Source organism: Pimephales promelas, chromosome 9 (assembly GCF_988280905.1).
Source record: "Pimephales promelas chromosome 9, fPimPro1.hap1.1, whole genome shotgun sequence".
NCBI classification, from domain to species: Eukaryota; Metazoa; Chordata; class Actinopteri; order Cypriniformes; family Leuciscidae; genus Pimephales; species Pimephales promelas.
The window spans coordinates 6,623,577-6,767,755 of record NC_142777.1 but is presented as its reverse complement, the minus strand read 5'-3'; the positions used below and the strand labels follow the sequence as shown (position 1 = coordinate 6,767,755).

Below are 144,179 nucleotides of genomic sequence, written 5' to 3'. Positions count from 1 at the left end.
CACTGTCATAAACATGTCATAACACCTGTCATGAACATGAAGGAGTCTTTACAAATGTTTATGACTGTTGTCATTAAGTGTCATTCGGTAAATTATGACACTTTTAATGCAAAGTTGACATTGTTAAAAATGTCTTTGTCATGACAACTTGACATAACCAAGAAATCATAACCTGTTAACCTGTAATGTGTTAACATTAGAACACCCTGTCATATGTTATGGTTGGTTTTAACTTTGGTTGTCATGACACCATTATAACTGTGACATGAATATTTTACTTGTCCTCAAGTAAAGAGTAGAACACATTGTACTAGTTATAAAGATGTCATTAAGGGTCATTAGGGTCATGGCGGCAGTGGCTCAGTGGTTCATGTGGGTTGTCTACGAACTGAAAGGTTGGTGGTTCAATCCTCGGTACCACCTGACCAAATGTCGAGGTGTCCATGAGCAAGACACCTAACCCCAGCTGCTCCCGACGAGCTGGATGGCGCCTTGCATGGCTGACACCGCCGTCGGTGTGTGAATGTGTGTGTGAATGGGTGAATGTGAGGCAATATGTAAAGCGCTTTGGTGGCCATTAGGTCTATGAAGGCGCTATATAAATGCAGTCCATTTACCATTTACCATTACAGTGTCAAATGCTTTAATAACAACAGTGTCATTAATATTTCCCTTTACCTCAAGTAAAGTGGAACACGTTGGACTAGTTATGATTTCTTGGTTAATGTCAAGTTGTCATAACAAAGACATTTCTGTCTTTGTTACTGTCAAGTTGTCATAATCAAGACATTTTTGTCTTTGTTATGAATGTCAAGTTGTCATAACAAAGACATTTTAAACAATGTCAACTTTGCATTAAAAGTGTCATAATTTACCGAATGACACTTAATGACAACAGTCATAAACATTCATAAAGACTCCTTCATGTTCATGACAGGTGTTATGTCATGTTTATGACAGTGTCATGACAGCCTTATGCACACCCCTTCAAATAAAGTGTTACCATGTGAAGTAATCATAGCCAATGATAACCAATCATATCCAATGGTGGCATTGCCTACTCTCACGTGACTTTCCCTCATTTATTCTCAATTACCCCCCACCAAAACTCAAAACGTCTCCAGTTACCTGTAACCCTGGTTCCCTGAGTGGGAACGAGACGCTGTATCGAGATGCTGTGGGAACACCACTGTGTGATTGCGTCGTAATCCACGTGTATAATCAGTCCAATGAAGAGACGAGACGTTATAGGCTGGTGACGTCATCAACCAGGGAACTATAAAGCACACCTGAAAACAGACCGGGCTAGCTTCTGGTAGGCCGAAGCAAGTCGATCACAACGATGCTTTCGGGAAACGCACACCAGACTAGTAAACATGGTCTGGATGAAAAAGCTGAATAGTATATTAATATAAACATATATCTCCAAGGATACTATGAGTAGCTATACATTTTCTCAAAAATTAAATGCAGCCAAATATCAACCAGACAAGTAGAAATGGTCTAGTATAAAGGCTAAATATAGTGTATTAATGGTAAATGGACTGCATTTATATAGCGCCTTCATAGACCTAATAGCCACCAAAGCGCTTTACATTTTGCCTCACATTCACCCATTCATACACTCATTCATACACCGACGGCGGTGTCAGCCATGCAAGGCGCCAGCCAGCTCATCGGGAGCAGCTGGGGTTAGGTGTCTTGCTCATGGACACCTCGACACTTGGTCAATATAAACCTAATATTATAATTTCAAACAATAAAGAATAGCCTACAAAATTAGTTTTCAAACAATCATAAGAAAACAAGAGAAAGGGAAATTTCCCGTCTACTCGGTTCCCTGTGCATATTAGCCTATACATTGCGGAGCATTATCTACACGTTGCCTCGGCAAACGTGAGAAGAGCCACTTAATTATGCAGATATGCAGACCCATAATCTACTCGCTGACTCGGCAAGTGTGCGATCTAAGCCATAGATTCTTATTGTAGAGATGCAGACCCATAATGTACGCGCTGCCTCGGCAAATGCGCGATCTGAGCTAATAGATTCTTAATGCAAACCCGTAATATACGCGCTATATATATGCTTGCGGACAAACAACAATAAATAGACAGAGACAAGATCATACAGAGCACTTGCTGAAGATGTGTTTTCAGGTGTGCTTTATCCACAAGTTTCCGAGGGGCGCTCCTGTAAAAAATAAAGTGGGTGAAACTTCCGGTGACGCGGCGGAAGTAGCATTCCAATGGTATTTTGTGTGTTAGTTAGCGAAGAGGCTAGCTGTTTTTCGGAGAATTATTTTACTATTTAAAGACGCAAATCTTTATGAGAGATGTCGTTACGGAGCTCAGGGACAACATGTGCTGTTCGCGGTTGTATATAACCGGACTAAACTAGTGCAGTGGCTTAAACGTGATTGTTTTGAACATAAGCTGAAAACGAAATCAGAGTGATCCTGCCAACAACTGTAGTTTCCATCACCTCCCAAAAGACGACGAATCTTCCTGTGTACATTTTTTTAAATTCTTAATATTCTATAAACTATCAGCATGTGTTTGGCTGTTCACTACTGATGTTACACCTAAACTCAGGATCAAAGCCTGTGTTGACAGAATACCAAATGTGCCAGTTAATGTATTCAAGTAGCACATTCATTTATAATTTTGAATAAACTCCAAAGCACAATGACTAAGTGTGTATTTTTATTTTAATTGTTTGTCAGCTCACACAACTGTCTGTCACCATGCTTTGATGAGTATTGATTATTAATAATGTTATTATAATACTCCCAATCAACTACTGCGGAGGGTAAAGGTACTGTTATTTCACCCTTTTGAATTTCGTTGAGGTTGTGTTCCCACATCGTTAGCTAGTTTGGATCGCTATAACTTGAATGACTGTCAACTGTTGAATGAACGAGCGTCAAGCATGTCAAATCGCGCTTTGATTACTTCCAGCCGGAAGTCGCGCCCACTTTTGACGCAAGGCCTCATGGGGCGTAGGAAACTTGTGGATAGTTTCCTGGTTGATGACGTCACTCGCCTATGACGTCTCGTCTCTACATTGGACTGATTATACACGTGCTTCACGATGCAATCACGCAGGGGCGTTCCCACAGCTTCTCGACACAGCTAGCCTGGATGCCAGCCCGAACTCCGCCCACAACATTTTTTGGTCGGGAAGTTCGGTCTGGACTCGATCCATTGAGGAGTAATTATGATCAGGCAAGAAATGAACGGGCCAATCAATTTGCCAGGGCGGGCTTTATACGATGATGGACAGGTGATCTGCAAGGACGTAATCATCATGTTATCAAAGAGCGCTTAACTGTTTTCCCTCAGAGATGACTGCAGCTGGAGAATTGAGATGTATAGATTCCGCTGTCGCGTCTGTTGTAAAATAAATCGACAGCGCATTCATTTTAATAGACAAATGGAGAACTGCAATCAAAGCATTTGTCGATCGGAAAGATATTTTTGGCGTCCTTCCAACATGATTCGGGAAAAGTGTAACTTATCAGCTGGCTCTGACGGTCGCTAAGAAGATGAAACATAATGAAAAGCCTGTGGTCGTTGTGGTTTCTCCTTTGGTCGCACTCATGGAGAAGTAAGTAGAAGAAGCAACAATCGTTATTTAACTTCTAATCTAAAATTAGTAAGTTCTGTAGTTGAAAACTGCGCCATGCAAAGGAGTTGACTTACTGCGTTGCTCTGATTGGTTGTAGGTTTACTGACTATCCAATTGAGTGCAGAGGTTTTTTTTTTCCTGGTTCGGTTAAGACACGCCTCATAATCAAAGCCCAACGGAGTGGTATCAGACTCATTTTCTTATTAGAAAATGAGTATGACGAAGTCAGGCTACGACACAGCTTGAGTTATGTTAAAAATCAATGGGCTCAGGGGAGGCACAAAACAGTGTTGTAGTCGAGACCACCTCACTTGAGTCCGAGTCGACACCGAGACCAGAGAGAGTCGAGTCCGAGTCAAGACCGAGTCCATAGAGAGTCGAGTCCGAGTCGAGTCAGAGACCAGAGACGGTCGAGTCCGAGTCGAGACCGAGACCAGTGAGGGTTGATTACCTAATTTACTTTTATTTACTTTTTTTTTATACTGAATTTACTTAGAGTTTAAAAATATGATCAGTTAAGGGTAAAAAGGCCACATAGTAGGTGGTGTTAAAAGTAATTTTATTACAATTTGTCATGAGCAGTTGCGCACTAGAAAATCACCAATCACTGGGCGTGTCAATCAATTTAAAGAAATATTTTATTAACATACATTAATAATCATGAAAAATATTTTGAATTGAACTCGAGTGGACTCTGGAATAATTCCGAGTTTAAAAAAAAAAATGTTCGAGTACGAGTCAATTCCGAGTCCAAATGCACACAAGTCCATGACAAGACCAAACCATTAAAATATGGTCTCGAGACCGAGTCCGAGACGAGTCCGAGTCTCGAGTACTACAACACTGGCACAAAATATGCGGCGTCCTGCTGTAACCTGCGGGTGTTTCTGTTGAACAGTGTTACTTTAGAAATACAAGTGATCCATGCACTTTTTAATATCACATTGTGTAATGCTCTTTTTTTATCAAATATTGCATCTGATAAACTTTCTTCAAGCTGAGAAATGACTTCATCCCAAACTGAAAATCTGAAAATTCTGAAAAATCATTTAGTCTCCCTAGTGTTGTACCAAACTCTTATTACTTTCTTCAGTTTGACACAAAATATATTTATATGTTTGTGAAATACTTTTATGGGGTCTAATGTTATTTGGACCCAGAAGTTCTTCAAAATATCTTCTTTCACATTTTGCAGAAACACACAGGTTTAGAGCGACATGAGGAGAGTGAATAATGGCAGATTTCATGGGTGCAGGGTCAGTACCGAGCACACAATGTGTCTGGTCATTTACTGGGTGTTGGAATCCCCCCTGCGTCCCGCTCGTAGCACAGACGTGGCACAACCATCCATTTATTCATTATTGACACCGCATACAATGCGTTGAAAGAATGTTAGGCACCTGGCAGACATTGAGAATTCCAACATTCACTTCATAAAAAAAAAACAAAAAAACAGTTGAGATTAGGTAAGAGTTTCTTGGAAAAAGAAGTTACACTTTATTTTAAGGTATTTGTGTTACAATGTAATTATACAATTAAGTACTGAGTAATAATAATGAACTAATGTTAGGTTAAGGTTTGGTTTAGGGTTAGTTGCACTGTAAAAATGAAAATGCTATATCTGATAAAAAACAGATTATAAGCAATATTATTAAGTAAATTTAACAAATTAGAATTGAGTGATAATTAATCAAATAAATCCCTTAAAATTTAACCAGTTATGAGTGAATGTTAACCAGTAAAAGTTAACCTGTCAAATGATTGTGAAAAAATGATTATGTTAAAACATGACCAACACCATCTGATAACCTTTTCTATTTGTTCATCGGGCTGTTATAACTTATATCAGCCAAACAAAACTTAAAGTGATTGACTTAAGGGTCAAGAGCCTAACTAAAACAAACATTTATCACCATAATGGTGACTTAAATTATGGTTTTCTCCTTCAGTGATTCAGCTTGTTAACATCAGGTGTCTTCAATATTGCCAATATAAAATAAAGAGTTCTAATTCATCTTTGACATCTATCTGTTATTCAGATTTATTTATTTTGGTCAATTTTACTCATTTTAAATGGTCAACTTTTAAGGAATTAATTTGATTAATTATTACTCAGTTCTAATTTGTTACATTTAATTAATAATGCATGTAATCTGTTGTCACAATTGTATTGATTAGATATAGCATATTCATTTTGACAGTGTAATTATGCATCATTTAAAGTTATTAAAGTACTACAATAACTACATGTTGCATGTGTAGCAAGGACAATAACGTGTACCCGAATGTCTTAACAAAAGACTTTCCCGTTTGTTGTAATAATTCATCAAATATGTCAAGCTTAATCAACAAACAAATGATAGCGATCACATTCTACAGAAAAATATTGTTTTGGCACAAAGAAAAAAAATACTGACTGAAAAATCTGGTGTGCTGTGATTATATTTGTCTAGTTAAGTCTGTTTTATTTAACATTTTCTGTTTTATCAAACATTTGAAATAGAATTATTGATTATTATGAAATTATTAATTATTATTATTAAATAGAAATAGTCCAAGTCAATTCAAGTCAAGTATTATTAACTCATAAATTGTGATTTATTAAGGCACTACACACACAAAAAATGCATTAACAGTATTTATTCAGTTATCTACTGAAAATAAAATGATATTTTAGGAATTCCAAACTTACTGAGATGAAGTTGAAATAATGTAGCATGTATACGTGTGATAATAATCTAAAAAAAAATTTTTTTTCCAAAAAACACGCATATTTGGAAAAGGAATAACGGATTAAGTATAGGATTAAAAAAACCCCAGATATCTGTTGACCATCGATCACAATATGAAATACATTTGAGATGAAGCTTTCGCAATTTTCCACAGTAAAACATTCTTTACAAATTAAGATTTTTCTTTTTCTTTTATACAAATCCTTTTATATGTACAAATCCATGTTATTATGAAACAGCATAAAGATGCTTGTAGATTGTGTAGTTGGAAGGTGAAGAGGAATATTCAGAACTTCTGGACAGTTACGGGATAAAGGAGGGGAACAGCAATGCCCTGGTCGGGTTTCTCAAAGGCACTTATCAAATTCTTGACTTTTCGGAACAAGCGTTTAGTCTGACCCGGTGCAGTCTGTCAAAAAAAATAAAATAAAAAATAAACGAATAAATAACAACAACAATAACAACAACATCAGTATAATCTATTTGCAAGGACCCCACAACTTAAATCTGTGTCCAAATATACATTCGCCCCCATATTTCTTTAATGTTATCTATTTAAGATCTAGGTATAATGTCACGCAGTCTCAAGATGAGATGTTGGCTTTATAGATGTTAGAGCTGAGAGATTTCGCTCAGTAAAATCACGTAAATCTCAGCCCAGCTAAACAATTCATTTCCACAGCTGTTTCATACCTCTATAGGCCTACATTTGAGTCATTCTCAGGAAAAACACAATGTTTTCCAATCAAATACTGCTGACGAATTTACACAATATCTAGTTACATATGGGACATATGTGAAATGCAGAAGAAGCTATTTTTAAATGGTTGGTTTTCATTGGAAAATCAGCCAATTTGTGTCTCCAACACTCATCACAATTTAGTTGTTTAAAAAGAAAAACCCCTCTACTTAAATTCAGCTGTGGTTAAAATACAAAAAAGGAAGGAGTTATAATTATCCGCCTGTCACAAATTTTAAAAAGTAGACAATTGTAAGACAATACAAAGCTAGAGTATTTTTAAAGCTAATCATATTTCAATAATAATTGCAATATTGTTCTTGCGTTCAAGATCCTCACCTCAGCCGCCCAGGAGCCCGCTGTGTCTCTCTGGAGCCGGTACGTGTAGACGAAACCTTTACACCTGGCAGTGTGAGAAATCACAGATTAATAAAAGCAAAGGCCAATAAATAGGACTTGCCCGTTTGAAATTGTACGTGTGCAGTTCAAATGAAAATTTTGACTTAACAATTTGTAATTGTGACATTTTTCGTTAACACGCTTGACATGAGCTTAAAGCTCCACAAAATGCAGAGATTTCTTGAGGACTTACAGGACACAGAGGCAGTAGGCTCCAGGAACGCTCTCACTGTCTCGAATTAAATAGCTCCCATCTTTGCCTGCTTCACACAGACGCATCTCACACATTTCTCGATTGATGGCCCCATGATAAACAGAAAGTGATTCCATTGTGCTGCATGCATTGTTTCTCAGGCAATCACTACCAGCAAGTGATATTTGTCCCTTGGGCAGGAAATGATGAAACAAGGCAGGAAATAAGCTCTTTGAAAAAATAAGACAATTTCTGCAACAATAGCAAATGCATGCAAAATACCAGTGGAATAAATGGTAATTTCAGTTCATCTGGAGTTCAACTGCGATGCAGATTTCTGAATGTGCTGCTGAAATGATACTTTACAAATTAGTGCTGCACAACGGCGTCATTCTTTTTTGTTTTTGAAATTGTCAATATATAACGCACACTGTCATCGGACAATGGCATTATTACAGAATGGTGCAAAGTGCAAATGTTTCACACAGTAGGTCTACACAATAAATCATTACAATTATATTGATTTTCAAGCTGCTTTCAAACTGTAATCACCTCAGACTTTGTAAAAAGGTCTATTAGAGTGGTTTTCAGTCACAATTTAGACTCTGTAAACAACAACTATGTATTTTCAGTCACAATTTAGACTCTGTAAACAACAATGTTGAATGTTGAAGTTTCTTGCAGCATGTTTGAGACTTGTACTCGTACGAGGTGGAAAAATGCTTCTGTATCCAGTACATATTGCTGTCACAGAACATCCCTGTCACCACTACATCCTGTCTCTGCGTGTTTGTACGTTTTTTTTGTTAGTGCGTGTATTTTTAGGTGAATGTTTTTGAACTACATATACAAAGAAATAGATCTGCATAATGAGAATTTCAGACTAATTATTTAATTTGATGACGTTTTACTTTTGAAGTCAACAAATCAGAAAATGTAGAATACACACTGAGAGTAAAAACACTGTGGAGATGATATTGAAATGTATTATTTTGGGCTGAAAGGGGAAGTTTACTAAGAAAGAGACGTTCGTCAGAGGCTGGTCGATGCCACCCCCATTGGTGCCTGTTGTCAAGTGTTAATACACAGGGCTGATGCTGCATGTTGCATCGATTCGGCCCCTGCTGTTATTATGATAAAAAAGAGGGCACATTGAACAAGATCCTTATGTGACTATGACAAGCAACTAAATGACTGGGCAAGAAGTAATATTCCAACGCATTCTCATCCTTTAACGTCATATAGAACGCTATATGACAAAACGGCGCTATACTACGCACATGGCACCCGTTATCGTTAATATAACACGCGCTGTGAGGGCTAAGTTTAGGTGTGGGGTAGGGTGTGCGTAGGGATGGGTATCGTTAAGGTTTTATCGGTATTACTACTCTTACCGATACTGCTTATCGATCCGGTACTTTAACGGTATTCTTATCGTTTTTTTTTTTTTTAAAGAATTAAGAACATAATTAACTTTATATTTTGAAATGTAAAAAAGTAATGCTTTAACAAAACGAAGAAAAAAATCTATTTGTTATGCAGCAATGTGCAGGCTTTTATTGTTTTATATACAAGAAATAGGACACAAGTACTAACACAAAAATACAATTAATCAAAGATACAAATTACATACACACAGGGCCTGAAGTTATTTTTTTCGGCCACCGGCCTCTATGGCAGGTGGATTTAAAAATTCACCTGCCAAAGAGACTTTTTACCAGCCATTTTTTTTTGCCTCATAAACGTAAAAAAACAAACAAACAACAAAAAAAAAAAACAGGAATTTCACAATATTGTTCTTTAACTTGTAAGAATACACATTTAAGTGCTGTCAAGTAATAATAACTCTAATAACATACATTTAAAAAAAATCTTTTTATTCCTTGATTTTGACAGACACACACACACACACACACAACATATATAGTATAGGCTATAATATATACTCAACAGATAGACCTACCGCAGCTCGTAAACAAATCACACGCGGCTGTGTTGATGGCGGATTTAGTCACATAGGTCTTACTCTTAACAGCTTTTAGTTACAGCGTTCAGGAACGGTTAAATATGAACTAAATTGATACTGTTATTACTGATAAAATTACCGGGTACCGGACATTTTCTCACCGGTTCCCAACTCCCAACATGCACATTGCACACGCACACACATCTGTGCAACTGTCATTGTACTGTAACCTACAACAGCGACGCGTTACATTATCTCATCCCATCTCACCAACAGTTTAATACTCGCACACGTAGTCAGAAAAAGAGCCTCATCTTCTTTCTGATCGCATGAACGTTACGAAACAACAGTCGCTGTCATAAATCAGCCGCTCACGAACCTTGCCATTGCCGCCGATTGTTCACTTTGTATTAAAATGTCTTCTTTACTTTTCTTTTTCTCATCCTCATCTTTTTGTTGGCTGTTTTGTTTCAGCTGGCCTCTTTACCCCAGTAATGTGCCGCCACATTTTAGCTAAAGTCAAACGCAATAGCGGACTTCACTCACAATTCTCATTGGCTACCTGCCAATGTGGCAGGTAGATTGACAGTGTTACCCGCCAATAGCAAAATTTACCCGCATTTGGCAGGTGGTCGGGTGTTAATTTCAGGCCCTGCATACACAGTGCTTTAATTTCAGGAAGGTCTACTAACATTAGCTACTTTTTAGGTAATATTTTCTGTCTGAAAATAAATCCAATTTAGTAATCAAATGTAAAATAGCACTGTATAGTTTATCATAGATATATTAATGCTTATTAAATCTAAAGTTACTCATTCAAGAGCGGTGAATGATTTTCTCTGCCTTTTGTTGTTTGATTTGCATTAATGGCTGAATCGTCAGCAGGTTTATTAGACTGCTGCCCCTTTAAGACCGAGAGCAAATCTAATCGGTAACTGAAGCACCATCATTTTCTCCCTATTATTTACGTCCATTTAAGACATAATTGTGTTTAAGTGAATCTCAGAGCTGGTCATTTTGACATTTTTATGTATATTTGATAGTTTAGGACACACGAAGCCCAAAGTAGGCTATACTCTTCTTGTCTCGTTGTAGTCCGTTTCGGAGCGCGCACCGCCTTGTGAGCAGCGTCTCTTGCGCAGGTTTTTGTGTTTTTAATAGGCATTTTATGATCTAGCAACAGTAGAGACAGCATTTTGCAACAAACGCTGATCGTGCTGATTCTGACGGCACGTTTGGGTTTAGGAAGAACTGACAGCGCAGCGCTGTGAAGTGAAGGAAGTTGCGCTGGACACATCATGCGTCTCGTTTTTAACGGGTGTATCTCAAATATCTTCTTATAATCTTTGGAAGCCGAAATCTAGAATAAAATTAGAAAATATCCCAGATCTAAAGTGTAACCTCGTTTGAATGTTTAGTTCTGTCCTCATTGTCACTCATTAAGCAAGGGCTGTCGTGGTGCGCGTGCTGTGGCTCCGCGTGAGAGATCGCTCTCTCTCTCTTCTCTCTCTTCTGAACTGCGAATAGCAAATTTGCATCACAGACAAATGGGTTAATTAAAATATAGTTTATTTATAGAAATGGCTGGCGAGATAAACATGTTCAAGATAACGTCTTTATAGGAATAAATTGTAACCTACGTGTATTTACTTAATTTCTCCAGTACCGACAGCAGAACCGATAACGTCTGAGCTTATCGATACAGCGGTCTTTCAAAATTCAGCACCGGGGCCCGTTTAATACCGGGTTTCGGTACCCATCCCTAGGTGTGCGTGTCATATTCACGTTAAAGAATTTATAACGTCTTGTTATATTAACGATAAAGGGTGCCATGTGCGTAGTATAGCGCCGTTTTTGCATATAGTGTTCTATATGACGTTAAAGGACTGAATATTCTGCAGATCAAAGTTTGGAATGACATGAGAGTTGCTTCAACAAAACTTTGAACTAGTATTCGGAAGACACCTTGCCAATTTAATCAACTTCTGATGCAAGGGGGCGCTACCACTGTTGGGGAAGCTACTCTGAAACTGTAGTTTGTGAAGCTACAAGCTACTCGTAAGTTAAACTACAGTCAAGCTACCCTTTTGGAAAAGTAGTTAGCTACACGACAAGTTACTATCAAAAAGTAGCTAGCTACATGGAAACTACTTTTGCTTTTTGAACAACGTATATTATAAATAACTGATTAAGTGTCTGAGGAATGATTAAATAAAAGTAAAATATTTAGTGTTTAAAACAATGCAATACAATTATGATGTCAAAGAGTATTGTTTTATTACACACAACACTCAAATATCTCAGACTGTTTGTCAAAAGTGCAAAATTGCAACAAATAGCCAACAACATTGCAAGAACAAAATATACATCCAACGCAAATTGCATGAATTTCTCAAATTTCTGAAAAATACCGATTGAACTTGGACAAATAAGGCCATGGGTAATTAATAGGGCTGGGTATTGAGACAAATTTCACAATTCGATTCGATTTCGATTCACAAGTTTTCAATTCGATTCGATTTCGATTACGATTCAAATCGATTCAATATCGATTATTTTGGATATCAGTTACAATAAATGCCAATTTTTCTTATCGTTTAAATTACACTTTTATTTATTTTTATAATAAGAAGATTATATGAAATATAAACATTTAAATGGTGGCTGTCATAAAAATTTGCCAGATTTATTCAAATATGAAGGTAATAATGAATGAATCACTTAAATTACACTTTTATTTATTTTTATAATAAGAAGATTATATGAAATATAAACATTTAAATGTCATAAAAACTTGCCAGATTTATTAAATATTGAAGAACTTTAAGATTATACTGCATATGTAATATACTGTATATATTTAGCAAAATGCTCCTCTCTGGAGATTTTTTTCTATCAGACTAACGAGTTGATGTGGGTCTTCTGAGGTAAATATGACGATACATGACAAGACATTGATTACAAGCTGTTTAACTGACGTCTTTCCACGGTTGAAACGCTGATTGAGCGAATGAATGTGACATGATACGGATTTCGATAAGTTGTACTCTATCTTTTAACACACTTTCAGATGCTCATTCATCTTTATTTCGCGCTGTGACTGGTATTATTAACCCGGAAGAGAGATCAGCGCTGCTGCTTCTCTAGAGCTGCGCCAGAGCGATCTCACGCCACAGCGCCAAAACTCTATTTATGTTTTTGAATTTCTAAAGGAAATGGACGTAATTTGGAAATTGAGACTTTGTTTCATATCAATAGTAACAAAGGACAAAGATTATTGCGATTTTTTGAATGCGCGCAGCCGCGATAGAATGTCCCATTCATTCAAATGAAACAGGATGACTAATCGATTCTTGAGACTTAAGAATCGATATCGGTTCGTAAAAATGAGAATCGATTATTATCGAGAAATCGATATTTAGTACCCAGCCCTAGTAATTAACGTTAGTTGTTTCTCCATCCTCCAAATCTGCCGTCACTTCTTGCTCCATCATGGATAATCATAATATGGGTGTGTCAACCCACTTCTGTACGTGAGGGAACCGTTAGCCGCAATATGCGTGATTAAACAACAGGTGGCGGTAATGGCAAAAAATGAGTTTGTAATCTAACAAGAAGAATATCCTTGCATCGCGCTGATTCGCACAGACTCGACAAACGCAATGTAGCTTTTGCTCACGCTACTCCGCTACTTGCTGTAAAAAGTAGTTAGCTGGAAAATCTACACTGTTTAAAAAGCAACTGAGCTACTGCCAAGCTACTGAAAAATGTAGCGTCGCTACTTGTCGTTAACTACTCCCGAACACTGGGCGCTTTTTAGTTATCACAAAAATGAATATTATCCCATAATTTACTCATCCTCAAGCCAATACAGTGTTGACAGAACGGGGCTAATATGGTCATTTAGTAGAGAGGTTGACTTCAAGTCATGATGCAAAGGTCCCCTTTGGTATGGAAGTACCTTGTGGCCATAGAAATAAATTTATCCTAAGACACAAGTGAGATCAAATTTTGTTTCTTATATACGTACTTTTTTTTTAAACGGCCACCAATCATACTTGAGAGGCCCATATCTTTGCTTCTGTTATAGCTGTAATGACAAAAATTGGTATCAACGTGTACATTTTTGTGGTCAAGGAGTCCAATAAAGTAGGTTCCAAGACTAGAAAACAATAATGTTGTCCTTACCATGACAATTGGAGGTGAAGTATGCAATTTTTTTTTATCAAAAAAGCATGCCAAACACACAGTCCATTCACAAGTTAAAGGGATAGTTCACTTTGAAATTAATTTTTGATATGTTTTGGCTTAACTCAAGGGCATCCAAGATGTAGGTGTCTTTGTTTCCACAGTAGTTTCAATTTTGATATTTTTAAGTCAAACCGTTTGAGTCTACAGTATCAGTCATATCATGGTGATCTATGGGGTCCTCCTCAAAGGGCATGCACAGAGAAGTCCAAATTAAACATGATTTAATGAATCTTCATGACTAATTCTTCCTGGTTCTGGTAAGAACTCTAGCGGCTGCATTATGGTCCAACACCCAGTAGAGCTTGATGTCATGAACGCATGGACTAATTGTTCCGCATTTGTCAATGGGAGTATATGGCGTAATTTAGATATATTTTTAAGATGAAAAAAATGCGGTTTTACTGACACTAGACGTGACTTTCAAATGAAAGATTAGTTTCAAGGGAGTACACTTGAATGAATGCAATGAATGAATCAAATTTTTCCTCAGGGAGACTACAATGCACTCCCTGATGCAATACTGTAGTATAGTTATAATTTGTTGCATAGTTATAATTTTCTCCCTGATATCATCAATCTTATAACCAAAGAAGTTCATAAAGTCATTACTGCTGTGCTGCTTGAAAACGTCTGGGGTTAAAGCTTTTTAGATGAGTGATTAATGACAGAGTTTTCAGTTTGGGTGAACTATCCCTTTAACTTTTTGCCTTGTTTGTTCCGTGTATGATTTCATACTAGACTAGTTGCATGTTTGTGATTTTACGCATACTGAAAGTGTTTTGCAGAATATTTTCCAGAAATCATTGTTTGTTATCAAGAGATCTTCTCTCTATTCATTTTACTGGCAGTGAGTTTGTGTGTGACCCTGTGGACAACATGCACAGTCTCATGAAAGTGCGTATCTATACCACAAATGTCATTTCTCGTGCCATTTTTGGGCCAAAAATGGTTTTTGCGTGCATATGCTACGCACTGAAAACCCCTTGGGTAGGTTTAGGGGGGAGGGGAGTGGGGAGTTCGTGCGTATTATACGCCATAAAGTGCGTATCATATGCACGCGAAAAACGCGTACCATATACACGCAAAAACTATTTTTGGCATATAAATGGCATGAGAAATGACATTCGTGCTATAGATACGAACTTTCATGAGATCGGGCTCTGTGGATGAGACTACAGTACTTACTGTGAATAAGGTATTTTTATTGAGATTTTAATCTTGTTGATTCTGAGGGTTTTTTGTGGTTGTTCTATAGTGTTGTCTCAAATTTGGATTTCTTGATAATATTAGTTTGGGTATTTGTCTAAATGTCTGCCCTAGTATAAATAGTATTTAAAATATATTCCCTTTTTCAATATGCAAATATAGTAACAAAATCTTTAAATATATTAAAAGTATATTAGCATCATGCAATTTACCTATTTTCACAATACAACTTCAATACACACTTTAAAATAATTGTACTTTAGGATATTTTCTAAAAATATATTTTCTAAATATTTTAAAAAAAGTGAAAATTCAGTTTATTTTTAAAAGTGTATTTATTTGCACTTAATTAAAAATAGATTTTAGGTATATTTTAAATGTGTGGTGGATCATTGTAACAATGCATTGAAAGTATACTTGCAAAATACATTATAGTATAATAGTATTTTGTACAAAGTATAGCTACATTTTATTTGTCTAATAATTTACATTTGTTATTGAAGACAAAGTATGCATTATATATATTTTACAAAATATTTTTTTACTCTAAAATTAAAAATAAAAATAAAATCAAAGGCATATATATAATCAAGATTTGTTCCAAATTTGGAGTTGATATCACAAAAATTGAAGTTGGTGAATATTTCAATATTAACATGAGTGGAGTGGAATAAAGAAAGTGTTCAGCAGGATTGATATTCAAAAAGGTAAGCATGCGCTGCTTTGTTTACGTTATGTGTATCTGCAGCCGGCAACGTTGGTTTTCCTTTTTGAATGACGAATATAGACTAATATATCTGCAGAAATAGAAAGTTTGCTCATTACACGCAGGCGCAGAACGCGCATTCTAGCTGACCGTCGGCTGCAGTTCTCTTGGTGTGTTAAAGGGTAACTAAACCCCTGGTCAGAGCCTGACTCCACCCACTAGCAATATTTGAAAAATGCTGAAAAAATGGGCAGACCCCAGCGGGCCAGGGGGCGTGCACCTGAGACCCGCCGTGAGTGACAGCTGCTGTCAGACTCTAAAATAGAGAGAGACTGGAGTGACGCAAGTATCTGCCTTTGCAACAGAGCGGCCATTTGAAGTCGAGGACTTTTCTCCCTCACGTTCACCTGAAGTGGATGAGGGTGAATTGTATGTAGACACAGGGCCAAATCCATTCGAGCCGCTGGCTCAAACTGCGGTCTTAACTCCCGCATCGCGACCGGCATCTGATGAGTTTTGTCGTCGAGTTGATCTCATAGCGCGCGCTCTGTGGGCATATATTCATATTGATATTCTGCCGCTATGTGAAAAAATCCAGCAAAATGTGCCGGCTCGTTTGTCGACCCCAGAGGATTAACTTTATCCTAACCATAAATTGTGATTAAAATATCCATGATCACTCACATCAAGACGCCGCTGCGGTGGAGGAGTCCATGCAGGACGAGCAGTGTTTGGCACTGCGTGTGCAGCTGTGTGGAGAAGCCCATGTCCACCTCTATTCCGTTACTATCCTGATCACTGTACTAAACACTGATAAATCTATGCTAACTTGAAGCTATCCTAACTGTACTATGCCACTAGCTACACAAAATAATCTAAATTATCTATATAATGCTATGCTAAATAGATGCAACAATACTCTATCCTGATCGTTTTCAAAAATAATCTAAATAACTATATCCACAAGTTTGCTACGCCCCATGAGGCCTTGCGTCAAAAGTGGGCGCGACTTCCGGTTGGAAGTAAACAAAGCGCGATTTGACATACTTCACACTCGTTCATTCAACAGCTGACAGTCATTCAAGTTATAGCGATCCAAACTAGCTAACGATGTGGGAACACAACCTCAACGAAATTAAAAAGGGTGAAATAACAGTCCCTTTACCCTCCGCAGTAGTTGATTGGGAGTATTATAATAACATTATTAATAATCAATACTCATCAAAGCATGGTGACAGACAGTTGTGTGAGCTGACAAACAATTAAAATAAAAAATACACACTTAGTCATTGTGCTTTGGAGTTTATTCAAAATTATAAATGAATGTCGTGCTGCTTGAATACATTAACTGGCACATTTGATATTCTGTCAACACAGGCTTTGATCCTGGGTTTAGGTGTAACATCAGTAGCGAACAGCCAAACACATGCTGATAGAGTTTATAGAACATTAAGAATTTAAACAAATGTACACAGGAAGATTCGTCGTCTTTTGGGAGGTGATGGAAACTACAGTCGTTGGCAGGATCAGAGACGAGCTCTGGCAGAATCACTCTGATTTCGTTTTCAGCTTATGTTCAAAACAATCCCGTTTAAGCCACTAAATTAGTTTAGTCCGGCTATACATACAACCGCGAACAGCACATGTTGTCCCTGAGCTCCGTAACGACATCTCTCATAAAGATTTGCGTCTTTAAATAGTAAAATAATTCTCCGAAAAACAGCTAACGTTAGCCTCTTCGCTAACTAACACACAAAATACCATTGGAATGCTACTTCCGCCGCGTCACCGGAAGTTTCACCCACAAGCGCCCCTCGGAAACTTGTGGATAAATGCTATGCTAACTACAGTAGATGCTATTATATGCTATCCTGATCGTTTTCAATACTCATAAATCCAACTCCTGACTCACTACAGTAGTTTTGACGGAACCAGATGCTTTTATACCAGGGGCTGCCAAGGGCGTGGTGAGCTCGCACCAAGGGTGTGACAGAGTGCGTCTGAGAGTTCGCTACGTCAGCAAGTACCCCTACTGCAGGAGCTTTCCGTTTAACCTGAAGAGGGCAGCACTCAGACGTTTTTACACCATATATTTGAAAATCAAAACACTTTATACTCAATTGTCAAAAAATTTACTCGAATCAATGAACAGCATTTATGAAGCTCCATTCTTACAGATCATTAACTAAAAAAAGTTGTTTTGGTGTTTAGTTATCCTTTAAAGTGCAGCTTTTTACCTCAACGAGAGGGGACGAGAGGCGACAACACAGTTGGCTTTCATCAGCGCTAGTTCGTTGGCGTCTGCTTGGTGTGTTCCGGGCTTTAGGCTTTGGGTTAGGAGAATAAGTTTACTCGTAGTCGCCAATTTACTTAGCCTATAGTCAATTGAATATCTGTTGGGGACCAACAAAATAAAGTGTTAGCAGATATTAAGCAGATAGTCTACTAATAGTCTAATGACAGTTAGTTGACAAGTAGTTGAAAAGTTACTTATAGCTAGTAGAATGTCGGTAACACTTTATCGCAAACAACTGGGTAAGTACACAATAATTACGGTGTACGTTTCTGTAATTATAGTGTACTTCCGTGTAAGTATAAGGGAACAATATGTAAGTTTGGGGTAAAAAGGGGGTAACAAGCACCACTTTAATTTACAGCCCGCAGGAGTTACACTTACCCTGTAACTACGCAAAACAAGGGGGTAACAAACGCTACTTACTATGTAGCAATACGAAACAACACTATTTGCACTGTAAATACAGAGAAGGGTACTGTTATCAAGAAAATAAAAAAAAGAACAACAAAAAAAGTTTTAATTACACAGTATATTTGCCCTGACATTTAAGTGTCATTGCAATTCAATGAGATAAGGTAAGTACTAATTACCACACGGTACAGTCTAAATTAAAATCATAACAGAAAATAATTATTTTGATTTAACATTAAGTAATCTAGTAAGAAAAGCCAATAAATTTGATTTTTATCATATATATATATATATATATATATATAAAACATATAATTTTCAACGTTTAATTTTCAACCCACAGATGTCAAAATTACCATGTAAAATTGCATTTATCCAGAAATTTGATACATTTTATTAACAACAGACGTACATTTTTTGCCTGGAATATATTAAAAGAATATGTACCTGTTATTTTTAACTAATTAAATAATTTGCTTGTATATCTGCTTGTTACCCATTTATTACCCCAAACTTAACATATTGTTCCCTTATACTTACACGGAAATACACTATAATTACAGAAACGACCACCATAATTTCTGTGTACTTACCCAGTTGTTTGCGGGTCGTAAAATAAATGTTATGTTATGTTATGTTTTATTATGAATTTTTAACATGAAAACCAAAGTTTCAATTATTAAAAGTGTGTGCATCAACTTTTTGTGACAAAGGTCAGAACTCCTGTAATGATTTTTTTGATTTTCACTCTTGTCATAAGTTCATCTATTACTGTTCCTACAGATTTTGTAACAAAAACAGTGGTAACAGTCTTAGACCTTTCCAATGATATTTATTTTGTCATGATTAGATTAGGATTTAATGAGCCCGATCTCATGAAACTTCGTACAGTATCTATAGCACGAATGTCATTTCTCGTGGCATTTATACACCAAAAACAGTTTTTGCGTGTATATGGTACACGTTTTTCGTGTGCATATGATACGCACTTTTTGGTGTATAATACGCACAAACTCCACACCTCCCTCCCCCCTTAACCTACCCCAGGGTTTTTTAGTGCATAGCATAAGCACGCAAAAAACATTTTTGGCGTATAAATGCCACGAGAAATGACATTTGGATTTAATTGTAATAGTAAAGTAAATTTAGGTGTCCTGCTATCACACCACAATAAAAGCCTTGTGGGCAAGTGTGCAAACATGTGCTTCGGGATACCCGAGTTTGAGTTATGGACCTTTCCTGATCCCATCCCTCCTCTCTCTTTCTCTCTCTCCACCTCACTTCCTGGCTAGCTACTGTCCTATCCTAATAAAAAAAAAATGAAGTGAAGTTCCATATTTGAGCGCTGAATTTGTATATTTGACTGAATTGTTTGCTTTATGTTATTAAAGCTTTACTGTATAGCTTTTTGTACCGTTTACTTATACTTTTATAATGGTTATTATTGATAAAACTGAAATTCAACAAAAGAAATAGTTTTGTCTTTTTTTCATTACAAGATCATCTGTAATGTTTATTGTTATTGCAACATTTGTACCAATGCAATATGCAATACATTACATATTGCCTGGAATATGTTTAAAATGTTTAAATTTAAACGAAAAGAGGCAGGGTTGTGGTTTATATTTAGTTTTTTTGTATATACCATACGTGCAGTGATTTTAATCAATATATAGGCTATAGGCTATGCGTTGCCTGAACCACATTTGTGTGCTTATAATGTTTAAAATGTATTTAAATGAAATCGAAAAGAAGCAGAGTGGTGTTTTATATCACATTTAATATCAAATTATTTGTAGAACAAATTGTGATTTCATTTCCAGTAGTGGGATTGAATGTGAGATTGAACGAGTGCACTCAATAACGTCCACAATGGTTTCGAACACCCAAATGGCTGTTCCCTCACATAGTGATCTATTTAAAGTTTGTTGGCTTTTTGTATGAATATCATACAAGTCTTACTGTTACAGTATCTATAAACTAGAGTGCTCCAAAATAATGACAAAATTCTCATTTAGAAGACCAAACCCAACGTTGAAAATAAAAATCAAGTTGATGTCATCTAACTCCAGATTGACATTAATCTCCAACGTTGGACAGACGTTGTATTGTGGTTGAAAATGAAAATTGGGTTGACATCAGTCGGGTTCTGAACTTCTGACATCAACCCGACTTTCATTCCAGAATTCCAGAATTGACAGAATTCACCTTTGTCTAAGCCCCGCCCCCCTTAGTTACTGTTGCTACATCTGTCAAACTTCATCTGCACTCTGCATGGCTTATGCTGTAACAGCTCATCCTGTCAAACTTTTATAAAGCACTAAAAGCAGCAAATAAAGTGTCCGATAGAAGTAGGCAAAAGGGGCTGCAATATGCGTTCGAAGGCTATATTCAAGACATACAGGTGAAATCCAAGAAACAACAAGGCATCCAAAATAGAGGCAAAAGCATAACGTTACCGGTCACAGTCAAAAAAATAATCACCGCATATCCTACTAATCGAGACGGAGGCTGGGACTAACAATATCAGGGAGCAACTGTTCATGCAAAGCTGGGTAGGTCTCTATTCACTTCTATAATCGTTATTACAAAGCAAACGGACTACGCGAGTATAACGTTGTATTTATTAGCAGCGTCGTGTGCTAGCATATCAACAACCGTTATGAGAACCGAAATCATAACCTAAAACATTATAAAACGGTCTAACTAGTATAACTTCACAGTAAGGTTAGAAGTAATAAAGATGTGCTTGTTGATCTTTGGGGGGTTTAGCTGACTGAGGACGTCCACACAGTTTATTACAAAGACGACACTTGTCAGGATTTGACTTCGGTTTTGGGAAGGGAAAACCCCCTTCCAACTTCTCCGGGAAATGCGTCTCTGTGTTACAAATGCCAGGGGCACAACGTTTAACCATATTTTTGATAAAACTACGACGGTAATAGCCTGCCAAGACCAAAAATATGAGACGCCTGTGTTGAAAGTCAATGGAGCGCTGTGAAATAGTGTCGGAGTCAATGTGGGAGCTCGTTCTTGGCTACGCTGTGATTGGTCAATCTACATTCTAGGGCGTGGCTTAGCCAAAGGTGAATTGCAGTGGAGTAAAAAGTAATATTTGTCTTTCAAATGTAGTGAAGTTCAAGTAAAAAGTTTCCAGAAAAATAATACTCAAGTAAGGTATAGATACTCAAAAAGTGTACTTATGTACACTTTGTTACTGTCCACCTCTTTTAAAAAAGTGTGCAATGTTTTGGTAATGGCAGCTGTTTTTATAATGACATTCTTTTCTAAACTCTGTGTAGATACTGCAATATTATGCCATGTTTTTATCAGGAACAGCTAAGGTTGCACATCCTTTGGGAAGTCAATTTCAGTAACACATCAATATTGCCCTCTTGTGGGGTACACAATTATGGTAATTTAAATGAATAATTCATCCCAAAATCAAAATAAGTTGTATTCTTCCATTTAAGAATGGTGTATAAGACACATTTATAAGCACATATTTTCAGAGAACATTCTGGTAAAAGGCCAATGAAAAATGTGATATTTGCAGAGGAGAGGTGGGCAAAAAGGGAAGAACCAGCATCTAAAAAAGCAGATACATCAAAGTATTATAGAACAAATAAACCAAATGAAAACAAACAAACAAACAAACAAACATTATATATATATATATATATATATACTTGATTAATATATAATATATATTAGCCTAATTTTGGACTGGCTTCTGAGGCAGGGTAATAGTTTAATGATATACAACAAAATAGAGTTAAATAATAGATATAAGAGAATAATTAATTACTATAATAGTAATTTCTCGATTGTAACCGTCTCATAAAATATCACGTTTCATGATATATGGTATAAAACAATCATTATTATTATACTATTATGAGCTCCAATGACCGTTTGTCAAAAGATTTGTTTGGTTAAACAAATGCTTAATTACAAACTTAAAACCAGTTTGTTCCAGATTACTGAAAGAAGTGTTACCAGTAGTGGAAGTAGTTCAACCTCTTCTCAATATTATTAACTCGTCTTTATTCTTAGGTCATGTTCCAAGAATATTCAAGCTGGCAGCTATAAAACCTCTCATTAAGAAACCGCAATTAGATCCAAATAACCTTGCAAATTACAGACCCATTTCAAATCTTCCATTTATGTCTAAAATACTAGAAAAAGTTGTGTCCGCTCAATTGTGCTCTTTCTTGCAAGAAAATGATATCTATGAAAAATTCCAGTCAGGATTCAGACCGCATCATAGTACAGAAACTGCGCTAGTTAAAATTACAAATGATTTACTTTTAGCTTCTGACCAAGGCTGTATCTCAATACTAGTCCTACTTGGTCTTAGCGCTGCGTTCGACACTATAGATCATAAAATATTCTTGGATCAACTACAAAACTACACTGATGTTCAGGGACAGGCATTAAGCTGGTTTCGATCGTACTTATCAGACCGTTACCATTTTGTCCGTTTAAATGGGGAAAAATCAAAGATAACGTCTGTAGACTATGGAGTATCGCAAGGATCAGTGTTAGGCCCTTTATTATTCTCAATATAAATGCTGCCACTTGGTAATATTATAAGAAAACATGGATTTAATTTCCATTCTTATGCCGATAACACTCAATTATTTCATCACGACCAGATGAAAACACTAACTCATCTAAATTGACAGAGTGTCTCAAAGATATAAAATGCTGGATGACGCGTCATTTCCTGCTATTAAATTCAGATAAAACGGAGGTATTACTTATTGGTCTAAAAAACAACCAAGAAAACCTTTTACAATACAACTTTAATATAGATGGATGTCCTGTTTCTTTATCCACTACAGTAAAAGACCTGGATGTTATACTAGACTGCAACTTTTCTTTCGAAAATCATATTTCATTTGTTACAAGAACAGCCTTTTTTTCCACCTTAGAAACATTGCTAAGCTACCGTAACATGCTATCTGTTTCTGATGCAGAAAAGTTAGTTCATGCATTCATGACCTCGAGACTAGATTACTGTAATGCTTTATTAGCTGGTTGTCCTGCATCCTCAATAAACAAGCTACAGTTAGTACAAAATGCTAGAGTTCTTACCAGGTGAAGAAAATATGATCATATAACACCAATTGTATCATCTATACACTGATTAAAGTTCTGTATCAATTACAAAGTATTAATACTGACCTATAAAGCCCTAAATGGTTTAGCTCCTATGTATTTAATGGACTTTCTTTCGCCCTACAATCCATCGTGTTCTCTAAGATCACTAAATTCGAGGCTTCTGGTCATTCCTAGGATATCGAAGTCCAGTAAAGGAGGGAGGGCGTTCTCGCATTTAGCTCCTAAACTCTGGAATAGCCTTCCTGATATTGTTCGAGGCTCAGACTCTCTGTCCCAGTTTAAAACTAGATTAAAGACGCATCACTTTATCCAAGCATTCACATAATGCTTACCTTTTATTCACATCATTTTAATGGTAAAAGACTACAGTGCAAAACTGGTTAACAGAAAGTTTACTTACTATATATGGTAAATAACTGTGATAGATCTAATGGTACATTTAATGTAATTTACTGTAAAATACCGATAAATTTACAGTTCCCTTTCTAGGGAACTTCGAGCTGCGTTTGAGATGTGGTGGGAATGCCCTGCGTGATAACGTCGTGAAGCACAAAATCAGTCCAATGGAAGCCCCAAACGTCATTGGCGGGTGACTTTATAGACCAGGAAACTATAAAGCACCCCTTCTGCACCTTCAGAAATGCACTCTCTGTGAAATCTTTTCTTGTCTATTTATTGTTGTTTGTCAAAGCCCAATATATCAGTATCTATTATTATGGCGAGCAAGCAAGATTATAGAGGTTGTGTTGTTCCCTGCCCTCGTTACATCACGGGTAGGGACACACATGAGCTATTTGTTGTCGAGGTTTTGTGGCAGACTATTTGCTATTTGGACTGTGGTTTTTTCACTGAGGTGTCGAGATCGTGGAATAAACCAGTTCCTATTTTATATGTTTAATCCCCAGATGTCTAACTATGGTAATGTTTGGGTATTAAGTATCATAGTATGACAGTGCCTCGGGTTAAAAAGACGCTTGCGAGCTTTCTCTCTCCAGAGTCGGCGTCATCATTATTAACCCCGACGTTACCCACCAGTCATCATAAATAATGAATACATTTCTATTAGGCATTTCTATTAGGCATGAATGTGAGGGCCGACTCTCTGAGGAGGGAGTCATTTTATGTCAGAAGTTTTTCTGATATAAAGATAAAGCAAAATAAGATATAAATATGTCTGTTCTTCTGGCCGCTCCGCTTTCAAGAAAACTAAGAAATAAACCATTCAGCGGCGATCCAGAGGTTTCTTCCTCACCAATCTAATGTTCCCGAGACTGCTGGAGCAGTCTCGGCCAATTAAGCTCCTTGCAGCACAGCTCTTCTCGGACTGGATGCTTCTTCGATGAGCTTTGATTGATCATGTGACAATGGACAATGTACAATGGTACAAAAGAGATATTAGTACTTCAATAGGTCAGTAAATTAACATTATGTTAGATAATGAAATACGGTTTATTACTGTAAATTTTAAATGAAGTCTGTAAAACCAATAACATAGCTACTGTATTTTTGACGGTTCTGGCAACTACAGCTGCCGGTATTTTACCTTAAAAAAAAAAATCAAAAATACCGTTTTATTTTTTTACAGTGTACTACTGTTGAATCAGATCGAATGCATTAATATTATGAACAGCAGCTATGCTAATTATTTCCCATCTGCATCTTTTATTCTGTTAGGTAAATAGCGTTCGTCAGCTCCAGTTTATATCCAGCCTCTCACGGAGACTTCAGATGCTCCAACACCTGCGATGAGATGACTAAACACGTGTGAAGAGACGATTTAACACCTGTGAAGAAGACGACTTCTACCTTTTCTATGTAGTTACTGACCCTCTGATGTTCAGAGCTGGAGGAACCAATGAACTGGTGAGCAAATGAGAAGCTAAGAGCTGTTGCTGATCCCCTGTTGTTCAGTCTCTGTCACCTGGAATGAAGAATCACTGAGCCAGTGAGCGAATGAGAGGCTATGAGCTGTTACTGACCCTCTGATAGAGGAACCATTGAGCCGGTGAGTGTATGAGAAGCTAAGAGGTGTTGCTGTTCCCATGTTGTTCAGTCTCTGTCGCCAGGAATCTGTCCTGCTTTTTGAAGGCCATCCACTACACAATTTGTTTAAAGGACTCAGAAGCTCTTTCAGTGAGCGATTGGTTATGCCTCGGTGTTCTAGTGAGCGCATGAGAAGGTCTTTTGTCCCCGCAGTGGTCAGATACTTTAATGAAGACTGTTAAAGGGATAGATCACTTTGAAATTCATTTTTGATATGTTTTAGCTTACCTCAAGGGCATCCAAGATGTAGGTGCCTTTGTTTCCACAGTATTTTCAATTTTGACATTTTTCCGTCAAACCGTTGTTGTCTGTCAGTCATATAATGCTGGTATGGGGGTCCGCCTCAAAGAGCATGCACAGAGAAGTCAAAATTAAACATGATTTAATGACTCGTAAATGTAAGTACACATTGATGGCCTAAGACAAGAAACGAGCGGTTTGTGTGAGAAAACGAACTGTATTTATATAGTTTTTACCTCTTTTGGTAACAGCCGTCGAACTGATCTGAATCAGAAGTCCAACTGAACCGAACTGAACCTTCCCCAATGTTGCGCCGGAAGTGATCTCTCGCTACGTCACGCAATGTTTATGTAACGGAGGCCAGCTAGTAGTTGCTGTGCGAGTAAACCTCACTCCCCGATCTCAATAGGCGCTCTAGCGACAGACGTTAGAGGCTGCAGTCTTTAGCCTCCTTGTTAGAGCGCCCGACTCTCACGCTGGAGGCCCGCTCGGAGCGGGTCAAGTGGACCCGGGTGGAGGGGTTACATTGGTGCCATGACCTGGATGAGAGTGAGGTTTAGGGGGGTGAGTGTAACGGAGACCAGCTAGTAGTTGCTGTGCGAGTAAACCTCACTCCCAAAGACATAAAATTCACAAAGACATTACTGCTGGGCTGTTTGGAAGTTATATTTCTTGTTTACATAGTCTCTGTATCAAATATACACCTAGGGTTGCATTTGTTCTCTTTTACAAGAGTAAAAAAGTAAGCAGATCTAACAATTTTTAAAGGCCTTTCTTTATACAGTAACACTGTCCTCCTACGAATTGTGAAATACCTTGTTTTGTTTTCTTTCTGCTGTGCTCCAACTCTTTACTGGTTGTTAGAATAGAATAGAATAGTTCTCTTGAGGGCGTGAGTGTGCTCGTTATACCCTGGCGTCAGGTTATTTTCCTTAATCTTTTTTAAGCGCAAAGGACCGATCGTGTCTAAAGTGCTGCAAAACATCGTGACTATGCCGTCTCACTTTCACCTAGTTGCCCTGCTACAGGGGCTCTGGAACCGGAACCAAACAATGTGAGAGCCTTACTAAGGTAGTCACATCCAAAGCCATATCTAGAGCCCCTAGATTATAGTTGGGATGTGTGTCTCTAATTCTGAAATCTTCTCTGTCAGCCTAACTGCTGGGTTGTGCTAAACATGTGGCAGGCAGTGCAATTGACATTGACAGGAGAAGATTTAATGACTCACTGTTTGTTGACTGATTACAACTTAACTTATGCTCTGCCCTCTACTAAGATTCTGTTTGTGCTTCATTATTGAAACTGCATACATAGGAAATTTTTATTTTATTTATTTTTTTATTCTGTTGAGATTATCATTCATTCAGTTTCGTCCTATTTCACTATAAAATTTTGAAGGTAAGATTTTCTTCAGCATTATTGCCCAGAGATTGTCCACCTACCTATTAAAGAATGGCTTCATTGACACTTCAATTCAAAAAGCGGGCATTCCAGGGTTCTCGGGATGCTTAGAATATATCAATATTATCTGGCAACAAAATCAGTCAGCAAAAAAGTAGAGGAAGGAGCTCCATGTGACATTCTTGGATTTGGCTAATGCGTATGGTTCAGTGTCACATGAGCTTCTGGGCAGCATTCGATTTTTTCAGAGTACAAATGTCAATAACAGATTTAGTGAAAGCCTACTTTGGAGATCTTAAATTTAGTTTCTCAACTCCAAAATTCAGCACTGCATGGCAACGCTTAGAGGTTGGAATAATGGCAAGATGCACCATTTCTCCACTGGCTTTTACTATGGCAATGGAAGTAATCATTAGGGCATCAAGATGGGTAGTAGGAGGAGAGCGCTTGACTTCTGGGATGCAACTACCACCAATCAGAGCATACATGGATGACATGACAACCATGACTACAGTAGCCTGCACTAATTGGTTATTGAGGAAGTTAACAGATAATATTGAATCTGCACAAATGCAATTTAAGCCCTCTAAATCAAAGAGTATCTTGATAGTTAAAGGAAAGGTAGTTGATAAAACATTCGTCATTAAAGGTGAGGCAATACCAACAGTTTCTGAGAAGCCAGTGAAGAGTCTTGGGAGATGGTTCGACGGGGATCTAAGGGACACAGTTCGAGTGGGAGGAGTTAGACGGCAAGCAGTGGAAGGGTTGAAGAGCATAAACAGCTGTGCTCTACCAGGCAATCTAAAACTCTGGTGCTGTCAGTTTGGTCTGCTGCCGAGGTTGCTGTGGCCACTGACTGTGTACGAGGTTTCAACAGTGGATAAGCTGGAAGCGTTAATAAGTTCATACTGTACATCAGGAAATGGTTGGGAGTTCCATGCTTCCTCAGCAGAGTGGGACTTTATAGTAAAGGAATATTGCAGCTGCCAGTCTCTGCTTTAACCGAGGAGTTTAAGTGTGCCAAGGTCAGGCTGGAAATGACCTTAGTAGAGTCACGTGACAAATGTGTAAAGGAGGCAGCCCCTGTGTTAAAAACGGGTAGGAAGTGGTCAGCAGAGAAATCTGTAGTAGAGGCAAAGGATGCCTTTCAAATTGGGGATATTGTGGGACAGGTACAGCATGGAAGAGGGGGTCTTGGGCTTAGTGTAGCTCCTCCGAAATGGCACAAGGCAGGTCCAGCTCAAAGGAGGAAGCTGGAAGTCAACAAGGTGTGAAAGCAGGAGGAGAGAGTGAGGTATATAAAGGCCATTTCCCAGGCCAAGCAGGGATAGTGGATAAGATGGGAGAGTGTGGAACAATGCAAGTTGGGCTGGCAAGTCCTTTGGTCAATGGAAGAGAGTAGGATCAGTTTCCTTATAAGGTCAACATATGATGTCCTCCCATCACCGCAGAACCTAAACCTCTGGGTAGGAGAGGATCCCTCTTGTCCTTTGTGTTCATCACCTGCCACATTAAGGCACATTGTGACAGGATGTAAGGTGGCTCTTAGCCAGGGTCGGTTTACTTGGCGCCATGACCATGTACTGCGATGTTTGGCTTTAGCATTGGAGGGCAAGCGTAGTATGACCAATAAGTTGCCGCCTGCAAAACATTACACGCAGAAGACAATATTCCTCCGCCCAGACGAGCAACCACCAAGAAAAGGTGTTAACACCATTTCTCGCCCAGGACAACTGGAAACTGCTAGGGACTGGAAGATGCTGGCTGATCTTGATCAACAGCTTATTTTTCCACCTGAGATTGCTACCACTAACTTACGACCAGATATTGTTTTGTGGTCTGGATCAGCACGCATTGTTCAGCTGATAGAGCTAACAGTGCCATGGGAGGATGCGGTAGATGAAGCATATGAGAGGAAGAAATTGCGGTATGCTCATCTGGCCACTGAGGCAGAGCAGCGAGGATGGAGAGTCCAAGTTTATCCAGTGGAAGTGGGTTGTCGAGGTTTTGTGGCACACTCTACAACCCGGTTCCTCTGAGACATCTGATTCAGTGGCCAAGAGTTGCGTCGCACAGTAAAGAACTTTTCTGAAGCAGCAGAAAGGAGCAGCAACTGGCTGTGGTTGAGACGGAAAGATTCTAGCTGGCTATGTACAGGCCGCCACGCTACGGTTTCGTAGAATTCTTGAAGAGTCTGTTTGTATAGGTTGCACTGAAATTACAGACATTACGTTCCTGTGTATATTGTTTAAATGACGGTGGTTGGCAAGATATTGTGGTTTGCGGTAGGTGGTATGCCAAACGGAACCGTTTGCCACTGAAACTGCTTTATAACGCACCAGTGGGGCTCGACAGCCTTTATCAAATGGGTTGGCGCGTATGGTTGGGTTGCGCGAGATTATGGTTAGGTCTGAGCAGAGGTCAGTAAGCTGGGCTGAGTCGAGTGGGGGACGGATTGGGCTGACTCTGGGACGCCAGGGTCACTGTCAAGCCCTCTTGAGGTGTCGTGGGCTAGTCAACGAAACACTGAGGACGGAAGGTGCCCACTTGAAGACCCTAGAGATGTCCCCTACTCGGCTCAATCCAGACGGTTGTTGTTGTGGTCCACTAGGGAGACCACAGTGTAGTTGCAGCCTTCGTGTGTGCTGACGCGGCAAGTACACTGCAGCCGTTAACGCCGGACAGAAGGGGAGTCACACCACCATATGGAAAGAAGCGTAAATGGATGGAGAAGCATAGTTTACTGTAAAGCTACGTTTTAGCTTACCTTGGCGAAAGCCAAATATAAATCAGCATGAAGTTTTAACATCTTCTCTCGTGTAATGGAAATCATTGAGTTGTATATATTTTCAAAATGTATTTCGTTTTCTTTTGCTTATTTTTAATGTAAAATTCTAATAAAAATACTTAAAAAAGTATCACACCACACACACAGAGTTATAGTGTAGTCTCCCTAATGCCGAGTTCAGACCATAGCTGTCAACCCTCCCGTTTTTTCCGGGTTTCTCACGTATTTTATCTCTGTTCCCGCTGCTTTCCCGTTTTAGTATTTTCCCGTAAAATATCCCGTATTTTTACGCTCTGATTGTGTGAGACCTACAAGCTCGGAGTCGGACCTATTCGGCTTGAAGTCATTCATTCGGATGCAGCCCCGCGCGCGCTGGCCGGAGACACATTGGCTGAGTGCGTCTCAGCTGCGTGGCGTGACCGTTTTTATTTTACTGTCTATGGTTTTTATTTCGGCTCCCATGTTAACAGATTACACACTGCCTGAGTGACACGCGCAAACGCGTGCATGTTAGAAATGGAACCAGAGATGCCTATTTTTCACACGACACGCAAGCGTGTTGGAAGCGTTTCCAGGCAAAAAAAAAAAAAGATGTTTATATGTAAAAAATTTCCATTATTTTTGCCTATATATATTTTCATGTCTTTTTTTTAAACAATTGAGTCCTGGTGTCCACTACAGAGGTCATAGCATAACATAGGAAATATCTTCTTTTTTTCCATTTGTTTCTTATGCTCTTAATAATGTAAAAAAAAAAAATCCCTTATTTTTGCGATGGATTCCGGGAAATCTCCCTTATTTTCAATGTTCAATGTTGACAGCTATGGTTCAGACTGCACGATTTTCATTGCCGGGTCGCTGTTCTTTTCACACTGCATGACTATCTTGGCCAGCATTCAGTTGCTGCTGTGTTCACACTGCACGATGGATCGGCGACAGAAGGTTTTAAGGTTTCACACTGCATGACTTTACAAAAGGAACAATCGCTGACAACTCTGTATATACATTTCACAACAAACACGAGCGAGATGTGACAAGGAAACAACGTGGGCAAGACCGGAGTTCTCACGTGAGACTGTTTCTTTTTCAACCCGGTTGTGGTGCAGCTCAGATGAAACGTCAAACAGACACGGGTTCTCCCGCCAAATTTCCACTAATTTTTTTTTCCATTTCTTGGATCCAAGTAGACAGAGACTTCTTACTTTCTTAGACTTCTTGCCTTTTTCTGAAACCATGCCATGCTTGTTGATATGTGATCTTTAACTCCTCCCCGAACTCCCCGCTGCTCTGTATTTTGCTCTCTCATTGGCTGTCGGTAATCGCTGATGTAGTTTTCAGTCAGAACACTTTTCACACAGCAGGATTTTGAATCGCCGACAGGTCCAGATATATAGCATGCTAAATATCTCACGGCCATCTGTGACTCGTCGGCGATTCTCTCAGATCGTGTCTTTGCTCATTCACACTGCGTGATTGTCACTTGCTTGAACGAGCAACGATTTTCCTGTGATTTTGGGCATTTGTCGGCGATTTCTCAAAACCTGTCGGTGAGCCAAAATGATAGCTAAAATCGTGCAGTCTCAACTCGGCATTAGGAAAAGACAGACCTCACTACTTTCCATTTGTAGTGATCATCATTCCATCATTCTTCGAGACCATCCTCGTCCCCCCCCACCCCCTTAATGCTTATCCTCAATGTATCTTCACAGTGTAAGCTATGTTTTAACCTGCTGTTCACTTACCTGTTTACCCGACTGAATTCAAAATAATTCTCACAAATGGGTTCCTCATCTGTCTTTGTGTGTTGCATTCCTGACAGAAGACCAGACCAAAGCCCAGCTGGAGGTACTCTCCAACATGAAGACCAGTTGCTGCCCATCGACCTGAATGATTGCCCCATAGAAATATATGTGGAGGAGTTTCTGAATCTCAGCAATTAGGTTTGGATCAAAATTAAAGTAATGCTCCCAGTGTCGACTGGCATCCCTTTTTTTTACTGCCTGTGAGAGACACACCTGATTCCCTCCTGCTGAGTGGTTCCTCTTTTTAATGGTGGGGGACTCATTCTCTGGAGCGATGGTGGGCTCAGTTCCTTGCTCTGACTCCTTCATCCTGGCAGGCTTGGGCTCTCTGTCTGCGGTGGGCTCTGGCATCCTTTCCTACACGGCATCGGAGGTGGCTGGCTGGGATGATGGAGATGGTACCCTTCAAAGTTTCGCCTACTGTAACTGAGGACCAATCCACCCACGGAACGAAGTTGATGTGCTCTTCTAAGGTCCAGCAGGTATCACCCTTTGGCACCAGTAAGCGAATCTCATCGTCCTGCCCGCACCTGAAACCTTCCATAATGGGAGGTCAATCAGATGTTAACTCCTCCACATAGTCCTCCAGATATTGGCCAATGAAATGTTCCTTCTGGATCTATATTAATTGCTGCAATCTCCAAATTATTTCTCATGGTTCTGGTGTTTTGTCATAGGTTAGCAAAGGATGACGACGAAGAAGTTAGTTCAAACAATTTCTTTTTCTTTAATAAAACAAAACAAAAAAAGTAATCCAACGAGATTATACAATACAGTGCACAACCGTCATCAGACAAAGAACTAAATTAACTGAAGGGCTTATATACACAAGATAATGAACTCAAATCTGAACTCAAGTGTGATCTAATTAATAATAAATAAACAAGGTAACCAATGACAAACGGGAACATGGAACAAAGGAAGCAGGAAATAAAAGAGAAGCAAACTTAAATTCCTTGAAAATGAATCTAAACCTATAACTGAAAGTGACAGTAGTCATTTACATTGGTTGAGTCATTAAAATTAAAACGGAACAGAAAGTACTTATTTTTCATTCTTTACTTTAAAACATATCACGTCATTACAGCTGACAATATGTAAAGTCATACTAAACATTCATAAGTAAATAAGAAAGTGCATTATTACTGAACACCCATATATTATATAGTTATGATTTAATCACATAACTGTTTAGGTGTCTCTAAGTATAGATATGAGCACATATACGAACCAATTTTCATATCCCACATTTTCTGCTTACATTGTCTACTTTGCATTTTGTCAAATGTAGCCTATTAATTCACCCATCACCAATAAATGAATGTGGATGCAGGCTATTTTAAAGCTAGGGTTTCTTCTTGAACGTTAGACTTTAAACCTGATGAAAAATCCAGAAAAGATGCTGAACAAATATTTCATCAGTTGTCTTCATGTTCAGTAACAGACATAAATGTGAAGTAAATACATTGCAATCAATCACATAAAAGGTTGTAAGACACATTCTCAACAAACAAAATTAAATGGACTGTTGTCTGATCAGATCACGTTTGAAAAGCTTTAATTCAAAGCAAGAAAACTGCTTTCTAAAGGTTGTGGAATTTAATGCGCTGCATTTCATCAGAAAGGGATAAGCCGATTTTCACCATTTTCTTGATTGCTAAATCACATACCAACATTCAGACATATTGAGTAAGCTAGTCTACTGGGTCTCCTCAGTATTGAAGGTTTCAGTGCACTAGTTGTCCAGTGCTATATGCTATATGTTCCTGTGCTGTGTCATGAAGTTTCTTCTCATAAGCATACATTAATACATGTGTTTGTACTCTATGCACAGTACACTGTACACAACCCTTAGGCCATATGGCTATGCTTATGACATGGCATTAGACAAAGAAAACATAACATATCCAGTTAATAAATGACCTTTATTTTTGAATGGTAAATAGTATATATATATATATATATATATATATATTTTCATGACCCAAGACTTCTGCACATTACTGTATGCATAAAAACAATGTATCAATATCTGCCATTAACTATAATAAATAGTATTCAGAGTAGCTATTACAAATTAACAACAACAACAATAACAACAACAACAAATAAAAAAACTAAAATACAATGCATATGAATTGTTTCAGTGTGCTTACTACAGAGTACTTATTTCATACAATCAAAAATAACCCCCGTTGGAGGCAAATTCAAAAATCTACTTTACCTTTTATAGACATACAAAAACATCTATTTATCATATGAAATGAGTTCAGTCAATATCACACAACAAGTGAGATTCGAGGAGAGCATGATACAAGATTGTGACACTTTCACAAATCTGGAATAATGCTTGTTAACTAATACTAAGAATAATTGTGTTGTCAAACTCGGTGTTCCTCAGATTGACAAAATCACATTTGTAAATTAGAACGCAATACCCTGTTTAGGCGATTTGGTTGTTAACTGTGTGTAATACTTACAAACTGCAGACAGAGAGGTCTGATTCACAAAGCTTTGAAAAAAATAGCAATTTCATGGCCGTCATTGACAGTAGGACACAGAGCACCGTATGCTGGCCAATTCTACTGAATTTCATCTCCAAAATACCACAAGGCGAAGTTTAAGAGGTCAATATACAATAATGGTGAATGAAACAGCATACAGTACATCTTTGTTTGGGCGCTTGACAGGTTTGATCATATCAGGGTCATGATTGTCAGTCAGTGAGTTAGTTATCTCCAGATGGAGATTCGTGGTCAGAAAATACACTTGAACTTCATTGCTGGGAGCACATAGACAAGGGTGAACTACTTTTTCCCATTTTTTAACGATGTGAACTTATTAAAGTTTTGCCAGAATGGAGATTGTCCTGATTTGGAAACATGGAATTCGACTACATCTGATTGTTGTGTGTCATCAGCGAGCAGAAAGGGTCCATGAGGCGATATGTCCGATGGGGAGACACACCTGCTCTGGCTCAAACCTGCTCAGCACAAAGTCAAAAGACAGAGACAGGAGATGTTTGAGAAATGACAAAAATGTAGCCAATTGAAAGTGTCAATGTTCAAAGCATAATCAAAATAATCAATGCACAGCGATGATGAATCATGCATACAGCCCTTAACATGTACCATGGTGACTAGCCACAGTTTCCAACTAAATACCATAGTTAATACAGTTACTATTTTAAGAAAATGTCACTTCTAATTTATATATATACAAGTGAATTGTATAAAAAATATCAAACCAAGTGGAATCTGCAAACAAAGTTTTATTCTGTTATTCTGTTTCAATTTTCTGAGCCACCTTTTTGTAACCATCTGGCGTCTACAGTAGGTCATCATGTGTCCAAATAGTACTATGCAGTAACTATGGTATTTTAGCAGAATTTACCAAATCAATAAGTATGAACTACAGTCATAAATGATTCTAAGCAATTCAAAATATATTTCATTTTTCTAACTATATGATATAAGCAGAACTAATATGTATATATAAACATAAATAGGCAGTTATTTTTTTAGCAAAAAAAAAAAAAAAGTTTCCATGGCATTTTGAAACACAATCTTTTTCCTTTAGTTCATTTGTGTTGAGTCCTTAGCGCATCTTTAAGAGATAGCAAACCCCCACCAAAGAATTCATTCAATCATTATTGAATCACGTAAAGCGCTATAACCTTTTTTTCTGCAACACAATACTTCTGCTCACGCTTGTCCATATAACAGCAGTGAAAGGCCTCCCTGCCCCCCTAACTTCCCCCTGTCTCATGCACTTAGATGTACAAGTCATTGTTTACACGAGTATTCACATGTAGTGGTTTCGTGTGTTTAGAGAGATCTGATTGCTGTCATTTACTGTTAAATCAGTCTATGCAAAATGGATCTTCAATTGCCGTGCTATACACAACATTTTTTAAAGTAGGTCACTTCACAAAGGCTGAAAGCAACAGAGGTTATGTTCTGCATTTTACTTATCATCAGCATAACATTTTCAGAATTAAAGATCACAATGGGAGAGAGTGCCAACATTGGTAGAATATATAATGCTCACCAGTTTTAATTGGATTTGTGCATCTGCTTGTTGGCAGTGTTTCCCCTAGGATTTTTTTCAAGGGGGATCGGTAGACCCCCCAAAACCCCTAGTGTCGCAGTGTAAAATTTTAGTAATCAGAAAGCATGTCTAATACATTGAAATCATGAAACGTATACAATTATAAAACTTATTCAACAATTTAAAAAAAACAAATTCTATGGTTTTTTTTTTCGGTGTTGTGTTTAAATGAAGAACATTGATTTAATTTCTTTTACAATTTTTTGTCAAACAACTTCTTGTCAAACAACATGCTGCACAATGAGCTTTAATGTTAAAATTAATATTAATAAATTAATAGATTTTAATATTCACACACTCTAGTCTATATCGCGATTTGATTTCAAATAAACTGAACAACCTACAGTAAATTCCATTTTATGACTGGATTCCATCTGCGTTTTCTGCTGAAATCACAGCCGCTGATGTTACTACGTACATGGAGCTTGCACGTCCGATTTTTTATTATTTTTTTGCAATATATTTTTGTCATTCTTTCAGGGGGGCGGTTTCCCCTACCAAAACAATGGTAGCGGGAACACTAAAGAGAGATATGTGGCCATCAAAAATGTGAGATTTTTTACAATTCACTCTTTCAGAATATAAATACATTTGTTGTGCTTCACACAATATCCACCAGTTAGCGCATGGAACAACATACTGTAGCTCAACACACAGCAGCTGCAGGCCAGATCAGACTGCTCTTGGCAACTTCTGGCAATGAAGAGTCTTAGATCGATCTTTAAATATGCCTAGATTTATAGATTATTTGATTTTTTCATTGAAAAACAGAATGAATGTAATTTGAAAACAGTATCATGAGCACTTGCGATCTTTTTCAAAAGACCAAGAGTCACCTCAGCTGCTTCCTGTCCTAGTCCTTCTATCTCTGGGTAAGGGGATGAAATGGGAGTGCTGCCACCGAGTGAATTCCTGTGAACCTACCATTCCTCTACATATGTTTCATATATGTTTCACATATGTTTCTTCCAATTTGAGTTTCTGGATAAGTTTGGCTTTGCAAGAAAACATGGAACACTGGATCCTGCATCCTCACCACCCTAGATGGTGGGGTGATGCAAGGGTACTCTGAGTTTTCCTCATGTGGAATGGGCGATTGCGGTTTATTTATACCACATTATATATTTTATTTAAGTTTACCCCATCTCTCACTGCCTCTGCCCTTCGCGCTATGACAATCTTGCAAGTTTACCAAGCCAAAGTATTGAGAGATGGGTCATCTCTCTCAATCCAGAGATGAAGCAGGAACTGCATTCTGTGACTGACTTTGCTCTACGTGCTACGAAGGTCACAGACTGCAGGTTATGGTTTGGGCAATGTCCACACTTGTGGTCCAGGAGCACTACTTATTGCTTAACCTGATGGATATACGGGATGTCGAAAAAGTGCGCTCTCACAAGGTGGCCTATTCAGGGGCACTTTCAAAGACTTTGCACAACCGTTATTGGCAGTCAAGAAACAGATGGAGCCGACAAAACCCATTTTGCCCCCTTCTCCGGCTGCCCAGCGATCGCCTGGACTGCTTCGAGTTGTTGGCTGAATTGTTAGCCTTGAGGAGATTTTGACCTAAGATCCAGGGTAAACCTGTGTTGGTCCGGACCTGAGATATGCACGGAGGTTAAATCCTCAGAGAGCGTGCCCTCATCCCCTCTTGGGATATCTCTGTGGTCTTACAGGCCCAACAGAGAGATCCATTTGAGCTTTTACTGTCACGAGGGTGGGGGACTTACAAGACCTTTCAGTTAATGAAATGAGCCAAGAGTTTGGGGCGGCAGACTCTCAAATTGTCCTGAGACCCAAACCCTTTCATGTGGTGAACCTGCAAGCAATCCCTTCCTGATAAGGGAGACCCAGCCTTGTCTCTGTTGCGCCAAGAGAGCATTTTGCGTATTTCTGGATCGCACACAGAGTTTCAGATGATTTGAACAGTTCTTAGTCTGCTTTGGAGGTCAGCAGAACAGAAGGCTGTCTCCCAACAAAGGATGGGACACAGGATTGTGGATGCCATTCTCTTGGCTTTAACAGGGTTATGTCTTACTGTGTCACTTGGGAGTGAAGGCTTACTCCACTAGGGGCGTCGCAGCCTGTTCGGCTCTGGTGAATGATGCCTTGTTAGCAGACATCTGCAGGGCTGCGGATTGAGCAACACCCAATACCTTTGTGAGATTCTACAATCTCCTCATGGAACTGGTTTCAACTTGACTTTTGGGTACCAACAGGAGAACTCAGACGACTACCAGGTTGTAGTCCTTGGCGTTCAGTGCCGTTACCCTCTATGACATGATAATAAGGTTGTGAGTGGGTTGGAGTGAACTTGTTACTTGGTACACAAAGCTTGCCAGCATCTGCACCACCAAGGCTCATAACGCAGTTCAGTGAATTGGGAACCCTAGTGTCAGTATTTCCACACAACGTCAAAGAGACGGGCAGATAGGGAAAGTCTTGATGGAGAGAACTCCCATTCCATGATGGAGAGAACGAAGTAGTGTCCCTCTTGCCACAACTCCGAACTCCCGCTACTTTTCCCAAAGCATTATTTCGCTTAGCTTCAGCTATTATAAAGAGACATCAACTCTTTATTATACTCTTTTTTATGTTTGGTTTGATTTCAAAATATCAACAGTGTTTCTCAAAAATTGTTTAGTGCACCTTTAAATAAAGGCTCAAATAGTAAATTGACTTTCAGAAACCTTAGTTATCACATTGCAAAATTGAATTAAAAACTTTCCTCCCATAAATATTGTCTGAAAGGTAAACTCCTACAAATACATGAGGCAAGCCACAAAAATAAATGTATCCACACCTTTTCATCTCTAATGCTTCACTGTGTGTCTTTAGTAAATTCTAGTTAGTAGAAGTAGTTAGTAAAAGTAGTTTTTGAATGCCAAAAGAGGAATTGTGCTGGTGCAATCTGTTAGTAAACATAGCCATTGGAGAATACGGCTCAAATCACATGAGATTACTTTCTGATACTTTTGCATTCTTGAAGAAGGTCACCATTCACTGTCATTATATGGACGAATTCAAGCAGGACATATTTTTTCATTGATCATTTTATCTTCAGAAAAAAAAGAACGGCTAAACCAGGGTGAGTAAATAATGAATTCTAATTTTGGGGTGAACTATCTCTTTTAATATATATCTATTTTACTTATAATATCTATGGTCCTATTTTACAGTTTTAACAATATTCTTAGGTTTGGATGGTTTTTTGTGTAATAATTGCTTTGCTTTGTTATAGTTGCATTTCAAAGTCGTTGCCATGGCATTTTGTATAAAAACTAATTCTACTTTAAACGCTCATAAAAATACCTTTATCATTTTCATACCATGTCCATAAAAAATGGCCCTCTTTCTCAAGATGATAGCTATCAATGAATCTGCAAATTCAAGAACATACTTCACCGTTTGTCAGTGAAGCATTGAGGATTCACAACAGTGTAAATATGACAAGAAAATATTACGCTAGAAAATATAAAATGGAGAGTATTGACTATAAACCACATTTGCATTCACTAAAATACGACAAATACAAATAGCTGAAAGCAAGTATTAAGGGGCCAAGCACAAATGCAGAAGGTCCATTATAAAAAAAATTAATTAGTATGTAGTATTCCCTCTGTGATAGTATTAGGCGGAAATGGTTTAACAGCCACGAGTAGAAGAACTTAACCCTTAAAGACCTAGACCATTTTTGGAGCACCTGCACCGCTTGTTCTTTGCTTTGTTTTTCTAACCCATTATAGCAGTCAGCATCAAGTGCCATATATCATTTTTATCAGGAGAACTTGAAGTTTCAATCTATCTCATTTAAATAATCCAATTTTACATTTAATTTGTCTTAGAATGGATGAATTTACCAGATTTAAGAAAAACGGCAGCATATTTGTAGTGATTTTTTTACTCAACTCAAACAAATCCTCCTGAAGTTTGAATTTTTTCCTTTAGAAAGCTGTCCTTGGATATTTTACATTTCCAGATGTAATTTTGACTACATGCAACAATCCCTAAGCAAGTTATAGGCATTTATTACAACATTATTATAGGCGATTTTCAGTGAAAAGCATTGTTTCAGTGAAAACAGTGTTTTTCATACTGACAATTTAGATGTGTCCAAAAAAGTTAAGGAAGTAACATAAAGAGAAACATTGTAGTAGAACAATGAAGCAAAAAAAAAACAAAAAACTTATATATATAAATAAAACTTATATATATATAAACACACACACACACACACACACATACATACATAGCCTATATGAACTACTTTGACTTTACCTCTGTTCAAATTTCTAAAGAAAGATGCTAATTGGTCGTGCAAAAGACCAAGAACTATATTTATTGGTTGAGTAGATGATAGTTTTAACCAACCTGGGGATGGGGTGGGACTAAGCATTAACAGTCATTTATGATTGGCTCAGAGGAAAAAAACGCACGGGTTTCTTTGACGAATCAATGCTGATCAAAACTTGATGACGCAATCACATTCACTACGGAGCTTCTGAATGTCCAAACGCGATTAACCCGATATCACAGAAAAGCCGCGAATCTCCTCTTTATGGGACTTTTTAAAGCATACGGATTGGAGCAGCGGTTCAAAAGTTATTTAACATTTAAGAACAACAGTTATTTTTAGCCGCCGGCGGCTGTATAGGTCTTTAAGGGTTGACATGTTTCATGAAAATGTCAATTAGCTGAAATCCACTTTTTTTTTTTTTGAAGGCCAACTTATACATCTTCATGTGGGCTTTTTATGGTTAATTTAGGCTTCATTTAGGTTATTTTAAATGATTTGGTATTTTTCAAAACACAGCTCCAATGAACATTTGCAAAAAGCATTACAAACTGCTGTGGTTGGAATTACAGCTCTCGATCAGTGTTTAGAGGCATATTTTCTTGTTATGCACAGCACTAAAAACATTTTTACATTACATTTTAATCTGGACTACAACATGCCCTAGATATTAATTAAAAATCTTCAGATTTTTTTATTATTGTTTGGAAACACTTTACAATAATTTAACATGCCTTGTGTACATGTGCTCTATCTACCACAGGGGAGCCGTGAAGTATGACATTAGATAGAGCCCGCAATTGAATCAAACATCTGGAAATAAAGCAAAACAACAGAGAACAATTTTTTTTTTATAATTTTGTGTCTGTTAAAGTGACAAAAAAACTAGCAAAAAAACAACAACTAATAAACAAAAAAATGTGCCTCTGTGATGTGTCTTGATGTATGACATCTCATATTGTACATACAGTATTATGCTGTTCATCACAGTACTGTGAAAAATTTCTTATGTAACCCTCATAAACTGCAAAAACTGGTGATGGACCCCAGCATGACCCTTTGCTTATCTGTCTGCCTAGCTGCTGATCCCGTTAGCCACAATGTTTTTACATTTACATGTTTTTACAAAAACACAGTTTTTAAGCGAAATGAAATGGTACAAACTACCCAGTCATGTTTTCAGACTTTGGAACTTCGAGAACCATATTGTCAGCCCAATAATTAAATTACAGAGGTAACCTTTACACTTGTGTCTTAAAAACTCTTGAATGAGTAATGAAAAGAGTTCAGAGCTGCTGTTTGTTGATATTCAGATTGTAATTATATAAATTCACTTACACTGTTGCATACATTTTGTTGCTTAGCCTTAGTGTAAAATGAACATGCATGGTTATTCTAAAAGTAATCAAAACAATTACAGTGTGTCATTAATCAGTGTACTGCCAAACAAAAAAAGTGTTGAACCTGGGTCATTTCCATTGTGGTCTAACTAAGACCCCATTTACACCTGCTATTAAAATGCGATCTGTATCCAGATAAGTTATCCGGATAATAAAAAACGCATGTTAATGCAAGGTGTAAATGCGTTGTGATCGGATCGTGATCGGATCTGCCTGACCACATCTGGAGGTAGTCTGGCTCGCATTGTGTCCGGATCTTTACTAGGTGTAAACGCAATCTGGTTGTTGAAACCACATATGTATATTTTACTCCTCCCAAAAATGCTAAAAAATAAACGAGTGAGAGCGTGTTATATAGGCTATATGTCATGTTATAGCCTAGTCAGATGCGACACGCGACACGCATCACCGCAGATGAGCAGCTGAGCGTCTATTCAACGTGCAAACATCGCAAATAAAAGTGAAAGTAAGTCACAGACGCAGTTAACACATCTTCAAGTAAAGAAACAAAATTATCTTACCAGCGCTGTTGCCACTCTTTTATTGATGTCTCTGATTTGGAAATTAGCTGATGATCAATAAAATGCCGCTCAGATCTGTTGCTTTTGGTGGCGTGCAATCCATTAAATCTGCATATAACGCAGGAGGTGAAGATCGGATTTATATCCGTTTTGCAAAAACACACATTTATGTGGCCAGGTGTAAATGGAATCGGTACTTATTATCCGGATAACTTATCTGGATACAGATCGCATTTTAATACCAGGTGTAAATGGGGTCTAAGTGTCAGGATAAACCAGACTCAAAGACAGTAAGTAATCCAAACTGTTGTTTACTGAACAGATGGATGTGATAGAGAGTCGACTTTGACATTTTTGTCCCTGAATGATAGGAGTAAACTTAATTTAATCTGGTGAAGAAAAGCACCCATCTTGCTTGTCATGGATTCAGCTGGATTCACTAATTTTATAGCTTGCAACTCAAGTTTCCAGATATCATAATTCTGCACCGCCAGGGTGTGTTTATTTGAATAAAAAGGCACATTGATAGAGACGGGAAAGCTTCCCCTGTTTCTGGGATTATATGGCTCCCACTCCTGTGATCAAGGCATCAACTTCCACAAATAATGGTTTCTCGGAATGTGAATATGTTAGGAGGCGAACCTTGGTAAAGCCTTTTTGAGGAGTTGGAAAGGGTGACTTCGGGACTCCAAGACAGATGCTCAAGAGTGATGTGAGTGGGGTGGTGATGGTCCTGTAAACTTTATGAAATATCTGTAGAAATTAAGAAAGTGCTGGAGTTCTGGTTCTGACCAGATGCGTACAGTTTGTCCACCTTAATCCCTTAAAGGGATGTTAAGCTCTATGGTAGCCCAAGAACTGGAATGATGACTGATAAAAGGTCATTTTTGTTGCTTTCAAGAAGAGCTAGTACACACTGAGCTTTTTGAGGACCTTTGAAAAGTGATGATTCCAGGAGTACATCAAGATATCATCAATGTAAGTAATACCAGAACACCTCATTCATGAATCCCTGGAATATGGAAGGGGGGTTGACCAGCCCATATGACATGACACAGTACTTGTAGTGGCCGGTAGGTGCCACAAATGCGGTAATGGATAACGGTAATTACTGTGATCTAGTAGTCGATACAAGGCCAATACAAAGTCTCTTTCCTTATTTACGCAGAAAAAAAAACTTGAAGCAGCAGGAGAGGTTGAGGTTGAAGCGTAGGTGTAGCCTTGTTGTAGAGCAAACATGTATTCTTCCATGTCCCTTTGTTCAGGGGGTTTTCCTCACCCGGAAAAAGGTTAATGGCACAGTCCCATGCTCTGTGGGGTGGTAGTCGAGAGGCTCTTTGTGGGCAGAATACATCTTTGATGTGGGAGTAGCAGGGTCGAAAGCCATGGGCGCCCTAGCAGAATAGCAGTGGTGGAGTTACCTGAATAGCCTAGGATGGATGAGGCCTGGAGCATGGTAACTCAGGGATCCTTCGATTGGTAATCCACGTACTTAGTGGCGTATCGAAACATCCTTTAAAAAAAAAGAGAAAAAAAAGAATACCAGTGGTGGATTTCTCCACAACCGAGAGTTCGATGTGGAGGCAACCAACTTGCACCTTGACAAAACCCACACAATGACGGAAGGCTTTTTCGCCATTGTCTTCCACCAAGCCATAGTAGGGTGCCGGGTTGACTATCGGACTTGCAACACACACAGGTGGTGGGGCAGAGTTGGGGGAAGTGACGGATGTGCTCATTTCAGATGCGGGTGCATGTGGAGTGAGAACTCTGCGAAGATAATCCACCAGCTCTTGTTGTGTTCATGTTAAGTTGTTGGTCTGGCCTTCTGTCAGGATATACTCAAAGGAAAGACTCAAAGACAGATATTGGTAATCCTAACAATTGATTTTGTTGTAGGTTGTAAATGGTGATGATGACAGAGGAACTGGATGAAGTGCACTCCTCTTGAAAAACACAGTTTACAGGTAATCTTCATCCACAGTTTTCAGGCATGAAGGCAAAAGAGATTTTTGGAGAGAGAAAGGAGACTCAGAGTAATCAACGCAGGAGATAAACAGGGCTTACACGCTGAATCACCAAGGAAAGTAGATCAAGCAAGGAGTCTGTTTCCATATTTGAGGCCAGACAATGAGTGACTGAGAGGTGTTCACTTTTGTAGTGGTCCTGCAGTGATGAGGAACAGGTGACGGTGATTTGAAATTGGGAAAGAGTGGGCACTGTGTGGGTGTGACGGGAGAGCCTGGCGTTCTACCACGTGACTATGAAGTCATTAAAAAAGTGGAAAAAAGCTCTCTAAGCAACTGAATTCCATACCAGAGTACATCTCTGAAACTGAAAAAAGACTGAGGTAATTGTATTTGGTCCATCATCCCTCTTAAATAAGTCTAATTTCAGCTTTGTTATTGACAGGCGCACTTCACTTCAAACTATCAAAAATTTGGTGGGGAGCATGATCCAGCATGTCTGTGAGATCTGTGGGTTCAGTGTAGATCTCTCTCAAGAAGAGAGTACTGTAAGTTTATAAAAGAGCTGCTGGTACATAATATTAATTCTGTGAACAGCATAACCCAGAAACGAACAGCATAACCCTGCTGTTACATGTGTCCTATGTTTCCTCCGTTCCTTGTGTACTTGGTTCAGTCCTGTTTCCATTTTCCCGCTCCTCGTTACTGTTTAGTTCCTTCACCTGTGTCTAACGGAGAGCCTTGGCACTTCCTATTAGCCCCATTGTGCATCACCTTGGTTGCAGTTCCATTAGAATTCCACTGGAGTTGATCGCGGGCGAGTGCAGAACGAATGGGAGTCTATGGGGCTAAACGGCTAAAAGTGTCTCTTTCACCTACTTGTCGTTAAATCAAAATTAATAATAGATTTTATTGTTGATTCCACAAGTTCAATATAGATTATAGGCCAAAAGTCGAATGAACGAGTACTTATGTCCTTTCGATTTCTTACAGGTTAGGCCGTTGTTGGCCGGAAAACGCTAGCATTCTGCTATTGTGTGACGTCATCACAGTTTTGAACGGATTTTTAGAACAGATAAGTGAACTTAAAAATGCAAATTTCAGCTGAGTGTATTTTCTTAGCCCTCCCTTTTGAATACAACTTTGAAATTACTTGACAAAATTCTGAGAAAAGTGGATTTCTGGGGGTGAAACCCCATTGACTCCCATTCATTCTGCACTCGACCGCGAGCACCCCCGCATGGACAGAGACGCGTTATTGCAGCCAGTCCAGAACCCGGAAGTAACCAGCCAGTGCCAATTCTCTTCAATTAGACATTCTCTGCCTGTGTCTAGTTCATTTGCCCCAGCTGTGTCTTGTTCCCCTATCTGTTCTCTGTGTATGTAAACCCTGTGTTCTCCCTCACTCTTTGTCGGTTCTTGTTTGTATATGGTGTGTTAATGTTTCCTGGATTCCTTGTCTGAGTTATATTTAGTAAAGATTATTGAATTTGATCTGTTGACCGCTGCCTCTTCATCTGCCTGCATCACACCCGTAACACCTGCTCACTTTAAGCACTACTGTCACTGCAACATTCACTGTATCAGTGGTCAAATAATAAAGGTGGAATCGTGCTCGTCATCCACTCAAAACGTAACGTGAACCAACTATTTGACTGGCTCGCAAGACCAAACAAGTGTGTGGTGTGCCTGTTGTTTTGTTTCCGGTCTAGCTAGATCCGCTTGAAATGAATGGGTTTCGTAGCGCAGAGCCGCGCATGCCGCGTCCTGTTGCAAAAGCATGTGAAAAAAAAACTACAAAGTTTGCTAGGCCAAAAAGACTGTTAATCGCGTGAAAAAAATTTACTCCATTAAAAGGGGTTTGCGTTAACGCCGTTAATAATGCGTTTAACTGACAGCCCTAATAATTATACAAGATTTTAGTTATTATACACGTGTGACAAGAACCCCATTATTCTATTGGCTGCCATAGACTTCCACTACCCAAGAAATAAGAAAAAAACAACAGTAAGTGCAAATGTACCTTCAGTGCTTGGCCCCTGTAAAATACAGCAGTCATGTGAATATAAAACCTGTTTACATATAAAACACTGTTTACATACAGTATTTTTAACCTGAAATTAATATGAATCCAATTTTATGTCTTTTCATTGTTGCTTGAATATGGGCATCTGGCAAACAACATCTGAATTCAACATCAGTTAAATAGTGAGAAATTGGTTAGAATAAAAGTGAAGAATTTTTTTTAATTCTAATAATTTCTATACTGTTTAACTTAATGGGAAAACTATTCTGTGATTTCTCACTTGAAGAAGATGCTAAAAAAGCCCTGTATTTGCTATTGAAACCATAGCTAGCAGACAAGTTATATAGGTAACATATTTTTTTAAATAACCCTAATCTACACAATTGAATGAAACATGATGAACCAAACATGATGAATCAAATGTCCTTGATATTTTGACATTATTAAAAATATTGTATATTGTATAACCATAACGTATTAAAAAAAAAATTGTATAACGTATAAAAAAACGTCTCGGTTACGTATGTAACCCTCGTTCCCTGAGTACAGGGAATGGAGACGTGCCGTTGTGGAGTTCCCTAACGAATTGGGATCCCAATTCGTCAAGGAACTCCCTGACGACACGTTGGAGTTCCCAGGACGAAAGGGAACGTCTCGGTTACGTATGTAACACTCGTTCCCTGAGTACAGGGAACGGAGACGTATCGTCGGGGAGTTCCCTGACGAATTGGAGTTCCCGACGACACGTTGGAGTTCCCAGGACGAAAGGGAACTACATTTGTTCCTTTTAGTAGTATAAAAAAAACAACTGTTATTTGAACTGAATAAATTGAACTGAGCCATTAACAAGACATTTTCAATTGTTGTGATTAAGACGAAGAATATTAAATTAAATTGTGATTAAGACAAATTACACTCCCTTTATCATCACCAGAGCCTTCAATCAATTCAGTTCAGCACAAGTTTATCAGTGATTGAGTTCTGCAATCACACCAAAGCTCCGTTATAATTAGGACTTCATTTGAGCCGGAACACACCGGAACATGTTCCGGCACCTCCGACGTTGGATCCGGAACCCTTTTTATTGGATCCGGCACCTCATGTGTCACTATGGCAAATTAATAATTACTGTTTGTGTAGTGTTCAATGTTAACACTACAGTAGAAACATAATTAAAAGAGCAACAGCTTCACACAACACGCAAAGCCAATAACCAACAAACCAAGACTGAAACACAGGGGGAAATATACACTGGAAAACAAGAGGTTTACAAGGGACACCTGAAACGGATGAATCACTATAACAACTAATGAGGGTAACTATAACAACAAACAGGGTGGCATAGGGCACCAAACAAGGAATTAAACTCTGAAACAATGGGGTACAGAACACACTTTACAACAAGAGTCCATAAACACAAAACCAAGACGGAGGAACATAGATGGGGAGAAGTGGCTTCCAGATGCTCCAAAACAGTCCACGAGGGAGGTGGAGAAGATGTGGACCTGGCGACGAAATAGAGGGCTAGGTCCATGGAGGGGAGGAAGGACTTGAGATGAAATCAGTGCAAAGCAGGCTGGTCAGATGGCCAGAGCGCAGAACGCTGAGCAGGTGGTGGAGACCACCACAGTGAAGCTGATGGGACTGGGGACCACCACGGCGGAGCAGGTGACCACCAAGGTGTAGCTGAGGACCACCACAGTGGTGCAGATGGGACTGGTGACCACCATGGTGGAGTAGCCCGGACTGAAGATCCCCACGGCGGAGCAGATAGAACTGGTGAATACCCCAGCGGAGCAGGTGACCACCAAGGTGTAGCTGAGGACCACCACAGTGGTGCAGAGGGGTCGGGTGACCACCAATTAAGGGTGAACTCTTTGGTCGTTTAAGGGCGGACAAGAAGTTTATAGGTGACATTTGTGGTTGTGTCAGGGCAGACAGTCAATTTTGAGGATGGCCTCCATGGTCGTGTCAAGGCCGACAAGAAGTTCAGGGATGACCGCCATGCAGTGTTGTGCCAGTTCATACTTAAAAAGGACTAGCTCAAAGTTCAGTTCACACAGATGATAATGAACTAGTTCACGTTCATTGTTCATCTTTTTTTAAAAATGAACATTCATTTGTTAAATTCTTTTTAAGATAGGTCACTATCTTACTCAATAGAATCTCTTTACCATCCATTACCAGCTGCAAATCACTGCCACTCCAAAACTAATCAAAATTATTGTACCAATAAACAAGAGACAATTATTATAGCCAGGAGAAAAATAATGTTGAGATAGAGAATATATTTACCCCTTAAATAATGTGTAATCATGATATGTAGAAATTGGAAAATATAAGGTGCAATCAAGGTAGGCTATACTGTATGTTCAGTGAAACTTTTATTTAGCCAGCATGAACCAAATTACCCAGGACTTTAAAAAGGTATATTCAGGTTCATGGGGAAAAGATCAGTCTACTGACAAAAATCCAGCATATTCTGAACGGCAGTAACTATGTAAACCAGACCAAAGTAGTCATGTAGTGTAATGTCAAATTAGACCCATCTTACCCTGCTCAATGTGCAATACTCAACCAACACATTTTCACACCTTCAAAAGGAAGTAAACAGTGAGTAAACGATGACAATGCCATTTACATTCATTTATAATAAAACAATCTTCCTGATTATATTTGTCTAAAGAAAATGAACAGCTAGCAGCTGAACAACTTAACTTACTACATACAGTAGGCACTCTGATTCCATGTATGGGGCATTTATTATTCATATGACACACAAACACAAGTAGATAAGACCTGTTTAGTTCAAAAGATCACTCTTTATGGAAAAGCGCAGATCATAAGTGATGATACGAGCAGCGCGAGCGCGGCCAGATCTGCCTCGCGCGCGCCAAGTATGCACACTATTGCGACTCCCCACCCTGCCTTCACGTTACCCCCTATCCGTACTATGAATACTTCGACCTCGTCTAACATACCCAGTGATAATAGACAAAGTCTCCACCACAATACTGTGGGGGGGTGGATTCGGCGACTCAAAATGGGGGTTGGAGGTAAAACCTGACTTTTCAAATGAGCGTGAACGTGAACTGCGCGTGCTGCTGGACTAAAATTTTAGTAAACACCTTAAGACACATCTTTTTAGACAAGCTTTATGGTAGCTATATGGTGTTGATGTAATGTGTGTTGTGGTTTTTATTTCTTTTATTATTTGTTTTTTTTTTACTGTGAAGCACTTTGTGACCCTACGTGTCTGTGAAAAGCGCTATATAAATAAAGTTTACTTACTTACTTACTTACTGCTCGTTCATTCCTGACAGAGTGAGCGCCGCTCTTTTTCGCATTCATTGTATGAAAAGTGATTCGTTCAGTTCAGCGTTCGGCGAAAATATGAACGAGTTCAGTGAACGTCGTTCATTGAACGCGTTCATGCACAACACTGCCGCCATGGTCATGTCAGGGCCAACCGGAAGTTCAGGGATGACCTCTGTGTTTGTTTCGGGGCTGGCAGGATGTTCAGGGATGACCTCTGCGGTTGTGTCGGGGCTGACAGGAAGTTCAGAGTCACCCTCTGGGGTTAAAGCAGAACCATCAGGTGACACTGAAAGTTCAGAAATGGTCTCTGTGGCCATTACAGAGCAGTCAGGAGACAGAAAATTCAGAGGAAACTGCAACCATCTCTGGAGAAACAGACGAGGTGTCTGCAGCCCAAATACACAAAATGGCTGCCGCCATCACATGGATCACAGAATACATGCGGACAACCTCAGAGGCAGACAGTGCTGAGGCCAGTGGGCTTGAGAGCGCAAGTCTTGGGATCAGCGGGGGATCCGCCACACTGGACATCAGTTTCGAATGCCTCGAGACGGGTCTGGTGGCAGGCATGATGGCTGAGGACTTAGGTGTGGCGGCCATGTTGTGAAAAGGGTCTGTTGTGAGGGCTGCTACCTCCTGCAGTAAACACAGAGCCACTCAGTTGTAAAGCCAGATTAATTCTTCCGTTTTAGTCAAATGGCTCAGTTCAATAAAGTCTGTCACATACTCCTCAATAGGACAATTTCTTTGACGGTAATGATGGGACAGTTGAAACCGGGGCTACGATGCTACAACGCAGTTGTCAAAGAACTACTGTATCACACAGGGTTAGGTTTGGTTACGATTGAAGCTTCGAACGTCATGCAGTATCAGAAGGTAGGAACAGCTTGTTTGAAAAATATTTGCACTTCGCAACCCCCCAATGCATAAAAAGAGAAATGATTTTTGAGGGGGCATTATTTATTTAAATGATTTAACACTATATTTTCCTGTAACATAAATTGTAAAAAAAAAAAAAACAGAACACCCCAAATATTTTTTCAACTACTCAATTACTAATTATTAAACTTTTATATTATATAATATCTATATATGAATCCGTTGACCATGCTACACAATTTATATGAGATTAGATGAGATTAGATAGAAAAGTGGAATCAATCTGGGATCAATACAGTTCTGTGTCATGGACTTCCGAAGTTTTGTTTGGTCACTAGGGCTGTTGAGGTAACCACAATATTGTAGTACCGCGCCTCTGACAAGTCAACCGCAGAGGATAGCACGTAACCGCAGCAACCACGATATTCACGTTTTTTTTTTTCATAAGGCTATACCCTTCTAGTTTTGAACTTAATGCATGTGTATTGAATGTTAAACAAGTTCACAATGATAACAAGACTGTTTATCATGGTGATGTGTAGCCTACAGGCTTCACACAGTGAATGAGAGAGATCGGCAGAGCGCGTGCGATTACCTGCGTCTGTCTTTGAAGTCGTGAAAAGCTTGTCGTGTCAATATTTGTCGCATCATCATTTTAACGTTCTCTTCATGGGTATTTTCCCATAAATGTGCGTCAGCAGCAGCGCTGGTCAGCATCCCACAGCACAAGGAAGCCACGGGGAAATAAAATCAGTGACTCAATGAATCAATGCTATGGGTCTCTAATAAGTGAAGCATCAGCTTCAGCGTTGCCCATGCGACGCATTGCTGCTCAGCTGAGCCTTGAAAAGTTGAACCTCAAAGTTAAAAATAATTAACATCTTGTTTCTTTACATCTCTGAATCAGCTTTTTTAAATGTGTTCGTTAAATGAACGGTTCAATGACTCGCTCAAAGTCTGTTGTCATAACAATATGCGCGCTGAGTGAAAGTCTTTCAATGCGCATATACTGTAGACACTGTTTAGTTTCGGTTACATTGGTTACTGAAAATGTCCTCACTTTATTTATATAGCAACAAAAACATGTCAATTAAATAAATAAATAAATGGCGGTAATATCGCATATCGTGCTATTGAGCCACTCAACATTACCGCAAGGGAAATTCCATAACCACGACAGCCCTATTGGTCACATGCTTTTTTTGCTCTGCAGTAATTTGTTAGAAATGGTGGAGAAAACAAGTCTGACCACCAGAAGTCGTTAATGCGTATTGTGTTAAAAGGTTCAAGTAATGAACCGTTTTTCGGCACAATTTGACGAAAGCCTCAAACGCTTCAGAAAGCCTTGGTTTCCCATCACTACTTGACGGAGACGCATGATCCTCTGTACTGGATTAAATGTGGTCTATGTAGCAGGCATTCAACAGCTTCACACAATATGCAAAGACAAACCAAGACTGAAACACAGGGGAAAACACAATCCGGATAACAAGAGGTTAACAAGGCACACATGAAACGGATAAACCACAATGACAACTAATGAGGGTAACTATGGCAACAAACAGGGTGGCAAAGTGCCCTGAACAAGGAAGTAAACACAGAAACAATGGGGAACAGAACACTTCAAAACAAAGTCCATAAACACAAAACCAAGAGACGGGAACACAGTTCCCCTCTCAGATCATGACAGTTGTACTGTATCTTTCAACTAGGGGTGTCCATGGTTAACCGATTAATTGTTAAAAATTGCGTAACCGAGTGAAACATTTTGCTCAGTTAACTGTGGCGTCAATGGCGTGCATTCAATTTAATTGCAATACATTTCTGCACCACTAGAGACTGCCAGACCGCTCCCAGACATTTGTAATGTCCATAAGAAGAAGTCATGACCTGTTTTCAAATATGAAGCGGGCAAAGAAAAGCACAGCGTGGGAGCACTTTAAAATCGAGAATGATAGGGCAAAATGCAAGTATTGCAATGCAGTGCTTAGATATACTTCAAGTACAACCTCGTTGTTGTACCATCTCAACAGCCAACACCCGGGCATCATTAGAGAGGCGGCTGCGGTGCGGCGCCTGCGAGTTCCTTCGCCCAGCCTACCATCCCCACGATGCTAACGCAAAACATGTGCTAAAGCCGAATCCATAACACAGGGAATTTGCAGAATGATTGAAAAGGACTTGATGCCAATTAGAATGGTGGAGGGCGAAGGCTTTAAAGAACTGATAAATATTGTTCAACCTCGCTACAGCATTCCCTTGCATTCGGCAATCACGCGCCGCATTGAAAAACGTTATGAGGCAAAAAGAGATTCGCTCAAAGAAGATCTACAGTCACCTGATCTAGTTGCCATCACTATGGATTGCTGGACTGCTCTAAACACGGAAAGTTACATAACTATTACGAGCCATTACATTGACGGAGATTGGGTTTTAAAATCATTCGTCCTTTTAACTGAAGCCCTGACCATTCGCCATCCAACTGAAAACCTAGCGAACAAGGTTCTGGTAGAGTTTAAGACTAAAGTCCGAAACTCCCTGTCTGAAAGAATGAAGGTAGGTACCAGACGATTATTGATAATTTCACTAAGTTAAAGTTTGCATGTTGTAAAATCTAAATAGGCCTACGTGTGTGCAGGTTACTGAGCCAGAGATGTTGTCATCCCCAGCGATGACTGCTTGCATGTTGGACCCGCACCATAAGCATCCCGGGTTCTTATCTCCAGAAAAAAGAGTGCTGGCCAATGCAAAACTCTGTAGCCGCGCAGAAAACGTCCCGTACAATGTACCAAATGTAATAGAAGCCGTTACACAAAGTGTGGAACACGGGCAAGAGGAGGCGGCCGTGGCCCCAGCACAAAGTGCTAAAGACAGCGCAGCTACGGCGATGACACTCATACTTGGCGAAACCTATTTTTTATCAGCCCTCAGCAGTTGTGAAACAGAAGTCAAAAACTTTCTTAGCAACAGTCCCATTGGCGTAGAAATGAGCCCCATAGACTGATGGAAACTGGAAACTAAACGCCAGTCGATTTCCCAGATTGGCCAACCTTGCTAAACAGTATTTGTGTATACCTGGCACATCTGTACCTTCAGAGAGGGTGTTTTCGGCAGCTGGACTTACAGTAAATAGACTGCGCACAAGTCTCACTCCCGATCACGTCGACATGTTAATATTTCTAAATAAAAACTAAGCAATTCGAATAGAGCAGCCTGATTTAATTTGGTGCCTAATTTGGAAAATACAGACAAGCATATTTGGTCTTTTTTTTAAGAAACGAAAAATGTGGGTCTATGCTCTTAATTATTTCAATCAATTTTGTATTTAATTTGCCCTTTGTTGCGTAAGCTATAGGCACAATACTCACCTTGTTACTGTTAAAAATGGGTGTAGATAAATTGTTGTACGCATTTATTTGACTGTTTCTTTGCACAAAGTTTCTAAAAAAAGTGTGCTAGCCTATAATATGACTGCATTAAATAAATTCTAGGGCTTTGTTCACAGGCCACGAATGCAAAAGTCAGTGACCTAACTGCTTTGTCCATTTTATTTCTATAAATGAATTTCGGTTCAAATGTGGTCCTACCAGTTATTAAAGGTGTTAAAAATGAACTACCCCTTTCTCGTGTGTCTGTATCTCATGCAGCATTTCCATTGTCCGGTAATTACCGGACATTGGCCGGGAAATAAATGAAATGACCGACAAAATTAAATCTCTCTGGTCAAATTGTCTAATTATAGGCTAATGGTCTAATACAGTGTTTCCCAAACTTTTTTTCTGGGGACCCACATTTTAAAGTCGATAAATCCTTGTGACCCAAAAAACATTAGGCCCATATAGTTCATATATCACGAAGAGAATTTATGCATTAACAAAATATGTATGACCATTTTTTAAGGTCATTTTTTAAGCTTCCAGTAAACTATTTAAAAGAGATACAGATATTTGACAAAGCACTTTTTTTTATTAACCTGTTGTTGACAATATGCAGAGGTGAAATGAGAAAGGAAGAGTTGACAGGGCATCTCATTGTTTTCATATTCTCATAGTTACAGTGTATTTACTATAATAATTATTATAGGCTTAAATTAAAATATTCTGACCGTGAGACTTTGTAACCATGCATGGCTCACTACCACTGCATAAAAAATGCCTAAACAGGCAAAAAAAAAAAAACTATACACACGATTAAATACATATTCCTCTACCCCCCTAATAAATCTAAGGCAATATAAATTACTATAACATAGCATTCAATGTAAATATTCCACATTTATGCCCAAACCATGGTAAATTATTACATTCAGGCTATTACATGGTAAATGTTTGTAAGGGTGGTGATTAGGGCATTTAGTCTTCTTACTTTATTCATGTTTCTTCTATTTTTCTCATCAGTAGTGTTGGGAATGTTAAGACTGTTTCATCCGATTTAAAACTAGTTAAAATCATTGAGTGATTTGTGGTTTGTAAGAGAGAGGAGTACGTGTCCGATGGAAACGCTTCTTAAAGGATGTCGCGCAACGCTGTTTAATAATAGTGTCCGGGACCGGGAGTAAACGCAACTCCTTTAAGCTTTGCGTTCCGTTATCCACTGGGCCGTGCTGCCTAGTTCAAAGTTAACTAGTGAAACGACTGAAACCAGTGCTATTTTGTTCTCTATATGTTGTTACTTACCGAGAAACCGCTTCAGGTGAACAAATCCGAATCGTTTCAGACCGTTATGCACGCGCGTTTGGCCAATTCATGGAAAGGAAATAATCAAACCAACGAATGATTAATATCGCTGGTTCAGTCGACAGAAATACGGGACACACATAAAAACTGCTGAAATAGTCGGACTGTAAACTTTTCGCATATCTAACCAAATTTAGCCGCACTACCAGAAAATAGGAGGAGAGGGAGGTTGGGGTGCCCTCGGCCGTATGGAGATGATTGGCGGGCCACACTTGGCCCGCGGGCCTCCAATTGAATAGCCCTGATCTAGAGAGTAGCCTACAACACACTGAAAAATAGTGCTCGACTTGGCGACCCAGACAAAATCTCCCGCGACCCACGTGTGGGTCGGGACCCCGCCTTTGGGAATGACTGGTCTAATAATCCCGCCTCCTAACGCAATCTGAATCTGAGAATAAGCCTAAAATCTATATAGCAAAAATTCACCAACAGATCAGAAGGATTATTTGCCATTTTACAAGCATCTGCGGACACAGTGGCATTGTGGCACGGAATTGGCATTAATTAAAAATAAAATTGACGCTTATCTGTGACCCGTTTAAAATACAAAAAATTTTTTGTATTTATCATGGTTTATTTGCAAAGTGCAAACAGCAGCATACAGAACAACTCAACAACAGAACCTGGATTCAGATCAAATTTTCACGTACCATTCTGACAGTGACAACAGAGAAAAACAGAATAGAATAATACAAATAAAAAACATAAAACTGGCCAACACTAAATCCTATATTTTTTAACTTAACAAATTAAGATGACAAAAAGAAAACACTGAATCCGTTTGAACGAAGCTTTAAAAAACTGCCATTTTTTTTCGTTTGACTAAGATTTTTTGTTAAATAAAAATAGCAGCCCTACCTCAATCCACACCGAGATATTTTTATCTCGCTTGACACGCTTGGAAAAAAGATGAGCCCATCGCTTCCGTTATGAGCGAGCATACATAACGAACTATGCGCATTGCAAGTAGTGGAGAGAGACACTGGGAAGTTTTGATTTTAAGTAGGCAGCTGCACAATTCAGCACTGCAAAACAGCATAAAAACTAGCCTAAAATGACGCGAGACAATGTTATAGCCCTAGTCATTTATTTGTTCCAGTTCGTTCAACAAGGAGTAATTCCACGGTGGCCAATTTAAATGTTACCAGCTAAATGACACATAATGAGACGCCAATAACGTTCATGTTTTTTCCGTCTATTTGAAAGTTAGGCTAATAAACATGTTGCATTCTATACGGCCTGATTACGTAAGTTCCATAGCTGCCTCCAATTTTCCTCAACTTGAGTAATTAAGAGGCAATATTTGACCGGCATATCATCAAAATGTCTGTTAAATGAAACCTCTGCCGGTCACTTTGACGCCATCATGTTTTTCTAGTGGAAACTCATGATCTCGTGGTTGGGGCGCGCACTTTCAACACACCTTCAATGTTCATTCAAGTTTATTCTGTAACTAGCATTAAAGAGAAAGGGATTGCTCTGCACTCCCACTTGAACTCGTCTATTCTAGAGGTCCTGGGATCCGAACCCTTCCGGTTTGGGTCTATATTTTAAAATGGTCAGTCGGATCCGGGTCGAGTCCCAATCTATTACTTCCCGGGTCTGTTTAACAATGAATGTAATATCCTACTCGAGTCGATCGGACTCAGAGAACACCCTGCCATTATCAGAGTCAGTCAGTACTGCTTTTGTGTTTTTTGTAACTTGCAACTTGGAAAATTAGGATAAGAATCCCTTATAATAAATAAGGTAAAAAAAAAACCAACAACACCAATTGTGCTAAAAAGCTAACGCGAATGTGCAGTCTCAAGCGCGTAATGTTTCTATGGCAACCAGAGCTTCTACAGTGACACAATAACTTTTGACGATTGGCTCTTTTACTTAAAAGACGGGAGTTATTCCGCCAAGCTGTTCTTTACACTTTCTCCCATTTTTATAAAAATATTAATGAACCGTCTTTTCCGTAACTGGTTTATTGATTTGTTAATAGAAATTTAGTGTGGAATATCCTCCACACAATCGGATCCAGTCTGTGTCTTCCCACCAGGTTTGGGTCCAGCTTTTGAAATAAACAGACGGGTGCGGGTCGGTTCTCTTTGGGTTCGGGTATGAATTTTTTGCATCAAAGAGCATCAAAACGGCATTTATTGTTTGAATTTTGTAATAAAATGGACCGAATTTGAGATTTGTATCGTAAGTAAATGAAACACGGAGCTTATTGCAATTATTGGTGGTTATTTACTGGTGGTTAATGGACTACAACTCTTTATTCGTCGGTACAAATGTGTACCGAACTGAAAGACATGTACTGAAAAATACTGGGTACGAATATGTGTATCGTTACCCCACTAGTAGGGAGGGACGATGAGAAAAGACCAATCAGGGACTGTTTTACAGCAGAAGTGCTGTTGGATTGAAGAATAAAAGCACATGACTGGAAGATCAGCGCTCATCCACAAGGATCTAAATTCATGTATTTGAGGTATTATTGTCATGTGAATTGCTTGTAGAATTTTTGGTCCCACTTTATATTAAGTGGCTTTAAGTACTATGTACTTACTGTACATTGAAACGAATAATTTGATACAATGCACTTATTGTGTACATACATCATTGTGTTTTTACATTGTGTTTATATTTTAAAAATACCAGCATGTAATTACAGCTGTAACTAATTTATGTAATTACATCTGTAATTACACAGCTGACCCATCCCTTACACTTTAACCTACCCATACCACCACACCTGTCCCTAACCTTACCCTCAATGGCAGCAAAAGTGTTTTACAATACAACATGAGCACAATAAGTACATTATACTTATTTTTCAATGTAAGTACATAGCACTTTAAGCCACTTAATATAAAGTGGGACCGAATTTTCTTCTTTCCCACAAAAACCAAAAACCAAAAAACATTTTGTGTCTCATTTAATTGGGTGGACCAGCTGTCAATATGAGTGGGTCAGTGCCACCACGACTCACTGCTTTGATGCAATGGGAGTAGATTAGTTAGGGGTTAATAATAATGGGTCCATCCAGTCTCTTTTAAACTACGTTATATAATAGTAAATAAACAAAGCTATAGATCATGAAATTGAATATTTCTGATTCTTTAATGCTCAGCATAGTACATCAGTTTACTGTAAGTTTGAGTCCCGACTGGATACCATTTTCCAGTCTTGTTTCTACATTGCTTCTTAAAGGGATACTCGACCCAAAAACGAAAATTCTGTCATCATTTACTTACCCTCAAGTTGTTGCAAACCTGTGTTTCTTTCTTCTACTGAACACAAAGGAAGACATTTTGAAGAACAATTGGAAACAAATGGTTGTTTGGCCCCACTGACTTCCATAGTAGAAAAAAAAATACTATGGAAGTCAGTGGTGCCAAAGTTACAATCGTTCTTCAAAATATCTTCCTTTTGTGTTCGGTAGAAGAAATAAACACAGGTTTGCAACAACTTGAGGGTAAGTAAATGATGACATTTTCGTTTTTGGGTGGAGTATCCCTTTAATTTTTCAATTCTGCCATATCTTTATAAAGGCAAATAAGCCCATAAATAATAATAATAATAATAAAAATGTGCTTAAATAGATAGGACTTCCAGTAATACATAAGAGATATAATACGTTCTCAGAGAGTGCATTCCATAGCTCATTAGTAGACAGTAGAGCTACTGTCACAGTACGGAATACTGTAGTTCTGATAGTTGCGCCACTACTTTCCCAGACAGCAAACTGACATTGAATCAACGTGGAAACGACGTCTCTCATGACATTGAAACAACGTTGATTTTGCTCATCGAATTAACGTTGAACCAACGTCAGACGCTGCATTCTTCAAAGCTAAATGAAAATCGAAAATTGGTTTGCTTTCATAACGTTGAAACAACGCGTTGATTTCAAGTTGATTTTCCGTTAGTTTTGAAAGAATGACGCGTCTGACGTTGGTTCAACTTTAATTCGATGAGCAAAACAATGTCAGATCAATGTTGTTTCTATGTCATATTTCCACGTTGATTCAATGTCAGTTTGCTATCTGGGTTTATTAGTTTTCTCCGAAGAGAAAAAGAAGCAAACAAATCTACATATGTGTTCTTGTCTACACTAGGTTACCAGAGTAAAGCAACAATGATAAGACAGATGTTAAAAATAGAAAAATATTGAATTCACCTGGTATCGTTTTGTTGTCTCACCTTTCTGTTTGGCCACTTTACGCACTGTCATGGCAGCTTGTCGTTTCTGATATTCAGAAATTTCAAAACCTAAAAAAAAAAAAAAAAACAACGACATCAGCAGCAGAAGATATGAGGGAAGATCACAAGGAAAGCAACTATTTTTGTGGCATTAAGGACATATACGGAAATGCCTTTAAAGCAGCAATTAAACTTTATGCCAATTTACCAATTTTTTCATCCTCTTGGACCATCTTGCGCTCCTCATGAAAAGCCCTCAGCCAGCGAATCTTCTCTTCTGGCTTCTTGGCCAGAAAGACGTGAATCTCTTCGCTTTCTCTGTTGTGCAGCTTGAACGCATTTTTCACGCTAACGTTAAAGTCGTCGTCCCGTCCATCAATAGCGTCTCTCACTGCATACATATCCATGTCAATACGTCCTTTGTAGTAAAGTATGTCCCGCCGTATCAGGTCCTGAGAAGAAATGCAGTGCTCACTAAAGGTACTTTTCAATGACCATACAAGAATCAAACTCATCTTTGCAACATGACAATGTTTAAATGGAAGAAAATACAGGCTGTATATGATTTACATCTACAGTAGTGGCAAAAGTGATGTTCATATGGGATATTTTTTTTTTTATAATGTCCCTAAAAGTGGCAACTTCGGTCCTGGAGGGCCACTGTCCAACAGAGTTTACAGTAGCTTACCATCAATTGCCAATTGCCCATCCCTGGATTAAACCATCAAAATATGAGGAAAATATTTTATATTTTTAAATTATGTTAAATATGAGAGAAGAACAAAACACTAAACTTGGTTAAGCTATTTATCTGACTAAATAATTAGGCAAAAAAAAAAGCAAAATACAGCAACAGATTATATTTTACTATACAACAACAACAAAAAAGATGCATAGAAATACAAAAAGCTCACAGGGAAAAACATCCATTGACTAGAATCAGTTATTCATATTTTCTTAGTTCTCTTTCAGTTTTCCATGCGTTCATAATTTTTTTTGTATGAGAGCCTGGACAAAAATGATGTCTGCACAATTTGGCATGTTTCATTGCGTTATCAAAGAAAACAATCTCCAAGCACAACCACGCAATATGCTTACAAAATCATTAACCGTGTGACTCTGTTGGGGCCACAGTTCACAAACAAAAACACAACATGACATAATATACGTTGTGTTCATTGTAACAAGAAGTTATTGTGTTCACATCTGTCATTCTGACTATCATCAGACGGTAACACTTTACTTGAATGGGGTGTGCATAAGACTAACATGACACCTTCATAATCATGACATGACACGTTATGAATATGAAGAAAGTTTTATGCATGTTTGTGACAACTGTCATTAAGTGTCATTCACTCAGTTATGAAATGTGTAATGCAAATGTAAATTTTTTTTAGATGACTTTGACACCTTGACATTAACCAATACATCATAACCTGTCAGTGTCTTTGTCATGACAACTTGACATTACTAAGAGAACACAACCTGTCATAAACATGACATTGCAGATTAATTATCAAACTTAAGAAACCACCTAGCTTTATTGGTTAACATTACATTGAACTGTCAGGTGGTTGGTTTTGACATTGGCTGTCATGAAGCCATTATAACTTTTTAATGACAAATTCAATTAGTACTGTAGTTGAGGTCACAAAAAATATTCATGACAGTTATAATGCCTCATGACAGCCAATGTCAAAACCAACCACATGACAAACTTAGCTTAATTTTATATCAAGTTGTCATGACAAAGACACTGACAGGTTATGATGTATTGTTTATGCCAAGGTGTCATAACAAAGACATCTTAAACAATGTCATATTTGCATTCAAAATGTCATTATTGAGCGAATGACACTTAATGACAGTTCTCATAAACATGCATAAACCTTACTTCATATTCATGATATGTCATGTCATGATTATGAGGGTGTCATGTCAGTCTTATCCACACCCCTTCAAGTAAAGTGTTACCCATCAGACAAACGATTCCAGTCAGGTGAAATTTGACTCAGTGAAGAAAGTACACAGATATTTCTGGGGGATTTCAAGGTGTTGCACTTCATGTTGTGTTTTCGTTAATCTTGATTTCATACAACTTAAGTGCTTTTTTGGGGGGGCTATAATAGCATCTCACATATGAATTTTGTTAAATAATACATTACATTTCAAGTTTGTTTTTCACTAAACCCTATAGTTTTGGCCCAGAACACTAAACATAAGGCACGTGTTGCATGTGATCATTCTGTGACACTTTTTAAAAAAGCTTTATGCTGGTCAGTGGTCACTATTCACTGGCATTATATGGATGAGACCGAGTGGGATTGGAATTGGAATGTTGTTGTGATCCATAAAAGAAAGAAGGGATACAGCATTAGAACTAGAGATGCACCGATGTGAACATTTTGGCAGATAGCGATAATTCTTTATATTTGAAAGCCGATAACCGATATACCGGCCGATAAATCTAAATCCAATTTTTATATAATTTTTGAGAGCCTGATTACAAAAACAAAAGTCTAACAATTAAAAGCCATTTCCCAATCACACAATTATAATGTTCTCATTAAATTTCATGTAGCCGATATGACAGCACATTTTGCACTTAACTATATTGCCCTTTGATTCCAATCATATTTCAAGCAATTAAGATCTCATGTTGAACAGTGCGCATCTTAAGTGTCTTTCATTATTTATCAGTTTTAAAATATCAGCCAAATTTTATTATCGGGCCGATAACGATAACATAAAAATGAACAAATATCGGCCGATACCGATATGGTGGCCGATATATCTTCCATCCCTAATTAGAACAACACCAGGATTGAGTAAATGATGACTTAATTTTCATTTTTAGGGTGAACTAGCCCTTTGAAGCCTGTGAACTTGATTTGCTGAAGGAGAGTTTCAAGATGTCCATAGAGCATAAGTGTCACGGTTCATAAATTCATTGATTCCTTCTTGTCTCGTGTTTCTGTTGTTATGTGTGTGGGTGTGTGTGAGTGGGCGTTACCACTCCGTTCTGCTGATCAGCAATCCAGCTGATTAGCACTCCAGCTGATAATCATCCACTCACCAGCTGCAGCTCATTCAATCCCCTATTTATACTCACAGTTTTCTCATCTCATTGTCAGATCGTTGTATGAAGTTGTTGAAGTCCTTCGTGTGTGTTTGGTCCTTCCTGTCGGCGTGTCAGCTCGTGTCTTGTTCGTGTTCCCTGGGATTATCACTGCCGTGGATTTCATCACCTCACCTGGATCTTCACTTCACTTCATCACTCACCACCGGGACCCTGACCATCTGGTTCCTGCGTCACCAGTTGTTTTGTTGTATGTCATCTGACCGTGGACTGAGATTAAACATTCTTCACTTGCAGTATTGCTTCTGTGATTTTTGCCGTTACAGAACGATCTGACGCATAATGGAAGCAGCAAGTGAGGCGAACCTTTTGGAAGAGTTTGTAAACTCCAGCATTCAGCGCATGGAGACTCAGGAGAGGAACTCTAACGAGACGGGACGCGCTGTTCAATTACTGGTGGCGCAGGTGTCCGAGCTCGCCCAGCAGATACAACAGCTACGAGTTCCCACTGTGCCCCTCGCACCGGCCGTTCCCCTCATCACACCTGAGGAGGCTCCCCAGTCAGAACTCCGCCTACCCATTCCACAAACCTACGATGGTGAGCCAAGTTTCTGTCGTGCCTTTTTAACACGATGTTCCATGCACTTTGCCCTGCAGCCTCGCACTTTTCTTCATGAAAGAACTAAAGTGGCATTCATACTCATGTTACTGACTGGGAGAGCGGCACTCTGGGGAACGGCAGTGTGGGAGAACCAGGATCCATGCTGCGCCTCGTTCCAGGCACTCGCCGCCGAGATTAAGAGGGTATTCGACAGAGCGGTTGCTGGGAGAGAGGCGGCTCGGATGCTCGCGGAGTTAAGACAGGAGGAGAAATCAGTGTCGGACTACTCCATCGAGTTTAGAACCCTGGCGGCTGAGTGTCACTGGAACGAGGAGGCGCAGTGGGACATGTTCCTGCATGGGCTGGCTGACCGCGTTCAAAGGGAGATCTACGCCCTGGATCTTCCTATATCCCTGAATGGACTCGTAGATCTGGCTCTTCGTGTAGATGCACGACTATCTAGAGTGGAACGCAGAGCACTACCGAATCAGCTCAGGGGAGGAGTCGAGAGTCAACGATCCAGTGGCGGGGACGCGGTCAGCCCTGTCTACGATCACGAGCCCATGCAGGTCGGGCGAGCTCGGCTTTCCCGGGAGGAGAAGGAAAGGCGGAGATCCCAAGGACTATGCCTTTACTGCGGGGCCGCTGGACACTTTGCTAACAACTGTCCAGTAAAAGGGCTAAGCCCGACAGTAAGGTTGAGGCTACTGTCGGGTGGGATCTCTGCTGAGAAGACCTCATCTACATCGACTCTCCTCCCGGTAAGACTAAGATGGTCAGGCCACATTCACGACTGTCAGGCACTGGTGGATTCGGGGGCGGAGGGAAACTTCATGGACCATGCATTTGCTCAAAGATTTCAAATTTCCCTTCTACCACTCACCAGCAAGATAGCAGTTCAGGCACTCAATGGTCAAGATCTTCCCACCATCTCTCTCATCACCGAACCGATCACCCTCATTACATCTGGCAATCACACCGAGACACGCTCTTTTTACATCATGGACTCACCACTCGCACCCGTTGTCCTTGGACACCCCTGGCTCATTGAACATAATCCTAAAATTGACTGGCAGCAGAAATCAGTGTTGGAATGGAGTGGTAAATGCCATGAGTCCTGTCTTGTGTCTGCCTCTTCGTCTGTTGCTGTCTCTATGTTTCAGGAGGAGGCAGTGGATTTATCTAACGTGCCAGCGGAGTACTTGGACCTGAAGGAAGTGTTCAGTAAGTCTCGTGCTGCTTCTCTACCTCCTCATCGTCCCTATGACTGTGCTATAGATTTACTGTCAGGTAAGTCTCCGCCTAAAGGCAAGTTATATTCACTTTCTGTCCCAGAGAGGGAGGCTATGGAGAAATATATTTCTGATTCTCTAGCATCTGGGTTCATCCGTCATTCTTCTTCTCCAGCGGGGGCGGGGTTCTTTTTCGTGGGGAAGAAGGATGGATCTCTGCGACCTTGCATTGATTACCGAGGGTTGAACAACATCACGGTGAAGAATACCTATCCTTTACCGTTGATGTCTTCAGCCTTCGAGAGGTTGCAGGGAGCGTCTATCTTCACGAAATTGGATCTACGTAATGCTTATCATTTGGTCCGCATTAGAAAGGGGGATGAATGGAAGACTGCTTTTAACACCCCCAGGGGGCACTTTGAATACTTGGTCATGCCTTTTGGGCTGTCCAACTCCCCAGCAGTCTTCCAGGCTCTCGTCAATGACGTGCTGCGAGATATGGTTGATCAGTTCATTTATGTCTACCTGGATGACATATTGATATTTTCATCTTCTCTCCAGGAACACGTGCAGCACGTCCGACGAGTGCTTCAGAGGTTGCTAGAGAATGGGCTTTTTGTCAAGGCGGAGAAATGCGTTTTTCATGCACAGTCTGTTCCATTTCTAGGTTACATTGTGTCGTCTGAGGGAATTCGCATGGATCCCGAGAAGGTTAAGGCTGTGGTAGATTGGCCAATTCCGGATTCCCGTAAGGCCCTACAGAGGTTTCTGGGATTCGCCAATTTTTACCGGCGTTTTATTCGCAATTTCAGCCAACTGGCCTCGCCTCTGATCGCCTTGACCTCCCCCAGAACTGCTTTCAGGTGGTCAGACGCTGCTGAGGCAGCGTTTGCCAAACTGAAGGACCGCTTTGTTTCGGCCCCTATCCTGATTACCCCTGATCCATCACGGCAGTTCGTGGTGGAGGTCGACGCTTCAGAGGTGGGGGTAGGAGCGGTGATATCTCAGCATTCTCCCGCAGACGACAGAGTTCATCCATGCGCGTTTTTATCCCATCGTTTATCACCTGCCGAACGCAATTATGACATTGGTAACAGGGAGTTGTTGGCAGTCAAGTTAGCCTTGGAGGAATGGCGCCACTGGTTGGAGGGGTCAGGGGTACCCTTTATCGTCTGGACCGACCATAAGAATTTGGAATATATCAGAACTGCTAAAAGATTGAACTCTAGGCAGGCTCGGTGGGCACTTTTTTTCGGACGTTTTGACTTTACTCTCTCGTACCGCCCGGGTTCCAAAAACATCAAACCCGATTCTTTATCGCGCATTTTTGATCGATCCGAACGCCCGTCTACTCCCGAGTGCATTTTACCGGAGAATCTATTCATCTCCACACTCGTATGGGAGGTCGAATCGAAGGTCAAGACGACCTTAGAAGGGGTAATGCCTCCGCCCGCCTGCCCACCGAACCGGTTATTTGTGCCAGAGGAATTAAGGTCTGACGTTATCCAGTGGGGTCACTGTTCCAACGTGGCTTGCCATCCGGGAGTTAACCGTACTAGCTTTTTAGTCAAGCAACGATTCTGGTGGCCACGTATGGCTCGTGACATCCACAGTTTTGTTTTGGCTTGCTCGGTTTGTGCCACTGGTAAGACTTCCAATCGACCCCCAGATGGGTTACTTCAACCGCTGCCTGTCCCTTCGAGACCCTGGTCCCATATCGCTCTAGATTTTATCACCGCCCTCCCACCCTCTCAGGGTAACACGGTGGTTTTAACCGTGGTGGACCGATTCTCGAAGGCGACTCACTTTATTCCCTTACCCAAATTACCTTCAGCTAAGGAGACAGCGTTGATAGTCGTAGATCACGTCTTTCGTATTCATGGCCTCCCGACAGACGTGGTCTCCGACAGAGGACCCCAGTTTGTGTCCAAATTTTGGCACGAATTTTGTAGATTACTGGGAGCGACTGTTAGTCTGTCCTCAGGGTTTCATCCCCAGAGCAATGGTCAAACCGAGAGAGCCAACCAAGATCTGGAAAGGGTGTTACGATGTTTGGTCTCCAAGAATCCTTCCTCTTGGAGTCAGCAACTGTCAATGGTGGAGTACGCCCACAATACGTTACCAGTGTCAGCTACGGGCCTGTCTCCATTTGAGTGTAGCTTAGGTTACCAGCCACCTATTTTTCCCAGTCTGGAATCTGAAGTCGCGGTTCCCTCCGCCCACGCCTTTGTCCAGAGGTGTCACCGCACCTGGACTAGAGCCCGTGAGACTCTACTCCAGGTGGGGGAGCGCACCAAGGCCAAGGCCGATCGCCACCGGTCAAAGCCTCCCGTATACGTCGTTGGTCAAAGAGTGTGGCTTTCTACCAAGAACATTCCTCTCCGCTCCGTTTCTAATAAACTTGCTCCCAAATTTATTGGCCCGGTTGCTGTCACCAAGATCATTAGTCCGGTGACAGTCCGCCTCAAATTGCCTCCAGTGTACAGGAGGATTCATCCCGCCTTCCATGTATCCAAAATCAAGCCCGTGTTTTATTCTCGTATTAATCCGCCAGTCCCGGTTCCTCCCCCGCCGCGACTCGTAGAAGGGGAACCATCTTATTCGGTAAATCGTATTCTGGACTCGAGGCGGAGGGGACGCGGATTCCAGTACTTGGTGGACTGGAAAGGTTACGGTCCGGAGGAGAGAAGTTGGGTGCCGGCTAGAGACATCCTGGATCATTCCCTTATTGATGATTACAATCGACAGGTAAGGGAGTCTAGGAACGCCAGGAGGCGTTCTTAGGAGAAGGGGTACTGTCACGGTTCATAAATTCATTGATTCCTTCTTGTCTCGTGTTTCTGTTGTTATGTGTGTGGGTGTGTGTGAGTGGGCGTTACCACTCCGTTCTGCTGATCAGCAATCCAGCTGATTAGCACTCCAGCTGATAATCATCCACTCACCAGCTGCAGCTCATTCAATCCCCTATTTATACTCACAGTTTTCTCATCTCATTGTCAGATCGTTGTATGAAGTTGTTGAAGTCCTTCGTGTGTGTTTGGTCCTTCCTGTCGGCGTGTCAGCTCGTGTCTTGTTCGTGTTCCCTGGGATTATCACTGCCGTGGATTTCATCACCTCACCTGGATCTTCACTTCACTTCATCACTCACCACCGGGACCCTGACCATCTGGTTCCTGCGTCACCAGTTGTTTTGTTGTATGTCATCTGACCGTGGACTGAGATTAAACATTCTTCACTTGCAGTATTGCTTCTGTGATTTTTGCCGTTACAATAAGCTTCTTGCTTAAATGTATGCGCATAAAACTCAATCCTCGTGAATCTGGCTGGAAGCAATGATTTATAGAAAAAATATACACAGAAAAAAATATATAGAATTTTTTTTTTTTTTTACACAGACCTATCCTTAGTATCTTACTGTTTTTTCTTCTTCTATGGAATAAAAGTTTGTGAGGACCAATGTTGTGTTGAACCCCACTGACTTTCATTGCATAGATAAAAACAGTTGGAACCTTATTTAAAACAAAATTTTGCTTGTTTTGCAGAGCAACAAGATTGTGAGATACATACAATCTGTAATCTGATACATACAAGACTACAATAAAACTCATGATATCCTTTATATTCACTGCGATTAACTTTAATCTTTTGACAGTCATGAAACACATATTATGCAAAAGGAAAGACATGCAAATTTATAGATGTTGTGAAAGAATGCTGATGGAGTAAAAGCATGTTGGAAAGTATTAAAATGGGAAAAACAAAGACTATTTATGGTCATAAATGATGTCTCACTTAAGGCAAAAGTGTGAATGCTTGCTAAATATCTGTTTTGGAAAACAGTGTCATGAGGCGCACACACTATACACTGCGCGCACTATAGACCTTATGTAGCCCCGCCCCTTTTCGGCGCTGCACTCGTTGTCTTTTGACTTCCGGTTTGTATTTTCACAGCGATCTTGCATAGGTATGAATAAACTACTCGGAAAAAAAATCCCGATCGACATTTGTTAAGACATCTGCTTTACAATGCTTATGATAAACATTACAATGCTCATGATAACTTTTGTTAACTCTACAATAAGTAATTCCACTTCACCAGCTAAATACTCTTCAAAACGTACGCCATAAATGTACAGAGCGACCGCAAAAATGGAAGTTCAAAGACAATATTCTAAAGATGACAGCGCCCACGTTTCTCTGCTAAATAAGGTCTATAGGGTTTGGAGCACAGTCTGTTCTGTCTCGCATGCGTGCTCTTGCTCACTCGCTCTAGATTCTGGGAGATTTTAACTAATTTGCGGGCATCAGCAAGGCATATATCAATATGCAGGAGACTCCCGGAACGTCTGATAGCGAGGGGATTAATGAAGATGCCTAAGACAAAACGCTCCATGGTTTGGCTGCATTTCACGTATAAAATTACGCGTCAGAGTAATGGCTTGTTTCCACTGAGGGGTGCGGTACGGTACGGGACAGTACAGTACGGGTCGGGTACACCGTGATCAGGCTTGTGTTTCCACCGCCAACAGTACCCTTACTTGATAGGCGTGGTATGCTGGAAAGAAGCGATCGACGTCATTTTCGCGCGAAGAAAGCGACATAGTAAACAACAATGGATGACAGACTGCAGATCTTGTTCTTGCCTCTCGGCATGTTTGTCACTAGAAACAAGCGCTGGCATTAGGCGTTTCCAAGAAGCCAACGCAAAGTCTGACTCAGGAGAATGATCCCGAGTAAGCGAGTTCTTGAACAGCGCGTTCTTGAACGCGGCACTCTGCTCGCTCGGGCTCTGCGACTCCGGTTATCTCTGTATGTTCATTTTAGGCAACAATAAAACGAAATGTGTAATAAAACACCACTCTGCTTCTTTTCGATTTCATTTCAATACATTTTAATCATTCTAAAGCATAAATGTGGTTCAGGCAACGCATAGCCTATTGATTATCACTGCATGTATGTAACGTTATATATTTATAACAAAACTAAATATAAAACAACCCTGCCTCTTTTCGTTTAAATTTTAAAATATTAAACATATTCCAGGCAATATGTAATGTAATGTATTGCATATCGCATGCATTGGTACAAATGTGGCAATAAAGAACATTACAGACGATCTTGTAAAAAAAAAGACAAAACTATCTCTTTTTGTTGAATTTCAGTTTTATCAATAGCCAGGGACGTGCACAGGGGGGTTGCTCAGGTTGCCCGGGCAACTGCCCATATGCCCTTCTCGACTCAGGTTGCCCTTCCGAGGAAAAAAAAAATCGTACAATGGAAAATTTCACGTAGGCCTAGACAAAAAATAATATAAAAATCGCAAAGCCTCATTCACTTCCATTCGGGCACTGAAAGTGAAAGTCAAACTGTTTATGTGGCTGCAGTGCCGCACGCGACCATAGACTGCACGCGACCGGTGTGTATGGTAAGGCACCGCAAATTACTCAGGCCGCGCCTCCATCTCGTGTCGCGCGCTAATTAATGTGTACGAAGTCCATGACAAAATGAAGCGAAACTATCCTTCTCGTCACGAAAAGAGGAAGAAGAAAAACATGAGAGTGAATTGCGGGAACAGCAGTCAGGTAAACATGTGTTCTCTCCTCTCTAGTTTGATGTCAGCAAAGTTTGATGGTTTTTGGTCTTGCTAACCTATCTGGGCAGGCAGTGCATCTCTTGCATCACTTTTTGCCTGACAAAAGTGAGAGTAAAATACCATTATTTATTACGTTTTGTTTTTGATAAATGACAAAGTGCAACAACAGTGTTTGTTTACTGCAGCTCGGAAAACATAACCGCGTCGCGTGTGTTGCGTTCATATGCGCTGAACTGAATACTGTACAATATGTGAATGATGGCACTCCCAATCAAAGTACACATTATAAAGACACTGATTATCTAGTCTCAGTTTAGTTAAAAACTCTAAACAACTGCACTAATTATGCAAGATAGAAACCAATGTATTGGCAATTTGACATTGATTGACTATTGATTTATAGGCTATATTGAATTTAAAATGATGATTAGCTGGACATTCTGGTCAATATGAATGCAAATCCCTCAGTAAATAACAATAAATCAAGATTTGCTTCAACATGCATAAAAAAAATAAATAAATAAAAATCATAGGCTACTGATTCCGAAAATACCCTGGCTGTAGAGTGAATCAAAATTAATCCCAAAAGCCAAAGTTCAGGGTTGTACTTTATTATTTTCTTCTTATTTATGTTTACGTTAATATTCACTTGTTATCTTAACATTCTATAAAAATGCTTTATTCAGTAAATATTGTTTGTTTGAACCTCATTCTGTTCTATATTGTTGTACTTGTTCTTTGACTGTTTTGTTTAAAGGAGGGAGGATTGTATGGGCGGTATTGAGTGGCAATGGCAAATGGTTTACATGGCTCACGGCATCACAGATCAGGTAGGGCCCCTTAGCAGAATTTTGCTTAGGGCCCCATGCAGGGGGAGGTCAGGATTGGCAAAAAAGGATTGTATTTTTTCCCGAAATCTAAGCGTTTTTTATTTTTTCGAGTTTTTCCATTCAATCCAGATTATTTCTTTTCAAATAAATAAATAAATAATAATAATTTAAAAAAACAATAAACAACAATATGAGGAACTCTTTTGCTCATTTGTCTCATCTCTGACATTTTGCAATCTTTATAAATAATAATAAGACCATAAGATGAGGCATTGCATTTGGACATAAACACGGCCAGATAAGGCAATTTGGAAGGTGACAAATTCAACTGAATATATTCTTTCATATAGCCCATGAGGGGGGAGGAGGAGGGGGGGGTGCCCTTTTTTCAGGTCAGAGCAACTGCCCCTCAAAATTCCTGTGCACATCCCTGTCAATAGCCATTATAAAAGTATACGTAAAAGGTACAAAATACAGTAAAGCTTAAATAACATCAAGAAACAATTCAGTCAGTGAAATATACAAATTCAGCGCTCAAAGATGTGAAACTTCACGTAGCCTTCTGCCAAAACTATTGGCCAGGGAACGAATTATAGATTCACGAGACTAAAGATCACCTGTTAGGTTTATACAAGACGAATTATATCTCATGTTTAACCACTACAGAGACGTCCGAGTCAGCGGCAAACATCAGAACGACTAGCCGAGGAAAGGCTGTTCCAGGCGGGGGACACGAGCACGAGCGTCCGGTGATTGCTTGGAATGGATCTCAGTCAAATTATCAAAAATCTAGAAATAAACCACAGATTTGACCTTTAAAAAACTACTTTCTCGCCTGAAAAACTCTTAAAACTACATTTCACGACACAATAACAGTAGAATTATATTTCAACTGTATGCTTCTAATGCCCTTGTAGCACGCGTGAGTGACGATACTCCGTCCACCAATCAGCGTTCTGAGTCTAGCTCCACCTTTTAGTACCCGTTCACTGTGCTAGGTACCCTAACGAAAGGGTACCCAAAAAGTGGTACGGTACGGTTCGGCTTTTTGGTACCATTCACAACTTTTGACAGTGGAAACGCAAATAATTGCGTACCGAACCGAACTGTACCGTACCGTACCACTTAGTGGAAACGAGCCATAAGTGTGCCGTTTGTCTGAAGCCCATATAGAATCATGCCAATCCATTGGCTGATGACGCTCTTACGTCTTCATATTAGTGTGCATTATCTGATTTCATCATGCGAAATGATTTCCAGGCGTAGAGTGGAGCTCAACTCTAGTCTACATTGATGGGCGGAGTAGTGGGAGTGGCTTGCGGAGCTGAGCATTGCAATGCACTATGGGGATTGTTGTCTACAATCCACAAGCACTAAAAAGTCATTTTCTGCCTTTAATCGACCAAGAAGGACCCAAATTAGAAATGTATGATACTATTCTACTACATATATGACCCACTTTCAATACATATTCATGTCTCAACCGGTGGAATTACCCTTTAAATGCTTGAGTTGGCGAGTATCTACTGTATGTCCAATCGATTTCACTTGTAAAAGATCTGCAACTGCTACTTAGTATTATTTTGTGTTATTTTAGAGACATCATGTATCAAAAAATACAGATTTAGGATGCGTTTAGAATGCAGTTGTAATTCATAATCACATTTTGGAACTCAAATCTGGCAATTTTAGCTGAGAATCTGTTTAAGCAACATCTATTGTGAAGGATTGGCTGCCGCTCAAGATGGCTGCAGCGTGAGTGTTTGGTGCAGACTGGTCTGCTAATCATGGAATTATTTGCCTTCAATTAAATGTTCGATAAGTATTATATCTAAGCTGAAAGCCTACAAACCTACAAACAAAGTTTTCATTGATTATTGATTTAAGCAAGCTCTACAAAAGGAGCAGTCAGCTCGGATTTGTGCAAGTGCTACAATGGAGCAGTCCGCGTCAAACAAATTCCTCTTGGACGCACTGCAACAATTAAAGTCCGAAATGGTTTCCCATTTTGATGTAAAGATGGACAATATACAGATGAACTTAGATACAATAAAGCTTTCCTTATCAAACTTGGGAGAACATATATCGGAGCTTGAGCAAAGAGTCGGTGGCAACGAGGATAATATATCTGATCTTGGAAAACGAATCAAAACACTTGAGAGTGAAAACGCTTACCTGCGGGACAAGGTGGATGATGTCGAGAATCGTAACAGGGCTTATAACCTGCGCTTTATTCACGTTCCCGAGGAGTCGGAGGGCAAAGACACACGTGGATTTATTTCCAGTCTGATTCAGCAGCTATTCGGGAAAGAAAGTTTCTCTACACCACCAGCTATAGAGAGGGCTCATCGCTCTCCAATGCATCGGATCAAGGACAGCGCCAGGCCAAGGGTGATTGTGGTAAAGTGTCTCAGTCTCCGTGACAGGCACACAATCCTCCGACTTGCCCGGGAGAAAAAACAACTTGAGTATAATGGTGATCGTATCCATATATTTCCTGACTTTAGTGCTGCTTTGCTCAGCAAGCGACGTCAATTCGATGATATCAAGAAACAACTCCAACAACGTAAATTGGAATATACTCTGATTTACCCGGCCACTCTCAGGATTATCTTCAATGGGAAACCTCATTTGTTTAAAACTCCAGCAGAAGCGAACTGTTTTCTACAAGGTGCTGTATAGGCCTAACGCTGACTGACTTTACTTGTTGATTTATTGACGTTACTTTATTCGACGGAACTTGCTGTCAAATGGCGTAATCTGTAAAATTGTGTAAAAAAAAAAAAAATTTCTTTTTTTCTTTTTTTTCTTTTGAAGGTTCTGATTTGATTCTTCCCTACTTTACGTAAATTGTATTCTATAAGCCCTTGCTGATAAAAAGTTGAAGCATATTCCCCTTAGTTGTGAGATTTATTTATTTTTACAAGAATGTGCTTTCTATTGTTTTGTTCATATTGGGAGTTAAAAAGTAAATAATGTAAATACAATATTTAGTAGGCTATTTATTGGCAGATAGTCTGTTTCCTTTTTTTTTTCTTTTTTCTCTTTCTTTTCATTGTTTTGGATCATGCAGTCTGTGTTTGTTTGTGTATGCTTGGAGAAACTAGTGTGGATGTATGTGTGTGTGTGTCTATGTGTGTTGCTCTTCCTCCAATCCCATGTCCCTCTCTCTTATCTACTTATGAATGACTATGGGTAAAGGTTTATTAGTTATCCACTTAAATATTAGGAGTCTACCTCATAAAATTGATCTTCTTAGAGCATGGCTCACTTATAACAAACCTGCTGTTATTACTTTGTCTGAAACCTGGTTAAATAGTAATGTACACGATGATGAAATAAGTCTTGATGGCTATAATGTATATAGAGCAGACAGAGGCAGTCGTGGTGGAGGAGTTGCTACTTATGTTTCTTCAAGTTTATCTTCTGAACTTATTATTGCTAGTGAAAGCCCCATGTACTTTGAATGCCTTTTTGTTAGAATATGTTTTCATCAAAATAAACGGTTGATCATAGGAAACATATATAGACCCCCTAACTCTCCGTCCGAATCAACTAATAATATTCTTCGCACTATTAATTCTTTAAATTGTTCTGACGAAATTATAGTATTGGGAGATTTCAATCGAAATTGGCTTGATAGGTCCTCTTTGAAAGAGAGGAATCAGTTTGAAAGCTTAAATCTTACTCAATTAATACAGGAGCCTACCAGAGTGGTGGGAAACTCCAGGTCTCTCTTAGACTGGATCCTGGTTACGCATCCTAATAGAATTGCTGATTCAGGTGTTTTATCTGATTGCTTCAGTGATCATTCAGTTATCTTTTGTATATGGAAAATAAGGTTACCTCGTCTACCACCAAAAATAATCAAGGTAAGACAATTTAAAAATATGAATAATGATGCATTTATTCAAGATCTGTTATGTATTAACTGGGACAGGATGGATTTAATTCCTTATGTTGATGATGCCTGGGAATTCTTTCATACTGAGGTATTAAAAGTCATAGATAAACATGCTCCATGGGCTTCAGTTAAAGTGAAGGGTAGACAGCTACCTTGGATTGCTGGTGACTTAATACATCTCTTTAAGCAAAGGGACAAGGCCTGGGAAAGATATCATGTAACAAAAGATCTGGCAGACTGGATTGAATATAAGCGATTAAGAAATGTATGTACTGTTAAAACAAGAAATGCCAAATCTGACTATTATAAAAATTCATTATCAAATGATTTTACAAATCCTAAACATTTTTGGAAAAAACTTAATTGCTTGTTGAATAAATCTAATAAGAATTCCCTTGCAAAACTAAAAATAAATAATACTATTATAAGTGATCCAATTTCTGTAGCTGATGCCTTCAATCATCACTTCTCTTCTGTCTGTAACTTACGTCCACCTAAAATTCTGTTACTCCAACCCTGTAAATAGTAATGTAGTAAACAGTTCTTTTTCATTTACTACAATTCATCCCACTGAGGTACAGCAGGCAATCTATGAAATTAAATCTGGAAGTGGTGTTGGTATAGATGGTTTGGAGATAAAGTTCATTAAAATTGCCTCTCATGTTCTAGCATATCCATTATGTGATCTATTTAATTTATCTATATCTTCTTGCAAAGTTCCAGTTATGTGGAAGTGTGCTAGAGTAACACCCTTATACAAAAGTGGTGATCCTCTTGATCCTAACAATTATAGACCAATCTCAATTATTAGTAATGTAGTAAAAGTATTTGAAAAAATTATATTCAAGAGACTGTTTAAATACATTAATGAGTTTTCTATTTTTTCTCCAAACCAATCAGGTTTTAGGCCCAATTACTCCACCACTACTGCTCTTACAAAATTTGTTAACGATGTTACATCTTCTTTGGACAATAATATGTCCACTGGAGCAATATTTATAGATCTTACCAAAGCATTTGATCTGGTTGATCATTATATTCTCCTTGATAAACTATATAACATTGGTCTCTCTGAACAGTCCATTCTATGGTTTAATTCATATCTTCATTACAGACGTCAGTGTGTAAATCTCAATGGTGCTCTCTCTCAGTTTATGATAATGGATAAGGGTGTTCCTCAAGGTTCTTGTTTAGGCCCTCTTTTATTTTCTATTTTCATTAATGACCTCCCACAAATGTGCTCTGATAGTCAAATTCTCTTGTATGCTGATGATACAGTTATTTATTCTTCAAAACGTGATATTATTTCAATCCAATCATCACTGCAACTTGAGTTTAATACTATTCAAAAGTGGTTTTCGAATAATGGACTTATATTGAATAAAAGTAAGTCTTATAGTATGTTATTCTCAACTAGATCTGCTCGACATAACCATGGCAATAACTTAACAATTAAATTCTCAGATGGTACATTAATGGAGAATGTTGAGGAATTGAAATACTTGGGCCTCTGGCTTGACTCCAGCCTCTCCTTTAGGCCTCATATCGATTCGATAGTGAAAAGAGTAAATTATAATTTAAGATTATTATATCGTTCAATTAATTGCTTTACACAATTGATTAGATTAAGAATTGTAACTCAGCTTTTATTTCCTATTATTGATTATGCTGACTTTGTCTATATGAGTACAACAGAATCACACCTTAAACCCATAAATATTGTTTATAACAGTCTCTGTCGATTTGTGTTGAGATGTCCGTTTCAAACCCATCATTGTCATATGTACCAACAATTGAATCTTTTATCACCAAAGGCTAGACGTCAGCTACACTGGTTTCAATTTGTTTATAAATGTATATTTTTTAATTATCCTTTTTATTTGAAGCAACATTTAGTTCTATATAGGTCAACTTATGGCCTGAGACACCTTGATCATCTCTTTTTTTCTGTCCCAAATATATCTAAAGAAATTGGAAGACGTTCTTTCAAATTCAAAGCCCCCTCTGATTGGAACAGCTTACCTTGTTCCTTAAGGTCCATCTCTTCCTTTCCACTCTTTAAGTCAGCCCTTTTAACTTACTTGCAATCTTGTGACCAATGTATATGTTTTCCTAGTATATGAGTTGTGTTTTAATTTGCTTTATTTATTTATTTATTTATTTTGTTTGTTTTTTGTTTTTTCCTTCACTAATGTGAAGAAAAGAGCATGTGTGCGGGGATGTGTACATGTGTATGTAGGTATGTGGTATGTATGTAGGCAGTGCATGCATGCATGCATGTTTGTGTGCATATGTGTATATAGGTATGTATTTTTGTATTTGTATGTATATGTAGGTTATATTTGTTTGTTTTTGTGGTTTCGTCAATTATGGTTTTCTCCTGTAATATAGGCTATCCTAATGTCATAGTATATTGTTTATGTGATATGCTTTGGACAGAGTTGGGACAGTTTGGGGTGTTGGTTGTGTGGAAGAGCTTTAGTATGTCTGTAAGTGTTTGGTGTTATCTTGAGGACCCCCTCGAAAATGAGATGTTCCATCTCAAGGGGTTATCCTTCTCCAATAAAATCAATGCAAATTAAGAAATGCTTATGAATTTAAATTAGTATTCACACACACTCACACTTATTTATTTCTCTCATTGTTCATGCTGAAGACCTCAAATCCTTTTTCAAAGGGAACACAATATATTTTGTAAATGCCATGTACCTTTTTGCACAAGACCAGCTGATGATCAAAAAGGAAGAAGACTCGCTGCTGACTCCTGCCATAAGGCTGATATATCCACGACATCTCACCCGTGTAGATCAGCTCTGAACTTCTGTCCAGAATGTCATCACCCTAAGCAAAAAAAAAACTTTCAGTCAAGGCAGACAAACTAGGACCGGCAGTGGACACCCTAAAAAACATTTTATTATTAAAATAAATGTGTTATCCCCAAAAAAGTTTGATTCCACACCACTTAACACACCTCCCAGTCCAACACTGAGGCTTGCCATTGAGCGATCTTATCAATGTTCTCCAGTCTTCTTTTGCGCTCATTGATTTGCTGGGTGACGTTCCTCATGACTGCAAGTGCTGCTGCCACATAGCGGTAATCACTGTGGGGGGACATAAAGACCCACAGACTATTGATGTATCATATACATATAGAACTCATAAAACATGGTTTGGACATGAGTCACAGTAAAGACAAAATCTGACTAAACTAATTATACACTGTAAAACTTAACAAATGTCCTACCTAACACTTTGGAATTTGGAATTGTAGGAACTAGGAATTTTACTATTTGCATTCTATGCCTTTGTTACTCAGAAAACCCTAGTTAAAGGGTTAGTTCACCCAAAAATTAAAATTCTGTCAGTATTTACTCCCCCTCATGTTGTTCCAACCCCGTAAGACCTTTAATATAAACTGATCATATGAGGCAGAACTTCTAGTTTTTTTTTCAGAACTTCAGAATTTCTAGTTCCCAGCCTGCTTTGCTTCAGACTAAAGAAGCAAATGTTGAAATGCACAAGTTTTTGCACAAGATTAATACGGGGGGGATTTATAAGTGTTTAATGTTCTGTTATGTTTGCTTTTCAAAGGGCTTCTATCAGTGTTGTAGTACTCGAGACTCGGACTCGTCTCGGACTCGGTCTCGAGACCATATTTTAATGGTCTTGGTCTTGTCATGGACTCGTGTGCATTTGGACTCGGAATTGACTCGTACTCGAACATTTTTTTTTTTAGGACTCGGACTTATTCCCCGAGTCCACTCGAGTTCAATTAAAAATATTTTTCATGATTATTAATGTATGTTAATAAAATATTTCTTTAAATTGATTGACACGCCCAGTGATTGGTGATTTTCTAGTGCGCAACTGCTCATGACAAATTGTAATAAAATTACTTTTAACACCACCTACTATGTGGCCTTTTTACCCTAAACTGATCATATTTTTTAAACTCTAAGTAAATTCAGTAAAAAAAAAAAAAAAAAAAGGATTTCTCTAAGTAAATAAAAGTAAATTAGGTAATCAACCCTCACTGGTCTCGGTCTCGACTCGGACTCGACCGTCTCTGGTCTCGGACTCGACTCGGACTCGACTCTCTATGGACTCGGTCTTGACTCGGACTTGACTCTCTCTGGTCTCGGTGTCGACTCGGACTCGAGTGAAGTGGTCTCGACTACAACACTGGCTTCTATTGTGTCTGTATATTGGGGAGGTTAACTTTGTGCTGTAGAGTTGAGTCTGTATTCTGGTCGAGGACTCTAAAACTGACTGCTTTATTTAAAGGGGAAATGAAGCAGTCAATCAAGTTTACATGACTTACAAGATGGATTTCCACTATAATCAACAATTATATAAGAAACATGACAAATGTGAACATATAAAAGAAAAAACTTTATATATTTCGCCGCCAGAAGCTAACATGTGACGTCACGGGGTTGGTTGGCTCAGGCTCTGGGCAGTGAATATCGCAACATCAAACTGTGTTTACACCAGTGTTTTGACAGCGAACGAGTAATGTTAGGTACAGTCATTAGACAAAAAGACAATGTCTAATGTTATATGTTGGCAAAGTGAACATAGAAACATTGTTCGCGATATCTGCCATCATATTCCCGTCTCGTCAACACCATGTAAGTTAGCATGTATTTGTTTAAGGGGAAATGAAACGTCAATGTTTTCACACTGGTAGTGCTAGTAGCTACATACTGTATATTAGGAAAAAGTGTCTCCGCTCTGACATCCTTCAGGGAAAGCATCACCGCTTCCAACACGTCTAAGCATGGTAAACGTCAGTGTTGTAGTCGAGACCACCTCACTCGAGTCCGAGTCGACACCGAGACCAGAGAGAGTCGAGTCCGAGTCAAGACCGAGTCCATAGAGAGTCGAGACGGTTGAGTCTGAGTCGAGACCGAGACCAGGGAGGGTTGATTACCTAATTTACTTTTATTTACTTAGAGAAATCCTTTTTTTTTTTTTTTTTTTACTGAATTTTCTTAGAGTTTAAAAAATATGATCAGTTTAGGGTAAAAAGGCCACGTAGTAGGTGGTGTTAAAAGTAATTTTATTACAATTTGTCATGAGCAGTTGCGCACTAGAAAATCACCAATCACTGGGTGTGTCAATCAATTGAAAGAAATATTTTATTAACATACATTAATAATCATGAAAAATATTTTTAATTGAACTCGAGTGGACTTGGGAATAATTCCGAGTCCTAAAAAAAAAATGTTCGAGTATGAGTCCATTCCGAGTCCAAATGGACACGAGTCCATGACAAGACCAAGACCATTAAAATATGGTCTCGAGACCGAGTCCGAGACGAGTCCGAGTCTCGAGTACTACAACACTGGTAAACGTGCGCGGCGCGCCGGTGATGCAGAATTGACCACGCAATACATGCTCAAGATCAACCTCTTGAAAGCAGATGGACTCTGACACGGTGGGCATCGCAATACAACAGCCACACTGAAACCTGGAAACGTTGCAAACCCGCTATTCGCCCCAAACCACCACCAGCTGTTCTACACAGCAAGGTAACATGCATGTTGTTGACGAGACGGGAATATGATGGCAGACATCGTGAACAATGTTTCTATGTGCAGTTTGTCCACATATAACATTGGACAAGACACACGTCTTTTTGTCTAATGACTGTACCTAACATTAGTCGTTCGCGGTCAAAACACTGGTGTAAACACAGTTTGATGTCGTGATTTTCACTGCCCAGAGCCTGTTAAACTAACAGCCAACCAACCCTGTGACATCACATGTTAGAATATTGCACAATGGCGAAAGATAAAAAGATAAAAAGTTATAAAAAAGTTTTTTGCTTTTATATGTTTACATTTGTCATGTTTCTTATATAATTGTTGATTATAGTGGAAATCCATCTTGTAAATCATGTAAACTTGATTGACTGCTTTAAACAGCAGTACCTGCACCACTGATAAAGTGCTAGTCTCTCTGTTAGTTTGAGATAGTTAGCTATGGCCAGCTGGATTATTGAAGCACTTACTTTACAGGAATAACACTTACTTGGTCTTTTTAAGCTAATCAGTTTGCATTTTAGTAAATCAGATCACTGTCCAAGTAAATACAACTAAGTAATTCCAAGTTGCGGAAAATGTTACATTAGTTACCTCAACTTAAAAAAATGAGTTGGTCGGAACACACCACCAGCATACGCATGTAACTTTAAAAGATTTTTTGAAACTAGTTGTTGTTGAAACTAAAAAGTGTTTCTTACCAAAAAAAAAAAAAATCCCAAGTAAATCAATTAGCAAGCTTTTTAATTAAAGTTTGTTCTGTTTTTATAGAAAAACTCATCTACGTCACTTTTTTCAATCTTGAAGTTAACCTTTTGCCTGTATGGTGATTAGATTCGCTGTTTTGGACTGCCGCCTGTCTGGTGTGCATCACAGCCTATATCTGAAGTATGTTTAAAGTTTAAAATGGCAAAATAAATAGCACAGACGGAGCAGCTCATTTCCATAATGACCAATGCAAACCACCAAGAGCGGCACAAATTAGCATAGGGTCGCAGCAAATTAAAAATAACGCGGCTTGGTAATTGATATGTTCGGGTAGAATCTTCCTCTGGCATTTCAAATAAATTAACATGAGTGGAGAAAATTCTCTCCTCTCTATCAAACACGCTCCACGGTTAAAGAGCTAAATGGGATAAGAAAAGCTTTTTTCAGTGTTAAATTATGGCACAAGCCCAATTATGGTAAATTGACTACCACAAACCTTAGAGAATCATGTTGCATGATTCATTTAAATACTCTCCTCCCATAAATTTTGCATCTGAAAGTGAAACTCCTACGAATGCATTTGCAATAAGGTTAGCTGTAAAAATAACCCCGTCTACACTTTTTCAGGACTAATTTCTCACTGTGTGTATTTAGTAAATCATGACAGTAGTTTTTTTTTATATATATATGTATATCAAAAGAGGGTTTGTGCTGGTTTAAGCTGGCCGTGGAATAAATCTGGCCGTGATTTTCTTTCATGGTCTCTGGACCCTCTGAAGTACTTAGCATTGACTCCAAGCCACCCCATGTGTTAGCAGAAACATTAACTATTACACCTTGAAATTGTAGAGTGGTGTGATGCATCACTGATGAATGTGAAGAAAACTGAGGAGATGATATTCGATCCAAAGTCAATTGGAGATCATAGCCAAGTACATATTCATAACGTTCCAGTCACACAGGTGTTCTCATATAAATATCTTGATGTTTATATTGACTGTTCTCTTACACAGCAAAATCCCCAGTGTTAAATTAACACTGAGAGTGTTAAATTAACACCGAGAAGTGAGAATTATATAAACTCTGAGCAGAGTGTTAAACGAACACTGAATCAGTGTTAAAGTTAATGACATAATTAAGTGAATAATTGAATGATGATTGAGCATCATTGAAGACACTTGATGTTAACAAGCAGAATCACTGAAGGAGAAAAACAGAAATTTGATGTCACCATTATGGAGATTAGTGTTTGGTTTAGTTGGGCTCTTGACCCTTAATTCTTTAACTTTAGATTTTGTCTGGCTGTTGTCTGTGACTTATAACAGCCAGATGAAAAAATGGTGATCTGATGGTGTTGGTTGTGTTTCAACACAATCATCAATTGACCTGAGTCGTTGAACTTGTCAAGAGCATAAATTCTGAGTTAAAATTACCTTAAGGATTTTAGCAGCATGGTCATTTTAGGACATAACATTTTTAACGTTTTCAATGAAAAATGATTAAAAAAAATATCCCAAAATATTTTATATAGGCACACACAGACATCAAGAATTAACACACTTATCTCAGCAATGGTGGCAAACAGATCACCTCTGAACATAAGATCGTATTCACGCAGCAATGCATGATGGGAGCCATGAATGAGTTTTGATTGGTGGCACCAAGAATGCAATGCAACATGATTTATAACTGTTACCATTCTTGAGATTCACAGGCTAATTATTGATGTCTGTGTGTCTTAACATTGTAAAGAAGTAAAAAATTATATAAGAAAAGCTTTTAAGAAATTATTTTGAATATTCTGTAGATATTGAGAATATTATGCTGCACAAGGTCAATGCTGCTATAATTAATAAAGTAAACCTCACTCAGAAATTAGAATCTATATAAATTCAGTGATTCAGGTTAAATGATTGTGTTAAAACACAACCATCACCATCAGATCACCTTTTCTATTTGTTCATCTGGCTGTTATAACTCATGTACAGCAGTCAAACAAAATCTAAAGTTAAAGAAATAAGGGTCAAGAGCCCAACTAAAGCAAACACTAATCTCCACAATGGTGACTTAAAATTCTGTTTTTCTCCTTCAGTGATTCTGCTTGTTAACATCAGGTGTCTTCATTAATGCTCAATCATCACTCAATTATTCACTTAATTATCTCATTAACTTGAACACTGCTTCAGTGTTCATTTAACACTCTGCTCAGAGTTTATATAATCCACACTCTCAGTGTTAATTTAACACTGGGGATTTTGCTGTGTATGGCATGTTCATGTTGACTTTTTTGAGAGGGCTCAGACTTTATGGTGTCAGTAGTAGGATTGTGATGTTGTTTTATCAAGCAGTACTGGAGAATGTGATTAGATACAGAATACACGTTTGGCATGGTAATTTGACAGTACAGTTGAAATCCAGGCCTGCATGTCTTATTCAAACGGCCATGAAAACCATGGGCAGAATAGAACATTTTTATCTCCAGACCCTGTACATAAAGTCTATGCTGAGGGAGGCATTTAAAGGTGCAATGTGTAAAAAATTTGAGCATCTATTAACGGAAACGCAGCAAAATCGCATAGCAAAAAATGCAGAAATCCCGATATTTTCAAAAGGTTCACAAACTTTTTTTACATGCACGTGTGTTACCTATGTTCCTGTGCTGTGTACTTGAGTAACTCTGCGAGTTGTAGTGGGTACTTGCAGATCTTCTGCACAGGGGTGAGGAGGAAACCATCGATGGCGATGTCGATCATCTGCTGGAGGAGGCGACAGGCTTCAAAAAAGTGCTGATAGCGTCCATCCTTCATCAGCTTGGAGAGCTCCATACAGGCATCAAGGTGGTTGTTGCAATACTCTGAATAGATCCAGAAACCGTCTTGCTGTATGGAAGACAGTCATTAAGATTCACGAATCAGTAAAACGTTTGAATGGTCAACCCAATCATTATACAGACATTTTCTAGATTTATCTTGAAAGAGCTTTAAGGTACATCAGCCAAAAATGGCTAAAATTTCAAATAAGATGTTGTTAATATCAAGTCACACAGCAATTTACTCACATGTTCCAGAAAACATGGTCCAATTTCACTAAGATGGGGATCCTCAATGTTGTACTGTTTCTCCAAGTCCCGCACAAATCCCATTTGGAATCTGTAGATTTCCTCAATGTTACCAAAAATCACTTTCAATTGGTCATCATTGAACATGTCAATCCTCTTTCGGCACTGCCTCAAGTAGCCCTACAGAGAGAAACACCTTGAGTTTAGCATTCTGCAAGCCCCAGACGAGCAGATCAAGTGATGTCCACCACAGACCAACAGCGAACGTGTGCGGAAACTCATTCTTCCTTAGTGATTGTGTTTCTTCAGTAACATTGGATTCATTTGGATTGTTTTTTACAAGGCTACAAATAATGTTTTGAAGCATCAACGTTTTGGTGGAATGGACTTCAATGAATGGACAGAAATATCTTAATCTATGTTTCAAAGACGAATAAAAGTCTTACTGTTTTGGAACAAAACGAGGGTGAAAAAATTATGGGAACTGTCATTTTTGGCTGACTATCACTTTAATCTCTCAATAATGGCAGCAGTACCTCACAAATGTCCTTCAGGTGTTTGATATAGTGACGCTCAGTGCTCATGATCTCATTGATAACGTTGGCCCTCATCTGATCTCGGTTCTGAAGTGGTTGGCCAATGCACAGGCAGCCGTTGCTCGGGTCAGTGTGTCCATTCTGCACCTCATTGGCACTCTCAGTTGATTCTGTGGCAACATTTTCCTGGTTAACCCATAGCTGGCAGGAAAAAAACAAAACAAAGGCATAGAGTCATACATTATGCAGTTTCTCCAAGCTGTGAGTTTTGCAAAGGGGAACAGGTCTGACCCAAAATTCTCACTGGGATCGAGATAGGGCTTGCTGACTGACAGACAGTTGTTTGGACTGAGAAGTCAGGGTAGAATGGTTAAAAAAATGTAAATTAATTTTGGTAACACCTTCATAATCATGACATGACACATAAGGACGTTTTTCATTCATGTTTATGACAACTGTTATTAAGTGCCATTCGCTCAGTTATGACATTTTTAATGCAAATATGTCATTGTTTGAGATGCTTGGAAATGAAACATTGACATAAACCAATACATCATAACCTGTGTCTTTGTCATGACAACTTGACATTACTAAGAGAACACAACCTGTCATAAATATGTCATAAGCATGACATAGCAGATTAATTATCATTATCATAATCATCAGGTTAACATTACATGAAACTGTCATGTGGTTGGTTTTGACACTGGCTGTCATGAAGCCATTATAACATTTCTAATGACAAGTTGAATTTTTTACCACTGTAGTTGAGGTCATGAAATATATTCATGACACAGTTATAATGCCTCATGACAGCCAAAGTCAAAACCAACCGCATGACCCATAAAGCTAAGTGGTTCCTTAAGTTTGATAATTAATCTGCTATGTCATGTTTATGACATATTTATGACAATTTATGTTGTTTTGGTAATGTCAAGTTGTCATTACCAAGACATCTCAAACAATGTCATATTTACATCCAAAATGTCATAATTGAGCGAATGACACTTAATGACAGTTGTCACGTCATGTCATGGTTATGAAGGTGTCATGTCAGTCTTATGCACACCCCTTCAAGTAAATTGCTACCATATTTCTTTGCAGAGTTCCCATGAAGATAGTTGTTCTTTAAGTATTTGGACTGGACACTTGTTATTCCAAACGAATGACGACTTGGAGTCTTGCTCTCATGGCCTTGGTAATAAAATCTGGGTTTCAGCTTATGGTTTCTTAAGACCGCATTGTGTGGCAAGGTGGCACAGAAGCTGCTTCTAAAGTAGCATATATGCAGTTCACATAGACTTTTTTATGTTTTAATGGAGCCCAGAAATAATGGTTGCATAAATCGATTTAAATAGGAATCACAATAGCTTGTTTTCAAGTGACGTCACGCCACTGCATTGCCAAACGGAGATGGAGGGCAGGAAGTGATTTTCTATATTAGGAAGTCCGAAATTCGCATCCGAAATGTTCGCACGTTAAAAAAAAAATTCGACCTCACGTTATGTCAGTCACGCTTGCACACCGCCTCCGAAACTTTCGTCCGTCATAAAATTAATCGGATCGGGTTCGATTTTCTGCGTTTTTCGCATCCAGAGCCAGCATTTTGAGAGGTCTTTTGACAATTCAGGGCCGGGGGAGCTCGTCCTCAAATCATTGCACATATGCGCCGTGCTTTCAGTTTCGGTTTTCAATTCGATCAGGTGTTTATGTTCTCTTCTCTATATTGGATTATGAATTGAATAAACCTCCCCTTTCAATCAGATTGAAATTTAGGATCGAATAAGGTGTGATCGAGCAGCCTATTCGATAACTAATGTATTATTTGGGCACAATATATACACAATAATAACAGCCTAGCTGTTCTGTCTGCCTGGCGCTTCCACCGGGCCGCCCGCGGGTGTGTGTGTGTCCATACCTGGTCCATACCAGACACACTGCCAGTCTCCGTTCAGAATCGATTGGTTTGCGGAAATTGGTGGTCTTGTTTTTAATATGTGGCTCCAGAATCGCTAGCAAAGCATCCAACTGTCCCACTGACAATCTGAGGTGAAATTTGAATCGCTCAGGATAAATTCGCAACTCCTTGATAAGGAACTCGATTGGATGGACGTAATATTTTCTCTTTCTTCTCTTTTCAATAAGAGAGAGGGCAAAAATCATCCTTACTGCTTGACGAATCCATTTGGTATTTTTGCGTTTTTTCCCGCAAAGGTTTAATAAATACGCAACGGACTCGGTGTGCAAGGTTTCTATGCGTGACGAATTTTTAGGCTGACGAACACGAATACGCATCCGAAAATTTCGTAATCAGTGTGCAATGGCCTTAACGCACTCAAAATGTCTATCTTTTGCGTTGTTTATAGTTGCTCAAATCGATCAAAACACGAGGAGTTTTTATCGTGTGCCAAAAGTTCTTGTTCATAAGGGGGGAAAATACAAGAAATTGACAGAAAAACACCGGGAAAAATGCCTTGCAAACGTACGTCTGCGGTCGGGAGGAACCGAATGGGAAAATGCCTGTGTGTGTGTGTGTGTGTGCAGTGATCACTTCCTCAAATGTGAGTATACATTATTTATGTGGCTGATAATTACATTATTCGGGTGTTTAAATACACTTATGTGTGAGAATCCTGCCTCCTGTTGTTCTTCTCCGGGCCTCTAGAGGTCACCTGTGTTCCCTTCTGCCTTAGTTATTCCTCATGCATCCTTGTTAGCTATTATGCAGGTCACCTGTGCCTTGTTTTCCTTAGAGTATTTTAGCTGTGTTTTTTCCCCTTGTTCCTCACTTGGTTTTTGAGTCTTGGCTATGTGATTCCTGCTGTGATCTGCTGTGTTTTTTTTAAGTTCCAAGCAATCCCAAGTAAGCTATTCTTAGTTTTCTGAGTTAGTTTTTTCTCCCCTCGTGGAGTTGTTTTATTTTTCTCCTGTTATTGTTTGCATTTTTTCTCCTATTATCATTCCTCTTTCTCTGAAGAACTTTTGTTGGATTTTTGACTTGCAAAGTATCTTTTTTTTTAATAAATCTACTTTGCCTGGAGTATTGCCTTGAGTGTTTCGTTTGGGTCCAACACTACCTCCTCTGTGGCTAAGTGGTAGAACTTTCATCTTTCCACACCAGAGACCCGAGTTCGAGCCCAGCTCGTGACAGAAAAACCGAGTCAGCCATGAACCCAGAGACACTCAGTTCCAAGGACCTGGTTACGTTGATTGCTCAACATGAGGCATCTTTCCAGCGCCATGAAGCCGTTCTCAGCCAACAAGAAAAGCTGATGACCAGTCATTCTCATCTCCTGGGTGAAATGATGAGTTCCATCCGCCAGCTCTCCGAACGCCTCCCTGTTCCCTCACCTTCACCTTCCCCCGACAGGCCTTCTCCATTCACGGAGCCCCGACTTCCACCTCCCAAGCCCTTTGCTGGAGATCCATGTTCCTGCCAGGGTTTCCTCACCCAATGCTCCCTAACCTTTGAGCTTCAACCCTCAAGTTTTCCCACAGACCGTTCCAAGATTGCTTACATTATTACCCTCCTTTCAGATAAGGCGCTCTCCTGGGCCTCTGCAGTATGGCAGTCCCAGGATGCTTGTTGTGCCTCCTATGAGGATTTTGTGAAAGAGTTCAAGAGGGTGTTTGATCATCCTGTCAGTGGTAGAGAAGCTTCTAAACGCCTACTTTCTCTTCGCCAGGGTTCCCGCAGCACTGCAGATTTTGCCATTGAATTTCGGACCATATCAGCAAGGAGCGGATGGAATGATGAAGCGTTGAGGGTCTGTTTTCAGGCAGGGTTGTCGGAGCCCCTTCAAGATGAGTTAGCCACCCGAGAACCAGCTGAGGATCTCGAGTCCCTCATAGCATTGGCCATCCGCCTGGACAATCGTCTGAGAGAGCGGAGAACAGCTCGCCGCCAGGTGTCTCAGTCCCAAGTTAATCTGAGCAACTCTGTTACTCCAGTTACTGTTCCTTCATTCAGAGCTTCCCCGGCCCCTGAACAGCTCCTGGATTCCCCGGAGGACATGCAGTTAGGCCGATCCAGGCTTTCTCCCAGCGAAAGGGAACGTCGCATGAGGGAGCGCCGTTGTCTCTACTGTGGGGTTGCTGGCCACTTCCGCTCCACTTGCCCTGAGCTTTCGGGAAACTCCTGTCCCCGTCCAGCTACAGGAGGACTGTGATGGGGAAAATTAGAGCTCCTCCTACCAATGCTGTCCTTGCTATTCCAGCCACTCTGTCCTGGGGAGGCCACCAGCATCGGGTCCAGGCTATGATCGATTCCGGTGCCGCAGGTGACTTCCTGGATCTAACCTTGGCTAAGGAACTTAAAATCCCTACCCAACTACTTCCTCATCCCCAGGCAGTTACAGCTTTGGATGGCAGACCTCTGGAACCAGGCAAAGTAACAGAGGTGACTCAGTCCATACGACTTACTGTCTTTCAACACCAGCAGGAGGAGATCTTTTATCTCATTGACTCCCCTGAGTATCCTATTATCCTGGGTCACCCATGGCTGCGCAGACATAATCCCCAGATCGACTGGCCTACTGGCACCATCCTAAGCTGGGGATCCACTTGCCAACTCACCTGCAAGCTTCAGAGTCCCTCAGCCCCTAGTTCCGAGTTTCAAGAGTCTGTCGACCTCTCCCGAGTCCCCAGTGTTTACCATCAGTTCAAGCCAGTGTTCAGCAAGTCCCAGGCTACCTCTTTACCACCTCACCGAGCTTATGACTGTGCCATTGAGCTACTCCCTGGTTCCTGCCCTCCAAGGGGTCGTGTCTTCTCCTTATCCTCTCCTGAGCACTCTGCTATGGATGCCTACATTAAGGAGTCTTTGTCAGCCGGCATCATCCGTGCCTCTACCTCTCCGGCTGGGGCAGGGTTTTTCTTTGTAGAGAAGAAAGACGGGGGTCTTAGGCCTTGCATAGATTACCGGGGCTTAAACAAGATCACGGTACGTAATCGATACCCCCTTCCTCTCATGGTCACTGCTTTTGAGCTGCTTCAAGGGGCTTCCATTTTTACTAAACTGGATCTCCGCAATGCTTACCATCTTGTGCGGATCAGGCAAGGAGATGAATGGAAGACGGCCTTCAACACCCCCACGGGTCACTATGAATATCTGGTGATGCCGTTCGGACTCACTAACGCCCCCGCAGTATTCCAAGCCCTGATTAATGATGTTCTTCGTGACATGCTTAATCTGTTCGTCTTCGTATACCTGGACGATATCCTCATCTTCTCAAAATCACTGAAGGAGCATGTGGGGCATGTTAGCCAGGTTCTCCAGAAACTTCTTGACAATAATCTCTACGTAAAACCAGAGAAGTGTGACTTTCATGTTTCCCAGACTCAGTTTCTTGGGTTTATCATCACTCCCGGCCACCTGGAAATGGATCCCAAGAAGGTCAAGGCAGTCCTCAACTGGCCCACCCCTGCCACAGTCAAGGAGGTTCAACGTTTCATTGGCTTTGCAAACTTCTATAGGAAGTTCATTAAGAATTTCAGCTCGGTGGTTGCCCCCTTAACAGCACTTACTAAGGGAGGAGGAACCAAGATTCACTGGGGTTCGGAGGCTGCGGGGGCCTTCGAGGATCTCAAGTGCCGCTTCACTTCCGCTCCGATTCTTGTTATTCCTGACCCAGAAAGACCTTTTGTGGTGGAGGTGGACGCCTCAGAGGTGGGCGTAGGGGCCATCCTGTCACAGAGGGGTGAGGATGGTAAATTACACCCTTGTGCCTTCATGTCTCATCGCCTGTCTGATGCCGAGCGTAACTACCATGTGGGGGATCGAGAGTTGCTTGCGGTAAAACTGGCCTTGGAGGAGTGGCGCCATTGGCTTGAGGGGGCTCAGCATCCTTTCCAAGTTCTTACCGACCACAAGAACCTGGAGTATCTCCAGCAGGCTAAGCGGTTGAACCCTCGGCAAGCGCGATGGTCCCTGTTTTTTAATCGATTCCAGTTTCTCCTATCTTACAGACCCGGCACCAAGAATGGCAAGCCGGATGCCCTCTCTCGAGTCTACTCTCCCGAAACACAGGAGAAGCCCTTGGCATCGATTATTCCAGGGTCTAGGATAGTTGCGCCTCTTCAATGGGAACTAGAAAGAGGGGTACGAGAGGCCCTTGTCCACGAGCCCGATCCAGGTGGTGGTCCTGCCGGACGCTTGTACGTTCCTCTATCTGTTCGGGCCCGGGTCTTGCAGTGGGGTCATGAGTCGCCCTTGACGTGCCATCCAGGTAGTGCTCGCACACTGGAATTCCTCCAGCGGAGGTTTTGGTGGCCGTCCATCAAGAAGGATGTCCAGGTTTATGTGGAGGCCTGCCCTGTGTGTAATCAAGGAAAGACTACACGTCAGCGACCCCAGGGTCTGCTCCGTCCCTTACCTATTCCCCAAAGGCCATGGTCACACCTTTCTCTGGACTTTGTTACAGGACTTCCTCCATCCCAAGGCAACATTGTAATCCTGGTGGTTGTTGACCGCTTCTCTAAGGCTGCCCGGTTTATCCCCCTGCCCAAACTGCCTTCAGCCAAGGAGACTGCTGAGCTCCTAATGAATCATGTCTTCCGGATATTTGGAATTCCCCGTGATATTGTCTCTGATCGTGGTCCCCAATTCTCATCCCGGTTTTGGGGGGCCTTCTGCAGACTTATCGGGGCCACAGCCAGCCTATCATCCGGGTTCCATCCTGAGTCTAATGGGCAGACGGAACGGATTAATCAGGATCTGGAGACCACCTTGCGGTGTATGGCAGCCAGTAATCCCACTTCTTGGGCCACCTATATTATTTGGGCTGAATATGCCCACAACACCCTCCAGTCCTCGGCCACCGGATTGTCCCCTTTTGAATGCCAGTTCGGATATACCCCTCCACTATTTCCTGAGGAAGAAGTGCAAGTTGGTGTTCCCTCTGCACAGCACTTTGTCCTACGCTGTAGACGGACCTGGAAGAAGGCTAGGCGTACACTCCTGCGGACCTCCCAGAGATACCAAACCCAGGCTAATCGCCGCCGCCGGACGGCGCCTAATTTCCGAGCTGGTCAAAGAGTCTGGTTGGCTACTAAGAACCTGCCCCTCCGGGTCGAATCTAAGAAGCTTTCCCAGAAATACATCGGACCTTTTCGCATAGCAAGGAAAGTTAACCCGGTTTCTTATCGTTTGTTTCTCCCTCGTTCCCTTAGAATTAATCCCACTTTTCATGTTTCATTACTTAAACCTGTCTTGTCTTCTCCCTTTGCCCCCCCCGCAGACCCCCTCCACCTCCCAGGATCATTGACGGCCAGCCAGCCTACACAGTACGCCGGATACTGGACTCCCGGAGGGTCCAGAACTCTCTGCAGTATCTGGTGGACTGGGAGGGCTACGGACCGGAGGAGCGCTCCTGGGTTCCTGCCAAGGACATCCTGGACCCAAGCTTGATCCGAGAGTTTCGCTCCCTGAGGCCAGGGTGTTCTGGAAGGAACGTCAGGGGTCGTTCCTAGAGGAGGGGGTCCTGTGAGAATCCTGCCTCCTGTTGTTCTTCTCCGGGCCTCTAGAGGTCACCTGTGTTCCCTTCTGCCTTAGTTATTCCTCATGCATCCTTGTTAGCTATTATGCAGGTCACCTGTGCCTTGTTTTCCTTAGAGTATTTTAGCTGTGTTTTTTCCCCTTGTTCCTCACTCGGTTTTTGAGTCTTGGCTATGTGATTCCTGCTGTGATCTGCTGTGTTTTTTTTAAGTTCCAAGCAATCCCAAGTAAGCTATTCTTAGTTTTCTGAGTTAGTTTTTTCTCCCCTCGTGGAGTTGTTTTATTTTTCTCCTGTTATTGTTTGCATTTTTTCTCCTATTATCATTCCTCTTTCTCTGAAGAACTTTTGTTGGATTTTTGACTTGCAAAGTATCTTTTTTTTTAATAAATCTACTTTGCCTGGAGTATTGCCTTGAGTGTTTCGTTTGGGTCCAACACTACCTCCTCTGTGGCTAAGTGGTAGAACTTTCATCTTTCCACACCAGAGACCCGAGTTCGAGCCCAGCTCGTGACACTTATGTGGCTGTTTGTGTAACGTACCAGTTTCCAAATTTTGTAAAGTCAAAGTATGTCTGTAAGACGAGTTAGTTGCTGATATCTAGCCTCGATGGCAGGCAAATCTCTCAATTCAGTTGAAAATCGGTCCTCTTCATAACGTAAGGATCACGTCCAACATATGTTTCGATTTTCTTTTTATATATTTCTCTTGTAATAGCGTCTAAAGTAGTACAGTACGGATTTTCCTCCATCTCGTCCATTGCGCTCTTCACTCCTTGCCCTCCATCTCCGTTCCGCGCGTCAACACAATCACGTGACTGCAAACCACCTATTCTGGGAAACACTGAATCACACTCTTGAATGTTATATCACGATAATACAGTCGTGCTCAGAATTAATGGCAAAAATAAATCTGTATTGTTTATCCTTTTGATCTTTCGTTCAAAAAATTGGCAAAAATCTAACCTTTCATTGACGTAAAAGAATTTAAAGTGGGGTGCAAATCACATTGGCATTTTCTCCAATACTATTAATATTAAATATTAAATTTAATTTAAATGTTCACGGTTCCCGCCTCCTTCGTTCCATAACAACTGAAATGCATTACAAATACTTTTTGCAATCTCCTTTTGTCAAGATAACAACTTGTTTTCTCCTATAATGCCTGATGAGTTTGGAGAACACCTGACTAGAGATCAGAGACCATTCCTCCATACAAGATCTCTCCAGATCCTGCAGATTCCCAGATCCATGTCGATGCTTCTTCTACTCAGTTCTGCGCACATCAGGTTAGGGAACTGGGACTGTCATGGCAGAAGTTTAATTTTGTGCTCCGTAACAAACTTTTGTGTTGATTTTGATGTTTGTTTTGGATTGTTGTCCCGATGGAAGATCCAACCACGGCCCATTAGAAGATTTCTAGCATGACTTTTATCTGTTGATATTTGATAGAATCCCTGATGCCATGTATCTGAACAAGAAGTCCAGGACCTCCAGCAGAAAAATATCCCCATAACGATAAAGATATTAAAATGTATTTTATAGGCTTTCTGACCCCCAAGACTCAACTAATCTCTGCAATTCTTCATCTGTGATCCTTGAAGAGTCTTTGGCTACTCATACTTTCACCCTCACAGTCCATTAAGAAAATATCGACAAGCGTCCTTTTCCTGCAGATTCGTAACATCTTTAGTTGATTGGAAATTCTTAATTATTGCCCTGATGGTCAAAATGGGAATTTTCAATTCTTTAGCTATTTTCTTACAGCCACTTTTTTATTTTATGATGCTTAACAATCTTTTGATGCACATCAGAACTATATTCTTTGGTTTTACTCATTGTGATGGATGATTAAGGGGATTTGGCCTTTGCATTTCCTCATTTTTTAAACTCCTGGGAAACATGAAGTCATGGCTGGACAATTTCATATTCCTAGTCACCCTGGTGTGCTAAAAAAGGTAAATATTAATGGGAATATCCTTCAGAGATATTTTACTCATAAAAAAATTCAAGTTGTGCCAATAATTGTGGCCAACGTGTTTTGGAGAAAAACATTTATTTCATAATGTGATTTCCCCTCATTTTTAATTCTTTTATTTCAATGAAAGGTTGAATTTTTGGCATTTTTTTAATGAGAGATCAAAAGGATAAACGATGCAGATATATTTTCACAGCCACGTTTGATCATATTTACCAGAGATGCCATTCATTCCGAGCACGACTGTATGTCTTCAGGATTGTTTCCGTGGTGGGTCAGCGCTAGTATATTTTGTGGTTTTAAATGCACTGAGAAGGGTTTGAAGGTTATGGAAAAGGGTGATGTTTCAATTTTGTTTTTAAAATTCACTGAATAAATAGAAAAAATTATGTACTTTAAAAAAATTAACTGGGTATTATGGGTAAATTCCAAAAGTAGTGTGGTACTTCATTAGTTCAAAGTAATGTGAAGATCGTGCATCCCTTTGTAACACACACTGGATGTAAGAAACGTTGTCGAAAACATCTATGAAACTTGCTTCATAGTCTTATTGTGGGTTTTTTTGTATGTTAATTATGAAAACATGTTTTCCGTGTAAAATAATTTAAAGTAAAGTACGAATTTTAAGGCACACTATGTAATTTTTTGTTGCTAATTCAAAACAAAGGCGTATCTTGATGACGTTGTGATTTCGGCTCGAGAGCAGTGGAGCTTTTATTATGCCGCAGACGACCTCTCCAGGGGTCTCATTTATAAAACTGTGCGTAGGATCCTTACTAAAAGTGTACGTGCGCCCGAAAGCCAAAAATGGCGTACGCCAAAAAATATACAGATTTATAAAACCGTACGTACGCCAGAACCTGGGCAGAATTCCCTTTATAAATCCCAGTCAGCGGAAGAATGCGCTCACATGCGTCTCTTCCCCGAAATAACCATATGTGACCCCGCCCATGAGAACCCGGCTAAAGTCGCAAGATCTAATTTTGAGATAAAGAGTGTAAAGTAGTCCTAGTCATGAAAAATATGAAAAATATTGAATATTTTTTTATACTTGTAAATGATAGGTTAGATACTAATGTTTCGAAATATAGTGTTTAAATTCTCTTCTCTAACTAAATAAATATGAAAATTTACACTTTAATTGACATTTCCCCCCGAGAAATAGCGGAAGAAAAAGCGGAAGTTAGTTCCACAAGTCAGATTTTCAATCGGCTGTGAGTTTAATGTTTGCGGATAAACACCCGGTTATTTGGGTGTCATTCGGTTCAGGAACTTCTTTTCTCCCATTAGAAAGTTAATACAGATCATAAAATAAATGCGCATCAGCGTCACTAGCTCTGTTTTTTTAGTATGACAGGAAAGTTGCGACTTAAGGCGGGTATGGATTTCTCAATGGATTGCTTCGTATTACATCGGAAATTTTAGGAGTACTGTTTTTTTTTTATTGAAGATTAACTTGTGAATCTAACTAACATATTTTAAGGACGTGTCAAGCTGCAACCTCTTGAAACATTCAATGTTTGGACACTGACTGACCGTATGCTGCACCACTGCTGAGGAGATTTCTGGCATCTCGAACCAGCGACGAATGTGATTGCTACCCGATATGGCAGCGCGAGAAGAGTTGATTGCATCCTGTCTTAATAAATTGTTTTCAAGTAATTTAGGAGGGATAGCCTCAAACCAAGATCTTAGAAATTGTATTGAAGATTATTTTGTCGGACATGAAATCAGTGATGATGATGGGGACTCTTGCTTCGACGAGTCTGAAGTGTCTGACGAGGAATTTGATGAAGGTAGGCTATGCTCTGTCTTCAATCCTATAATTTTTATTAACTTTAGGTTACCTTGCATTATGTTCTGCTTAGATAACTTATTGTCAGTAACATCGAATGTGTGCCAACACAGGTTTAGGCTATTTCATGAAAATGCAGACAATGAATTGGATTTATTAACTCTGTTACCTTGCATTATGTTCTGCTTAGATAACGTATTGTCAGTAACATCGAACGTGTGCCAACACAGGTTTATTTCATGAAAATGCAGACAATGAATTGGATTTAGTGCTAATGCTGTTGATTGTCTTGTTTCAATTAGTTATTATGCCCCTTACGATCTTTATTGATCAGACTCTGAATGTCTTGTTCATCACCTAGCTTTTAGTCTGTCCCCTGTTTGTCAAGACAAACTTTAAGTTGGCTTGAGAAAAATTAGAATAGAAAGTATGAAAAAGTTTTAAGTAGTTAGAAGTTTAAAGTAGTTTAAAGATTAAAGTAGTTTGAAGTTTAATTTACTGTACTATAATAATGATAATAATAATAAGTTTAAGTACTACTATATCAGTAAGATTACTAAAGGCATCTTGAATGTATTTTATGAATAAAAATTTAATGTGCATTTTCAGACCAAGACCATACTGATGAGGAGGAAGAGCCGGTTTTAGTGGTTGAACCCCAAGCTGTAAGTCTAGGAAATATTCAAGTGGAAAAGCATCTAGAATCTCAATTTGCCTCCAATGCTGGACTTTCAGATGCAAAACTGAATGTTGTTTTTTCTTGCAACTGCAAGTTTTACAATGGAGGAAAGTGTTCATCTTCATTCAAGCACCAAGAGTTGCTGTCGCTCAGGATGAGGTATTTGGAGATGGATAGTGTGGCCCTCGATCTGGTCGTGTTAGGTCAAATCCAAAGTCACCTGCACTGTGGGGAAGAGACAGTCCGGACTAAAAAAGCATCACAGACTGCACGGAAACGTAATCGCCTAGATTTTTTTTATGAAGGGCGCAAAATATGTCGGGATACTTTCATGTATATGCATGCCGTGTTTAAAGATCGCTTGGCTGCATTAATCAAGCATTACCTGCAGAATGGTGTGACTCCTAGGATCCATGGGAACAAGGGAAGGTTGCCCAAACATGCATTAGAAGTTGATGACATCAAAAGAGTGGTTACATTCATCCACAACTACGCAGAGGAAAACGCCGTGCTTCTTCCAGGGAGAATACCTGGATACAAGAGAGATGACCTCAAGTTGCTGCCCTCCTCCATCAGCAAAGTTGCAATTCACAAGCTGTTTAATGATTCCTGTGAGACCAGTGGCCATCGAGCTTTGAGTGAGCGAACGTTTTATCATCTCTGGCGGCAGTATGTGCCTAACGTGTTGCCGATGAAGCCGATGTCAGATCTATGCTGGACGTGCCAAAAGAACAGCACTTTACTGTTAAAGGCCTCAAAGAAAGACCTGGATGAGAAAACTGAAACATTTCGGAAAGCTGAGGAACATCTGTTGCAGGCCACAACAGAGCGGTCATTTTACAACAACAAGGTGCAGCAGTGCCGCAGAGTTGTAGCTGAGAATGGTGTAACCAAGCTGCTGGATCCTGGGAACAGTGTGCCCAATTCTTCGTCTGCTTTTGAGGTAATTCACTGCCCTATGCATGGTACACTCACTGTTATTGCTATGTTGTTATACTGTATAGAACATGCTGTTACAAAGACAAAATCCATCGATTAAGCTTTCTTGTGATATCTGTCATTAAAGGGATACTCCACCGTTTTGTCATGTTAAACTATGTTATTCCCTTAACTAAGACGAGTTGATACATACCTCTGTCGTCTCAGTGCGTGCGCTCAATCGCTCTGGCGTGCCAGACATTTTGATCGCACTCAACTAGCCCAGTTAATTAAATTTGGGCCAAGCAGAGAAGCGACCAAACACCTCCACGTTTTCCCTATTTAAATACAGTTACATGAGTAGAGTAACTCGACCAAGCACGTTGACACAAAATAAAACGTTTAGTTAAGTGCTATCAAAGTGTCTCGCACGGCAGAGCGATTGAGTGCATGCACTGAGACGACAGACAGTAGGCTATGCATCAACTCGTCTTAGTTAAGGAAATAACATAGTTTAATATGAAAAAACGGTGGACTATCTCTTTAAGATCTAGCTTAATGTAATTGTTTTATAATTGTTACAATTTCATGTATTTAGTTAAAATTATGTAATTGACAACCTGGCACCATTTGTGTCTGAATAGAACTTAATTTCTGATGATGCATTAACAAATTCAGTAAATCTTATCTGTCCTCTCTCTATCTCTTTAAGGTTCATTACAGCTTTGACTTTGCGCAACAGGTCCATTACCCTCACAATCCTATGCAACCAGGACCCATCTTCTTCAAGACACCACGCAAGTGTGCTGTGTTCGGCGTCGTGACGGAAGGGCTTCCACAGATGGTGGTCTTCCTTTTAGATGAGGCAACTGTGGTAGGCAAAGGGGCCAACTGTGTCATCAGTCTTCTAGACTACTTTTTCGACAATTATGGTTTGAAGGAGACCCACTTGCACTTACATGCAGACAATTGCTCAGGCCAAAATAAAAACAATGCAGTCATTCAATATCTTCTTTGGCGTGTTGTAACAGGGAAGCATCAGAGGATTACCCTTTCATTCATGTTAACCGGACACACCAAGTTTGCTCCTGACTCTATGTTTGGCCTGTTCAAGCGCAAGTACAGGAATTCAAAAGTTGACTGCTTGGCTGACATTGAGAATGTTGTGTGCAAGGCTTCTCCAAGTGGAATGCTGATCCCTCAACTGTGTGGTGATGAGGCGGGCAATGTCATTGTTCCCATGTTTGGCTGGGACACTTACCTGTTACAGTTTTTCAGGAAGCTCCCCTCCATCAAGCCACTCCATCACATTGATTGCAGAGCAGATGGGACTGTAATGTGCAAGACCCTATCAGAATCTGAGCCAGTCACACACAAGTTGCTGAAGTGTGACCTAGCAGATGTACCGTGTGAAAAACCTGCCACTTTAAACCCAGAGGGTCTTAGTGAAGAAAGGAAAAAGTACCTTTTCCATGAAATCAGGGAATTTGTTGCAGAAAATTACAGGGATCTGGTTTGCCCTGACCCAGACATGCAGATGGAAAATGCTGTCCATGCAGAGGTTGTGACACCTGCTCCACCCCCAACTCGTGGTGTGGGAAGACCAAAAAAGACCCCACTTGCCAAAAGAATAAAACTGGCATAAACATGCATGCACTCCAGAGTTAGATTTACACTTTACAGTTAGATTTCTAATAATTAAAAAAAAAACCTTTGTGATTTATATTGGTTATTATTGTTATTTATATTGACTGACCACGACCACGTGACTGACCACATCATCGTCTGGCGGACTGCCTAGGTGGAGTACGTTTTCCATTCTCTGTTGTTGGGCCCACCGCAGGGCTATCAATGAAGACCTGCTGCCGAAGTGTTGACTTGACTGACCATGTCTTTGTACAGTGTTATTTATTCCTTTTTGTTAATCACCGCAGGGTGAGACTGTTCTAGGTTAAATGAATGTTGTGTTTACTTGTGTCTTTCTGATATGTGCTATTTATTTACCTATTTATTTTATCTCTCTCTCTTTCATTATTATTAAATACATTATTATGAATTATTCTCGAGTTGTATTGGCAGGTTATTTCTTGATTATGCATGTCCTACTATTAGGGTGCTGGTAATGGTAGGCCTGTACAGTAACTCTGTACACAGTAGTGTGGTATTTCTTTCCTCCCCATGCGTTTCAATGTTATTTGTATGCAGTTTGGTCATGCATATCATGTAAAAAGACTCATATTTACCAAATTAATAGAATTCCCCCTTAAACGTATCATACATCATTGAATAGGGGAGGATTTAAGCTTTAATTTGGTATATGACACATAGTCAGGGAAATTATGGATCAGAGGTTTTGTCAGAGGAATTGCCATTTTAAATTGTACTTATTTTCAAATTGGAATTTCTCAAAAACCTAAAATTCTGAGCTCGGAATTCTCCAAATCTTTAAAATGGCCTAACTCAGTCAAAATTAGGTATATCAATGAGAAAATTTCACAGCCTATTCCTTAAACTGGGTATAATTACCTGATGTAAAAAAAAAACATAACAAAAAAAATGACTTTAGCTGGGTTATCACAGGCAGGGTCACATATATGGAGCTTAGAACGCCTAGTTTAAATATGCATATCCTCATCTGCATATCATTTGCATGTGATTATTCATCCACGTGAGACCATGTTAACGTACAAGACCTTAGGAAAATATGAAATTCAGATGTGCCGTGTCACAATAATTTTTTTTTTTTTTTTTAGTAGCCTATATCCTTGCCTTGTTTTTGAATGAATAAATCAAATAGTGTCAAATACATTTCAGAGAAAGATTTTCTCAATCTTTTCAACTGGCCAAATAGTATTTTTAATGAATTTATATTTTTAATGGAAACAGATAGACATGGTTGTGGATTATGGAACTATTTTCTCAGACAATCTGCTATTATCATAAAACACTGCATGCCAGAGGGAAAATGTTCAAAAGCATTTCATCCACAACAAATATAGCCTATATTTCTATTTATTTTTTGTAACTTCTCAGTAATGATTTCATGTAGTTTAAGTGTTTAACTCCATTAACGAGAATGGCATATTTAATCTAAATGTTTATCAGAAGTAAAACAGTTTAAATCATTATTTCATTTATTTAAACTGTTATTGAGAAGGTGCACTTTATTTATTAGCCTACTCATGAAGATTTAAGGTTCATCTGCCGTTAGATTATGTGCGTCAGTTTCACTAAACGGCCCAACGCGCATGCTGGCTCGGACACGAAGGGATGGATATTGGCTTCAAGTGATTGGCTTGGTCGGTGAAATTTTATTCTTGGGCTATTATCTTTCTGTATCCTATATAGTATAATTTTCTTTAGATTTTCGTTCTAAAAGTGACCAAAAAGACATTTAACTACAGCTCACCATCAGTGTCTCCAATTCCCTTTGTCTCCAGAATGTGCGTACGCACGGATCAAAGTTTGCTTAATGGTACGCACATTCTCCCGTCAACAGTGGTGGAATGTAACGAAGTACAAATACTTCGTTACTTTACTTAAGTAAATTTTTCACGTATCTTTACTTTACTTAAGTACAATAAATAGTGCCTACTTTTTACTTTTACTTCGTTACATTTTGCAGCAATTATTATACTTTCTACTCCACTACATTTCTACAACTTCTGTTACATTTTCGTTACATTTTCTGATCAGTTTTTCCCCTGCCAAAACGTAATCTGACCGTCCGTTCGTTGCACGTTTGTCTCACCAGTGACGTTTGGTTGCCATAGATACAGTATATAAACCCGGTCACACTAAATGCGTCTCTCACGCAGTGTGTTTATCATGCAACTCATACGCGAAAATTTGTTTTTACGTGCATAGGAAACACACCGTGTGTAATATATGTTTGGTTTGGTTAGGATTATGGCAAGCCAAGAGGTTCAGAATTACACCATAAATGAATCGCGTTTACTGCCAAACATAGTTATTAACATAAAGTAAGGATAAGCATGATATTGCCTAATTGCAAGCTTGTTTCAGAAATGGTGACATTTTTTTCCATCATTATTGAACATCATTATAGGAGTAGGCTATTAGGTTGAATGAGTTAGAATTAAATTTTTTATTAATCATTAGAAAATAGACATTAAGATAATAAATTGTTATGCAGGTACTTTTACTTTTAATACTTAAAGTACATTTAAAATAAAGTACTTTTTACTTTTTACTTAAGTATGGTTGTCATTGTGTTACTTCTACTTTTACTAAAGTAAATATTTATCTGGGTATTTGTACTTTTACTTAAGTACTGAGATTCAGTACTTCCTCCACCACTGCCCGTCAAGTTAGTTTTTTATAGATCACAAACTTTGCGTGGAAACTGGCGTACGTACGTTTCCAGCCCCGTTTTGTGCATACGCACGCTTTATAAATGAGACCCCAGGTCATATATGTGGGGTAACAGTTTAGATACATTTGAGTGTGTTGAAAGTTATGTTATAACTACTCTGTGTGTTTGCTACTATGCGGCTACACTTGCTACACACTGCAGCGAACTAGATTGATATTATGTATGATAAAACATGGTACTTGTGGTAAATCAAGAGGTTGCGCTATATAACAATGATTAGTTTTCTGTCGATGAATTTATCCAAACAGTTGCTCAACTGTTTGATAAAACACATAATATATTAAAGCGTCTTTGGTGTTTCTATGGTTTCTACAAAAAAAAAAAAAAACTGTAAATCGAGGGTAACGCAGGTATGGCGACGCACAGACACGGTTAAAACTGCTTGTTTATCTGGATTTAAGCATTCTTTGAAACATTTAGGATAATGTAAAGCAGCTGCTAACATTCATTTGAACGTGAGGCCTGTGATTTGGAGGCTTTTACAAAACTGATCCAAAGCAGCACATGTAATGAAGAAACATGCTGAATGCTTATGTTCTAAATCTACTTGAAAAGCTATGATTTCAATTGGATGCTTTAAATGATTTGTGAGAGACGGCTGTGTTGACAAAATCAGCAGCACTTGATGAGATTTGAGCAGCTGGGAACGCACCTTTGCTGTTGTGTTATGGAACCTTGGAGTTGCTATAGGGTTGATATAGAAAACTGGTTTTGTGTAAGGTTGAGGAGGGTGGGGATCAACCTTTGGAAAGAATGACAAAAATACACTGTTTTAATTTACTCTTGTTGTGGAAGAATAGAAATGGAACAGTGAGATGGAAGTGGCTTGGCAACACTGATTCAACACTGACTGCGTTCATTTCAAAGTCCAGACACACGCATCTAATCAGGATCAGTGTCCCAAGACCTCATTTCTTCACTTGAGACCTTGAGCCGCATCACAATTAACTAGTAAGATCAATGACCTAATAAGGTGAGATGGGAGAGGTAGTCCAAGATGTGACTGAAACCTACCCTCACAAAGCTGGCGGGGAACCAGCCCTCCTCATCATCGATTTGACCCCACCACCAGTCTTTATTGGAGGCATCCAGGACTTTGATGACGTCTCCCGCCTTGAACGCCAACTCCCTCTCGGCCATCGTCACGTGATCCCATACTGCCTCTGCGCTGACCACTGAACCTCCGCTGATCAACTGTAGAAAAATACAATGACCATCATGGAGAAGCGTTCATTCTTTCGCATACGTGACTGTTTCGAGACACACTTCCCCCATGTGCCATTCCTCAGAAAACAGGTAGTTATGTCTCATACTAGTGATGTATGTCTCGAGACCACGTTTGTCACGGCCTTGGCGGGCTTTGGTCTTGATCTTGTCTTGGTCTCGGATCTCTCGGTCTTGTCTAGGTCTCGGGAGATTTTCATATTATCTTAGGGTATATAATATGCAGAATGAGCCTAAACCATGCTTTCTTGCAGTGATTCACAGGCTCATTTATAATTCACACATGCAGTACAACACTGTAAAAAATTTGGAGTAGGATTTACTTGAAAAAACCTTGCTAAACGATCTCACTCAGAAAATGCTAGTAAATTTACAAAGATTTGCCAAGTAAAAACCTAAACATATTTATCAGTAGCTTTAATTAGAAATCTTTAAGTTAAATTTACTTGGAATGTGGAATTAAGTAAACTTTACAAAAAAATAGGTAATTTTAACTCGGCTTGTAAAAGGTTAATTAATACCGATTTCCTTTGCCTTTTTTATTACACTTCACTAAAACAATTATCTTGAATTTTATTAGTCATTAATAGTATGTTCTTTACTTAGATCATCTAAGTAATTTATATATACATCATGTCAGACTTTACGCCTTATGTGAATGCAAACACCTCAATACTTGGTAGACAATACACAATGGTGGTAACATTTGATGGATCGTTTTTGTGTTTGAATGTGTCGTTTTAAGCAAAAAATGTACTCGAAATGTCACAAAATGGCAATTTACTAATACTGAAAACAAAAATCAATGATAAAACAGTGTAAATACAGCTGGAAACTAGTGAAAAATGAACTTCATTAATTATTCAAGGTCCAGTGCATGATGGGAACCCCAGTATCAGAAAAGTTGAGTAATTTTTACTTAATTTTATTGAGTTGATATTACACTTTCACTTATACTCGCTTGAAATAAGTACTGATATGGAATTTACTTAGTTTTTTTAAAATTCTTGCCTCAACTAACTTTTTCAAGTAAATTACATTGGGTTTTTTCACTAGTATTTACTTAACCAAAAAATCATTTTTTACAGTGAACAATTACTTGTCCTTTATGGCATCTATCTGCTTGTTGTGACGTAAGGAATGCTGTTTCCGGGTACTCTGTTTCAAGCGAGAATAGTGATGGCTCGATCATGAACTAATTATCATTTTGAACAAATCTTTAATATGACTCAGGAACAAAGAGTTGTCTCAGAGGCTGATTTGTTCATTCTGCATTGACCAAGCATGCACAAAATCCAATAGGATCTGCACAGGAAACAGACATTCGTTCACCTCTTGGGTTTGAGTCACATGACAGCTGTATTGGATACAGAAATTAGTTAATAATTCCCAACCTTCCTTGCAAACAAGCACGTAGTACGTTTTTTTTTTTTTACTATTTCCTTTTTGATGCATTTCTGGTCACAAATTTCTTACAGTTTATAAATTTGTGAATTTCAGTCATGATGGTTCCTTTCCAAAACTCGCGATGAACGAACAACTTAGACCCGAAGACTCGGGAGGTGAACTAACCGACATGGACGCCAATCATTTTAACGATTCATAAAAGGTTAATCATTTTGTGACCATCCGAGATTTTAAGTAATTTAAACCCTAAACTTTTTATTTTATTTATTAATGATATATCTGAAGCTTCTAAAGAGATGAATTTTTTGTTATTTGCTGATGACACAACGGTATTCAAGTCCGGGACAGATATAAATGAATTAATGACCATTATGGAAAGGGAAATGTCAAAATTAAAGAAATGGTTTGATTGTAACAAACTGTCTTTAAACTGGGATAAGACAAATTATATGGTTTTTGGAAATACGGGAAAAAAAGAAGGTACAAAATTAATCATTGAGAAAATAAACATCGAATGTGTTCCAGAAATCAAATTTTTGGGGGTTGTCCTAGACAGTAAACTTAGCTGGAAGCCTCATATAGAATATATCAAAGGTAAAATTAGTAAGAATATTGGTATTCTATATAACGTTAAACATATACTAGATGAAGCTTCATTACAGCTTCTATACTTAACCTTAGTTGTTCCATATTTAACATATTGTACTGAAGTGTGGGGTAATGCATGCAACAGTTATACAGATAAGTTGTTTGTACTCCAGAAGAAAGCCATAAGAATTGTGACTAACAAAGGTTCACGAGACCACACAAATAAAGTGTTTATAAAACTGCAGACTTTGAAATTTAAAGAGTTGGTCAGTTTCAAAATACTACAAATTATGTGGAGAGTGAAAAACAATTTAGTACCAACACATATTAAAAATAAATTCATGTTAATCACAGACAATAACAACAGAAGAAAAGGCCATTTTAGTGTACCATATTCACGTACCTCAAAAAAACAAAAGGGGTTTCTTGTAATGGGGATTAGTTTATGGAACTCTTTGGATAGAGGTCAAAAATCATGTAACACGATTGTTCAATTCAATAAAATGTACAAAAAATCTGTACTTGAAAAATACGAATGAAGTAAGGCATAAGAAACAATGTTTTATTTATTTATTTATTTTTTTTTTCTAAATTGGTAATTGTTAATTACTGAGATGTGAAGTAATACTGAAGTAATATATATATATATATATATAAAGTAAGGAAAAAAATGGCGAGCCATCTGTTCTGTATAAGCTTAGATTATTGAAAAAAGGGGAATTAATTTATAAGACTATGTCTTCTTTATGCTCCTATTCAGTAATGAATGTTATTATTTTGTTGTTGTGGAGATTATTGTTGTGTCTATAATAACATCATGACTGAATAAAGAAATTTGATTGATTGATTGATTGATTGATAATTTACTATTCTCACCACCTTATTAAAAAATTGCCATGTCTTTTTTAAATTGTAGTACTTAAATCAAGGTTTACCAAGGTGTTACTGTAAATTTACCTGACTTTTCATATCAACAGAAACATTTACTTGAGACTCCCCTGTTTCAGAGCAGTCATAGTTAATGATATTCTGAAGCCCACCGGCACGTTGACGTGATTGGTTACAAGGTTGTTTGTGACGTAAAAAACACCAGCGATTTCAAACCGCATTTTTGAGACTGTCTTTGGTTCACGGCAGTTTTAAGGAGAAAATGCTCCGCAGCAATGGTGTTGACTTATGAATTTGCACATGGTTTGTCTTAAAGTAACACAGTCTCATCCCAAAAAGTCATATAACTGACGTTTTGGGACGTATTTTGACCATACGTCAATATCCGCCTTTTTAGGGCCCCCTTAAACGTCGGTAGATGGCGATCCCGGGCCGTCATACAACTGACGCTTTACCTTTAACGTCAGTTAGGTGACGGGTTAGGTTTAGGGTTAGGTTTAGGTATGGGGTAGAGTTACGATCCCATAACCTCATCTACCGACGTTTAAGGGGGCCCTAAAAAGGCGAATATTGACGTATGGTCAAAAGACGTCCCAAAACGTCAGTTATATGACGTCTTGGGATTAGACCGGGTTGCTTAAAGCATATTAAAAACATATAAACAACATTAAAAACTTGATTTTCACCACATGTAGTCTTAAATGAAGTTCAAAACGTAGAACGTAGGTTCAGTAGGTGCTCGGGTTCGAGCCTCCTCCAAGGACAGCAAGCCAAGTTAGTTTAATTTTAACCTTTAAGGCTGAATGGGCACATGAACTAATGAAACACTGATTGCTCAGCTTTCTTTCTTAAATCAAGCAACTCATGTGATATAAACAGTAAAACACACAGCAGGAGTACTCTTGATTGGCTGTTTGGCTCCTCTGACAGTGTCACCACGAGGATGAGTGCAGTCAGTGCATTTGTCGATGGTTGTCTTTGAACTCATCTGCTCCGTACAGGTACCGCACATTAAGACTCCAGCCACAAATGCCGAAGCCTTCTCTGGGCAAAGACTGCAAACATCATATGCCCAAGACCATAACTACAAGAAGATCAAACACATACATTATCTGGAGGATTAATGCCAATAAACGTCCTCTCAGGCATTTAGCAAGTCATTTTAGACTGTTCTGTGAAGTTATTAAAAATCCAGAAGAACTATGTCAACACATTATAATATTAAGACAACTTCAAAGTCACCTCTCACTGCGAAGTCTCAGGATTCCAGTGAATGTAATGGAATTATTGTTACATAATCGGCCTCTGTTCCCTTCATGTTTCTGCATACGGTATGCGGTGATGAATGCTATCTGACGTAGGTAGCACCAAACACATATAAACACACAAAAAGGTCAAAACTCAAAGGAAACTTGTCCTCTATCTTTCATTTCACATCAATGTGCAATTCTTACTGTCCGATTCATGGAGACCTTCTTATCTTTTAGGAAGAAATAAAAAAATACACCTTAAAGCTGACTAATGTGAATTTCAATGAAAGGAATGCATTTCATTAACATCAAATTAATGAATAAAAAATAAGGGACTTACTATGTCTTTAACGGGTAGACATTTGCTTTATGAAATTTAACGTAAAATTCCATTAACCCAAATACCAACATCCTCATTAAAGAGTCACTGTACTGTGAAAAATATTATGTAACAGACTTGCGTACTGAGAGTGAGGACCAATCAAAGATGCACAAAATTGCCAAAGACAGGTGTGTACGCATTCAAACACATACGCAACATTTTAAACAAAACATTGCCGACCATCTATCTAGACTCCAAGTAAACAAAACTAAAACAGCTAGCCCCTGCCAAGCTTTTCACAGTAATCCTGTGGAAACTGACAATTCACAACTTGCCAAAATGTGGCACCACGTGTACTGGCATGTGATCACAGCTTTGATCAAACATGATAATAACAGATTCCCAGAATGTAGCATTTCTCTATACAGAATGACATCTGTCCACCCTTTGACTGTAATTTTGCCTCATTATATTTTGGAAGGACTCGCTAAATTCATATTGTCTGAGCTCCTCTGAGCACAGTATTTAATCTCATTTTAAATTCATAAATGGTTCATAAATATATTCCGAAATAAATTATAGCAATTACGATTCTAGCACAAATATAATGCGTCTAATGGTTTGGTAATAGAGCATTGACCATGAATATTAATAACCTTTATGTTCATAAATCATTCACGCATTACACACACATAGTTATGCGAAGAACACACACGTACTCAAATTGTAACAATATATTTTACCATATCCACCGCTGTATCTATTGAATCGCAGATACGAGGACTCGTGAAGCAGCCTCAGATGTTTCCAGGACAAGAAACAAACACAGATCTTTGTGCCTCTTTACGACTGTGTGTCAGTCATGCTGAAGGATCCTTCAGTTGGAGCCCATGAAGATTAAAAGAATCACGTTGACCAGCAGTAGAAAGGCGATAACAGCGAACACCGCCACCGTTTGCACGTCCAAGGTCATGCTGCAGTGCTGCGAGATTCGCGAAGCTGATGTCAAACCTGCGATCAGTAGCCTACAATTATAAATGCATCCAGCGTCATAGATATGCATGCAAGAGGTAAAAAGCACGACACTCCGGCTATGTCTCAACCCCTAGTGAGCTGCCTACCTAGACAGCATATTTGGGCTGAGCATCTGCGCGCACCTGTAATGTCCGGCAATGCTGTGTTGCTATAGGCAAGTACGCAGCTCGCCAGGTTTTGAGATCCAGATCTGTTTCTCTCTGTGCCTTACACGCCAAGACAAGCACACATATGCCTCATCCTCACCATCATCTTAATCGGCATCTTTAGTCGTCAAAACAGCAGCTGAATTCAGCGCGAGCAGTCATCACGGACAGTGCTTATTCTATAGCACAGATGACGCGCATTTGCGTTAAACCACCCAGATCTCGCGTGCGTGATGATCCACCCTCACCATGGAAACACTGTCATTAACATTAACAAACATTCAGACTCTAGCCTATATTATGTAAGGTCTTACTTACACACCGTTAGTCAATGTGCATGCAGTTATTACTGCCTTATTAATGAAGTATGAACTGAGCAGTGCTAAGCAGTTCAAAATGTGCAAGAAATAGATCTAAGATGTGGAATATCATAATAATAATAATAATTTATTTTATATAGGTAGCGCTTTTAAAAGTAAATTCTCAGAGCGCTTAACATACAATAGATAAAATGCATGACATACAAACTATTACAGTGCATGCACAAACAATATTATAAATCTAAAAAAAGAAAGAAAGAAAAAAAGTGAAATGAATGAACACCAACAACCATCGTATGCCTTTTACCGGTATTTCCACTAGCCTATTAGCTTTCTTAGGCTATCTCATAAAAAATAGAATCATCTGACAATTTAATAACTTAAAGGTGCTGTATGTAACGTTTTCAATTTCTAAAGCATAAAAATACCACAATATCTTTGCAGATATTTAGGAAACATGCTAAGTTCACGTAGATCGTTTCTCTGAAAAACACTTCTACAGCCAGTTATTTTACTTTGAAATGTGAAGTGTAGGCTACTTTGAAACAGTGTATTGCAGACAGCAAACAAACTGGATCAGAGATTCCAGACTCTACGCAATCTGAAAAGCCCTGCAGGTGAAATTTTTAGAATATTCTTAGAAATACCTAAGGGTATTTTTACAATAAATTTTCCGTCTGGTGTCATTTACTAAAAAAGCTTGTAAAATATCAACCCTTTGGTGCACAGACAATTGACACACCTCTTTTTTTTCAGGACAAATTGAACTTTCAGCATATTTGTGTTACATTGATGTCACCTGAATGTAAAATAAGTTATGGGACCATAAAGACAAATGAAAAAATAAATCGGAAATGGAATCACTCAATTATTTATTGAAATCACACACAAATAAATAAAAGCTAAGCAATTTTCCTCTGGAAAATAGTTTGTTCATGTCTTTGGAGTCCTGGAGCACAGGAATAAACATTATAACTTGTACAGAACAAAAAATATTGACATTTTTCCAAAAGAAGTCCAGGCATTTGGGGCCTCATGATATTCACTGGTGTCACATCCGGTCAGGAACGAAACAGAGAGTGAATCCAATCGCAAGCATTTATTAATTACACTAACAGATAATCCAGGGACCTCAGAACAGGACAGACGAACAGGCAGGAACCGAGTGACATTAAACAACAACCGACACCCAACAACTGAAACACAGGGGTATAAATACACAGACAAACAAGCTAATCAAGCTAACAAGGGGGTGTGGTAAATAAGAAACACCTGTGGACACTGAGCAAAATCATAACAAAAGACAAGACACATGGCAGGATCACATGACAAACAAGGAAACACGTGATACACAAAGCAAAACAAAACCCACAACGTGACATAGCCTCCCCCCTATGGGCGGCTCCCGACGCCCCTAGTGTAACACCCAAAACAAAACCCAAAACACAAGTTCAGGAGGGTGGTGACGCAGAGGTGGTCCTGGGGGAGGGAAGGAGGGCCAAGTCTGTGCAGGGGAACAGGACCAGACTTGGAGCAGACGACCAGGCGAAGGCCAGGGCAGAGCAGGACCAGGCGAAGGCCAGGGCGGAGCAGGACCAGGCGAAGGCCAGGGCGGAGCAGGACCAGGCGAAGGCCAGGGCGGAGCAGGACCAGGCGAAGGCCAGGGCGGAGCAGGACCAGGCGAAGGCCAGGGCGGAGCAGGACCAGGCGAAGGCCAGGGCGGAGCAGGATCAGGCGACGGCCAGGGCGGAGCAGGACCAGGCGAAGGCCACGGCGGTGAAGACCCCTCGGGCGGCCACGGCGGTGAATTCCCCTCGGGCGGCCACGGCGGTGAATTCTCCTCGGGCGGCCACGGCGGTGAGAGCCCTTCGGGCGGCCACGGCGGTGAGAGCCCTTCGGGCGGCCACGGCGGTGAGAGCCCTTCAGGCGGCCGTGGCTGGGACACTGGGCCCCCCCCCAAAAAATATTTGGGTTGAGTCCCCGGGTGAAGGGCAGATGGGGAGTGGATGGTCTCGGGCTGGACGGTCTGGACGGTCTCTGGAGGGCTGGACGGAACCAGCAGTAAAGAGCATTCAATCTCTGGAGAGCTGGACGGGACCAGCGGCGAAGAGCATTCAATCTCTGGAGAGCTGGACGGAACCAGCGGCGAAGAGCATTCAATCTCTGGAGAGCTGGACGAAACCAGCGTTGAAAGCTCGGGCTCGGCAGGGCTGACGGTGAGCGCAGGCTCGGCAGGGCTGACTGTGAGCGCAGGCTCGGCAGGGCTGACGGTGAGCGCAGGCTCGGCAGGGCTGACTGTGAGCGCAGGCTCGGCAGGGCTGACGGTGAGCGCAGGCTCGGCAGGGCTGACTGTGAGCGCAGGCTCGGCAGGGCTGACGGTGAGCGCAGGCTCGGCAGGGCTGACGGTGAGCGCAGGCTCGGCAGGGCTGAGCTCCGGCAGGTCGGTCTTGCCGGACAGAGAATCGTTCAGCAAAACAGCCTGGATGATATAGTCCTTCAGACTACAGCTAGGGTGATGGAGTGGCATAAAGGAGTAGAGTGGCTCGGATAGCCCTCCTCTGAAGAATACCATCAGGCATACCTCATCAAAAGATGAGACAGGTGCCAGCTTAATAAAGTCCATAATATACTCCCCTAAGGACTGATCTCCTTGACGGAGACACATAATCTGTGCTGCTGGATTCATTTGGAGGTCGGTTGTTCTGTCACATCCGGTCAGGAACGAAACAGAGAGTGAATCCAATCGCAAGCATTTATTAATTACACTAACAGATAATCCAGGGACCTCAGAACAGGACAGACGAACAGGCAGGAACCGAGTGACATTAAACAACAACCGACACCCAACAACTGAAACACAGGGGTATAAATACACAGACAAACAAGCTAATCAAGCTAACAAGGGGGTGTGGTAAATAAGAAACACCTGTGGACACTGAGCAAAATCATAACAAAAGACAAGACACATGGCAGGATCACATGACAAACAAGGAAACACGTGATACACAAAGCAAAACAAAACCCACAACGTGACAACTGGTGCCAAGCCTCAAAACAGTTCCTATCAGCAATCACACAGAGGGCCACATCACAGGTTTTGCATTTCTATTTTATTTATTCTTTTATTTATTATGTTCTTTTTATTCTTTTATAATACATTTATACTACTATAATACTTTTTTACAGTAAATAAATAAATGGCACTTCAGCTGGGTCTATCCTGGTAATCTAGTTCCTCATCTGTCAAAAAGCTCTGTTCTCCTGAAAATCCTTCATCCTGCAATGCACCAAAATAGACCAGCGCTTTATTTACGTCCATTTCGCTGTGTTTCTCTGTGAATCGCGCGTCTCCGTGAGTCTCTCTATCTCTCTACACTATATCAGCGCTTGGTTCATGCGTAATGACGCACACCAATGTTTACAACGGATCAGCCTGTAATTGGTCAAAAACCATCACGTGAAAACATCACGTGATATCCAGGATGTCCGCTAGCATCGAGCTAGCGGCAAAAATGACCGAATATTTATGAATTATGGGCTTCAAGATTATCAAAGTTTGACATAAAGCGTTTGGATTTATTGCTGAAAACCTCTGAAAGGAAGCACAAGTTCCAGGCTGGATAGAAAACCTTCTGTAAAGGCTAGAAAGACCCGAAAGACATCCCCGTGATGGCTAGCTCGTTAGCTTTCTGCTGGAAAAAACGGTAAGAAAATCGATAAATCTGTCATCGAGTTATGTAAACATTTATCGGAGGTGACGTGTGGCATCGTCGACGACGCCGTCGGGCTCAGGGGGTTAAGGCCGTCTTACTGATTTTAGTGAATTTTGTCTCCCCTCTTTGGCTCTGTCCCAAATGGCACCCTAAACCGGTCTTCAAGTCTGCACTTTCACAACTAAATCGTAATGCAACTTTGACTGTCGGGTAGAAGTCTGTTGCTGAACTTGCTTCAGGGCTTAAGCCTACTAACCGACTGCCTAATCATAAAGGCTGTGACACACCAAGCCAACGTAAAACAACTAGTGTTGACAAAGCTGACCGCATACTGTGGCTGCATCTCAACCTGACACACCAACCCGACGGAGACGGATGCCGATTCAACCTGCTCACCAACCACAGGCTTGGTATGTCAGAGCCCTAACCTCCACATAGTCCTAAACCTAACTATACTCATGAATGAGGGGAGTATAATAAATCTGGAAGTCAGTTATTTTGACTATTGGCTCAATGGCAGCTCTACCTTCATGTTTTGCTGGACAGAGCACTACCCTTCTCTTGCCACCTAATGCCTGTGTGATGTATCCCAATCAGTTTCACACCATGTTCATTCATGTGGACCAGAGGAGAACTGGTTCCCTGACTGAGCCTGGCTTCTCCCAAGATTTTTTTCCTCCACCATTTCTGTCACCTGACACAGTTTGGGTTCCTTGTCACTGTCAGCTTTGGCTTGCTAAGCTCTCCAGCAATATTACTGATTTAAGTGCACTGACTCTATCAGATGACAACTGAATTGAGCTGGATAATGACATTATTACCTTTCTACAGTGGCTTTACAGTAGAATTTGAATCTCTTATTTGATCAACTTTGAATCATAATTCTGTACTGTGAAGCTGATTTTAAACTATTTATACTTTATAAAGAGCTATGAAAATAAAGCTGATTCCCCAAATTGGGGTTTTAACAGATAATTGATCATTCATGGACAAGGAATAATTGTCCACACACATACCAAGGTTTTAAAGGTTACTGTCCCAATGACAGCTTTTGTACATTTTTTTATAAGAGTATATAGCAGAAGACAAATAATTAAGTATGTCTTCAGATTATTGTTATGAAATATCTGAAGCATAATGGCCCTCATTTATCATTCTTGCGTTGAAACGGGCGTAGGCTATATGTTGGCGTAAGATTTTGCTTACACTCCTCTCACCGCCTGATTTATGGACACAGGAAAGACGGCAAAAAAGAGAAAGTTCTCCGAAGTGGAGATCGAGAGCATCACCAGGGAAGTGGAAAGAAATAAAATAAATTTATTTGGGAGTTTAAAGAGCGGGGTTAAAGGTGCCCACAAAAACAAAATATGGACCCAAATTACGAGCTCTGTTAAAAGTTTGGGGGTTGAGAAGCGCACTCCAGCAGAGGTAAGAATGTTTTATTGCTTATTATAGACCAATAGTGATCAAGTTAAGTGATACTTGTTTATTGTAGGTGAAAAAAAGTGGTCAGATATGAAGATTGTCACAGTCCTCATCTGCACTAGTCTGTCTTGTCATCAGCACTACACTTCCCAGGATCCTCTTGTCTCCACTCCTGAACTCACTCCCTCATCAGCCACCTGTTCCCCCGTCTTGTTCATCAGTATCACCTGTCTTCACATCGTTATGTTTGATTCCTGTCTGTATTTAGGTTGCCTGTGTTCATTCTGTCTTTTTCGGTCAATGTGAATGTTACTCCGTGTTCTGCCTGCCTGTATCTGAATTATTTGAGAGTAAACCTTTGTAGTGGAGCTTTTTGGAATCTGCCCGTTCTTCTGCCTGCACCCACACCGTGCAGATTGACCGACCCAAAACGAAAGATGGACATTCCCGCCGTAGCCCTCCTCTGCCTAGAACAGGAAAACCGTTCCCTGGAATCCTACACCAGGGATTTTCTGGAGTTGGCGTGCCTCACCTACTATTCTGACCGCTCGCTGTGTGCATTCTACATCGCCAGCCTCAGCGAGCGGTCCCGGGCACGCCTCCCAGGGAACGGTCCTGACGAGGATTTCGCCGCCTGTGTGGAGTGGGTGCTGGTGTCTTGTGGATCTTCTTTCACCGTGGACGTCGTCACCAGCCCCACTCCAACGCCCGAGCCCTCCTCTCCGCTGGTTCCGTCCAGCCCCGCCGAGCCAGAGCTCTCCTCATCGCTGGTTCCGTCCAGCGTTCCGTCCAGCCCTGCCGAGCCCGAGCTCTCCTCATCGCTGGTTCCGTCCAGCCCCGCCGAGCCCGAGCTCTTCTCATCGCTGGTTCCGTCCAGCCCCGCAGAGGCCGAGCACTCCTCATCGCTGGTTCCGTCCAGCCCCACCGAGCCCGAGCCCTTCTCATCGCTGGTTCCGTCCAGCCCCGCCGAGCCCGAGCTCTCCTCACTGCTGGTTCCGTCCAGCCCCGTCCAGCCTGAGCCAGAGACCGTCCAGCCTGAGCCAGAGACCGTCCAGCCTGAGCCAGAGACCGTACAACCTGAGCCAGAGACCATACAGCCTGAGCCAGAGACCAGGATCCCTCCCAGCCTCCCTTTCCCGCCTCCTCCCACTATTCACATCAGCCCTCCTGTCTTCTAGCCCTCCAGACCCAGCTCGGTTAGTGGATCCCCTGTTTCTGTATCTGAATTATTTGTGAGTAAATCTTTGTAGTGGAGCTTTTTGGAATCTGCCTGTTCTTCTGCCTGCACCCACACCGTGACAAAGATGGCCACAAAGAGGCACGTCTCGGCTCTGAAGAGCGGGAGGCCCACCGGATCCAAGCCTCCAGCTGACACCGAACGAGGAGCAAGTGGCAGCCCTGTGGGATGAGAGTCTTGAAGGTGGGTTGGGATATGCCAGACCTGTCAGCAATCTCCCGTTGAAAGGTTCCAGTGGCCAAGAACCCCAGTGTGGAGAGAACCTGGATTGGAACAGGTTGACCGCCGGGTCTCATGTTGTAGGTAGGGCTCCAGGTTATTGCACAGCTCCAGGAGCAGATGCCTTGGAAGACGGAATCTGCTCAGCCATTCATCTGATTCATTCAGAAAATCCTGCCTATCGTGAAATACTCTTTCCCTTCTCAAGGGCACATGTGCGTCTTCTAAAAGCGCCAGGTCAGCCATCATTGAGACGGTGTACGGCGGAAATCCAGTTTAAATAGATGTTTGGATGAGCAAATGACCTCTCACAATGCATTATGTTACAGCACGTGTTTTGAAACAATTTGCATTTAATTTCGCATCACGTCACATGTAGGCCTGTACAAAGGTGATGATGATGTGATGTGGAGTACCATTCATTCACATTAATAATGACAATTTGTATTATTATTATTATTATTATGATTTTATTTAGAAGAATAATGTCGATATTATTATTTGTATTATTTTTAGTAGTATTTAAAAGAAGAAGAATGTGATTTTTATTATTTTGTCAGTCTGAATTATTTTTTGGTCATTGAAAGCCTTTCATTACCGAACCCAGTCCGTGAGCACCTGCCGGGACTAATCCTGAAACGTCAGGTAAAGCGCACAGGCTCGCAACTGAAGGAATACATATGGCTACAAATCAAATGCTTTGGTAAAGTCACACAAATTTAACATTGAAGTCCACGTTGCACAAAAATAAACACTGAAGTTTATAATTACTATGTTGTTTTTTTGTTGTTGTTTTTTACAGTGGGTCATAATATATCATTTCTTTTAGTTTGCCAGTGCGTTATGTGGTGTTAGGAATTTTTCTGTGCGTTTCCGCACTAACTCAGAACGTGCATACACCACCTCCTGAGCTGGTGTAGGATTTGAGCGTGCCGTACACCAACGTTCATATTGATAAATCTCAAAGTCACCGTGGTTTTGGGTGTACGCAAGTTGTACGCTGGAAATTTGGTGTACGCACTTTTGATAAATGAGGGCCACTGTGTTTAAACAGATTTTTCTCTTCTGATGCAGAACATACAGTTACATAAGCTGACACAGAGATTCCCAAATGGCTTGATTTCACCCACCCTGACATTTACACAACAAAGGTCACATCAGAAATTCAAACAGACAGAGAGGGTTTTGTGAATACAAAGCCAAAGTTGGTAAGAGTCATGTATGATTTCAGCAGTTAAACACATTATTCCACACTGACATAAAATATCTTCTCAAAGAACTAGATTTAACTTCAAACCAATGTGAAGTCGAATCTTATCCTTAATTCTGTTATATAATTGATGATGTATATAAGGGGGATAATGTCTCTTGTACTTTATTTACATACGACTATTTTGTACTGCAAGCATGGGCAGCATGTGAGCAGAGTGTGAACTGGCTTTGATGTCACTGAATTGCTGCATTGAATTGAGTTTTACTACAATCAATCACTGTTAAACCTGCTGTACAATTAAAACAAACTGGCAAAAATTTGGCAATGACTTCTCTATATGTGAATAACATTAAGAAAACAAATCTGTCTGGTTCAAGATGTCTGTTTTTTCCTCACATCTTTTAGTAGCATGGCTTCACAAAAAAAGCAGCAGAAAGATAAAGAGAGGCTGCTAAGATGGTGGCATGCATTCACTCAGGTTTATGCTGGGAAGCAGAGATAGGGATCCTGGCCATTCAGCGGGGTGGTTTAGGGTTGTGGAAGGAGGAACATAATGTCTTCGTGCCCTCCACCAGGGAACGTAGATTACATCAGTAACCATGACATGCCCTATATGTCAGTCACATTCAACATTGTCGAAGACTGACAAATGGGATCTCTAAGGAAAGCGTCACATCTACTGAACTGTTTCGAGTGGTGGAGACGCAAATGCTGGCAAGCTCTTTTGTGCCCTTTTGGCAACTGATCCCGTACAGTCATACCTACCCAGCTCCCTAGGCATACCCAAAGAATAATAGTCCTCCATACCAACAGGTGGAAGGAACAAAGCTCACCATGGAGACAGTTGTAGCTGCGGTTGCTTAGTATATTTACTTCACGGGAAAAGTGCTTTGATTCTCAATTCTTTTTTTCCCAGCCATAATCAGTGTTGTTAGTGCTGGGGAAGTGTACCTAGTCCAACGAAGAGGGACGCTATGGAGGCCATATCCTACCCATAGGGAGGCGCACGTGGAAATACACATATGGACTGACCCTTGGGGCAGTGCTACATTTGGAAAGATCTCTAAAGTAGGTCTAGCCTAGACAGGGATGGAACTACTACCAGTGTTGGGTATATTACTTAAAAAAAAGTAATTAGTTATAGTTACTAGTTACTTCTCACAAATAGTAACTAAGTTAGTAGTTACTCATTTGAGTTGAATCATTATAAAATTAACTAATTGCCAGGGAAAGTAACAATTGCGTTACTTTAAAAAAAAATGTGCAAATGATCCTGCGAGAGGAACGAAAGGCATCGCTATGACGACCGGGTACTATTTGTGGCGGTACTGTCTGCAATGGAAAACGGAACAAAAAGCGAGCTGAGTCGAGCCGAGCCAAGGCGAGCCGAGTCGAGTCGATCTGGTACTGGTAATGGAAAATCGCTATTAGTTGATTAAAACATTGCAGATGAAACCAATAGGCTGCAGAGATTACTCTAATGCTGAAATTTTATAACTTAGTTATATATAAGTCTATTTTTTTCATATTAATTTGCGAATATTTTAAAATGTTTAATAAAGGCAAAAAGTCAATGTTATTTATTTTTTGTGCACAAACGCTTGGACATGCGTCAAAATCTTGTGTTTATTTGTGATAATCTCAGCCCTGTATTATTGTCTAACCTGTATTACTGACATTTGGCGAATTGCTTTGTTTCTTTTTTTGATAAAAGCGTCTTATAGCCTATCTGTAGCCTAAATGTAATAATAATAGCCTAATTATTATTATTAGGCCTATTATTTGCGTTTATACATTTAAATGAGTTCACTTAGGAATATGTTAATCATAAAACAATTTATGAATGTTTTATTATTATAGGCCTATAACTGTCACGGTGTGGTTCAGGCTGAAGAACGCGGAGACCGGAGTATCGGGGAGAACAGGGTTTATTATATAAATACAGGCAGGCAGACAGGAATACGAGCACCACACGGGTTCACAATGAACAATGAAAGACATCGACCGACAAATACACTAATTTAATCCAAAATACAGGTAGGAAGACAGGGTAACACCGGGTAACATTCAACATCGACCGACAATGACAGACTGAATAAGGAGGAACTAAATACACAGAGGAATCAGACTAAACGGGGTGCAAACAGGTGAAAATAATGATGACAGGACAAGGAACAGGTGGCTGATTAGGGAGTGAGTCCGGGAGTAGAGACAAAAGGATCCTGGGAAGTGTAGTGCAGATGACGAGACAGACTGGTGCAGACGGATGACTGTGACAATAACTTTGTGTTTGTGTTAGGCCTATATTTATTTTTTTTGAATGTGAAGTCCTTTTAAAAACAATGCATCCTGCATCTAAACAGGAGGCCTGGTTCAATCATGCGGCACACTCTGGGGGACGAGACACAAATCCGTGAGTACGGATTGCGAAAGCGTGAGTACGGTTTATTAATTTGTACGGTTTATTAATGGTTCATACTCAAGAAGGTGCACGAAAGTCAAGGAGATCCATACATTGCTCTTATTGAGAACAGGAATATGCCATTGGGAGGAGTGAAGTTATCTCCTGCACAGCTTCTTATAGGCTGTAGATTGAAAGCCAGACCACCAACAGCGTGTAAACTGCTACAGCCTGCACAAATATGTTCAGAAAAGCCTAAAGGACAGGTAGTTGAAGCAAAAGTCCTACTATGATCGTGGGGCCTGCCTACTCTGAGTGAAGGAGAAAGGGTGAGACTGAGGGCCAGATGAACAGTTTTGTGCCCCCTTCAGGCGTATTTGTTTCGCAAAGTGCGCATAAAACCATGGCAAGGTATGTACGAACAGGACGCACCGAGATGAAAGGGCAGGCTGCCCATCACAGGAACTGAAAATGGCAAAATGCGTTTTTATGCATTCATGGGATGGTCAAAGGGAAAGTGGGAGTGTCACATAAAGAGATGGGAGAGAAAGCGTAAACTGTGCCTAATTATGTATGCCGTGTTGTGAACAGAAAAAGCTGGTGAAAGCGCGCCTCTATTTTGCACTGAAAGTAGGTGCAACTTAAGAACATTATGAGACACAGGAGTCTTCAATGTACTAAAGGTGCAAAAAAACATCACATGTCTGTAATACAGAGTAATTACTTAATTAATTACTTAGTAGTAGGCGTTGTAATAACATGTAACAAAATGTAATTAACATGTAATGAAGTTATGGAACAGCCTGTACTTGCAGATTGTGATTACACACATGTTATAGGCAGCTACTGTTACACATGTGTAACAGGCCGAGTCGGTTACATACAGGTTACCGACTTGGTACAATGTAACTAGTATTTAAATATGTTACTAAGGTGTGAAAAAAGCCTGCAGTTCCACATTGTCATTTTGCACCTTCTTAAATAGTGATCAAGATTGCCCTTAAGCGTACTTCATGTGTATAAGGTATGTAGATACACATGAAGTACACTTAAGTACAATCTTGATACACTTTATTTTACGTAGCTTATGCCTGTATAATATTATGTAATCACAATGTACTTAGGAAGCTACCGCATGCATTTACAGTATGCTATGAACGAGGGAGTTAGGTCTAATTCAGACTAAAGTACATATGGATAAGGTATGTAGATACACATGTAGTACACTTAAAAACAATCTTGATGCACTTTATTTTACGTAGCTTATACCTGTGTTATATAATGTAAATTGAATGTAATTGAGAAGCTACTGCATGTATTTAAGCTGTGAACTAGTGGGTTAATTCAGATGGATAAGGTATGTAGATACTCATGAAGTGCACTTAAAAGAGAACTCCGGCGAACAATGAACCTTTGGTCTAATAAAACATCGGTACCTAGTCAATCGTTCTCTGAGATTTGTTTTCATGATAATTGAATGTAAAGAGTTTTTATCTCTAAAAACTGTTTAGCGTATAATGCTAGTACTGGGGGCATTGACTGAGTAAAAAGAAATCGCTAGTTTATATAGTTTATAGTTTATATATAGTAGATATATATAGTTTTCATCTTGAATGAATAAATTATCAGCAAAAGTTTTTTTAAACGTTAACTACTCTTAAAGATGACAACAGTGCACGCTTATAATTCACAGATCTTTATAATGCCTTGGTGTGGATGCTAGTTATTATTATAGTTATCTTTTTAGTTATTGTACTTGGTGTGAACGGGCCATAAGTCATGTAGGCATACATTTTGAGTAGTCTGGCTGAGGAAACAACAATAGACAGGATAAAATGTTGACGAACAGGAAATCAATGATACTTCCTGTCTGAGAGCTTGTGCGTAATTGCAAATGCTTCTCGGTTCTTTTCTAATCAACATGGAGGCAGACCTCACAAATAAAACCGCAACAACACCATTGCTCTATAGTAAAAGGTCCTACCAAAGAAATAGAGACCATGATAAAAGAAACTGAATATCTTCTCAAAAAATTTCACAGGAAAGGAGTTCTCAGTTATGTTGCATTAAGTATCCTTTTCTTATAAAAGAAAAAGATACTTTTCGCTTTTTTTGTAAATCATTTTTTTTTGTATATAGCTTGATTATATCTGAATTTTACCTGTATATTTTGACATTTACAACTTGTGTTTACATTTTAAACCTTTTAAAATGCTTCATTGAGCATGTTTGTGTTTTTTGTAGTAGAAAAGCTATAATATTTCTATTCGGATTTTGTGTTTTTTGTGTGATTTTGGGTCCAGTATGTTGATACAGTACATCAAAGTGATAAACTAATTGTCTGGACATATAGGTGATGTTGTGCTGAAAAAAATGATACCAAAAATGGATATGGTAAATGTTTGTTTATGTCGCAAAATTAAAAAAATTAAAAAGTACTCAAAAAGGGCCAAAATAGCCCAAGACTCCGAAGGGTTAAAGTCTGCAAATGTGCGATCTTGTAAACATAATCTGTGATAATTGCACTGCAATTACAACTGAACATGAATTATGCATGTTTTCATAATTTTGAAAGCCAATTGTGATACATTATGCACCTGCCATTGCAATTAAGTCACCATTAACTGCTTGTCTGCAACAAACATTTTAATCACATCATTGCCATGGCAATTTTCTAAATTGTAAACCTGATCTTACTGAGTCAGCCTCTGAAGATTCACTTAAATAAAGCTAAACTTAAGTAAAGACAAATCAACACAAACTAATGTGAAACAAAAAAGGAAAAAAGACTAAAGATACTCTTTCCATTATAATTATTATTTATTTATTCATTTATTACATATATTACACTATGAGAGAAAGTGAGGTACCAAATATCATATGAGAAGTGCAAAAAAGGAGTATAGAATATGAATGTGGAGTGGAATGGCTTTTACCAGACTGATGAGGAAAGAGGCCACTCAACACCATAGTTAATCTCTGATTCCCAGCATGCATGCTTTGTTTGAATTGATGACTCATTTCTTTAAATAAAACCTTTACATAATGCAATCGAGGGAACAAATTTAATAGTGACCCCAAATTAGCTGAGAGGCTGAGATTTCACTCCCCAAATTATAGCAATCCTTTGCGAGCATGAGTTTAAGATGACATGAGCTCATCACTAAACTAGATCTCAAAGTAGCTTCATCAGCACTTTATTTAGAAGTTGAGGGATTCATGCATGTACACATGCCTTCAGATGTACGCTCACCTAAAGGATTATTAGGAACACTTGTTCAATTTCTCATTAATGCAATGATCTAATCAACCAATCACATGGCAATTGCTTCAATGCATTTAGGCAGGGGCGTCGCACCCGTGGGGGATGTGGGTGTTTTAACACCCACACTTTTCCATGTGAGAGTGTTCAACACCCGCACTTTTTCTGCAGTTTTTCCGCAGTTTTGCACAAACGCCATACTACAGTCGCTCCTCCGTTTCTCTGGGGCTCTGTGTGTGCGCTGACTGCGGCTGCCTCCTCTCAAACATGATAGACACCGGCTTTGAGTGTGACCGGCTGTTGATTGGCTGTTCTGCCTTAAGTCCCGCCTCTCTTGATATGTAGATGTATCGGTCAGCTCGTGCTGAGGAGGCGGGAACTTATGGTTGTTTACATCTCCCTTTTCCAGGTACTTTGAATGAGCGTTTATGCTTTCAAGGTTTTTAAATAAGCTTGATATGTGTTTGGGAAGATGTTATGTTTATGTTTTATTGACATGTCCAGTGTTTTCGTTATTATATTTCATATTTTTATCATATTTCATATCATATTTCACACACGATCAGCATGGTGTTCTGGTGTTTTCTCCTAAATAAAAGCTCAAGGGTTTATTTCTTACAAGTGAAGAAATTAGGACAAAAGTATTATCATTTCCATAGCGTAATATAAAATATAATGTAATGTAGACTGAGACTCTATATCATAAATAAAGATGTTTGAGCCAGAGATCGAAGCCAGTTGAAACTCTTAGTTTTGAGATCTCAATGTGCTCCAGATTGATACTTTTAACCTTAAATACCCCCGAACCCCCCTAGAAGAACAGGGGTCTACGTAACATGCCCAAATTTAAATGACACATCCATCCCCCAGACTTTTCAAAAGCTTGCTACGCCACTGCATTTAGGGCTGTGGTCCTGGTCAACACAATCTCCTGAACTCCAAACTGAATGTCAGAATGGGAAAGGAAAGTGATTTAAGCAATTTTGAGCGTGGCATGGTTGTTGTTGCCAGACGGCCCATCTGAGTATTTCAAAATCTGCTCAGTTACTGGGATTTTCATGCACAACTATTTCTAGGGTTTACAAAGAATGTGGGAGTCCTGTTGGAGAAAATGCCTTGTTGATGCTAGAGGTCAGAGGAGAATGGGCCGACTGATTCAAGCTGATAGAAGAGCAACTTTGACTGAAATAACCACTCGTTACAACCGAGGTATGCAGCAAAGCATTTGTGAAGCCACAACACGCACAACCTTGAGGCGGATGGACTACAACAGCAGAAGACCCCACCGGGTACCACTCATCTCCACCTCAAATAGGAAAAAGAGGGTACAATTTGCAAGAGCTCACCAAAATTGGACAGTTGGAGACTGGAAAAATGTTGCCTGGTCTGATGAGTCTCGATTTTGGCGTAAACAGAATGAGAACATGGATCCATCATGCCTTGTTACCACTGTGCAGACTGGTGGTGGTGGTGTAATGGTGTAGGGGATGTTTTCTTGGCACACTTTAGGCCCCTTAGTGCCACTTGGGCACCGTTTAAATGCCACGGCCTACCTGAGTATTGTTTCTGACCATGTCCATCCCTTTATGGCCACCATGTCCCCATCCTCTGATGGCTACTTCCAGCAGGATAATGCACCATGTCACAAAGCTGGCACAAATCATTTCAAATTGGTTTCTTGAACATGACAATGAGTTGACTGTACTAAAATGCCCCCTACAGTCACCAGATCTCAACCCAATAGAGCATCTTTGGGATGTGGTGGAACGGGAGCTTCGTGCCCTGGATGTGCATCCCACAAATCTCCATCAACTGCAAGATGCTATCCTATCAATATGGGCCAACATTTCTAAAGAATGCTTTCAGCACCTTGTTGAATCAATGCCACATAGAATCAAGGCAGTTCTGAAGGTGAAAGGGGGTCAAGCAGTATTAGGATGGTGTTCCTAATAATGCTTTAAGTGAGTGTATAATGAAATATATGAAGAGTAGAGATAAACGCAGGCCCATTTAACCAGACTAAGGAGGTTTTAAAGATTGCAGGCATGAAAAAATGTGTAATAGGATATCATCACAACAAAACCCCTAACAATTAAATATTACATCATACAGTAGATATGAAATATTGACGGATGATTGACAGATATGACACATTTACATAGATATGCTTTTTCAAAATGTTATTTTATGAATATTAATAGCAATTACCCAGTGTTTTCGGGCTGCTATATTGTAACTAACCTACCTTTTACTCTGAAGACCTTGATTAGAAAAATCCTGGAATGTTTTCATCAAAAACCTTAATTTCTTTTCGACTGAAGAAAGAATGACATGGACATCTTGGATGACATGGGGGTGAGTAAATTATCAGCAAAAGATTTTTAAAAGTGAACTAATCCTTTAACTACACATCACAACAGTAAATGTCTGATATTTGAAGTCAAGTCAAGCTACTCTGCTGTGAAAAATGTGTTTAAAGTAGGGCTGTGCAAAAGTTAATTGCGATTAATCGCATCCAAAATAAAAGTCTGTGTTTACATAGTTTATTTGTGTGTGCTGTATATAATTATTTTGTATATATATAAATACACACACATGCATGTATATGTTTAAGAAAATGTGTTATTCCTATATAAAATATTTATATTTATATAATATAGATTATGTATTTATATATATATACAGAATTTAAGCGCAAATAATTCTTAAATATATACATGCATGCATAGGTATTTATATATACAAAATAATTATATACAGCACACTCAAATATATTATGTAAAACAGACTTTTATTTTGGATGCGATTAATCGCAATTAACTTTTGCACAGCCCTAGTTTAAAGGTTCCAGGTCAGATCGCTCGCTCGAGTAGAAACTGCTCGATTTATATTGATTACATTAACAATGTCTTTGTGAACTTTATTGAAGCGCCTACGTTGTATTTGCATGGCATTTCAATGTAGGGACAGATTTCTCTCAGGTGTGATAAAAATATTTCATTTGTGTTTTGAAGATAAACAAAAGTCTTATCGGTTTGGAATGACTTGAGGTTTAGTAAATGATGATGATGATTTCATTTTTGGGTGAACAATCCCTTTAAAAGAAGTTACTGAAGTTTTAATGTTGTACCACCAGTGTTGTAGTACTCGAGACTCGGACTCGTCTCGGACTCGGTCTCGAGACCATATTTTAATGGTCTTGGTCTTGTCATGGACTCGTGTCCATTTGGACTCGGAATTGACTCGTACTCGAACATTTTTTTTTTTTAGGACTCGGAATTATTCCTGAGTCCACTTGAGTTCAATTAAAAATCTTTTTCATGATTATTAATGTATGTTAATAAAATATTTCTTTAAATTGATTGACACGCCCAGTGATTGGCGATTTTCTAGTGCACAACTGCGCATGACAAATTGTAATAAAATTACTTTTACCACCTACTATGTGGCCTTTTTACCCTAAACTGATCATATTTTTTAAACTAAGTAAATTCAGTAAAAAAAAAAAAGGATTTCTCTAAGTAACTAAAAGTAAATTAGGTAATCAACCCTCACTGGTCTCGGTCTCGACTCGGACTCGACCGTCTCTGGTCTCGGACTCGACTCGGACTCGACTCTCTATGGACTCGGTCTTGACTCGGACTCGACTCTCTCTGGTCTCGGTCTCGACTCGGACTCGACCGTCTCTGGTCTCGGACTCGACTCGGACTCGACTCTCTATGGACTCGGTCTCGACTCGGACTCGACCGTCTCTGGTCTCGGACTCGACTCGGACTCGACTCTCTATGGACTCGGTCTTGACTCGGACTCGACTCTCTCTGGTCTCGGTCTCGACTCGGACTCGACCGTCTCTGGTCTCGGACTCGACTCGGACTCGACTCTCTATGGACTCGGTCTTGACTCGGACTCGACTCTCTCTGGTCTCGGTGTCGACTCGGACTCGAGTGAGGTGGTCTCGACTACAACACTGTGTACCACTCATTTGTCTTGCATTACTTCCTCACACAGAAACATTATTCCCAGAAACATAAAGCAAACACCAGAAGATGAATAGAGGCTGGGTTACTCACCATGTTTACATGCAGTGGTCCAGATCCTGGTCTAAACAGCCTCCGTCTGTTGGATCCTGTGCTGCTGTTCCTCACACGGAGAATGCCTGATTTAGCCATCGATTTAACTACAGAACAGATTGCTGGAATAAGTGCAAGTGCTCCATATAAAATTATACAAAAATTTGTGCTACAACGAGAAACTCTAACCAGAACTACGAACTACATGAGAAACTTGAGAAAATGAAACTGCTATGATGTCGTTACACTGACCTAAGAGAAGGGTGGTTGTCATATGCAATTTTATGATTGTTTGGAGAATGTTCAGGCTGGTGGTCATGTTATTTTTATGTTTGCACTCCATGTTTTATATATATATATATATATATATATATATATATATATATATATATATATATATATATGCTGTAGTATGTCAGTAGGAAATATCAGTTTACTTTTTCAAAACATTCCTTTTCCAATTAATTTTTATAATCCAGTGAGAATTGTGTATGCAGAAGGAGTCTGACAACAGCCGGTATGATCCACACTGAGATCTGATCTTACCATCATCGAGTCCGACTGTGATTACATGAAACAGAAAAAAAACTGACAGACTAAATTCAGAAAAACTGAGGGAACATTTCCAAGACGCTTGAAGAAACCTACCTGCAAATCAACCTGAAAAACTATGTGCAAGGGCACCTGGACAAAAGCTGTTCTCATTGCAAAGGGTGCGAAATGGGTGCACACCAAATATTGATCTGATTTAGTTAATAAAGGTAAAAGGGATAGTTCATTTTGAAATTCATTTTGGTATGTCTTAGCTTACCTCAAGTGCATCCAGGATGTAGGTGTCTTTGTTTCCGCAGTAGTTTCAATTTTGATGTTTTTTGGTCAAACCGTTCTTGTCTGTCAGTCATATAATGCAGGTCTATGGTCACCACCTCAAACAGCATGCACAGAGAAGTCCAAATTACACATGATTTAATGACTCGTAAATGTAAGTACACATTGATTGAACGGTTTGTGTGAGAAAACGAACAGTATTTATATCGTTTTTATCTCTTGAAACTACAGCCACAAAGCACCCACGCCCTCAAATCACTTGGACGTGGCTGTGGTTACAAGAGGTAAAAACGATATAAATACTGTTCGTTTTCTCACACAAACCGCTTTTTTCATGTCTTAGGCCATCAATGTGTACTTACATTTATGAGTCATTAAATCATGTTTAATCTGGACTTCTCTGTGCATGCTGTTTGAGGTGGTGACCATAGACCTGCATTATATGACTGACAGACAAGAACGGTTAGACGTAAAAATATCAAAATTGAAAATACTGTGGAAACAGAGACACATACATCTTGGATGCCCTTGAGGTAAGCTAAAACATATCAAAAATGAATTTCAAAGTGAACTATCCCTTTAATTGATAAATAAAATCTATTTATGACATCATTTTCGAAAGCATGTTCACTTTACAACATTTTACACAAGAGCCTAAAACTTTTCATAGAGCTGTAGCTTTGCAGGCAAGTTTCTTCAATAATCTTGGAGAAGTTGCCGCAGTTCTTCTGGATTTAGTCTCAGTTTTTTCTGACTCGATGATGCTGAGTTCAGATAATACTGGGTAAAAATGTACTGGGTTATAACAATTAATTGATAAAGGAATGTTCGGAAATGTAAACTAACCTTTCGCTAACACTTTACTTGAAGGGGTGTGCATAAGACTGACATGACTCCTCATGACATGGCACATCATGATTATAAATGAGGTTTTATGTATGTTTATGACAACTGTCATTAAGTGTCATTTGCTCAATTGTGACATTTAATGACAGTTGTCATAAACATGCAAGTGTCATTTGACCTCAACTACCACTGTAGTTGAGGTTACAAAATATATTCATGACACAGTTATAATGGCCTCATGACAGCCGATGTCAAAGCCAACCGCATGACAGTTTAATGTAATGTTAACCCATAAAGCTAAGTGGTTTCTTAAGTTTGATAATTAATCTGTTTTGTCATGTTTATGACATATTTATGACAGGTTGTATTTGTTTGTGTCACATTGTTATTACCAAACAGGTTATGATGTATATTGGTTTGTGTCAAGTTGTCATAACAAAGACATCTCAAATAATGTCATATTTGCATTAAAAAAAAAAATTTCACAATTGAGCGAATGACACTTAATGACAGTTCTCATGAACATGCATAAAACCTCGTTCATATTCATGACGTGTGTCATGTTATGATTATGAAGGTGTCATGTCAGTCTTATGCACACCCCAGTGTTTACTACTGACACACCACAGCAAAATACATTTTAAAAAATGGCTGAAAAGAACCATTTTGAAATGAATTCACTATATTTCTGCTTATGTCTGTATATGGGTTTGACATGCACTGTACCTGGAGGAGTGAGCACATTTGTCAGGGCAATGGGCTCTAGTGCCGAGAGAGTGGTTGGCAGCGGCAGTGAGCAACACCGCTGAAGCAGAGCTTTAAGTGGAGGATCTGCAGGCGACTGGCCAGGAGGGCGCGAGAGGGTCTGAAAATTAAGTCAGATAACCCTTAAAACGGCAACATATTACATTTCACTGCATCCAAAGTATGTCATTTACCAACTGGCAAATACAATGTTTCATGTCAAGTAGTGAGTGGTGTTAATCAGGGGAAGAACCGTATCTGAAAACATCTAACTCAGAATAGTCAACAGTAAATCGATATTAGAAATACTTTTAGCTATTGTACACACAGGCATAACAATAGCTAAATGTTGCTATTCAACTCAAATCTGTTGAGTGTTTCTGTCTTTTTGAGTTTAGACTGAACGGGAAAACGTGAAATCCAGTTTGAAATCTGATAAAATTAAGTTTTTTTTCTCTAGTGCATCTATAGTCTGAACAGTACGATCAAATTTGATGTGTTTTTTTCCGTCATTCCCCTAGTGAAAAGAAAAATACCAACATTCATTTAAAATACATTATTTCATAAGTATACTACAAATCCATGAACATATTTCGTGACACACAGTATTGCTTGAGTCTTACTGATATAAAAATCATAATAGCACTTCTTTATCGCACAATGCACATTTCTTAAAGGATTAGTTCACTTTTGAAAAAACTTTTGCTGATAATTTACTCACCCCACATGTCATCCAAGATGTCCATGTCTTTCTTTCCTCAGTCGAAAAGAAATTTTGGTTTTTGATGAAAACATTCCAGGATTTTTCTCCATATAATGGACTTCAATGGGAACCGGATGGTTCAAGGTCCAAAAGACAGTTAATAACTGTTTCAGATGCAGCTTCAAATGTCTTTAAACGATATCAGACGATGAATAAGGGTCTTATCATGCAAAACGATCGGTTATTTCAAAACTTATTGCAAAAATGTAACTTTTCTAAGGACAAATGCTAGCCTTGCTCTATTCTGTGAGGCGCGTTTGCAACGTCACATAATACGTAATTACGTTCAAAAGGTCACGGGCGACGTAGCCGAAAGTACAGAGTCAGTGTTTACAAGTTGAACGCATAGGTTGAACGTGCAAACTAACTCAAACGCCGATTACAAAAAAAGGAATTAAAAGGAAAAACAACGATGTCGGACGATTTTGATTCTGTACTTCCGGCTACGTCGCCCGTGACCTTTTGAACGTAATTACGTATTACATGACGTTACAAACGCGCCTCAGAGAATATAGCAAGGCTAGCATTAGTCCTTAGAAAAGTTACATTTTTTGGAATAAGTTTTGAAATAACCGATCGTTTCGCATGATAAGACCCTTATTCATTGTCTGATATCGTTTAAAGACATTTGAAGCTGCATCTGAAACAGTTATTAACTGTCTTTTGGACCTTGAACCATCCGGTTCCCATTGAAGTCCATTATATGGAGAAAAATCCTGGAATGTTTTCATCAAAAACCAAAATTTCTTTTCGACTGAGGAAAGAAAGACATGGACATCTTGGATGACATGTGGGTGAGTAAATTATCAGCAAAAGTTTTTTCAAAAGTGAACTAATCCTTTAATATCAAGCCTAAAATGTGTAAGAAAGGCTTGTATCATATAATATGAGTCTTTAAATGCAAGATGTTTAAAGTGTATCTTAAGTATACAGTACTTGCAGTAGTCAAATTTTAGCACAATCAAATATTCTTAAGTCTATCTTTAGTTGGATCTCAGCATTATTTCTGGATAACTAAAGTACATTAAGTACAAAATTAGTTTAAGTATAGAGCAAACTTTAAGTATACCAATTTAGTACACCAAAAGTACGATTGCAGGGTCCCAGACAGCAAACTGACATTGAATCAACGTGGAAACGACGTCTCTCATGACATTGAAACAACGTTGATTCATCGAATTAACGTTGAACCAACGTCAGACGCGGGATTCTTCAAAGCTAAATGAAAATCGAAAAAAATTGGTTTGCTTTCATAACGTTGAAACAATGCGTTGATTTCAAGTTGATTTTCCGTTAGTTTTGAAAGAATGACGCGTCTGACGTTGGTTCAACGTTAATTCGATGAGCAAAACAATGTCAGATCAACGTTGTTTCAATGTCATATTTCCACGTTGATTCAATGTCAGTTTGCTATCTGGGGTATTTACACAAGTATGTAAATGTGTTTGTAGTTTACTCAATATAATGTATTTCAAATACATTTTATAACGTCATGCGAATAGCGGTTAATATGTCAGTTGTTCAATAAAAACAATGCATATCTACATGAGCAAGGTTAGTGTGTAAAAAACCACAGTCATATTTTACACTTAGCAAACACGTTAAAGTTAGCAAACCAACTGTCTTCTCCGAAGATTCAGAGGGTGACATGTTCCCATCACTGACCATTCTATATCTCTGCTTAACTGTGGCAGCTTCAATGCCACATTTTCACGACCATTATACTGTAAATGGATGCTGTCTTATTGTGACTTTACTTGCTCTAGCTGCAAGTATACTTAGCATATTTCTTTTTCACCAGGGTACTCCTATTCCTAACCACACTGAACCTGTCATGGTTCTGTCACCTTTGATACTAGTTCTGTGTGATGATGGAGCCATGACATTACCTGTCTGTCTTGTGTTTATAGGCTTGTTCGACTTCATGCAGCTCTGCGCAGACCGATCGGCGGCTGACTTGAAACAGTGCATGCCGGTTAGAAATTTTGTCCGACTTGATGCAGCACTGACTCCACGTGACTGTGATGTATGCCATCAAAGTACCGCGAGAGCGATACGAGAGTAGCCGGAGGACTTAGCCAGCGCAGCTTCTCAAGAGCGGCTGCACGAGCTCTGATGATGTCACAGCTGTTCCACGATTCGCCGGATTCACCTCATGACAGCGATCACGTGCGTTTTGTGTTTATTCTCGCACATTTAGTTCCACTAAAGCTCACAAATCAGTTTTCTATAACAGTAAACAGTCTTTTCATGTAGTAGCGATGTTATTGTGCCATGTTTATCATGTTTATGAAAATAAAACTGATTAAAAAACATTGACTCCACGTCATTGATTATAGGCTTATTTTGAACTTTATTCTAGTTCAAACAGATGCTGTATGAAGCAGTAAAGTATTGAACGAAAATGTGTCTGAAATATCTGTTTATTTGGCAAATGTTGCATTTATTTCACTTAAGCTGTGGTAAAGCATGCAAACACCACGTGAGCCGTCGGTACGGGAACCAGAAATTGTCCGACTTCACGTCTCCGTTTGCAGCAATCGGTTGCATCCAGCCGCAGGCGATGTCGAACACACCTTATGTTAGTCTAGTTTCATGTGAGCACATGGCTGCTGATTGTTCCTGTGTCATGTGCTTTGTCTAATTGTTAGCCTCTCCCTTCTCGTTATCAGTTTAGTATTAAAGGGTTAGTTCACCCAAAAATGAAAATTAAGTCATTAATTACTCACCCCCATGGTGTACCAACCCCGTAAGACCTTCGTTCATCTTCGGAACACAAATAAAGATATTTTTGATTGAATCTGAGAGCTGGATCAGTCCTACATAGAATGCCTAAGGGACTGGCTCTTGACGGCCCATAAAGTCATTAAAGAAAAGATTTAAATATTCCATGTGCCTACAGCGGCTCAATTATAAGTTTATCAAGCGACGAGACTACTTTTTGTGCGAAAAAACATAAATAACGACTTTATTCCACTATTCCATTACTTCCTTATGGGCGCATGCGCGAGAACTGAGACGAGGACGTTCTCATTCGTCTACTTCTTGTTACCGGCTGCTCACCGCTTAGGAGTTTTACCGCCCCCTACCGTATAAGATGATGTGCTGATATAGCTGGAAGCGCAAAACTTTCTGTTTACAAGCAGAGGAAGATGCGCGCTGTACATACGCTTTTCAAATTACCTATTTTCCGCACTATATGGTGCACTCAAAAGCATTTAATCTTCTCAAAAAACGACAGTGTTCCTTATAATCCGGAGCGCCTTATATATGGATCATCATTTTATACGGTAGGGGGCGGTAAAACTCCTAAGCGGTGAGCAGCCGGTAACAAGAAGTAGACGAATGAGAACGTCCTCGTCTCAGTTCTCGCGCATGCGCGCCCATAAGGAAGTAATGGAATAGTGGAATAAAGTCGTTATTTATGTTTTTTTCACACAAAAAGTAGTCTCGTCGCTTGATAAACTTATAATTGAGCCGCTGTAGGCACATGGAATATTTAAACCTTTTCTTTAATGACTTTATGGGCCGTCAAGAGCCAGTCCCTTAGGCAGTCTATATAGGACTGATCCAGCTCTCAGATTCAATCAAAAATATCTTTATTTGTGTTCCGAAGATGAACGAAGGTCTTACGGGGTTGGAACAGCATGGGGGTGAGTAATTAATGACTTAATTTTCATTTTTGGGTGAACTAACCCTTTAACATTCCTCACCTGTTGTCTCATTACCCTCCTGTGTGTGTTTCCTTTATAGCCTCCTTTGTGTTTCAGTCCATCTAAGTTCATGTTTCTGGTTCCTAGTGGTTTTTTCCTTGTTAGTATTTGTTCTGGTTTTCCCCCACGTGGGAGATTTGTTTGTACTTTGTATTTTGTTTGTTTGGTTAATTAAAATTATACCTTTGTTTTCCTGCAATTGAGTCCTCGCTTATGTTTCCTGATTATCCCGTGACAGAACCTGCTGATCATCAGTAAAGGTGTCTTAGAAGGTGCAGCCCATATTAAATTCACATTGGGCATTTTATTTCCCGTTTTCAAACGTTTTCTTCATTTAAAGTCTTAAAATTCTTGAGTCTTAATGAGCGCAAGACTGAAATGATAGTTGGTTAATGGTTAAGTCGGTTAAGCCCTTCTCGTCTACAGAGAACTTTGAGATTGCTATGCATGCTTTTGTAACTTCCCCATTAGACTGTTGTAACTCTTTATGTATTGGTGCTCCTCAGATATGCATCACTTTTGCAATTATTTCCAAATCCTTCTGCACGGCTTCTCAAATAGGGAAAAGTGTAAGTGAACACATTACACCGGTTTTGATCACGCTTCATTGGCTACCGGTTAAATATAGAATTGTTTTTAAATTTTGTTTATTTATTTTTAAGTCTTTGCAGACAATGGGTCCACAGAACTACATCTGAACTACATCCGCCCACACAGTCAATATCACTCAGATCGGGGGGACTCTAATTTACTATCTGTCCCTAGAACTAGACTTAAAAATAGGGGTGATCTTGCATTTGCAGTCATCGTCCCTAAGCTATGGAATAGAATAGCCTACTGGTTTACATTAAATCCGGCCAAACTGTTTTCTTGGCCTTGAAAAGCACTTTGGTCAACACCGGTTGTTTTTAAACGTACTATTCAAATAAAATTGTATTGTATTGTATTTAAAGCAAACGTCTCTCTGGGCTGATGCAAGAACTGTGAGTTTGGAGAAAGTATGATTTGAACTCGGGATGGTCGGGTCAAAAGCTAAACCAACGGTCATTACTCTACACTCTCCACTGTAATTGTGTCTTTTTCAACCAGACAGTGAAGGGTGGGGTTCAAGTAAACCGACCATTAATTATGAATATAATATTTAATAATTAGAATTTAAAATTGTAATTATATAATGAATAGAGAGTCACAGTTTTACTTTTCAATACGGGCAGTGTTTCCCAAGCCTGTTCCTGGAGGCGCACCAACCTCCCTTATCTGACCCATGTATTCCTGGGCTGCGTTCCACTTATTTATGCCCTTCCCTCGCTAACTTCCCCCGTCTTGTTGACTCGGATGTACATCATTGCTTACTTTGCGTCAGTTCTCACTACTGGCAGAAGCCATGCAATTGAACTGGAAAGTTCTTAGGCTTTATCACTTTGAACCCACTTTGGAATTGATTTATTATTTACATTTTTTCCTTTATGGATTTGTTTGATTGACCATTCCATATGCCTATAGGTATGTTTAAGCGGTAACACTTTATTTTGATAGTCCACTTTAGACATTCTACTTACTATAAGTAATTTTTCAACTACATGTCAACTAACTGTCATTAGAGTATTAGTAGACTGTCAGCTTAATATCTGCTAACACTTTATTTTGTTGGTCCCTCAACAGACATTCAACTAACTATAAGTAACTTGGCGACTAAAAGTAAACTTATTCTCCTAACCCAAAGCCTAACACCTAACCATAACCTAACAGTCTACTGACAGTCTACTATACTAATACTCTAGTGAGAGTTAGTTGACATGTAGTTGAAAGTTACTTATAATTAGTAGAACGTCTAAAGTGACCATCGAAATAAAGTGTAACCGTTTAAGCTTTTTTGGAGAAAATATATAAATGACACAAATTAACATTAATCCTTTTGCTTTCCTGATTTTTTTTTTAGCCCATCCCATGGTAACCCCAGTTTGGATCCAGCCGCACTTCAGATAATGCCATTTTTTGATGGACAAACTGCCAAACATTACCCTTAAACTGTAATCACTACAATCACAAGCTGTAATCATTGCCTTAATAGTCACATTAAGCTTTTGTTGACAAATCAGCAGAATTAAGGCATTTCAGGTTCAACCATATCTAATATTCCTGCTATCAAAACCACCATCATTTTCTCTTTTCAAACAATCTATCAATATGTACAAGGCCTCATGAGAAAATACATCCATTGTTAAAGCTGCATGCATGATGGACATACTCAAGTTTGTTACTGTGACAACCAATGTTCATATGCTAGCAAAAGAAAACAGAAAAAAAATCTGATCCGTCTAATTATTATTTTAACAGTTAGTCTTGGTTGGTTGGTCAATTTTGAGGGAAAAAAAAACTAATCGAATTTTCTCTACTGTGTGACCATTGACCAAAGGCAATGCAACACAAACTAGACCAAGGCTGGCACTGCTGTAGACTATATACAAAGGACTAGATGGAAATCAAAGGTCAGTTACTAATGTAAAGTTACAGGTTACAACATTTTAAATACAGTTTTGATTCTTTTTTTCATATCACTCTCTCTCTCTTGGACTACAGAGAAAGTAGATTCTGCATGAGATTTTTTTTTTTAAACTAAGATTAGTATTACAATTTATAAGCTATGCCACATGTCAAAGGTTTCATTTGTTGGCCACATACGTTATAAAATATGTCTTATTCTAGTGAAGGATATTGTTCATGACTTTGGATTGTAGTGGTCAGTACTGAAAATACGTATGCGGCTGACAAATACAACTTCTGGAGTACTGAGCCTTTGAAATGAGACACAGCTCAAAGGCTGTAGTGCCTTGATGAGGTGCCTTGAAACCTGCAGGATTATTCAGTGTGTTGATGTAATTTCCACTGAAACAAGAAGACAGTGCGACACATATTAAACAGCACCTCCCCTTTTTAAAATGGCCAATAGCGTTTTGTTCATGTCACAGCTCGGCAAGAGCCGTGGAGCTCGTCAAACAACTCTAGAGATTCTAGAGAGCCTTTGATTGGACAGGAATTTGACGAGAAGCTGAAGTGCAGAGTGATGTCATCAAAATCATTGATCTATAACGGTGGAAGTGTGATACTGTAAGTTTTGAACGCTTACTTAGATAACCTTAAGGATAACATTAAAATAAAAGCAGAAAAAAAAATTAGATTTGATAGGGGCTTTAAGTCTTCAGAATTGCTTGGTATGCAGGTATCGTGTGTGACCCGATACCGGCACTAAGCGGAAGTCAATTCTGCAGGATAGAGGGCCGAAAGTTGCTCATTCCCGCTCTAAATGAAACTGTTTAAATACTCAGATCCATGACATATTTGTGAAAGCATTTGAAAATACATCTTTCTTTGATAGCAAAATGATTTAGTTGTTCAAACAAGTTAGTAATGCGTTGATAGCAATGTCATACACACGGTAATAAAATGAATGCCGGCCATGACACTAAGATTGAGCAGCATTAGGATAGTCTTCTTATGAAATGTTTTTCAACATGATTTTGGTTTTTATGATATCTCATCAATATGAATGATTTCTAGAACATTTACACCTTTAAAGGATTAGTTCACTTTTGAAAAAACTTTTGCTGATAATTTACTCACCCCCATGTCATCCAAGATGTCCATGTCTTTCTTTCCTCAGTCGAAAAGAAATTTAGGTTTTTGATGAAAACATTCCAGGATTTTTCTCCATATAATGGACTTCAATGGGAACCGGATGGTTCAGGTCCAAAAGACAGTTAATAACTGTTTCAGATGCAGCTTCAAATGTCTTTAAACGACACCAGACGATGAATAAGGGTCTTATCATGCGAAACGATCGGTTATTTCAAAACTTATTCCAAAAATGTAACTTTTATAAGGACAAATGCTAGCCTTGCTATATTCTGTGAGGCGCGTTTGCAACGTCACGTATTACGTAATTACGTTCAAAAGGTCACGGGCGACGTAGCCGAAAGTACAGAGTCAGTGTTTACAAGTTGAACGCATAGGTTGAACGTGCAAACTAACTCAAACACCATTTACAAAAAAAGGAATTAAAAGGAAAAACAACGATGTCGGACGATTTTGATTCTGTACTTCCGGCTACGTCGCCCGTGACCTTTTGAACGTAATTACGTATTACGTGACGTTACAAACGCGCCTCAGAGAATATAGCAAGGCTAGCATTTGTCCTTATAAAAGTTACATTTTTGGAATAAGTTTTGAAATAACCGATCGTTTCGCATGATAAGACCCTTATTCATCGTCTGATATCGTTTAAAGACATTTGAAGCTGCATCTGAAACAGTTATTAACCGTCTTTTGATACTTGAACCATCCGGTTCCCATTGAAGTCCATTATATGGAGAAAAATCCTGGAATGTTTTCATCAAAAACCTAAATTTCTTTTCGACTGAGGAAAGAAAGACATGGACATCTTGGATGACATGGGGGTGAGTAAATTATCAGCAAAAGTTTTTTCAAAAGTGAACTAATCCTTTAACACCATTCTTATCTAACTGTCATAGCAACCACCTTTCACCATCCAAACAGCCATCAATGGACAAAATCCTACAGTACACTTTCATATTGAATACCCCTTTCACCTGAAAATATGTATAGAACTGAAATAATCGTGGTTGTGAATTTAATTTCTATCCTTAAAAATAATAATAAAAAATCACAGTTTAAGACAGCATACATTACCTTAAAAATGTCCTCCGGGCAGTTTGTTATCTTTTTCCGATCTGTGCAAATATCTTGGTTTTCATCAACATTTTTGCTAGATAAGTGGTGTGAGATCACAGAGTTTTCTTTTGGTGTATCTGGTTCTTCATATCTTGGGTGGCTCTCAATGGTGGCAAGAGAGATATGAGTCGAGCTGAGCTGAGACTGGGATTCATCCGAGTTATTACACAGGGAATTGCTATCTCTCGGAGAGTCTGGGCAAGTTCTCCAGGCTTTCAGCACCACAGGAGGAGAGCAATCCACCTTGTCACTGATAGTTGAGACCACCATGTCAGTAGATGACGTAGATTTACAGTGATCTGAGGTATCGGCTTTGTGCTCACTCCTGATTGGCATATTGGGGATGAGCTCTCCTGACTGTTCTGTTCTCAAATGAAGAGGCGACTGCTGTCCTTCAGGCGGGGAGAATGAGCGCGACGAGTTTCTCCATTTCATTGCTGTCTCAGCCACACTGTTGAAAAATCGGAGAAGGCCTCGAAAATGGCTGCTTTTGCCATCGAGGCCCGTTTGTTCAGGTGCAGAGTTCAAATCTTTGACCTGCAGCTCAAAGCTGACCGAGCCATAGTCCGAATCAATGGTTTTGTCCAGGGTATTCATTGACTCAAAGCTACTCTCTGCCAATGTCTGACTTCCTTTTCCTTTGATGGAAATTCTTCTTAGGTAATTCAAAACATCCCCTCCCTTTGACCATCGTCTTCTTTGAGGTATCTTGAGGCTGTGCTTCACGTAGCAGGATTCCTGTTCCACCACAGACGAATTGTTGCAGTTTGAGACGTTGGGGTGAGACTTTTTTGTATACGTGACTCTTTCTGACAACTTATACCCATTTTGGTTGCTAACGGTGTCCTTGGTCTCCTGCTGGACATTCTCTGGGCTTGCAGCTGGGCCTATGTCCTCAAATGAACAGTAGAAGTCTGCAGTATGTCCTGCAAATGAATGTCTCTTGGCCTTATTCCTAAACACATGCTTGAACTCTGAAGAAGGAGATTCCTTGCACATGTACACATCCTCCACGTCTTCTTTCAGGTCAATGTCGAATTTGGCATCAGAAATCTTACCGGCTTTCCCTTTAAAAACAGATGGGGACTTTAATTTCTTGAAGGACCTTACTTTGTTTGTGATCGACAGTTTTAGAAAGGACGCTTCGCCTGGGAGGATCACTGAGTGAGGTCGCCTGTCCAGGTCAGAGGTGGCCTTGCGGCGGTTCAGGATCCTCCAGATGGCTGCAGTCCTGGAGCGCCGGTTTGGTTCCTGTTTTTCTCTTCTGAGAGTCTGACAGGGAGTAATGGAGTCTGATGAATTGGGCTCTGGAATCCATGAGATCTCAGTTTTGCTGTCTTCGTCAGCCGAGACGTTGAAAACACTATTGACAAATCCATTGGTAAGATTAGACTCTGAAACGGGGTTGGTTGTGCTATCCATCCTCTCTCATTTTAAGACAAAATGTCAGGTGTCCAGTTTAGGAAGCATCATTTTTGAGAAAATCTGTGATAAAAACAAAAATCACACAATATGGGTTTCTTATGTAAAACAACGACATTATCTGTATTATTTAACATACATTCAGATATGTCCTCAGGATTGTAAATTGCCAATATGCCCATTAAAGACAAACAAGGATACTTTTACACTTGTTCTTAATTCAGGTCCACAATGAACTTGAAATAGCCTATCCACCATGAACCACCTTTTCTTTCTTTCTTTCTTTCTTTCTTTCTTTCTTTCTTTCTTTCTTTCTTTCTTTCTTTCTTTCACACAATCGTTATAAATAAACACACACAAACTACTATTTAAATGTTTGTTTGGTATGTAATCATTTTTAAAAGAAATGTACACTTTTATTTAGCAAGAATGATTTAATTAATAACATTTTTAAGACTGTTTTCAACTGTCATACAAATATTACAATGATTTCTTAACGATCATGTGAGACTAAACTGCTGTGAGTAATGGCTGCTGAAAATACAGGGGGAAAATTTTTGTATATAAATATATATATATATATATATATATATATATATAAACAAGTATATATGTATTCAGCCTCAATGAGCTTTCGAATCTAAAAAAAAAATCTTTCTGACACAAATGTTTAAACTTTATATGCATATACAAGAAACTATGTACAAAATCAGGATTTCACGATAGAATTTCATAATGCTATATAATCGGAATGTACTTACAATAGAAAAATCAGACAATGTTATTAACCCACACATCAGGAAATTCCTATTCTGTGATAAGAAAATGGATTTGGAAAAACTTACCAAATTAGACTTCTCCGGTTGTCTCATAGAAGAACAAAAAACATTCTGTGTGAATCCTTTAACATTAAAAAGGATTTTCCAGTATAATCATTTGGACGACTGTTAATCCACAGCATTCTTCAGAAATGGTCAAGGGTTTTTCTCAGCCTGATGCCCCACAGAGACCGAACAGACGCCACATAGACACACGCCCAGTTCCTCTCATTAAGTTTGAAGTCATGATCCAGTTATTTTTGCCACTCTTCCCTTGCAACTACAAACACTCTAAATGGAACACACTATTTGACTTGGTCAGTCCTTTTCGTCACTTCATTGGCAGTGATTTGAAAGAACTTTCAAGATAATTCATTGCCACAGTTGTTTTGAATATGTTCACCCGTGCAGTGGTGAGCACTCTAATGTACATAATAAATCAACACAATAAACAAAATGTAGGGTCAAAGTTTGAGGGCCTATTTTAAACACTTCCTTTTTGTCCTGTTTTGGTATACTGTAATCACATGCAATTTTCCTGCTCTACACAGGAAAGAGTGGATCTGAGTGAAAAAATGCTTTAAGTTTGACAAAGACAGGAAGCCTGGCTGACAGCATGTAAATATCTGCTCCGTACACTCTTTCCCTTCTGTCTGTGCTGCACCATTGTGAGGGAAAGACAATTGGGTTTTCTTTCCCCTTGTGACTCAGTACGCTTCAGTTTGTCAACAACATACTGCCGCTGTAGCCATTTCATCAGCTAAAACATATTACTGACACACTGTACACATCAAACAGACATATACATTTAAAGGCTTTTTTTTATTGGCGTCAACTTTTCTTAAACTGTCTCTACTTAAAAAGACAAAAGACCATAAAGCATTCTCCAAACACATTCAGCACGCTTCCTGTGCATGAGCAGGCAGCTTTCCTGCTATCCATTTCTGTCACAATGCACATCCTGGATAAGTTAACCCTCCTTTATTTTTATTTATTCATTTGCTTTTTAAAACCAAAGGCAAGACTTAATGATTTTGTCAATGAGCTGAATACACACAAACGTTGAATTCCTGTTTATACAGACAGAGGGACGATTAATGGGGGAAAAAAATCTGGACTAGATTCAGAAGTTGTGACTCAAAATTAAAGAACATTTTATCAACTACCTTTGATGTTTGTTCCATATAATCTCCATTTCAAAATGTTGTTCAAAAAACACCTCGTGTGATGTCATCACTTTTTATCTTGTAGAACAATTGGCCTTTTCCTTAGTTTCCTGTGACATAGTTCCAGATCAACATCATGATAGTGTAGGCGCACACACACACACACACACACACACACACACACACACACACACACACACACACACACACACACACACACACACACACACACAATGGTTTGAGCTAAACCTGAACTTAAAATGAACTTGGATTTTTTTTTAACAAACTATATATTCTACACTAACCCTACTTCTAAACCTACCCTTCACAGAAAACTGTTTTATTTAACTGCCACATTTTGCAATGATTTCCGTATGATAATAAGTCGTTTAAAAAAAAAAGTCCCTCCAAGTCCAAAGTAAAAAATTACTGGTATTACTATCCTTGGGACATTTGAATGGTTTGAAGCTAAATCTGAACTTGTTTTTACCAGGATCTATAGGCAAAGCTCGCTTTAGTAAAAGTATAAAGAACCAGTAAAATTATATTTTAATAGTATTTTAAATCTGTCATGGTTCTCTACAGTTAGTTTCATTTTCAAAGACTTTTAGTTTGTTTTTTAGAACAGTCACATTTTCTCCTTTGTCTCAGTATTCCGCCAATCATTAGTTTCTATGGAGACTGATTAATCTTCACAGCTGCTTATCATTTAGTTTATTATGTCTGTCTATTTAAGTTCCTCTGTTTGCATCTTTGTCAGGTATTGTTTGTGCATAGCACACTGGTTCATTTTGTTTGCCCATATTGAATAAATCATCTGTCATTGGGAAATAGCCTACTTATTTATCTAATTTGGGATGATGCAACAAATATAAGGTTGTAATGCAAGTAAACAAAAGAATATTTATTAGTGTTTTTTTTTGTGTTTGTTTCTTTACAGCAGGTTACAATGTGTTTTGTTTATTGTTGAAATGGGAGGTTGTGTTCTGTTATGAAGATCCATTTCCTGCTCTCTTGCTCTTCTGAAACTTGATTAATTCTTAATCTTACTAAATTTGAACGAGCAGTTTAACTGTTAGAAACCGGTGGCCAATAATGCATCACATTAAAGTGCCCTTGTTATTACCTTTAACTTAACTTTAGTGTTGGAATGAGTTATCAGCAATTCCACTTCCTGTTTCATACGTATTGCTTCATTATCGCCCCGTTTTACACACAAGGCTTTAACCCAGACTAAAATGCATGTTTGTGCTGGTTTAACTGAAAACAACTTGCACTGGCATACCTTCTTAGTGAATAAATATCTTCCCAGATAGCAGACTGACATTGAATCAACGTGGAAATATGACATCGAAACAACGTTGATCTGACATTGTTTTGCTCATCGAATTAACGTTGAACCAACGTCAGACGCGTCATTCTTTCAAAACTAACGGAAAATCAACTTGAAATCAACGCGTTGTTTCAACGTTATGAAAGCAAACCAATTTTCGATTTTCATTTAGCTTTGAAGAATATGCCGCGTCTGACGTTGGTTCAACGTTAATTCGATGATTAAGTAAGTACACCAGTAATGTCTACACCTCAAGTAATACGTCTCTTTCAAAGGCATGTTTATAAAATATATTTAAATGTCCTGATTGAACTAAGGCTCATTGCTTAATTGAAGCCCTATCTGTGAAAGTATGTTGACACCCTTTTCTGATTAACAGGTGTTCTAAATTGTTGAATGAATTGTTCTAAATTGTTAATTTCCAAGCAGGGACACGTTCCACACAAAAAAAGCTATAAGCATGTATAAAGCATCTGCTGTGTTTTTTTATTATTATTATTATTATTATTATTATTATTATTATTATTAAGTATAAGTAGTATTCTCTGTCAAATGAAACAGCAATAAAATTGTGGCCCTATTATATTATAGTTTACTTTGTCAATACTGACGCCTATTGGTCACCAGCCATGTTGGATTTTCGGAGCTCATGGTGCAGAGTCTAGAGGTAGGTGGATCACCTCACGTCCATCCTTCTTGTTTGCCTCTTGAAAAGGCACAATCTGTAAGTTTAAAATGTAAATCTATGCAGTAACATATAGTTCTTTGTATTTTGATAAGTTATGCATGTGTTTGAGACCTATTACCACGTGAGATTCTAAATGTAACTCGAGACGTGATTGTGATGCTAGATTCTTTTTTCATTGTAACATCGCTATGTTCTAAGTCATATGAAGGTGACTTATTATGCATCTTAGATTTCAGTACATCTTAGATATTGTTTTGAGCCGTGACCATAACTTTGTAAGAGATAGTATTTCTTTAATATTAGTGTTAATTTGTCTTACAGTTTCACATATTTTCAGGTTTTCAGTTGTCAAGGCACCTTAATTAGCTATTTTAACAATATAGATAAAGCAGCTTTATAGTGATAATTGGACTTTAAAGTAACAGAGATTGTTTTGGCTTTACAGCAGGTCTAGAATAAAGATATTGTCCCGCTAAAGTTAGTTTTGATTGATTCACTTCTGTTGCAAAGATCATTAGCTATGGGCTCTATGCACGGCAGTATTTCCGGTGAAGCATTAGGGATGCTCGATAACTTCCGCCGATCGTAGAGTCCAATGCAATACCGAGAATTTATATTGAATTTTATACTCCATGGTTAAACTAAAGAAACGTTAGTCACAAA

General features: G+C 39.5%; 3 protein-coding genes and 1 pseudogene across 11 annotated transcripts; 2 read left to right on the top strand and 2 right to left on the bottom strand.

Annotated features, from left to right (window-relative positions):
• Positions 1 to 5,097: 5,097 nt before the first annotated feature.
• sh2d1ab (SH2 domain containing 1A duplicate b) lies at positions 5,098 to 7,869 on the bottom strand. The gene is made up of 3 exons (XM_039694215.2): positions 7,694 to 7,869; positions 7,441 to 7,504; positions 5,098 to 6,771 (listed from the first exon to the last, which is right to left on the bottom strand). The coding sequence occupies exons 1-3, from the start codon at positions 7,828 to 7,830 to the stop codon at positions 6,649 to 6,651; spliced, it is 324 nt and encodes a 107-aa protein (XP_039550149.1). The 5' UTR covers positions 7,831 to 7,869; the 3' UTR covers positions 5,098 to 6,648.
• A 20,041-nt stretch (positions 7,870 to 27,910) lies between these two features.
• Positions 27,911 to 28,614, top strand: LOC148977477 (uncharacterized; annotated as a pseudogene).
• A 5,222-nt stretch (positions 28,615 to 33,836) lies between these two features.
• On the bottom strand, positions 33,837 to 140,704 carry arhgef9b (Cdc42 guanine nucleotide exchange factor 9b). Of its 9 annotated transcripts, none has more exons than XM_089134704.1 (15): positions 140,357 to 140,700; positions 138,048 to 139,574; positions 128,847 to 128,985; positions 126,447 to 126,553; positions 102,741 to 102,920; positions 102,379 to 102,468; positions 84,469 to 84,669; positions 83,933 to 84,112; positions 83,521 to 83,753; positions 77,592 to 77,721; positions 77,330 to 77,461; positions 59,587 to 59,830; positions 59,379 to 59,447; positions 39,370 to 39,420; positions 33,837 to 34,913 (listed from the first exon to the last, which is right to left on the bottom strand). In XM_089134704.1, exons 2-15 carry the CDS (start codon positions 139,509 to 139,511, stop codon positions 34,738 to 34,740), a joined length of 3,396 nt encoding a protein of 1,131 aa, XP_088990830.1. In that variant the 5' UTR covers positions 139,512 to 139,574; positions 140,357 to 140,700; the 3' UTR covers positions 33,837 to 34,737. The 9 variants fall into 9 exon arrangements, with proteins under 9 accessions (XP_088990830.1, XP_088990829.1, XP_088990831.1 ...); XM_089134703.1 differs by having other exon boundaries at positions 39,370 to 39,439; positions 59,356 to 59,447; positions 140,357 to 140,699; XM_089134706.1 differs by having other exon boundaries at positions 34,742 to 34,913; positions 39,353 to 39,439; positions 59,356 to 59,447; positions 140,357 to 140,704.
• LOC148977476 (uncharacterized) lies at positions 96,750 to 98,994 on the top strand. The gene is made up of 2 exons (XM_089135212.1): positions 96,750 to 97,355; positions 98,043 to 98,994. Exons 1-2 carry the CDS (start codon positions 96,750 to 96,752, stop codon positions 98,973 to 98,975), a joined length of 1,539 nt encoding a protein of 512 aa, XP_088991338.1. The 3' UTR covers positions 98,976 to 98,994.
• Positions 140,705 to 144,179: the final 3,475 nt, after the last annotated feature.

Coding starts and splice junctions, on each gene's coding strand:
- sh2d1ab (XM_039694215.2), bottom strand. CDS start 7,830: ATGGAATCACTTTCTGTTTATCATGGGGCCATCAATCGAGAAATGTGT. Junction 7,505..7,693: donor GCCTACTGCCTCTGTGTCCT/GTAAGTCCTCAA, acceptor TCACACTGCCAG/GTGTAAAGGTTTCGTCTACA. Junction 6,772..7,440: donor CGGGCTCCTGGGCGGCTGAG/GTGAGGATCTTG, acceptor TTTTTTTGACAG/ACTGCACCGGGTCAGACTAA.
- LOC148977476 (XM_089135212.1), top strand. CDS start 96,750: ATGCATGCCGTGTTTAAAGATCGCTTGGCTGCATTAATCAAGCATTAC. Junction 97,356..98,042: donor ATTCTTCGTCTGCTTTTGAG/GTAATTCACTGC, acceptor TATCTCTTTAAG/GTTCATTACAGCTTTGACTT.
- arhgef9b (XM_089134703.1), bottom strand. CDS start 139,511: ATGGATAGCACAACCAACCCCGTTTCAGAGTCTAATCTTACCAATGGA. Junction 128,986..138,047: donor GCCCGGAGGACATTTTTAAG/GTAATGTATGCT, acceptor CTTAATTTTCAG/ACCCTCTCGCGCCCTCCTGG. Junction 39,440..59,355: donor AGACAACAAAACGATACCAG/GTGAATTCAATA, acceptor CAAACGGTGAAG/TATGTTCTTGAATTTGCAGA.